Genomic DNA, 144,179 nt, shown 5'->3' on the forward strand with positions numbered 1-144,179 from the left:
GGTCTAGATGAACTCAACCTGATTCATGACATTAAATAACAACCACATACTGAAGATTACAAAAACTGTATCTATGACCCAGACTTCACTCCTGAATTCTAAATTTGTCTGTACAACTCCATTTGGAACCTAAGAGACATCTCAAATCTTTCATGTCTGAAACCCGACTTGATTTTACATCTTCAGATCTGCTCTGCTTACAGCCTTCCCCACGTCAATGAACAGCAACTTCATTCCTTCAGTTGTCTAAACAAAAATGCGCTATTTTTCACTCTCATAACCACACATAAACCACCAGCTAACTGTATCAGTCATACTTCAAAAAATCCAGAATCAGACCATTTCCTCATTTTCATTATTACTACTCTGGTTTATGCTAATACTTCCATCTTAGATTATTGCAACATCCATTCGGCTTTCCCTGCTTTAGCTTTGGGCCCTGCGCAACAGTCAGAATGATTATTTTAAATAATAGAAAAGACATTACTCCTGTGTTCAGAAGCTTTCCATTGGCTTTCCATATCACTCAGAGTAAGCCAGTATCCTTGCCATGAACTCCAAGGCCTTACTGATCACACGCACTCCCTCCTCAGCTCTAATCTTAGGTGCTCTTACCCTCTTCTACTCACTCTTCTGCAGGCACACCAACCCCCTTACTGGTTCTAAAAATGGCAAGCAGGGTCCTTCCCCAGGGCCTTTTGGGGATATTCTTCTCCCAGATAATCTACTTGGTTTATTTCCTTATTTACTTTATGCTCAATATCATCCTATCAGGGTGACAACTGTATGTAAAACTTTGACAACTCAATATGAAGTAGCATGTGTCCACCCTCCAAGCCAAGCACCCCTCTATTTCTCTCTGCCTGCTTTATTTTTCCCCGTATACCTAACACAATCTAATATATCCTGTTTTACTTTGTTTCATGTTTATTATATGCCTTTTCCACTAGAAAGTGAACTCCATGAGGACAGGGACTTTGTTTAGGTCTTACGATGTCCTAGCACCTAGAATAGAGCCTGACACATAGTAGGTGCTCACTAAGTAGAATGTCTAAATGAAAGACAAAAAAATATAATGCAAAATGTTGATAACACCAAAAAGATAATTTAGACAAAATTTATTTTCTTAAATACCAGAGTCCACTTATAAACGTGGAGGATTTATATGACTAGCTACATTTGGGAGATGTAAATCTTTATTTTCACTCCTCTACAGACTTTAAAATAGTCATGGTATTTTCAAAATGCACAGTTCATACTGAAAACCAATTGGGGAAAATACATTATAAAAGTTTTCTAGGATTTATGTTTGTAGTAAAATAAATTTTAGAGTACAATCATAACTCTTGTCTCCTGACAACTGCCATCTATATATAAATCTGTTCTAGAAATGGGCCAAAAGATACATTGTACAGACACCATGAAATTTGATTCAAAATGATGTTTCATCAAAATGTACTCTGAAATATATTTTATTCTGACTTTTACAATATATTTTTAAATCTTACATCAGAGAGATGGACAGCTACTTGTTAAATCAACTATTATTTTAATGTATAATTAAATAAAAGCTTAAAAAACACAAAAATGATGTATGATAAGTGCTTTAAAACTGTGATAGATGAAAGCTTGTATGCTTTAGTTGACATATAATTCAATGGCTAATATAAACAGATTTCCACCCCAAGAAATAAAATATTAGCTCTTCAATCTTGATTTTAGGGACCAAAACCATATGTTAAGTTGCTGGGAGCAAAAGTTTTAGTACATGCACTTCCAAATTAGAAATATCACTGTAGCATATTTTGTGACTATGAAATGGATCTATACTGAAATATTTGGTTTCACAAGTGAGAAGAATTATAATTTTTTAAAGTTGACTGCCCCCATATGAAATGGAAAACATTTACCCAAGAATTCATTATAATTCCTTGAAGTACTTTGAAAAATAGGGAACACTGGTAGGGTTACTCCGCCACAAAAGTAGCAGCTGGAGGAAGGCCTGAAAGCACCCTCCCCTTGAGCTGTGTACTGGGAGGCAGGTACCATGTAAGAGGCATAAGTTGTTGGGGAGGATGATGGGATAGTGCGATAAGGCTTCCAGACCAAGGGTAGAAGCAGGATAAGTTTTATAAGTTGCCCCAAAGGCCATGTATACTAGACTTGACTCTTTCCCAGAAATCCCTAAATTTGCAGAAAACAATAACAAAATTATTGTTATGCTTGACAAAGGAGCCACTGATGGAGGAGAATTTTGTATCCATGTTGGCCTTGCAGTGGAAACAGATGGTCTTTGTGGTTGCAGAATCAAACAGGAGAGGAAAACCTGATAAAGTAAGCTCTTAAATCAGAGCTTTGGATTGTGAATTGTGTTTATCTAAATATTTAAGGGGCAGAGAGTCTTCTGAAACCTGGATTATACTTTGGGATCCTCTTAAGGAATCTCTGACTCAAGCTATAATTCCCTGCTACGTCTTAGGATGAATTTTCACCTTAACACTCAGTGCGCAGTGAATTTCCCCCATGCCTGCCTATTAGACACATAGTACAGAGGAGTGGTGATAAGCTGACATGAAAAATTATAGTCTTTAAAATATTCTGGGATGAGTACTGCAGATTTGATGGAGCAAGGGAGGAAGGAATGTGTTGAAAATTGACATTTTATATAATGAATCAGTATTACAGACCATTATATAATTTTATCAGAATAATGAGGTCTTTGGAATTTCTTCACGAAATAAGCAGCAAGAGACTATTTTGGGTGTTAGTGTTAATACAGCCTCAACTGCCTCACAAAGTCTTTAAAAACTGCACCATTTGTAGAGAAAGAAGAGAGAGCCATTTGAGCTGATTAGGCCCTTGTGCCCTGATTCACTGTTGAGAAGCGATTCTATTGTTAGATTTGTCCGCTATTGAAAGAATAGCTATTGAACCCACCTTGGAGCTACACAATAGCTGAGTCCAATTACATCTGCTGGGAGCCAACTAGTTACATTCATGACGACAATAATTGTAGAAAAATTTCAAGTGGTTTTTAAAACAAAAATACAATTAAAAATTAAAATGGGTTTTGACGCATGTGTAATGCTATGTACCCACCACTCTACCATACAGAGATTCACGGCTCTAAAAATCCTCTGTACTCTGCCTCTTCACCTCTCCCTATCATGCCAACCCCTGGCAACCACTGAACTTTTTACTGTCTCCATTGTTTTGCCTCTTCCAAATGTCATATAGTTGGAATCATACAATATGTGAACTTTTAAGATTTCTTTCACTTAGTAATATCCATTTAAGTTTCCTCTGTGTCTTTTCATGTCTTGAGAGATCATTTCTATCTGAATAATATTCCGTTGTCGTTAAACATCTGTCAAAACCCACAGAATGTACAACATTAAGAATGAACCCTAACGACTTCAGGTGACAATGATGTGTTAATGTTGGTCCATCCATTGTAACAAATGTACCATTGTGTTGCAGGAGGTTATATGTGTGTGGAGACAGGATATATGAGAACGCTCAGTAATTTCCACTCAATTTAGCTGTGGACCTAAAACCGCTCTAAAAAAAGTACATTATTTTTTAAGTATTTAAAAAATTTTTAAATTGCAATGGGCTATATATTTTTCAAATCACGAGACAGAAAAGAGAAAAAACATAATCAATTAAACAAAATGTAGAAAACAATGAAATATAGAAAAGAAAATAGGCAAGAAAATAAAATGCATAAGATATAAAAAAGGAGCCAAACATTAATTTTGAGTAAACATCATAAAAGGAAATTTGAATGAAAGGATTTGCACATCACATTAGTGATAGGATACTCAATTATATTAACTCTTTAACTTGCTGTACATCAACTTGCAAATGTATATGATTAAATTCAGATAAAAATTTCAACAAGAGTATTTTGGAACATGACAAAATGATACTAAATTCATCTGGTGAATGAAGACATAAGAATAAATGTTACAAAGTAAAACTATAAGATATCTCAAATCACTATAACAGAAACTAAACAAATTTGAAATGGCACAAGAATAAACACATAAATGGAAGAGACTAGAAAACACAGAAATAGACCTAGGTATAAGAATTTAGTGGAATAACAAGGTAACAGTAAAACCAGAACAACTGTCCATTGATGGTATTAGGATACTGATTAGAGAGTATAAAATGAGAGTTAAATCATGATCTCACACCTTATTTGAAATTAATCCAAATGTTAAATATAAAAAGCGAAAGGAGAAAAAATTAGATGCGTCTTTTTTTTCTGTCCTTGGAAAAGATGTCTTTTAAAATTATAGTGTCAAGGATTTAGCCACAGCAACCAGAGAAGAAAAAGAAATAAAAAGGAATCCGAATTGGAAAAGAAGTAAAATTGTCACTCTTTGCAGATGACATGATATTATACATCGAAAACCCTACGACTCAACCAGAAAACTGCTAGCACTAATTGATGAGCTTAGTAAAGTAGCAGGATACAAAATTAATGCACAGAAATCTCTTGCATTCCTATACACTAACAACGGAAGAGCAGAAAGAGAAATGAAGGAAACTCTCCCATACACCATTGCAACCAAAAGAATAAAATACCTAGGAATAAACCTGCCTAAGGAGGCAACAGATCGGTATGCAGAAAACTTTAAGACACTGATGAAAGAAATCAAAGACGACACAAACAGATGGAGGGACATACCATGTTCCTGGATTGGAAGAATCAACATCGTGAAAATGACTGTACTACCCAAAGCAATTTACAGATTCAATGCAATCCCGATCAAATTACCAATGGCATTTTTCACAGAACTAGAGCAAGAAATCTTACGATTTGTATGGAAACGCAAAAGACCCCGAATAGCCAAAGCAATCTTGAGAAGGAAAAATGGAGTTGGTGGAATCAGGCTTCCTGACTTCAAACTATACTACAAGGCCATAGTGATCAAGACAGTTTGGTACTGGCACAAAAAGAGAAAGGAAGATCAATGGAATAGAATAGAGAACTCAGAAGTAAGCCCAAACACATATGGGCACCTTATCTTTGACAAAGCAGGCACGAATATACAATGGAAAAAAAGACAGCCTCTTCAATAAGCGGTGCTGGGAAAATTGGACAGCAACATGTAAAAGAATGAAATTAGAACACTTCCTAACACCATACACAAAAATAAACTCCAAATGGATTAAAGACCTACATGTAAGGCCAGACACTATCAAACTCCTAGAGGAAAACCTAGGCAGAACACTCTATGACATCCATCAAAGCAAGATCCTTTTTGACCCACCTCCTAGAATCATGGAAATAAAATCAAGAATAAACGAATGGGACCTCATGAAACTTAAAAGCTTTTGCACAGCGAAAGAAACCATAAGCAAGACTAGAAGGCAACCCTCAGAATGGGAAAAAATACTTGCCTACAAAACAACGGACAAAGGATTAACCTCCAAAATATACAAGCAGCTCATGAAGCTTCATACCAAAAAAGCAAATAACCCAATCCACAAATGGGCGGAAGACCTAAACAGACATTTCTCCAAAGAAGACACACAGATGGCCAACAAACACATGAAAAGATGTTCAACATCACTAATCATCAGAGAAATGCAAGTCAAAGCCACAATGAGGTATCACCTCACACCGATCAGAATGGCCATCATCACAAAATCTGGAAACAACAAATGTTGGAGAGGGTGTGGAGAAAAGGGGACTCTCCTGCACTGTTGGTGGGAATGTAAGTTGGTACAGCCACTATGGAAAACCATTTGGAGGTGCCTTAAAAAACTACAAATAGAACTACCATATGATCCAGTAATCCCACTCCTGGGCATATACCCAAAGAAAACCATAATCCCAAAAGGAACATGTACCATGATGTTTATTGCAGCACTATTTACAACAGCCAGGACATGGAAGCAACCGAAATGCCCATCAACAAATGAATGGATAAAGAAGATGTGGCATATATATACAATGGAATATTGCTCAGTTATAAAAAGGAATGAGATGGAGCTATATGTAATGAGGTGGATAGACCTAGAGTCTGTCATACAGAGTGAAGTAAGTCAGAAAGAGAAAGACAAATATTGTATGCTAACTCATAGATACGGAATCTAAAAATGGTATTGATGAACTCAGTGACAAGACAAGAACAAGGATGCAGATACAGAGAATGGACTGGAGAACTCAAGGTTTGGGGGGCGGGGGGTGAAGGGGAAGCTGGGACGAAGTGAGAGAGTAGCATAGACATATATATACTACTAACAGTAAAATAGATAGCCAGTGGGAAGTTGCTGTATAACAAAGGGAGTTCAACTCGAGGATGGATGATGCCTTAGAGGACTGGGATGGGGAGGGTGGGGGGGAATTGAGGGAGGGAGGGAATACGGGAATATGTGTATAAATACAGATGATTGAACTTGGTGTACCTCAAAAAAATAAAAAAATAAAAAATAATAAAAAATTTTAAAAAAAATTTTTAAATGGAAAAAAAATTATAGTGTCAAGGAAAAACCATATAGACTGTATAAAATGTAAAATAATTACATATTACATTACCATATAAAAAGCAGAAGAGGGCTTCCCTGGTAGCACAGTGATTAACAATCTGCCTGCCCATGCAGGGGACAGGGGTTTGATCCCTGGGCTGGGAAGGTCCCACATGCTGCAGAGCAACTAAGCCCGTGTGCCACAACTACTGAGCCTGTGCTCTAGAGCCTGCAAGCCACAGCTATTGAGCCCACATGCCACAACTACTGAAGCCCACGTGCCTAGAGCCCATGCTCCGCAAAAAGAGAAGCCACAGCAATGAGAAGACCTCACACTGCAACAAGGAGTAGCCCCTGCTCACCACAACTAGAGAAAGCCCATGGTGCAGCAACAAAGACCCAACACAATTAGTTAATTAAGTAATTTTAAAAAATAAAAATAAAAGCAGAAGACAACTGTAAAAATTTATAACAAATATGTTAGAGGTTCACTTCTTATGATACATGTAAGTTATATAAAATATATTTTTATATTATTTTAGTTTCATCTTCCAGCACACCATTCCTTTATTGGCACTCTGTTAAAACATAGCTCTGCCTCTCTAGCAACACTGATTGATCTGGGAGAGGGTAGAAGATCTGAGCTAAGGTAAGCCCCTACCCCAGAACACTGACCAGCAGTCAAAAAGGCTGTTAATGAAGTCAGGACAATCAAATCCTCTCATAAAATGTCTCAAACACCAACTGCGACAGGGATTTGGCCCCTCTCTGGAAAAATTATGAAACGCTTGTTACAAGAACTGCCATTTTCTGTGTTTCCAGACACAAGGAAAGCTGATCTGGAAGAATGATGCTGATAGGCCAGGAGGGCCGTTACACACACACGTGCGCACGCCCACACGCATGCACCTGAACACACCTGCAGTCCTAATTTTGAGAAATTAGCCCAGTTTTTAATGACCCTGGGTGGTAAAATATTCTATTGGTGTATATACGTATATAACCACAAATCCATAAGTAGCATCGTGAAAATCAAAAACACAATCACGTTAATTATTTAATTTTTTAAAAAAATCAAATCTTTCTCATTTTACTGAAAAGTATGCACCAGAATAAATGAAAGAGATTCTTAATTGGGTCAAAAAGACTTTTTAGGAATATATCCCCTTTAGGAAATTGCACTTAAGAAACTTCACTTCCATTGTAAAATATTTCTTAAGACTATTATATCTGTGGCTTGTTATGCAGAGCTGTGAGTGCTATCTTTAAAGTGAACTCTGAGTTATTGTACATCTATTATTTCTAAAGTCTTATAGGGGAAGGGGTGGTTAATCCTCAAAATCTCTGATTATGCTGTATAAATCACATACTTTACTATGTACTCACAAGATTTCTCTTCTGAAGCATATATACTATCACTGGTAATAGTGATTGAAGATGTTTATTCCATGAGGTCTACATTATCTGCTTTGTAAAGAACTGAAGTTTCATTTTTATCATAAAGACATATAAAGGTAATCCTTTTGACATACAGATGTCTGAATGCTTTACCAAAGCACTCTAATTTTAAATTGAACTTATCAAATTAATCTCTATTTCTGGACTAACTCACATAAAGAATATTTATTTTAAATCACTGTAAATCCTGTGCTTTTAATGAGTTTTGATAGTCATTAATATTTCCATCACATTTCCTCAAAGGCGAGCTAATTACTATTATTATTTTAAGTTAGAAATATAAAATGTATTCCCCATTTTCATGACTTTGAAACATAGCTCTTGAGATATAATCTTTGTGTGAAAAGCATAAAATGAATTGTCTGTGAAACAGTACACATTTTTCCTGTAATGAAAATTTTCTCTACAATGACATCCATCTTCTGTTACCTGATGGGCACATTAAAGTCAAGCTTTCTAACATTGCTAGATATTATTTATGTTGAACTTGTGCCAGCTTCAGATACCACAAAAATTTTGTGTGTGTGTGTGTGCTTTGTGTCACACAAGAGGCCACAAAGTACACACACATACACAAAATTTGTATAACAAATCTGGAGAGGTAGGTAAATGTCTTCAGCTTCTCTAGAACAATGATTTTTTATGAGGTCTATTGAGAAGTATGACTGTGGTTTAGTGAGATGCCAGTAAGAGATACTCTAATTTAGCCATTACTTATTATATCTAGTTTTGAAAATACTGACAGAGAGTCCATAAGATAGGAAGTCCAGTCTATGTCTGTGAAGAATGTACTGCTACACATTAGAGTGGGAAGAGCTGTGTGGTCATTTGTTAAATATATCTAAATATCTACACCTTTGTTTCCGCACTTGAAATCCTACAGGGTGATTGTATACATTGATTTGAATCTTCCTATGAACAAAAATGAGTGAATGCATGAATAAAAAATAAATAAGTAAATCAAGAAGTAAATACTTCTAAAAGATTAATAATGAACTTCAGTTCACACGTGCTATACATTTCAGTAAGCCGTGCTCACCTTCAGATTTGATTATTGTATTTATTATTTGGTATCAGCTTTGAACCCTATGATGCCATAGATTTTTCCAGCACCTGCTAGAACAATTGATTTTGGTGTCAGCATTATGAAGCTACCTGTGACATATAAATATTTCATTCTTATTTGTACATAAACCAGATAGGAGTCATCCAAACAACCTTTTTTTAAAACTGCCTTAATTTAGATTTTTGTTTCTAGTTGGTCTTTTTGAGTTGTTTTACAATCCAGTTTGGATTTATAAATTTGTATTCACTCGGATAGTTACTGATTTACTATTCTACTGTACCTGATGCTAGCAGTCTTGATTCCCTAGCTGCCTTATTCATCTCTGTTGGTAGCCTAATTAATGGAAGCTAAAGGGAAGAAGTGGTAACCAACCTGAGTCCAGAATACAAATATGTAACCACATAAGGTTTAAAACAGCTCACAGTGGATATCTGAAGTTTGTAACAGATATGCATAGTTAAGCTTCCTTTTTATTTTAATCAATATATTCTATACATTGGGAGAAAAATTTAAACATGTGAAAAATAACACTTTCATTCATCAAGAATATACAATTATTAGTTCAAGAATACCATTTATGGTTGTATCTTTGCAAAATTTAGGGACATTTGGGTGGAAGAGGGAAATGTTTATAATGATGGAGGGTGTATATAATGCTGGGTCTGAACAGAAACAGCACTTGTATCACCTAGATATGCTATTGTCATAGCTACGTGCGAACATGATTAGCTGTGGTTTTCCCCCTCGAATTCACTGGGCAATATTCAGGTCACCACATGGAGGTAGTACTCACCCAGCCTGATGGGAAGAGAAACTGTAAGCTTCATTCAGAGTCCTTTGAGTAGCAAGCTCCTGTAAGATAAAGACAATGGATTATTTGACCTTCATCTCTAGTGTCTAGGACAATATCAAGAAGACAACAGGTACTCTACAGATATCACATATAATGCACGTTTCTTTCCAGCAAGTAACGGAAGTCCTAGAGCTTGCTTGTTATCAGGGTGAGCCAGCGCCCAAATCATCGGTAGAACCTCAACACTATTCTCTAAACACTCATCACGGTGCTCTGACCCCCATCCTTGCTGATTAAAGCGTGGTCTATGGGTCTGCATTTTAACAAGACCCCCCAGGTGATTCATGGACACACTCACGTTGGAGACACACTGCCTTACATCACATGTGACAGGCTCTCCACTACTCAGGCTCACAAAGGAAGGCTGTACTTAGAGCATTTAAGTAAATGGGCTCTGAAATCAGGTATCTAGGTTTGCACTTGCCTTTACTTCTTACTAAGCATAGAACTTTGGGGCAACTTACTTAACTTTGCTAACCTAAACCGGAGGTGGGAGTAATAATAGTATTGTCTACACAATATTTTTTATGTTGAATATGAAATGAAGTATTACATGTGACACTTCTGCCACATACAGTTGGCCCTCTGTAACAGTGGGGTCCTCAGCTGTGGATTCAACTAACCATGGATAAAAAATATTTTTTAAAAAATCCAGAAAGTTCCAAAAAGCAAAATTTGGATTTTCCGCATGCCAGCAACTATTTATATAGCATTTACATTATATTTACAGCTAGTTACATGGCATTTACATTGTATTAGGTATTATAAGTAATCTAGGGATGATTTGAAGTATACAGGAGGATGTTCACAGGTTATGTGCAAATACGTTGCCATTTTATAGAAGGAACTTAAACATCCTTGGATTTTGGTATCTGCAGGGGATCCTGGAACCACTCCCTATATATGCCCAGGTACAACTGTAGTATTACAGTATTTTTTATTACTATTACTAATAAATATTATTGTAACTTAGTTAATGCTAATAAGATACAATATATACACAGGGATTCTTCTGTGATTATACAATGTTCCACAATCTCAATTTAAAATCAAGGAACTCTTTCACCTCTAAGCTGTCAATTAACATGATATACAAGAATTGCAAGTGTGTAAGTAAATTATTGATTGTAGGGGAGACAGGAACTGTAGCTGCTTCTTCCTCTTCCTCTCTTCCTATCTCTTTCTTCTCTTTCATCCCCTTGTTTTTGATCACTTAATAAACTTGTGGAAAGGGGGAAGGGAAATGTCCCCTTTACTCTGCTCATAATTATTTAATTTCTTCTCCAAACACCCCCAAATCATAGCCTTGGGGTTAAGGGCCTCCCTCATGGCAATGATTTACCTGTTTAAGGACCCTGGACTTAATTTGGATTTGAATTAACCCCTTCACTGTGCCACAGGGGTACAATGGGTCCATGGGTGTTTTTCCCTGTAACACACAGAACTGGTGTCTTTGTTTCGACCACATCATAAGTAGCTGAGCAGCACAGCACAACGGGTACACAACCCAGAGGTCTCAGATCACAACTGTCCTCGCACAGCACAACGGGTACACAACCCAGAGGTCTCAGATCACAACTGTCCTCGCACAGCACAACGGGTACACAACCCAGAGGTCTCAGATCACAACTGTCCTCTGCTACAGTCCTATTTTTCCTGCCAGGAAGGCTTCTCTCTTTCCTTGTTTCTGTTTTAGGTTTCTAGCCACATACTCATGGTTTTCTATTTTTGTCTTTACCTGATCCCTCATAGTGCAGACCTTTTGCGTGGTTATGGGGAAAGGGGCACTCCAAGGCCTCCCATTTCCTCTGAATGCCAGGCAGTTTTCCTGGGATCAGGGTACCACACGGGATTAGGTCACGTGTCTATGGCCTGGGTGGGGGCATTCAAGCCCCATGACGGTCATCAGTCCTCAGGCACGGTGATAAGCAGCAGGGCTAAGCAAAGCCCAGGCACACTGGTTAGGGATCTCGCCAGGGGAGAGCAAGTGAGTCTCCAATGCTGCTCCCCATCCCCTTTATTTTCCCATCAGTGCTGGGGCCACTGGCCACCAAGGATGTGCAGCTCGATACTCTTGGGTATCAGGAAAGCACACAACAGCAGCAAGGCATGCAGCAGCACAGGAGAAGGGCTAGGTCACTACACTTGCCACTACCCTTTCCCTATTCTTATGAGGCAATGGAGAGCCATTCTCAACTCCTGTCTCCGTGTCCTAGAACTGTGCCTTCCGCAAGACTTCAGGAGGTCACTGGGCCACCTTCCTGAATAATGGCTAGATGACTGTCCCACATGATCAATCTCCAATCACCAGCTAGACACAATATACTAGAATCTAACCTTGAGAGCTCTAGTCTGATCACACGCAAGCAGGACTCGAGCCCACCAGTTCAGACACTAAGCCTTCACTGCCCCAGGGCCTACTGACAGATCAGCCTCACATCCCCCCGTCCCGGGTATGTGGTATATACTTATAATGGAATATTATTAGGCCATAAAAAGCAATAAAGTTCTGACACATGGCACAACAGCGATGAACCTTCAAAACATTATGGCAGAGACGGGCACGGAGACCCTTCTGGAAGTAACATCATGATGGCTGCCCAAGGAGAACCCCAAGTTCAGTTCAAACTTGTATTGGTCGGTGATGGTGGTACTGGAAAAACTACGTTTGTGAAGCGTCATCTGACTGGTGAATTTGAGAAGAAGTATGTAGCTACCTTGGGTGTTGAGGTCCACCCCCTCGTGTTCCATACCAACAGAGGACCTATTAAGTTCAATGTGTGGGATACAGCTGGTCAGGAGAAGTTTGGCGGACTGAGAGATGGCTATTACATCCAAGCTCAATGTGCCATTATAATGTTTGATGTCACATCGAGAGTTACTTACAAGAATGTGCCCAACTGGCATAGAGATCTGGTACGAGTGTGTGAGAACATCCCCATCGTGTTGTGTGGCAACAAAGTGGATATTAAGGACAGAAAGGTTAAGGCAAAGTCAATTGTCTTCCACCGAAAGAAGAATCTTCAGTACTATGACATTTCTGCCAAAAGTAACTACAACTTTGAAAAGCCCTTCCTCTGGCTTGCTAGAAAACGGATCGGAGACCCTAACCTGGAGTCTGTCGCCGTGCCTGCTCTCGCCCCGCCAGAGGTGGTCATGGACCCAGCCTTGGCAGCACAGTACGAGCACGATCTAGAGGTTGCTCAGACAACTGCCCTCCCGGATGAAGATGATGACCTGTGAGAAAGCGAAGCTGGAGCCCAGCGTCAGAAGTCTAGTTTTATAGGCAACTGTCCTGTGATGTCAGTGGTGCAGCGTGTTTGCCACGTTATTATATAGCTGAGCAGAACATGGGCTTAATCTTTGGGATGCTGAAGGAGATGAATGGGCTTCGGAGTGAATGTGGCAGTTAAAAAAAAAAACCTTCATTTTTTGGACCTGCATATTTAGGTGTTTTGGAACCCAGTTGTTTCCTCCTTGAGTTTCAAATAGAAGACTGCTGCGGTCACATCACAACGTTCAGTTTGTTACTGTCATTCCCATTCCTTTTCGTTTAGAATCAGAATAAAGTTGTATTTCAAATATCAAAAAAAAAAAAATTATGGTAAGTGAAATAAACCAGGCACAAAGGAAAAATATGGTATGATTTCACTTAATAGTAAATATCTAGAATAAGCAAATTCATAGAAAGAAAAAGTAGATTAGAGTGTACCAGGGGTTGGGAAGTGAAAGAAATGAGGAGTTGTTGTTTAATGGTTATAGAGTTTATGCTTGGGAAGATGAAAAAAGTTTGGAAATAGCTGTGATGGTTACAGAACATGTCCATGTACTTAATGCCACTGAACTGTATGCTTAAAAATGGTTAAAATGGCACATTTAAAAATATATATTTTACAGGAATTCCCTGGCAGTCCAGCAGTGAGGACTGCCAGGGAATTTCACTGTAGGGGACACAGGTTCAATCCCTGGTCAGGGAACTAAGATCCCACATGCCGCATGGTGCAGCCAAAAAATAAAATAAAAACACATTTTACCATAATAAAAAATTTTAATAGGGGTAAGTATTATAAACTCCATTAATATAGAAACAATAAATTATCAAAATATAGAATGGGGAGAAGAAATAAAAATAGAAGTTCATGATCATCTTATGGATGTTAGCTGGGAAAGGATTATCTCTTCTATCTGACATATCAGGTGGCAGGGGCTTAAAATAAACTTAATAGTACAAAAATTTTTGGTTGGCCTACTCTCTCTCTCATCTCTATATCTTCCTTGGCTTTTATGGCTAACTGGCAGTCACTGTTAAGAATGGATTCACAACAAGCATACTTTATGAGTTGTTCTTGAATATCTGAAAATACCTTTATCCTGTTAAACAGGATTAACAATTTCATAGCTTTAAAATTCTAGGCTCTAATGAATATTCACTCAAACTTTGGATTTACTCTGCTGTTAACTAGCATGTATTTCTGCCGATGAGAAGCCTGATGCCAGCCGAATTCTCATTTCTTTGTAAGTGGACTGTTTGCCATTTTTGTTTTGCTTTTCCTCTCCCCTCTGGAAACATTTAGAACCTTCTATTTAAAACCAGTACATGGGTTCAGTCTTGTTCCCTTGTTCTTCTCCCTTTCATTCTGAAGTCTCAGTTGTCTCTGAACTCTGGGAAATTCTGTTTTCTTCTTTTTCTTTCCCTTTTTATTTTTTACTATTTCCTTCTCATCATTTTCTCTGTTATTTTTTCCCTGAAATTCCTACGAATTAAATGTTGACTCTCCTGATTGATTCTCTTAATTCTTTTCTTTTCCTTCCCCCTCCCTCCCTCCCGCCTTTCATCTCTATGTGCTGGGAGAATTTCTTGGACTGAAATTTGCAACCTCTTTATTATATTTTTGGAAATTATATTTTTAATTACCAACCGTTTTTTTTCCAACTCTGTTGCTTTCATTTTTGTACATAAAATAACATTTTACAAGTATAAAATCTTTTAAAACTTTTCTGAGGACACCCAACTGAGGGGTTTTCAGTTTTGTTGAGTCTATGTTCTCTACATTACTTCTCTTTATGTGCGTGTGGCTCATCAATTAGCAAGTGTCACTTTAGGGTGACCTGGTATTGTACTGCCTGCTCTTCCCCGCCCCCCCACCCCCCCCCGTCCCCCAATTCCCATCACTAAAATGGCAGCGCTTTACTCTGGAAAGGAATAAAACTGGTGAGTTTTATTTACTTATGAAAAGTGCATTTTTCTGAACCTCATCTCTAAATATTCAGATTTAATGATTTAAGTATTCACCTCTAATTTTTAAAATAATCCTCAAGGTGATTCTTCTAATCAGCCAGGTTTGATAACTCAAGATTCACCCCAACCATGAGATCATAGCATCTCACCCTGAAGAATACAGGGCTGGGCCATGCTGCTGGAGGGATGCTTTCCTTGTGAACAGGTAAGGCATTGAAGACTGTTTGCTTCTTGAACATGTCCTCTAGACAATTTCACGGGATTCTCCTTTTAGATGATGGCTCTTAATTATTCCTTTGAGTCCATGATATTTTGGACCTCCCTTCTCATCTGTTGCTATGATAGACGACGACTAGTTTCATATGACACTGAGAAGCTAAGCAAATTCCAGGGTCAGGTCTACAGGAAAGGAAGAATATTTAGTCTAGCTTCTGGTTTAGACAAAAGGATTTCTTGTAGCTTAACAAAACTCAGAACTCATAAGGGCTGTGGATCTATGAAAGTTGGTTGTAGTAGTGTTAATAAAGACCATGCATTTACTTCTCTACATAAAATAGTACCACCCACACCCATCTCTCTCTAATCTCATCCTGATGTATTTTTCTTCATAGCATTATCACTTCACAGAGTATATAATAATTTATTTTTACTGTCTCCTCCCCATCTAGAATTTAAACACTATCTATTTCCTCCCCAACTAGAATTGAAGCTATTCAGGTTGCAGGTTTGTTTCTTTTCTATCTCCCTAGCATGATAGGCCTCTAATAAGCACAAATGGAGTGAATAAACTTACCTTCTCATATCTCATTTATGTTTCTCTCTCCTGGAGCCCTAACTGGGAGTGATAGGTAGAGATGAGAATCGCTATTGACAGTGACCACAAAAATTGACTTGGTAGAAGATTTACAAGCTCTGATGCTAGCTATAAGCATAATATCCAACAATATTAATACCAAGATAAAAGTCAAATGCTGAGGATTCGATTCAGTAAGTTCCTTTGAAATTTTGTTCAACTACTGGAGTATCCAACATGAAGAAACAATTCAACAAGCTTATTAACTTCTTAAGTAACTAATGTGTATATACACAATGCTTTTAAGTTTGTGACTGTATATGTTCATACTAAATCTAGAACCAGTGTGTCTACAAAGAGTTTCAAAAGTGGCTCTGTTTCCATTTGTTTACGGCTGAATTCTTGAGTTCATTTGGATAGTCACATACAATAATGGATATTTACTATGAAGGAACTCATGGCAGAAAAACTTTGGTAGTCTCATGAGATAGTTTTGGAAAAAAATTGTGCTTGACAGTTTAAGTTCATTATTACTGACAACACTGGCAACTCGGATTACTATGTACTCTCACACTGAAAATAGTATTTGAGGCCAGGTAAACAACTAAGAGAGTAAAACTGCTGTGTGATTTTAAAAACTATAAATCATAGGGCCTTTTCTTACTAAAAAAGAAGAAAAGATTAAAGTATTGGCCTATTCCATTGTAAGCAAATACAAAAGTAGACTTTCTAATTTATAAATTTTTAAAATAAAACCAGGTAAATGTATGTAGCTTGAATTTCTACAGCTGCAGTCAGACATGTTCTAAACTTAGTGGGCACTTATCACATAGTCCCTTCTTGTGGTTCCTCCTTTAACCTCCTCCTGGCATCTGTTTCTCTCCTCTAATTTCGGAAACTTAAAAATTCCTCTCTAGCAATCTCAGTGTTTTCTATTTAGATAATTCAAGGTCTATCCTCACTCTTAATGTCCCCAGCCACGAGAGAAAGAATCATTGTAGGAAAGTGACATATAGCCATTGAGTGTGAGTCTTGGACTCTGAGGATACAAAATTTGAAACAGGCACGTGAAGTACAGATTAGAGAATTTACGTCACAAAGGCACAGGCCCTGCAGTAGCAATTTATCGAATTCACACAGCCAAAAGACTAAAGCCAAGATTCATCTGAAAACCAAAAAACAGGGAACTCCCTGGATGTCCCGTGGTTAGGACTCAGTGATTTCATTGCTGTGGGCCCAGGTTCAACCCCTGGTTGGGGAACTAAGATCCCGCAAGCCATGCAGCGTGGCAAAAAAGAAAAAAGAAAGAAGTTTGCCTGCTGAGGTGGTGAGCTTCTCAACAGACATGGGTCGTTAAGAACATGACCTTCTAAGCTTCTAAAGTCAAGGCTCCGTTATTTGGCATACAGCCTATTAAATTCTCTCTTCAAAATACAAACTACCAGTCTAACATGTGTGACCATCTCCACTGCAACACCTTTAGGTCTGAGGAACTATCACCCTCCTCTGGCTTTCTGAGACCTGTTAACCAGTGTCCCTGCTTTCACCCTGACTGTTGTAACCTCTATTTTCAATACAGCATGCAAGCGATTCTACAGAAACCTAAGTAAAATTACATCACTCCTGTGGTCAGAGCTCCCCACTTCACTGAGAGAAAGAGTCAAAGACCTAGGGTTGTCTCTCATGCTCCCCTCCACACCATCACCTCTCCACGTCATCCTGGGGCACAACCCAGCACTCTCCCCATTGCTCCTCCACTCCACACATTATACTTCAAGAACACCAGAGTGAGCTCCCATCTTCCGGTCTTTGGGTTAGAGTTTCCTCTGCCGAGAATGCTCGTCCCCTTGTTTACGTGCATGACTGATATCGTCATTAACTGTAGGTCTTTGCTCAAACACCACCTACTCGTGAGACCTACCTTGACCACTCTGTTTAATACTGCATCTGCCCATCTCTACTTCTGATCCAATTCTGGCTTTCCCACAGCATTTCTTGCTTTTATGGACTGAATGTTTGCATCTCCCTCAAATTCACTTGAAACCCTAACCCCCAATGTCAAAGTATTTAGGTAACTAGGTCATGAGGGTAGACCTCTCATGGATAAGATTGGTACCCTTATAAGAAGAGACAGGAGAAATCTTACTTCCTGCCTCTGCTCTCCACCACATGAGAATATAAAGAAAAGAGGACCATCTGCCAACCAGAAAGTGGGTTCCTACTAGAACTGGACCATGATCTCTGACTTCTGATTTCTGACTGTGAGAAATTTCTGTTAATTGATAAGCCACCCAGTTTACAGTATCTTGTTACAGCAGCCTGAGCTGACTAAAACAATTACACATCATCTTTCTCCCACAAACAAGATTGTAAATTACATCAGGCCAGGGATTTTTGTTGGTTAAGAATTGAAGAAGCTCTTTCATCATTCTTAACATATTTCACAAAGCTCGGTTCTTCTTAGAGCTTTTGATTTCCAGATACTTTTACAAAATTCTAACCATTATTTTATGTCTTTAATTTTTTGGTTTACATACACTTATACATAAAAATTAAACTCTGATTTAAAAGGAAGATCTCAATGCAGTCACTTTGGTTTCTTTATAATACTTTTCTCTTTTTTTTCCCCACTGAAATTGTATCATACTGTCAATATTATGCTTTTGAATAGCTTCTCATTTGCCTTTAGCTGACTGACTGTGGGCAACTTTTCTTCTGAAGACAACTTTCTGCTCTAAGTTATGTATCTAAACATATCCTTCCTCACTTAGGCAACGTCCAAGGACACCCAACACACTTATCATTTATATTTTATCAAAAAGTTCTTCTCATTCGTTTAAGTTAGGTATGGAAGAGAAGCTCCCATCGTGTTTCCACTAACCACGGAACGAAATCGGCACAAAGTCAGGGCAGACATCCATCATGAGTTCAGTCTTAGAAGAGTAAGATTTCTGGGAGTATTCTGAATATCTGAGGTCAGCCATCAGCATGATATTGAGGCAGGAGACAGATGGGCCCCCAGAGTAAACAGTCTGAGTTCGTTCCCTGTGGACCGATACTCTGAGACGGGAATAACAGGACAATTGGGAGAGGAGGCTGGGCCCCGCCCAAATAAAAGGTAAGAGACCACATAGCCCTCATTCTCAAAGTCAGCAGAATTCCCCTGACCACACATGCACAGAAAGCCTCCTTGGAGGTCAAAAGGGAAGTGATGCCAAGTGGCCAAACCTACCCATAAGCCTCTTCGGTGGAATCCATCTTGGCTAAGAGATGCACAAGTACACGTGGGAAAATCCTCAGATACACCAAATATGGACTTTGAACCAGGCAAATCAAAATGACTGGTCAAAGGAAACACAGAAGAAATGCCCCATATAAGTGATTGAAACTGCCACAAGGGCGCGACTCTCTGAGTCCACCCGTGTGTGTATCCACACATATTCTGCTCCTTTTTTTCCCTAATAAATACTTTACTTGTTTCACTACTTTCCATCTTTGTGGGAATTCTTTTCTGCAAAGCCATAGGGCCGGGGCCTTGTCACTGACCACTGTTCTGGTGACTAGTGCTCTCACCACCACTACCTGACCTCAATCACTGACCAGGAGCTGAAATCCTGCTTCAAGCTGCTGCGGGCCGAGGCCACCCGAGATCAACATTTTCTCTGTCTTATGAACTATATTAGAAAAATATTAAGCTTCTACTCCATCTTGCTAGGCAATCTCCAGTATTATCTCACAATACTGACATTCAGTTTCTCTCATCACGGTCCCTCAATCAGAACCTGTCCATCACAGTTCTACACGTATTTGTATCTGCCACCCCTGCTTCTTTTAGATCAGATTCTTTTGAAAAACGATTATCTCCTTCTGCTGACATATCATAATCATGACTTTCATCTCAACATGTATTACTGTTACCTAATATGTCATGTTCATTCCCTTTTGTTAAAATTTAATGCTTTCTCAAATATTCTGAGACTAAATTCTTTCATACTGTCCCCCTGAAAATTACTAGGCACTGCCCTACCGATTGTTCTCCCTTCCGTAAAGCAGGTGTAAGATTTTACAAAGTGAATTCCTCACAATAGAATGTATCTCTAACTCTAATTGTAAGTTTATAACTTTATAAAAAATCAAAATTCATGTCCAGATAACCAAATTTTATTTGACATTTTCTACGTAGACAGCTGTTTAACCCCAATCTATTCTTTGTTATTTCACTATCATAAACTTAAACTTGAAGAGATTAAGATAAGCTTGTTTTCCCAAAGTTTTTAGTTCTCATTCTGAAACATCAAAAACATGGAGAAAAATAATCAAAGGAGAAAAGACATGACATAAATGCATTAAAAAATGGGAAAAAATATATTTTTAGCAATTGCTCAAAAACTACAATACTATTATGAAATATAAATGCAGTTGTGCTGATGTAACTATTTTCAGTCTTAAAAATCCTTTTAGAGATGTGCACGCTACTTAAACGAAATCATGATGAAACTATTAAACATAGGAAGAAACTAATTCTGGGACATAGGAAGTAATGCCCATAGTTCAGCAATTTGCTTCAAAGAATAACGAGGCAAAGATCATCTTTTATAAAAGCAATCTATTAAATTATATGCTTAGTTCTCCCAATTGTTAAAGAGAAAATGATGAAATGACAGAGGTTTAATGTTCTATCTATCTGTGTTCACCTCAACTTCCAAAGATCTTTCAATTTTCAACGCTGGTCTCTCAAACACATGGCTTATTTTGTTTTCTTCAGAATTCAGCAAGCTATCACAATGTTAAACATTTTGTTCTGCTTTATTGAATGGACTATATTAGCTTGATTAGTTTGATAATACATTTTACAAACTCATATTTTCCAGAAAGGATCAAAGAGAGTTGCCTACTCTACCAAAATGTGTATCTTTCCGGCACACATACTGCATCTTGACAGTTATATATGGTAGGAATGAGGAGAAAAGACTCATGGGTGACCTTAAAAGGCTACTCAAAATCACTCACACTATTTAATTTCTGAACAAGTTAGACATCGCATGCTTCATGAGTTCCTCAGTGTTTTCCTGGTGATGGATATACCTCTCTTTGCCCACTATACACTGTGAACTTTGCAAGTACATAGGGACTGGAATTCTTTTGCTACCAAACATATTGGAAACCCATAGACATGATTAGACTTGGTGGTTTTATGTGTTTTGTCAGCCAGTGACATCATGACATGTGAGAATGTTCTGCCAAGAAAAGTCAAAATTTCCTAACATTAAGGATTTCATAGACAAATCATATGTACTAAATGTCATTTAATCTATACAATGATTTGAAAGTAATCCAGACCCAAGGCAGGAAAAAAAATTCCTCTACCACCAAGCTTATTATAGCAAGACATTTGATTCTGAGCAAAATACTAAGTTAGGATTTGCAAACTATTAAAAGTTAAACAATAGTCTGATATCTACAAAAAGGGATATGTTCTTTTGCCTTTTCAGTACTATCTCATTTGATGAAGCATCAAACTCCCTACTGGGAAAAACAGACAAAAGCTAGTAAATAGTACCTTTCTTTTAATGTTCGTTTTATCTGTGAATCACACAAGTAGTACAGCAATAAGTAAATGAGTTGAATGATGTATGCAGAGAACAGAGCATTCTACCAAATTGCTTCTTTTGGAGAGAAAAAATCTAAGATAAGTGTGTCCAAGGGGAGATTAAAGCAAGTCAGCAGAGTTCCTGTAAGACAAATAGGCATTACAATTCCCAAGAAAGGGCTTTTTATCAAGGCTTGTCATTTAGACAAAGTATAATCAAACAAATATAAACCCAAAATGCAATTCACAATTTTCCTGTTAACACCGAGTTAATCTTTAAAGAATCACATCCAAAACCAAATTCTTTAAAAGACATACTCTGTGGACAACTGCCTCAAAGAACAATGACCCAATCCTCACAAACTGGGTTTAATAAAGCAGAATGAAGGCATGATTGGGTTCTTTATTTATGAGACATGGCAGAGCAGCTGCATGGTGTGTACCACCTCGTGAATGGGTTCCGCCTCCAGCAGTTGTCTACAGCAGATGGAAAAGTGACAAGCTCCACTTAACACGTCACAGCATCCGCATAGTCATAAAAGAGTTCCCAGCAATTCTCTTCTGAACAGAAGCCACCTGTTTACTATAAACCCACCTTTTATTGCACAAACCACAATTTTAATTTGTAACTTGCACCTGAAAGGTAACACACCTTGGAGGTCAAAGCTGCCAGGTTGCAAGTCAATCATAAATGTTTGAAGAGTTCAAATCTCTGGTAGCATCTCAACAGTTTAAAATTTTTAATATGTCCAAAGCTTGCTTCTAAATGATCCAATCCATCTTTTCTTAGAAAGGGGTTTCATTGTAATTATAATTTCAGTTGGCATTTTATTTGGCTTTTGTTTTATTCTAGAACTATGCTTATATTAGAAACAGACTCATTACCTCTTTGGTTATTAGAAATAGACTCATTATGCCTTCTACTTCATCTCAGTAGCAGAGATATAGGCTGAAAAGCTAAAGATTTGTCTCTAGCCTGTGGCTATTATTTCTTCTCAGAAAGAATGAGTGTTTCATCTGGCATCTGAGACCCCTTCCTGTTCATTATGGGAGATCATCAGTGTCTCTAGTTGTCTATGATGGTTTAGCATTGATCATATGTCTCTTAGGACGGAAAGAAAAAATTGCTTAAAAAATTGGAGCTAATGCATAAATCTAAAATCAAAGATAACAGACATCACTAGAGCATCAATTCATATTACTGTGCTATAAATCTATTACAGTAGACACAATCTCTCTCTGAACCAAGACATTCAGCAGAGGAATGAAGCAAAAGCAGAAAGAAATCTTATTTGGATGATGAATTCTACAAGAAATTTATGGTATAGCTCAGTTTTTCTATTATAGGTTTTATTAGGCGTCTGGGATTAAACTTGGATCCCTTCAGGATCTAACGTACAGATGATTTTTCTTGCCCTTTTTCATTTTGGCTACAAACTTGCCCATCAAGTTTATAATGCTAAATCTGGGGCATGTAAACTATTCTTCATGTAGTAATATTTTTAAGAAGAAGTGAGAGGAAGTTTGAGCAGCAGGGTTGGAGCATAACATAGGTTAATTGGATATCTGTCTACCTGCCTATTTTTTAGGGAAGAAAAACACAAATTTAGAAGGCAACTTATGTTACGTTCCTGCATCATGCTGATCTGTCTGCCTATGCTAGAGGGTTGGAAAAAGTTTCACTAGTCACAAATACATAGATCTGCTCTTTGGTTTTGTTTTAAATTGTGTATCTATGTTATATTTATTTTTCCTCTTTTATAGAACGAAGTTTTCTGATTTAACCTGAGAAAAAAGAATGAGGAAAATCAATGAGATCGTAAAAAGGACAACTGATTGCTTAGACTGTGTGTCAGGCAGGGCTGCTTCGGGTGCTCAGAGAGTCATTATATTGTCGTTACACATTATTAAAAAATTCACATCCCCAAGTCACATATACCACTCCATTCGTTTCTACAGACATCTCTTGCGATTATTAATACAAATAAACTACAAATGATGTATTTCAGAAGACAGAAATGGATCAAGTTTAATGTAAATTATTACAAAGATCACACACATGCAGCCCAATACCATTTTCTTGCTCAGGCCCTCTCCCAAACTCCTACTACAAAGATCCAGAGGTCCAGAAGAGAAGATAAATTATCAGATACTCTAATGTAGGCATGCAAGTCACACAGAAGATTGCATTTTGATCTCCAGGATCCAGCAACTTTTTCTGTTTGACCATTTTTTCATCTTCTCAGCTAAGCAACTCCTACAGGGAATCACAGCCATCATTTTGCACAAATGGGCTTGTGGTAACTCACTTGTCATCCTTTCACAGCAAGCCCTGTAGTGCTATTTTCCAGCTTATAAGAAACAGAAGGATCTCATCAGACATATATTCAGAATAAGTGGTGAAAAATAAAACGTTCCTGACTTTTTGCATCTGACCAAATAACACTAAAGTATTTCTGAATATTATATCACAGAGACTCAAAGAATAGAAGCATATTTACTTTGTGAAGAATAGGCAATCTCTCACTTAGAAAAAAAACATTAAAATGCTTTTATCTTTTGAGAAAATTAATAAAATAACACTTGGTATGGTAGTCAGAAAGATTTTTCTAATATATATAACATGAGCTCATCATTTGTCATAACATTTCTAAACAATCTTCCATCAAAAGACTGGCTCTCACAATTGAACAAGCATTTGTTTACTAATACATCTATTTGGCTAACTCTTGATAATAGGAGTGGGACAATCTGTGTTTCTCAAAATATAAAAATGACATTCTTATTTTTAACATTTTATTGTCAGATATTTGCAAGATGGTTTACAAGTCCTTATCACATCCCCCTAGTATCTGTGACTATTAACACGCCAACCTAACAGATGAGAAAGCAGAAAATAAAAGAAGTATGCAACGCTACTGACTAAATCTGGTATAACACAGGATTACTCTTGGATTGAATTAATTCACTACTTTTAATTCAAAAGTTTTATCAAGTTAAATAAGAAATGGCAAATTAGTACATGTTCAGATTGTTTTTCTTGTCCCCAATATGATATTATTACAAGTTTATGGTAGAGTAAATTTTACCTTAAAATTTCAAAGAAAAATAATTTTTAAAATCGGGTAATTTACAGAAAAGATTTATTATATGCTTTACGCCTCTGTATAATTCAAAATAAATATATTTTCATTTAATTATTCATGTCTTTTTTTTGTTTTGAAGAAATTAAATAAATTTAAAGTAGTTCTTAGGGTCCACATTCATGCAGTGCCCATCTGAGAACTTTAATGCTACGTAATTCAATAAAGGATGTCTTGGGCTTCCTAGGTGGCACAGTGATTAAGAATCCGCCTGCCAATGCAGGGGACACGGGTTTGATCCCTGCTCCAGGAAGATCCCACATGCCGTAGAGCAACTAAGCCCATGCACCACAACTATTGAGCCTGTGCTTTAGAGCCCATGAGCCACAACTACTGAGCTCATGTACTGCAACTACTGAAGCCCACGCGCCTAGAGCCCATGCTCCACAACAAGAGAAGCCATGGCAATGAGGAATCTGTGCACCACAACGAAGAGTAGTCCCCACTCACCACAGCTAAAAGAAAGCCCGCACACAGCAAAGAAGACCCAACACAGCCAATAAAATAAATAATAAATATTTTTTTAAAAAGGATGTCTTATATTACATATCATATAGAATTAGGGAAGATGCGGAATGTTGCCTGTTGACTTCTGTACTGCTAGCAACTACGTACAGAACTAGATTATAAAGTTTTTCTAAAACTATATATTAATATATGCATTAACTTTTGACATTAAAAATTTAAACAACAGAAAATAGTATAGAGTAAAATAAAAGCCCCTTTTCCCTGACTTCCTCTCACCCAAAAGTCAACAAACTCACAAAGTAGGTATTGTCATTTCATTTTACAGGTAAGGAAACTGAAGCACAAATTGATTCAGTAACTTGTTTAGGAGTATCACTGACTGAGTGGCAGACTCAGAACTCAAACCAGAACTCTGAGGCCCCCAAATCCATAGAATTATGATTGTCAAACTTTAATGTGCATAAAAGACATCTTCTTCTGGCCAAGATGGAGTAAAAGTTTCCGGATTCATTCTCCTTCCTGAATCAATTAAAAAGAAAGACAAAATACATTAAAAATTTTTTTTTCAAGACACTGGACATTAAGCAATGAAGGACAGTGATCCCTGAGAGATGAGAAACAAATAAGATGAGCCTTGCCCTTAATCCTGGCTTGATGCTTGGAGAGGGTTTCTAGGCTGAAATGTAGGGAAGAGAGTTATTAGCGAAGCTCAGCAGTGTCACACAGTTGAGGCAACATAACTGGAAGACTGCAAAGGCCAAGACAGCTAGCGTTTGCAGGACAGAATACTGGAAAGCAGAGAGCTGCACAGACAGGATGCTAGAGACCTTCATAAAGTATGCTTTATACACATAGCTGCTTACTGATTAATGAGTGTCTATGAGAAAACTATTCAAGGTCAAGAAAGGAACCACCAGAAATAAGAGCCAAAGCACGCAGAAGAGTGGAAAGAGTGCCTAATCCCACCAACCAGGCTGGAAAACTTTGCAATTTACTGGGCATTGAATAAGATACTCAGAAGGGTCTTGTCTTGGTAATGGGGAAAAATAGCCCTAGACTAAATGCTGACAAAGCTGAAAAGCAAGACCCAATAGGATCCTATTCTTTCTGTGCAAATGAACTATCTCAGAACAAAGCTAAAGAGAATTTTTAGGAAATTATCCAGCACCCAAAAAAGCAAAATTCACAACGTCTGGCATCCAAATAGAAATTATGAGCCATTAAATAAAGAAAAATATACTACACAAAATGAGGAAAAAATTAATCATTCAAAATTGACTCATAACTGGAACAAACAGTAGAATTAGTAGAAATAGACACTAAAACTGTAATCCACACAAGCTAACATTATACGTAATGGTGAAACACCAATATTTTCCCCCAAAGATAGGGAATAAAACAAGGATGTGCACTCTATTTCTACTCTAGTCTATGCACTATCCTGGAGGTTCCTGCCAGGGTAATGAGGCAATAAAAAGAAGGGAAGTGTCTAAATTGGAGAGGAAAAAAATAAAATATATCTACTCTTAGGTGGCATGATATCATAACTAGGAAATCCTAAGAAATCCACTAAAGCACTATTAGAACTAATAAATGAGTTCAGCAAGGGTATAATAAATAAGAGAATCCTTGAGTACTATTGGTAGAGATATAAACTGGTACAGCCACTATGGAAAACAGTATGGAGGTTCCTCAAAAAATTAAAAATAGAACTACAATGTTATCCAGCAATCCCATTTCTAAGTATATATCTGAAGAGTGAAAACAGGATCTCAAAGAGATATCTGCACACTGATGTTTGTTGCAGCATTAATCATAATAACCAAGACATGGAAACAACCTAAGAAAGATGAATGGATAATGAAAATGGGGTAAAGAAAAAGTATATATTCAACAGAATATTACTTAGCCGTAAGAAAGAAGGAAGTCCTGCCATTTGTAACAACATGAATGAATCCTGAGGGCATTATGCTAACTCGAATAAGTCAAACAGAGAAAGACAAATACTGTGTGATCTCACTTATATATGAAGTCTAAGAAAGCACCACTTATAGAAACAGAAAGCAGAAAAGTGGTGGCCAGAAGCTGGGGGGTGAGGGAAGTGAGGAGATGCTGGCACATGGTACAAATTTCCAGCTATAAGATGAGTAAGTTTTGGAGATCTACTGTATAGCAAATAACTATCATTAATAATACTGTAGTGTATACTTGAAAGTTGCTAGGGAATAAATCTTAAATGTTCCCATTATAATAACAGCAAAAAACAGTAATTATGTGAGGTAAAAGATGTGTTAATTAACTTTATTTGGGTAATCATTTTGCAATATTTTTTTTAATTTTTGTTGGAGTGAAGTTGATTTACAATGTTGTGTTAGTTTCTGCTGTACAGCAAAGTGAATCAGTTATACATATACATATATTCCCTCATTTAGATTCTTTTCCCATATAGGCCATTACAGAGTACTGAGTAGAGTTCCCTGTGCTCTACTGTAGGTCCTTATTAGTTCTCTATTTTATATATAGCAGTGTGTATATGTCGATCCTAATCTCCCAATTTATCCCTCCCTCCCCCTTATCCCCTGGTAACCATAAGTTTGTTTTCTACTTCTATAACTCTATTTATGTTTTGCAGATAAGTTCATTTGTACCCTTTTTTTTTAGATTCCACATATAAGTGATTTCATAGGATATTGGTCTCTGTCTGACATACTTTACTCAGTAGGACAATCTCTAGATCCATCCGTGTCGCTGCAAGTGGCACTGTATTGTCCTTCCTTATGGATTGTGGTCTTCATTCTCACTGCTACCCCTGACCTACAGAGAAGTCCTATCACTCTGATGCTCATCCTAACACCAATGTTTTATTCACTGCTTTAGAAAAGGATGCTCTTAGGGACAAAGAGAAGGAAATGATGAGTGGGTCACAAATGATTAGTTCACACCAACAGTCCTATATGTCTCCACTGTCAAAATTCATCCTGTATGTTATACCAAGGCATAAATGGCACCTCAGCCTCATCTCTACAGCCTCTATTGGGTCTAGGATGCAGCACAATCTGAGAAAGCCAAAGCACTCCCAGCTGCCTGAGTGGCTAAATGGATTCTCTGCTGAGGGTTCCCATGCTGCCAAGTCCAGCTCAGCCAGAAGCTAAGCTTTTCTTTCCCTCACCTAGGGAGAATGATCAGCCTAAGAAGCATTCCCGCATACAGTAGACAGATTTCTTGATAGTAAGTATTAGCAAAACATTTGCCTTTCTGCAGTTGTCCCAGCCATTTCCTATGTTTGACTCAGTAACTGACTCCTTGGGGTGTGCTAGAATTTGGAGGCAATGAGGTGTGGTTGGAGAGCACGTCAGGAGAATTTGCTTCTTCTTATAGAGTTGCTTCCTTCTGCCTAGCTGCCACAGGATTTTCAGTAAAGTCAAGAACAGTCTCATCAAGCAGAGGAAGAGAGACTGCTTCTTGCTGATAAGGGAGGCAAGGCTGGGCTCAGGAATTGTGGTTATCCTGATTCATTTGACTCTTCCCTAATGTCCCCATTCTAGTCATGAGCTACTCAATCTTTCCCAACTAATAACTTGGCTTTGATTTTTTGTTGTTGTTATACACATTCTTCTGTGCAAAGAATACTATGGAAGGGCCACTGAGACACTGATTTTTTAACTATACCTTACACTGAGATTTTAAAGTTTTAAAGGAGCTAATTTATTTCCAGTTAGACATAGCTAGCACTACCACATTCTTGACATTCTTCATGCCCTTCATACAGGACTTCAGGGGTTCCAATTTGCCACTGCATGTTACAGACCACGAGAATCCCAACCCAAGCTTGGCAAGATAATCAAGCTCCAGTTCACAGTTCCTTTGAGGTCTATTACTATACCATGCAGAGTTCATTAATGAAAGCAACAGAACACATTCTTGTCTTTATTTAGAAAATAAATTTATTTTAAAAATTCAAATTAGTACACATAATCCCCAAGAGGACAGAAGCATCAGTTGAAAGTTATCCAGGGAGGAACAATTCCCAAACTGTCCCACTGGCCTAACTGCAGATTAATCCCTAGTCCTTGGGTCACTGGCACTGCTGCTGCTGGGACATCTGCCTCCACTGTCTCTAAAAACTCTCTCTCCCTTGACCTCTGCCAAGCAGAGAGTTTCCAGGTCTTTTCCCTCTTCTGCATCCTTGTCTCATGTTAGTGTAAGTACCAGGTGGAAATTAAGTGATATTTTAGCCTCCTGGTTGCCAGGAAGGTTGGGGAATTGGGTTCTTTGGTTCTACTGGGGTGACCGTGAGGTATAAAAAAGTGAGAATGCTCTGAATATAAAAAGCAATCCAAAAGGCAGAAAGCTACACATATGACATATTGCTCTTACTACGTAACTAAATAGTCTGCTTCTTCTTCTACTTCTTGATTTATTATGTTCATACAGTGTCTTTAGAAAAGGTGAATGTGAAGGGGTGGACAGGCTTCTGACCAGTTTCCCTTATTCAGAATGTGGAGGAAGAGAGTATGCTTTTCTCCAGAAGAGAGACTCTTTGTTTTTGGTGTTGTTGTGTCATTCACTCTCATGTTCTGCTTCTCTCACTGTTCCCCAAACTTGCTATTGGAGCTCTCTCTAGACAACCAGCTCTCCTGTTTCCCAGTGCAGCTCTGGGTTTTAAATCTGTGATCCAGCCCATCTGTACCTTCAAGTTAGTGTGAAGGGCTGGAGTGCAGGGATGGGATGTTCTCGCTAGTCCAGGTGATCTGATTGCCCTCTTTTTAACCCAGTGACCTGATTGTCCAGTTTCCCCTCCAAGTTTAATAATTTTATGAATATGCTCTTTTACTCATGCAAAAACATAGCATTCTCATATATTTCTTTTTTTTTTTGCAGAGCTTTTTCATTTTCTCTTATCAATTCTATTCCCAGTGCTTTCTATCTTCCAGAAATATTGTACATTTCCAATGAAGGCACCCTTTCTTACATTAGCTCTACAAGTTACGTATTATTCACACTTTAAGTAAAACTGAAGTTTAGAAAACTGAAGCAGTTTGCTGATAAGAAATGAAGTCAAGATTTTAACTCAATTCTGTTTAACCCCAGAGCCCAAGATTTTAACTTCTGCAGAACATACATTCCATTATACAATACCATGTTGTTCTTAAGAAACCATTATTTCCCTTACCATCTCTATTCAGCAGTCTGAAGATATCTATTCATTTGAAGTTGTGAGCATTGTTATGATTTGAGATTGCCATAACTAGCATTCTACCTAGTTAATTGTAGTAGGCACTAAATTCATTTCTAACTAGACTCATCTATTTCTCATAAAATTATGTTTCCCAAATGTCAGTTTCACTCTTCTCCTCAAATAATCAGGGCAATTTTCCATTTGAAAAGCTATTCTTCTCTATGATTTTTCAGTTAGACATCTGAATGTGACAGCCACAAAGTAACAGTTTCCTCCCACCCCAGAGTAATTAGAAGAAACCAACTTCCTCTCTTACAGAAGGAAGAAAACATTGTTTAAGTTCAGTTTTAGCAGATAGGACCACTAGAAAGAGAAGGAATCCTCCAATTTTCACTAACAAGAGCTCTAATTGCTCCATTGGAGAGTTACTGAATACCGAGATAATAAAGCAGAAAGGAAAATGGCACTCTTGGTTGCCTAACCCTAGGTAAACTAGAAGAATGAGTTGGCTTGGAATGAAATGAGTATTGGGACCTTATGCATACAACTTAAAGCAGAACATCTTGTCAAGTGGGTGTCAGGGTATAAAGCTCTTTAGTCAATGTTTGTATTACTAGATACACTAAAACACTTAACAGCTTGCACTGTAATCTATCAGAGTCATGGAGCTAAGAAGGGACTTGAAGAGTGCCCTTCTTAAAGAGGCCTTGAAAGTCAACTGTCATGAAAAAAAGCCAACTATTTATTCAGCCATGTTTATTATGCAAATAAATACATCTCTTAAAAAGTTGCTTGCAAATTTCTGTCTATTAAGCCTATTATCCCATTTATTTGCATAAAATATCAATGATGCATGCCTGCAAGGCAAAAATGTCCATGGCACAAAATTAAGGGAATATGATAGCAAACTAACTTCTAGTAAAGAGAAGCAACTCTTTTTGTAAGAAACTCTAAGTTACATAAATAAAATAGTATAATAGAATTTTAGCCTTTAAAATGTCTAATAAACACAACTTTTTTCCTAGAGAAACTGAAGCAACTTAAGATGAAAACACCACAACTAATAAACTAATGTATTATTCTTCAGGAAAGAAGTAGAAATCAAAACTTGAAAAATAAAATGGGAAGTAAAATAGTTAATGCTGTAAGATACAGTTAACAGGAAAATTTTTAAGAGTTTGGAACCACAGCTAGATATACATTAATATAATATAAAAAATTTGGATGGTTTCTGAATCCTATAAATATCATCAAAACTTTCAAGATTAAAGTTTATGGGTTTAAAAAATCAAAGGAGCAGATACTTTACAAGAGGAGACTTCATCCAAAATGGTAACTTACAACCCCTAAGATTTGTCTTAACCATGCCAAAAATAGCCTTCAGAGGTAGTTTATACATAATGAGAAGTGCTGACTTCTTCCTTTTAAAGAAAAGAGGAAACAAACAAAAATGCTGCTGGATATAAATACCTACTAACAGTTTTCACCTAAGCCCTTTCCTAAGTTTTCAGCGATCCACACTTCTCATGGCTTCATGCATGCTAAATTCATAGCATGGTGCATACTGCTTTATACACTACTAACACATTTAGAAATATATGAATGATATTTCAGACGCGTTCTTTTCATAGATCCATTCCAGGTGTGGGAATCACGTTTCCGGCTCCTGAATATCCACATTTGATTTAAGATCCATCAAATTTCTAAATCATTGGTTTTAATTTTTTTCTTAAAATGATTATGATTTTGCCTCACTTTACTCATCAGTCAAATAGGGCTATTAATGGTAATGACTTCATAAGGTAAGGACTAAATAAAACGCTTGGAACAGCACTCCATGGTGCTGTTCTGCAATGATGGTAATAACAAAGAGACAGTGATAATTACTACTTTCCACCTCCTGCTGGGAGCCATATCTGCAAGGTCAGACATGAGCGCCTAGAACAAGGTTACTCAATTCAGCGAATAAAAATACAGGACACCCAACTAAATTTGCATTTCAGATAAACAACTAATAAATTTTCAGTAAAAGTATGCAATACGTGGGACATACTTTAACTGAATTTCAGAAAAACATTAAGTTTTTTAGCACACGTATGTCCCAAATATTGCATGGGACATACTAATGGTCACTATCTCAATAGGGCTATGGTAAAATTTAATTAAAATGCTCAGAATAGCACTCCATGAGTATGAGACTCAATGATGATGATGAGTCAGTGGTGATTACTACAAAATTATCTACTGCTTAAAGGAAATCCAAATTGAACCAGGTGTCCTCTATTTTATCTGACAATAAATTTCAAAACCACTTACAGTTTTGTTTTGAAAATGGACTTGTGCCATTATTAGATTAGTAATTTAAGACATATCAGTGAATCTAATTGTATCACTATATAATCAATCATCTGACAGTCTAGAATACTGATAAGGCTATGTTATTCAGTAGGAAATACATATACTGTAGAGTGAATCCTAGATCTATCACTTAAGAGCTGTGTGATGTTGGCCAACTTAAATAATAATCTACATGAGCACAGGCTTATTCATTTTTTAAAATGAAGCTAAGTAAAATCTACAATGTCCCTTGTGTAGGATTATTAAGAAGAGAAAAATACACAAAATGCCTAGTGCAATGGCTGTCCCATGGCAGAATTTCAATATTGTGAATTTTTTCTCCTTCCCTTATCAAATATAAAACAGTTTCTGGAAATAACACCTGTACTACTTTTAAATTCCAATGTAATCTGCAAAGGTGAATCTTGCAAAGGTGAAACTAACAGACTGATTAAATGAATTAGATGTTAAAAGGGGAATGGAAGAGGTCAAAAATAACTCCAAGGTATGCGTAGTGAAGGTAAAAAAGAGTAGTCACAATGGAAAGTGAGAGAATGTAAAAGAAAGCATGTTTGAGAGGGAAGACAGCAAGTTTTAAACATAATAAGTTTGAAATAATGGTCACTTTTTGGGAGACCTCCCAGTTGGTCTCCCAAAACATGGTTCTTATTATCTTAATTCTCTCATTTCATTATGATTACTCGTCAAAAAATGAACTAATTCATATTAAATGCTTGAAATACTATTCAGAATATGGTAAATCTCAATGTTAGCAATTATTCAATTTATGTTAGCTGTTATTATTTTTATTATCTTTTCAACTGACCAATTTGAAATTATGAAATCATTCCTGACTGCTTAATATCTACTGAATTTTTTTCTTTCTTTATATATATATCCCCTAAAATCATTTTCTCAAGTGTGTTCTGATCAAGACAGGAAAAAATCCCAAATTTCCCACTTTACCTTTCTCATACCCACAAAAAAAATCCCCATTTTCTTGATCTCTTATTTAGACTCACAATATGTGTGTTTACAGAAACAGAAGCTTACTATTAAATGTATTACATGTATGTATGAGGGTGAGTCAAAAATTATCTGCACTCCAGTTATATTAAAATGTCTATAAATTCTACAGCCAGAGTGCGGATAACTTTTGACTCACCCTCGTATATCTATTTATTTATATTTAAAGAAACATTATTATTTATTATTTAAATTTTAGAAAAAATAGAAAGGTAAGAAAAGGATAAAAATCATTCATGTTCCTGAAACTACAACATTATCAGCTAAGATTCTGGTGTATGTTCTTTCAGTATTTTTGATGTACAAGTGTCATGAAGAGTCCTTCCATAGTTCTGTGGCCACTGCATATTCTACATTTGAGATCTTATCATGTGTTATAAGCTTTGCCCACTCACTGAGAGATATTTGTGTTAGTTGCTAATGTGGATTTACAGAATGTGAGTTTATAAAATGACAGGATGGTAAATCTGAGACCTAATTGGATTGAATATTTGCAGCAGCCTCGAAAGTCCAAAGGCCCTTATTTGTTAGCTTTAGCACACAAAAATTTCTCTCTGGAAGCCTAGACCTTTCCCTTGCAGCCCACATAGTCAACACAGACTATGGCTGACTCTTTCCAGAGAAACAGGAATATTCATCTGATCACAGGACTTCCTCAAGGTTGTCCATTTGGCCCAAATTTAATCCTAATGCCACAAGTGCACTCCATCTGCCCTAACAACCACTGGCGTATTACTGGGAATAATTCCCTTGGCAAACGTGTGACTAGCTGAAATCAAGGTGTAAGCACATCCCTCCATCCCTCTGTTCTGTGATTTTTATGCGCTTGACCCAACTTCCCAACTGTGTTCCAAATTCTCCTATTCGAACTAGCACCCCATGATTAGAAAACGTGCCGTATGGGGCACATGTGTCACAGCCACACACATTCCTATCTATTTCTCTTCATTAGTCAATTTCCTTACCAACTGTTAAATCTTATTGAAAGCCAAATATCTCTGCCTCTCCAAGTCAAATATATATTCACTTTTCATCTCAGTACAGTGCTTTTCAAACTGAGAAGTACCAGTTCTATTTATAACCTATCACAGACTAATAATCATGTAAAATATGATAAAAATAATTAGGAAAGTAAATTTCAAAAAAATTATAAAATAGAGCCCCATTTTTCAAAATAAGGGACACCATAGATATAAAATTATCCTACGAAATTTTTAAAACTTTCTAATGCTCATTGCTAATTTTGATACCTATCACATTAAGAAAGACAGCAGTTTGCAGACAGGCACCAGTCATGGATTTCACTTTGAGTACCTGTATCTTAGTGTACACACACACACCCACACACACACACCATTTTAGGTACCACTAGTGCTGCATGGAGTAATGTGTGCTGCATGGAGTAATGTATGCTGAACAGTTTCCTTGTAATGCTTATTCTTCAATGATTTACTATTTGTCTCACTTTTCTCAAATGTATGAGCTAATAAAGATATGAATCTTGTTTTTATGTATTCTGTAATCTACAGCCTCTATTAAAACACACTTCACAACGCATGTGCCAAATAAATGGTGACTGACAGGTGTACGGTTTATACTCTCAGGCACACTGTTAGGCTGCTCTTTGTACACACTATAATAATGTAGTACAGTTCTTGGAGGTAGAAATATGAAGTGACAGAATGAACTGGTAGGCACAGTATTTGGCTAAATGCAATAAGGGTATTTATGTTATATTTTTTTTTAATTACTTCAGTTGCTGTCTTAGATTGTGTTTCTCAGAAACAGACTCTGGCACACAAAATTGCGTGTAGAAACTTTCTTGGGCTGTGTGCTTGAGCAATATTTCTAAGAGGCAACAAGAAAGCTGGGATTAGGCACAGGGAGGAGCTGATCCACAGTGCTGTGACAACAGCGTCAGTTGATCCTCCCTGAACTATGGGATTGAAATGGCTCTTAACAGTCGTCCCAGGATGTGTCAATGACACTGGACCCATATTAGCCCATCACTCATCACAGGCTGTGAGATGAAAGCCGTTGGAATGTTGTAGGCAGTGTCTTTTATGCCTAACATGAGCACGCTGATGTGCTGAGTATAGTTTGCCGGGAGAGAAGACAAGTGCAGAAGCAAGCAGGCAATTAGGAGCCACAGTAAGCGCAGCCCAGGACTAAGATGACATGGATCAGCATGGTCATGGTGATGGTGAGATGCAGCTGGAATCTGCATATATGATGAAGTGATAACTAAATGGATTTACTGATGGGTTATATGTAGAGTATCAGATAAAAATGGGAATTGAGTAAGTTTTGAGTGTAAGCAACTAGAAGGAGGGATTGGTCATTCACTGAAATGGAAAAGACAGCAGAAGGGATTGGTGAGCTGAGGTGGAAGAATCAGAAACTTGATTTTGAATCAGAAATTTGGAATATGTTAAATTTAAGATGCTTATAGGTAATACCAGTGCAGAGTTTAAGTAGGCAATTGGTTATCGAAATTTAAAACTCAAGAAAGAGAACCACACTGCAGGTATAGTTTAAGAAACAATGAGGGACTTCCCTGGTGGCGTAGTGGTTAAGAATCGTCCTGCCAATGCAGGGGACACGGGTTCAATCCCTGGTCCAGGAAGATTCCACAAGCCTCGAAGAAACTAAGCCCGTGAGCCACAACTACTGACCCCATGTGTCGCAACCACTGAAGCCCACGTGCCTAGAGCCCATGCTCCACAACAATAAAAGCCACCTCACTGAGAAGTCCGAGCACCGCAATGAAGCGTAGCACCCCGCCCCCAAGCTCACCGCAACTAGAGAAAAACCCACAGGCAGTAATGAAGACCCAATGCAGCACCCCCCCCCCCCAAAAAAAATAAAGAAACAATGAGCACAGAGATGCTTTCTACATCATGAAATTTAATCTGGTCACTTAAGAAGTAGATGTGGAGAGACAAGAGATTTAAGGAATAAAATCTATGACATTCCAAATGGCAGAAAACCAAGGAGAAATCAGCAAACAGCTCACGGAAAAGTAGCCATTGAGGCAGAAGAATCAATAGTGATTCGCTCCGTGAAAGCTAAGTGAAGAAGTATTTCGGGAAAGAGAAAGCAATCATCTGTGGGAAATGTTGCTGAAATGTCAAGTAAATTAAGGACTTAGCAATAAGGAAATAATGTATAGTCTTGAAAGAGGAGTTTTTTTTTTTTGAAGTAAATGGAAGCAAATACCACAGAGAAATCTGAACAGTAGATATGGACAACTTTTCCAAAGAAGTTTACTATAAAGAGGATGAAATAGGTCCATAGCTGGGAGAGTAAAGTGAAGAGGTGCTCTGTTTGTTCTTCTCTTTATTGGTGTGGGTAGGAAAAATTAAAACGTGTTTATATTTGATGTACAATGGGGAAAATCTGAAGATACATGAGAAATAAGAAATAATTGCTAACTGATTATATTAGTAATAAGGAAAATTAAAATTAAAATTGCAATGAAATACTATTTCAGGGGCTTCCTAGGTGGCCCAGTGGTTGAGAATTCACCTGCCAATGCAGGGGACACGGGTTTGATCCCTGCTCCAGGAAGATTCCATGTGCCGCGGAGCAACTAAGCCCGTGAGCCACAACTATTGAGCCTGTGCTTTAGAGCCCATGAGCCACAACTATTGAGCCCATGTGCTGCAACTACTGAAGCCCACGTGCCTAGAGCCCATGCTCCGCAACAAGAGAAGCCACGACAATGAGGAGCCCGCACACCACAACAAAGAGTAGCCCCCACTCACCGCAACTAAAAAGAAAGCCCGCGCACAGCAAAAAAAAAAAAAAAAAAAAAGACCCAACAGCCAATAAATGAATGAATAAATAAATAACAAGTGAAAATGCCTTAAAAAATTTTTTTTAAAAATGCTATTTCACATCAACCAGATTGGCAAAATTAAAAAATTCTGATGGCGTCAAATGTTGACTAGAATGTAGGGAATCACCAAGTCTCAGACACTGGTTGTAGGACTATATATGGTAGCGACCACTTAGGAAAAATGTTTGATGATACGCAGTGAAGTTGAAAGCATTTAGTTCCAGTGATCTAGTGATTTCACTTTCTGGTACCTCTTCTAAGGCAGTGCTTTTCACATTTTAATATGCACAGAAATCACTGGCAGCATTATTAAACGCAGATTCTGATTCAGGCAATCTTGGATGAGATCTGAGATTCTGAATTTCTGACAAGCTTCCAAGTGATGCTGATGCTGCTTGACAGTGGATATACATTGTATAAGGAGGCTCTTTAGAAGCTCTTGCACATATACCAGGCAACAGATACAGTGATGTTCACAGAAGCAGTGAAACAACCTGACAGCAATCTTACAGTCCATTAAAATGAGAATGGCTAATACATTAGGGAATATTCAACAGAGAGAATACTGTGGTACTATCCCTAACAAGACAGACTTAAAGTGAAAAACAAATCACAGAATATCTGCAGTATGTTATGCTCTATGTAAATTTTATTTCTGAACATAAAAAAATAAAAGTTATAGTGGGAGACTACACCCCAAAATACATGAAAATGGTTGCCTCCAATGAGAAAGCGGAATGGATGGGGGACAAGCAGCTCAACCTTTGTAATACAAAAGAAAATATGCCAAGTATTAATGGTGTTAATACAGTACAATGGATATTCATTGAATTATTTCTTTTTAATTTTATGGATTTTTAAATACAACTCAAACTTATACAAATATTTAAAAAGAATATCCCTGGAAGAGGGCACATCCATGAACAATTATGGTACCAGAATATTAAAAAAATAGCCCTCTACGTGCAGACGGATTCTGTATAAGTTTGTGTGTACAAGGAGCAAACTCAAACTTTCAGAAATGGAGTGGAAGTGGCAGAAAATTCCTTATGCATCATTATACATTGTCTTTGTTTTATTTTTTTTTCTTTTCAAACAATAATCATGTGATATTTTAATATAAGCACTTACAGAAAATGTAAAGTAAAACAAAGTTAACATCAGTAAATTCGAAAATATTAAAGCAAATTAGCATAAGAATAGTGTGTCAACTTAGGAGGTGAATGATTGGGACATTTTTCAAAAAAACCAAAACAGGTAACTCAGCACAATTAAAAATATTTCCTCTAATCCAAAATCTCTTATTGCATAATCAGATAAGATATTTAATTTCAAATATAAGATATTTAATTTCTATCTCAAATCATGTTACGAGATATGTCACCTACCTTCCAGCTTCCCTACTTCCTATGTCCCTCTTCTTTACCTGACTGATGGGCCCTAATCTGCAGCCCATATCAAGTCATACTTTTTTGCACTTCTTTTGCTGATTAAGTCACCAAAGGTGAGTTTTCTCCATAATTCAACCCACTTAAATCAGCATAACACCTGATTGAAATTCTCTTATAAAATCTGTCTTTGAAAGGAACTGCATCATTATCAGCATAAAAGATAGAATCAGTGCTGGCCTCCATTTCTCAAAAAAGTCTAAATGGTACTCAGATCAAACTGAACATCATTAAGTCAGCAATCTACAACAATCTAGGTGTTAAGTTCATTCCTGTGGATCAAAAGTAGGATCCAATGTCGAAAATGACATAAATGTAAAACAGATTCATTCACTTAAAAATATATTATTCTCCTACCATGTCCCAGGTGCTATGCTAGGCTTAAAAAAATTAAAAACCTAATAAACATCAGGTTTATACTTTATCTTTTAATTAGGCACACACCATTTTCCCAGTGCATACTACAGTTTCAAAAAGTTGTTCAGAAATGTTGAGTATGTCTGTGTATAAGAGAGGGAAAGAGAGAGATGAATCTACGGTAGTATTTTATCTACAGTCCCTGATTAAATAGAATATGTCAATCTTTCCCCTGGTGCTAAAGAAACTGGTGGTTCCATATAATGTGCTCTACCATATCTTTGGTTCTTTCTTTTACAGTTTTCCACTCAAGTGTCTATCTCATAAACCTTGTCACTGTTCAATTTAGATGCTCCAGATGGAGTTAAACACCAGTGGGGATTGAAAATGATTACACAGGCAGTTAGAGCAGACTTTTGGTTTGGGTTTCCCCCTTGATGATCACCATAGCAACAGGGTCTCTTGAAGCTGAGATTATCTAAAAGTGGATAGTAACACAAAACCCGGAAGGAGAGGAAAAGAAGAATCTTATACCCAGGAAGTGTGTAAAAAACAGAAAGATGTACAAATGAGTAGACATTTTCATGGCAATGTATGTTTATCTTTCATTTCTTATAAAAGAACCATTTCATGTGTGCTATATGAATGTATCTACAGAAATTCTCTTATTTTCTTTGATTTTGAAGACATTAAAAATTGTTTGCTGGCAATTTGAGGCAATCTTCACTAAAAGTAACTGTTGGCAAGACCCTCTATTGATGACTCAGGATCACTAACATCTATTCAGCATAGACTATTTTGCTTTATTAACCTATCAGCAAAATAACCTCAAGTATGCACTGTCACAAAACATAAAACGTAACACATAAACCAAAAGCAAGAATGAAGGAAAAAAAGCTTATCTTTCCTTTCTTCATATTTCTAATTTCCTCATAACCCCTTCTGAATGTAAATCAAAGCACTTTAACATAAAAATAAGTAAGTTTTCTCAGTCCTCATAGCTGGAATGCCTGGAAAACGCAGGGCCTCCCTTCTATGACCATTCTCCCTGAATATCAATGTGTGGTCCCCATGACTCTGTAATAAACTCTTTTCTCTGTAGATCTAATCCTAGGCTCTCCTGAAAGCTGTTTGTTTAACAAGCCCTCGATTCTCTGAAGTATTCAGTCTGCACCACTCAGCCACCAATGCTCACTAAGAACGTTTTCCAAAGGTGCCCTCTCACATGCAATTCTATTAAAATCTCCAAAGATTTGTTAAGGGCTTGCTATCAGGACCTATATTTAAGTAGCATAGAGTCTAGCAAGAGAGGTAATTGTAGTGCAGTGTGATACAATAACTAGAACTTTGTATATAATAGAAAATCAAGAAGAATGTGAATGATCAGGGAAATTTTTCCCAGAGGAATTGCCATCAAATCTTAGTATTGAAGGATGAATAAGCATTTGTCAAGGGTTCAGGAAGGAAAAGTTCTATCGAGAACAGAAAATAATACCCCTTTTCCTTTCGATTGCATAGGAGTGTAAATCAATGTAAATGAACTGAGGGCCTAAGAGTGGAGAAATTAGGGACCGGAGACTAGAATGTGATATGAAAAAGTAAATACAATAAAAATTGGCCTTTATTCTTTTGGGCTAGGGTCAGTGGCTAAATCTAGCTCACCACCTGTTTTTTGGTAAAATAAAGTTTTATTGGAACACAGACATACTTGTTCATTTACCTCTTGTCTTCAGCTGTTTTCAAGTAGTTTGGACAGTGACCATCTGACCTACAAAGCCTAAAATATTTATTATCTGACCCTTTACAGAGAAAGTTTTGCCAACCCCTGATTTAGGTAATGGGGATTGAATGAAATATTTTAAGCAGGAATTAATGAGAACAGATTTGTGTTTTAGTCTTTTAATCAGCAGATGGGAGGTTAGCCAGAGGTTGAGGACATAGAGGCAGGAAGATCACTGAAGAAGGAGAAATCATGAGAATCTAAACTCAGGCAGTGACTATGGCAATGAAGGCAGAGAACAGGAACTGAAAACACTTCATATTTGAAAGATACAATAATTAGGGCCCCACAAAGTTTTAAGTGTGGAGAATAAAGTCAGGAGTCAAACATTTTTCTATCACCTGAGATGGGGGAAGGGGAACAGGAGAAAAAGGCAGATTTGGGTAAGAGAATGCTCAGATAATGGGAGAGGATCCAGAGATGAAGTCTTACAGCTCCCTTGAGTCAGAGCAAATCACCTTTATCTTTTTAAAAACAACATACTTTCTTGTTCTTGTTTCAAACAGTAACATAGAACATGTCTGCTGAATAAAATTGTAAAAAGAGAGAAAACAAAATAAAACAATGAAAGGCAGCCTTAATGACACAATTGTAACATTCTTAATAGTCTGTGTCTTCTATTCCCATGATCAAGCATGCTCTACAATTTTTTACCAAAATAGAACCATGTTCTTAAGCTATTTCATAAAGTCCACAAAGGATAGACAGGATATTTTTAGATTTTGTTTTTACAAACAGCACTCTGATTACATTGTTGGATAAAATTTCTATCATGTATATAATTCTTTCCATAGGATAAACTCCTATATATAGAATTGCTAGGTCAAAGAGAACACACATTTTTTTAAGGTTTGGTTTTTGTTTTTGTTTTTTTCTATTTTACAAGTGTCTTGTAATCATTTATTTGCAAGTTGTAGAAATCCAGGCAAAACCACGCCAGAAGAAAGAGAATTCATTAACAAAAAGACCATTAGATTCCAATTGCAGAAATATAGCTGCACCTCCTGAGAAATACACTGGGAACTTTCAAGTCAAGCATAAAACATCTCTTGTTCTTTCTTTTGCCCCTGTTCTTTCTCCTTCTAGGGTGGTGTTATCTTTCTTTATACTCTCTGAGCTACTATATTATGATTTTAATCACTAACCTTTCTTGGCTCACCCATTTGATTACATGTGGTGCACTCTAGCTGCCCCATATAATAGCTTCAGTCTTTAAATCTAAATAATCTTATAGCTCTACCTGATTCCAATTTCAGAATCCCCAAAATAAAATTATCAAAAGACCAAAAGAAAAAATCTATTTGACCCCACTGAGATCATTTGCCCAGCCCTCTTCTACTCAGCTCTGTCAATGGGTCCATAACCATTTGTAAGAACCTCCCATTCCTTCTTCAAGGCCTTTGAATTGGACAGATCTCATAGTTAGGGATATAATTATAGGCATCTCTACCATAGAAAGCATTCAATACTTATTATTAAAAGTAGAAATAATAAGTTAATGTGACCTAGTTTTATCAGAGATAATCATAGTTTCCATTTTTATTTATTATATCCTGGATTTATTTTTTAACATTTAAAAAAAGGATCATGAGACTCGATGATGGGTGCTGCCTTAGAGGGCCAGGACAGGGAGGGTGGGAGGGAGTCGCGGGAGGGAGGGGATGTGAGGATATATGTATAAATACAGCTGATTCATTTTGGTGTACCTCAAAAGCTGGTACAAGAGTGTAAAGCAATTATATCCCAATAAAGACCTTAAAAAAAAAAAAAAGATCATGATCATTTTTCCAGGTCAGGAATTAAAGCCCTACACAACAATTTTTTTTTTTTTTTTTTTTTTTTGCCACACTGCACAGCATACAGAATCTTAGTTCTCTGACCAGGGATCAAACCTGCACCCCCTGCAGTGGAAGCATGGAGTCTCAATCACTGGACCACCAGGGAAATACCCCTACACAATAATTTTTAACAATTGCTTAATATTCTAATCACTATATATACACAGTTATCAAGCCATTCCTCCTTCGTAAAACATTAAGATTCTTTTTGGTGCTTAGCTATTAAAAACTGTGTGATGACTACAATGTTTTAGAACATTTTTCAAGTTATTTATTTAGAAAAAAAATTCTAGGAAGGAAAGTGGTCATTCAAAAGATTCAAAACTTTCAAGTGTTTTAATACACACTGACAAGTTGTGATCTACAAATCCTTACCAGTTTAGAGGCATTATACCCTAGCCTGGATGATGTTAGTGTTACATTTTCACCACTGTCATCCTGATAGTTGAAAAATGTTAAACATTTTCATTCCTTTTTAGACAACTGTTCAAATGGTTGTGGGTCATTTGTACTTTTCCTTTTACACACAGTCTGTTTCTGCACAAATAACTAGTTGTCTATAATTTACTTGTACGATGTTTTCCTTTATCAGCTAAAGATAGTAAAATTTCCACTTCTATGTTAGTTCAAATTTTTATCTTCACTATTTGCACTTTAACATTGTTTCAGGTAGAATTGTTTTCTTCTTTGGTTGTCTTCAGTTTGATGTGGAGTGGGAAAGTTATTTATGTATATATAATCAAATCTGTGAATCTAATCATGTACGGTTTTAGCCTTTGTCAGGATTTGGTGATGCATTTAGAAAAGCCTACCCCAATTATAATTGTAAAATGTTTTTATCATGTTAAATTTATTTCCAGTATTTAATGACCACATTTTATATAGTGAAATCTTTAGTTTCTTTGTGATATGTTTGGGTGTTCTATGTGAGGAAGGGATATAAAGTTTTTATTTTAGATAAATATGTTAAATCAATGAACTTAACAAACTATCTCTTCTATCACTAAAATTCAAAAATTAACATATACAGTTTCAGCTCCAGTGTACATAAAGTTAGTATGTTGACATACCCACCTTTATAAATAGAAAAGGCTGAACAAATTGCAAGTCAATGACTTTCTTGGACCCATCAAAGGGTCTGAATTTGTAGGACAAACCACCACCCAAAAGCTGGAGAGGTAATCCTATTTCAGAGATTTACAGCAACCAGGATCCAATTGCCTAGAGCAGAAACTGCTTGAGCCACAAACTGGTAGGAACACTTAATAATTTTGACAAATTGTTGGAGGCTGAGTGTGGATCAGCAGGAGGGAGAAACTCATCAGGCCATAGTCTCAGCTCCTCCATCTCCACATTCATGGGGTGTCTTTCTAGGAACCTCATCAGATTCTCACAGTGAGGATTTATGAAAGATCTCATAGCTTTGGCAGGGGAGAGGGAGAGTAACAACTGTGAAATATGCCATAGCCTCATCCATACAAAGGCCTATTTTCCCCATGAAAGACCTTTGCCAGATCTCAATTCTGAAACCTTATCCCAATGGGGAGAAGAAAATTACTCCTCCCTCCAGCCTTCTCTAGCCTTTCTCTCATCTCAGGGGAAACAAACAAATAAACAAAAACAAAATAATAACTACAGTTAACAAAGGGTCAAAGCTTTAAAACATAGATTGGGAAACCTGCAGTCAGGGAAGAAAGTAGGGATCAAGGGAATAAAAGATGTACCACTTGTGAAGGTCACGGTCCAGGGACTCAGGTCAACCTAGGGACTGAGATTTATTTGGAAGATTTTAGAACACTCCTCTTCTTCTATACCTTCAAGAGGCCTCCAGTGCAGTAAAGGTGGATTACAGCTGAAAGACTCGTGACCCAGAATTTCTCTGAGGAGAAGTATATACTGAAACCCAAAATCAAGAAGGAAGACAAAACCAAGGATACTGGAGGAGTGTGAAGGCTTTTGTACCTATAGCTACAATAATTAGAAACACAGCCCAGCTCCTAACCAGATTAACATAAACCCTTAAACTAAAAGCCCATTTATCTTCGTTCCAGACACAACATGTCTGGCTTTCCACAACAACAACAAAAATTACAAGGCATGCCAGGAAAAAAAAACACAATCTGAAGAGACTAAGCAATAATCAGAACCAGACTTGGATCTGATACAGATTTGGGGATGATTAGACATAGAATTTAGCATAACTGAAATTAATATGTTAAGGGTTCTAAAGTATTTAAAAAATAAACTGTATCCAAAAATATAGCATAATGTTAACAGAGAGATGGAAACTCTAAGAATAAAATGAAAGTCTAGAAATCACAAACACAGGAACCGCGAAGAATGATGCCTTAGGCTTATTAGTAGGTTCAACATGGTCATGGAAAGAATCTGTGAACTTCAAGATAGGTAAATAGAAACTTCTCAAACTGAAATACAAAAAACATAAAGGATGACAAAGCCATAACAGACTATCCAACAAATGTGAAACAATATCAAAAAGTGCAACACATATGTAGTTGAAATGGTAGAAGGAAAATAGACAATGGAGCAAAAAGAAATATTAGCCAAAATATTCCAAAATTTATAATAGATAGAGAACCACAAATACGTACAAGTAGAATACCAAGCAGGATAAATTCCAAAATATCTATGTCAAGGCAGATCATATTCAAACTTCAGAAAATTAAAAACAAAGAGAAAATCTTGAAAAAAGATAGAGGGGGTAAAACAAAACAAAAAAACTTACCTATGGAGGAACAAGGAAAAGAATTACAACGGACTTCCTTCCAGAAAACAAGCAAGGAAGAAGAGAATAGAATGAAATATTTAAAATGTTGAAAGAAAAATGCCACAACTAGAATTCTACATCTAGCATAATTATTCTTCAAAAGTGAAGGAAAAAATGGGCGGACGACCTAAATAGACATTTCTCCAAAGAAGACATACAGATGGCCAACAAACACATGAAAAGATGTTCAACATCACTAGTCATCAGAGAAATGCAAGTCAAAGCCACAATGAGGTATCACCTCACACCGATCAGAATGGCCATCATCACAAAATCTGGAAACAACAAATGTTGGAGAGGGTGTGGAGAAAAGGGGACTCTCCTGCACTGTTGGTGGGAATGTAAGTTGGTACAGCCACTATGGAAAACAGTTCCTTCAAAAACTACAAATAGAACTACCATATGATCCAGTAATCCCACTCCTGGGCATATACCCAAAGAAAACCATAATCCCAAAAGAAACATGTACCATAATATTTATTGCAGCACTATTTACAATAGCCAGGACATGGAAGCAACCTAAATGCCCATCAACAAATGAATGGATAAAGAAGATGTGGCATATATATACAACGGAATATTACTCAGTTATAAAAAGGAATGAGATGGAGCTATATGTAATGAGGTGGATAGACCTAGAGTCTGTCATACAGAGTGAAGTAAGTTAGAAAGAGAAAGACAAATATTGTATGCTAACTCATATATATGGAATCTAAAAATGGTACTGATGAACTCAGTGACAAGACAAGAACAAGGACGCAAAAGCAGAGAATTGACTGGGGAACTCGAGGTTTGGGGGGCGGGGGGTGAAGGGGAAGCTGGGACGAAGTGAGAGAGTAGCATAGACATATATATATACTACCAACTGTAAAATAGATAGCCAGTGGGAAGTTGCTGTATAACAAAGGGAGTTCAACTCGAGGATGGATGATGCCTTAGAGGACTGGGACAGGGAGGGTGGGGAGCAGTCGAGGGAGGGAGGGAATATGGAGATATGTGTATAAATACAGATGATTGAATTTGGTGTACCTCAAAGATAAATAAATAAAATGGAAAAAAAAAAGTGAAGGAAAAACAAAGACTTTCTTGGACAAAAACTGAGGAAATTCAGTGCTAGCAGTCCTACCCAGCAAGAAATGTTAAGTTTTTTGGTCAGAAGGAAAGCAATATAGTTCAGAATTTTGGATCTACATAAAGAAAGAAAAGCATCAGATAAGGAATAATGAAGGTAAAATATAATCTTTTGGTTTTCATATTCTTAATCTAAGAGAATAATTTGTTTAAAACAATAATGAGAGAAGTTTATTAGATGATTATAACATACAGAGACGTGAAATAAATGACAGCAATGTCATTGGAGATGGACACGGATGAGGAATGAGAACACTGTTATGAGATACAGGCATTACACATGAAGTGGTAGATTTTTTTTTTTTAAGGTAAATTTGGATTAGTTAAAAATGTACATTGTAATGTGGTACATACATACAATGGAATATAACTCAGCTATAAAAAAGGACAAAATTGGGACATCTGTAGAGACATGGATGGACCTAGAGACTGTCATACAGAGTGAATTAAGTCAGAAAGAGAAAAACAAATGTCGTATATGAACGCATATATGTGCAATATAGAAAAATGGTACAGATCAACTGGTTTGCAAGGCACAAATAGACAGACATAGAGAACAAACATAGACACCAAGGGGGGAGAGCAGGGGGTGGAGAGGGTTGGTGTGGGATGAACTGGGAGATTGGGATTGCCATGTATACATTACTAATAAGAAAAAAATGTCAAATTGTACACTTTAAATGTATGCAGTTTATTGCATGTCAATTATATCTCAATACAAGTTCTTAAAAAATGTATATTGTAAACACTAAGGAAACCAGTAAAATATTTTACAGAAGTATAATATATTTAGAAAGAAGTTAAAATATAATCAAATTAAATGTTCAATTAAAACCAAAAAAGCAGGAAAAAAGGGAGAAAATTAATATTTAAAAACATTTTCTATATGCGTGGGCTTGTCTCTGAACTTTCCATTCTGTTTTTCTGTTTCTACATGAATCAGTTGCACACAGATTTTTATTATACTTGCATTCATCTTATTGAATAATTTAGAGAAAAATGATATCTTTGGCCCTGCTGAATTTTCTTTTGCTTCATTTAGTGAAGTCATATTTCACTTTTTACTCAGTTACTTTCTTAGGATTTCTATTTTCACTGCTGTTGTACAATAATTTTTGTTAACCATCTGTTTCTTAACCCACTACGTTAACATTATGTTTTTAAGCAATTCATGTCAATTAGTTTCTAATTTTTTTGTGTGTATTTTTCAATTAGGGGCAATACTATTATTTTTTCTCTTTTCTAGAAAGGTACTCATATATTCTGCAAATAATGTCAACTTGTTTTTCCTTTCTAGTACTGTATTTAAGTTTACTTTCAAAAAATCTCATTTCCTAGGATTTGTTATACATAAGGAAACATATATAAAGGAGCTGTTATATATAATGGAGCTTATAGGTCTTCTTATCTAACAACTAAATTTAAAAAGACTACTTCAATGGTTTTTTGTTAAATATTGGCTTGCTATTGGTTTCTTACACATAATTAACCAAAAAAAATCTTCAGCATAAGAATTGCTTTAGGTTCTGCTGATACAACCAGCCAGATAAGATCCCTGCTTTTGTAGAATTTACAGTCTATTGTAATAGGTTACTTAATTGTAGTCATAAAAGAAAGAAATAATCAGATAAATATTATAATCATTAAATCAAAGATGCAACTATTTTAAGATTTACCATTATTTATTATACTAGGCTTAAAAAATAAGACACCAATAAAATTAATACATACAAGTTACTGTAAGATAACTTGTATCTCATTTCAAAAATGTAAAAATATTTTAAGATTTTTGGTTTAGAATCAGTAAAAAATAATTGATGAAACAGAACAAATAGATTTAACAAACATGAAAAATATCATCTAGTGGAAAGAGTTATTCAGACAATTAAAACAAACAGAATGGTGACTTAAGTTTGCTGGCTAATTTATTATAGACTGGTGGTCAGAAAAGGCTTTTCTCATTTGGTAAGGTTTAAGCAGAGTTCCAGAAGAGAGCAGAGATGTCAACACTCCAGGCAATGACAATATCTACTGAAAAAGACTCCAAGAGAGAAACAAGTTTGCCATTGTGAGAAACAGAGAGGTTTATTATCACTGGAGCAGATAGTAAGAGAAGGGGAGAATGCTGCTAGATGAGATCAGAGTGTAAACAGGATCCAGCTCTCTTGTGATTGCCTTCTCAGACAATTTACATTTATTCCAAGAGCTAGGAGAAGCTGCTGAAAGGTTTTAAGAAGAAGGCAGTATGAATTATTTTATTTTTAAAAAAGGTAATCTAATTACATAGCATTATGGTTTTCTTCACTCATTTTAAAAATTGAAGAACTAGTTTAAAGAATTGAATGCAGGAACCACAAAAGACGCTGAAGAGCCAAAGCAATCTTGAGAAAGGAAAACAAAGCTAGAGGCCTCACATGCTCTGATTTCGAACTGCACTACAAAGCTACAGTAATCAAAACAGTATGGTATCAGCATATAAACATACGTATAGACCAACAGAACAGAATAGAGAACCCAGAAATAAACCCATGTATATACGGTCAATTAATTTACAACAAAGAAGCCAAGAATATACAATGGGGAAAGGGGGAAAGAACAGTCTCTTCAATAAATGGTGTTGAGTAAACTGGACAGCCACATGCAAAAGAACTAGACCACAATCTTACACCATATGCAAAAAATTAACTCAAAATGGATTAAAGACTTAAATGTAAGATTTGAAGCCATAAAACACCCAGAAGAAAACATAGGCAGTAACCTCCCTGCATCTTGGCAATGACGTTTTTGGTTTTGACATCAAAAGCAAAGGCAGCAAAAGAAAAAAAAAAAAAAAAAGACAAGTGGGACTGCATCAAACTAAAAAGCTTCTGGACAGTAAAGGAAACCATCATCAAAATGGAAAAAACAACCTACTGAATGGGAGAAAATATGTGCAAATCATATATCTGATAAGGATTTAATATCCAAAATATATAAAAACTAATACAACTCAAAAGCAAAAAAAAAAAATTTTTTTTGATTAAAAAATAAGCAGGCTATCTGAATAGATAGTTTTCCAAAGAAGACATGCATATGACCAACAGGTACATGAAAAGATATTCAACATCACTAAGCATCAGGGAGTTGAAAATTAAAGCCATAATAAGATATTACCTCACACCTGTTAGAATGACTATTATCAAAAAGACAAGAAATAACAAGTGTTGGTGAGGATGTGGGGAAAAAAGGAACCCTTGTGCACTGCTGGTGGGAATGTAACTTGGTGTAGCCACTATAAAAAATGAAAACACCAACTCAAAAAGATATCGGCACCTCTATGTTCACTGCAGCATTATTTGCGATAGCCAAGATATGGAAACAACCTGAGTGTTCATTGATGGATGAATGAATAAAGAAGATGTGATATATACATAAATCACAATCAATGGAATTTTATTCAAAAAAAAAAAAAAAAAAGAATGAAATCTTGCCATTTGTGGCAACACAGATGGACCTTGAAGGTATTATGCTATATGAAATAAGTCAGAGAAAGTCAAATAAGTAATCTCACTTATATGTGGAATGAAAAAACAAACAAACAACTTACCAAGCTCATAGATACAGAGACCAGCCTGGTTGTTGCCAGAGGCAGGGGTAGGAAGTTGGATGAAATGGGTGAAGCAGGTCAAAGGACAAACTTCTAATAATAAAACAAATAAGTCATGGGGATATAATATACAGCATGTCAACTATAGTTAACAACACTATTGCATATTTGAAAGCTGCTAGGAGAGTAAATTTTAAAAGTTCTCATGATAAGAAAAACTATTCTATAACTATATATGGTTATGGATGTTAACTAGATTTATTGTGGTGATTTTTTCACAGTCTATAAAAGCACTGAATCATATGTTGTACACCTGAAACTAATATAATGCTGTATATAAACTAATATAATGTATAATATAATCAGTTACACAACAATTAAAAGAAAAAGAATACAATTCTGAATCTGAATGCAATGTGCTGAGTTTTTCTAAATTTCTAAATTACTAAACTGCAGTGCTATACCAAATACATAAAATGTGTGCTTAGATTTTATATTATTAGAGGCACAAGGTCATGCCTATATGATAATAATTTCAAAACATTTAGTATCAAATAAGTCAAGGAACTGAAAAACTGGACACAAGAGTAAAAGTGCTGGTTCATGGTCAAGGGGTGTTCATGCTATCCAAAAGGCAGAGCCAACATCTCTGGGAAGTAAGAGCCAACAGTTTGGCAAATCCTTGCAAACCAGACTAACTACATTTTGTTCTTATGGTCTAGTTAATTAAAAACATGAGCTGGATGTTTCAATTAATTCATATCAAATTATCATTCGGAGTCTGAGATGAAATATGTAATGCATTTAGAATAGTGCTTGGCATATAGTAAATGACCAATAAATATTATTATTATAATATTGTCAACAATGCTTGTCAAATACAAGAAAATTGAAAATAATGCTTTGTAAAGTCTATTCATCACCATGAAAGTATTTTTATTGTTGCACTGAAGAGAAAGGAATCATCATTCCTTTCTTGGGTTTGTTTCCTGCTGGCTTCAGGAGTCTGTGATTAGAGCATTACTGCAAACCCATGATGACAAGCCTGGTCATCGTAAGCATAACAAATGTCAGGAAATTCAGTTAACCCCATATCCTGTTCTTCCTGTTATGTCTTAGATACATTTATATTTTTTTAGGTGAGTACTAGAAATTTCAGAACTCTGTTCAAGCATTACTCATATACTGTGGCCAAAAGTGTAAACTGAATAACTTTTCCACAAGGCAATTTTGCAAAACTTTAACTTTTGCAAACTGTTTGAGCTAATAATTTTCCTTCTTGGAACCACGTATATTCAAACATACTTATCTGTAAAGATATTTATTGTGACAACAGCAAAAAAAAAAACAGAACTGAAATGCCCAGTGATAAAGCAATAGTTAAGTTATTACAATAACATATATGTATCAATTAAAAACAATGTTACATAAAACTATATATTGATGCAGGAAGATATTCTTAATCTATTAAAAACTTTAAGTGCTATTACCAAAAACTAATGCAACCCCATATTTTGTAAAATATAAAAACAGGAGACAGTCATTGACAGAAAAATACTGCAAGAATATAGAGTATTGATAAAATTCTAATAGTACTTATATCTGAATGGTAGTGTTAGAGGTAATTTCCATTTTTTTCTATTTCTCTATGTGCAGTTTCTAATTTTTCATAAATGTATTCCTGGTTTTACTTAGAAAAAATAGCAGATTCTTTTTTCTAGCTAAAATGTAACAACATCGTTACAACATTAAAACTTAGTTTACTGTCACTGCATACTAATGAGCATTCAAAAGTAAGAGAAATAAAGAAATAAAATATATTAAAATAAAAATACACAATTTACATTTTTTCATATTCAGTCAAATATTTCAGACATTTTAGTGGGGTCAGGGATGAAAAGAGCATTTATACTGGTTCCAAAGACAAGAGACAGGCTTACAGCTCTGGTACCATTATCAAAAATTATCACCATCATCATCAATTAACATTCATTGAATCAATTCTCTGGGAATCTAAACCTATGTCTCAGAAATAGGGCACATCTGGAAGTAAAAGTCACTTCTTCAGGGTTCAAGAGGACTACTTAGGAATCTCCTGTTTCAGAACATTACACAGTATCTGGTCTCCTGAAAGAGTTAATGTAGTTTCCAGAGCCGTCCAACATATTAAATAGTCTCAACAGAAAACAACTGGATTATAAAACATAATTCCTGAACAACTGCACTGGGAATAGCAAGGCTCAAATGATATATTACCTTTTAAAAAAAAAACTGTTGCAGATGCCCTATGGCTGATGAGACTTCTATCCCAAGGCACCACTGCTCTCAGAACACCTGACTAGGTACCAAGCAGAATTTAAGACGTGTCAACTGAGATCCAAGGTAAATAATGTGCCAGAAAAAAAAATTAAATCAAATTTAACTGAAACTTTAAGAAAGGCTTCAAATTATTCATTCAAAAAATGGTTTCACTCTCAAAATGTGTATAGGTAATGAGCTCTGTGGCCTTTGAAGGTATGTCTTCTTCCAAATAGTCATTTTTTTCAAAATAGTTTTTTAATTTAAATTACTGGAGATTTAATTAAATCACCCCAGTTGAATACATAATGTGATTCATTCCCAAAGAATAATATCTAGGCTGTATTTTTCAAAAGGAAAAAAAAAGCTTCCAAATGTCCTATGGTAAATATGCAATGGAACATACTGGTTAAGAATATTTTATAATAATTTGTATGGTGTGTAATCTATAAAAATATCAAATCACTATGTTGTTCACCTGAAACTAATATGATATTATAAGTCAACTATACTTCAATTAAAAAGTAAAATAATAAAAAATAAATGGATAAAAATTTTAAATCACCCTCAAACAAACAAAAAAGAACACAAGGTCTAAAATCAAACTGCTTGGGGTAAAATCCCAACTCTGCCAATTACTTAACATGTCTATACTTCAGGTTCTTTACCTGTAAAATGTGTATAATCATTAATTGTCACACCTACCCATAGGTATACTGTGAGAATTAAGTGAGTTAGTGAATGTAATAGCATTTAGAAAAGTGCCAGGCAATAATAACTACTCAATAAATGTTTATTATTATTTCTTTGCTACAGTATGTAGTCATGGAAGCATGACTTTTTTTTTGGTTACCATCCTGAATAACTTTCTCTGGTGAGGGTTCAATGTCTCACATCAACTAACGTGGGGCCTTTGGTGAAGTACCACAGTGTTCTTTCCTAACTGTCTCCCACTAGCACTTTTCCCTTAATTCCAACAAAGCCTAAGTCGTGTTTTTGAAATCTCCACATAAGCGTAAAGAGAAAGAATATGTTGAATGACAAACTCAAGATTCAAAATAATCATTCATCAGAAAGCTGAACTATAAGTATCAATACTATGATCGAATATCACATGAATAAAGATGATGTCCCACATTTGGGATCACAAAAATCAAATGTGCAAATACAAGACAAGGAACATCTAGGTCTAAAAGTTTAGATATAACATTCTTTTCTTTCATTCTATTGATGTGATGTATCACATTGATTGATTTGCATATGTTGAAACATCCTTGCCCCAAAGGTGTAAATCCCACTTGATCATGGTGAACAATCCTTTTACTATGCTGTTGAATTTGGTTTGCTAGTATTTTGTTGAGACCCTGTGCATCTATATTCATCAAGGCTATGTGCCTACAGTTTTATTTTCTAGCAGTGTCTTTTACTGATTTTGGTATCGGGATAATTCTGGCCTAATAAAATGAGTTTGGGAGTCTTTCCACCTCTTCAACTTTTTGAACAGTCTGAGAAGGACTGGCGTTAATTGTTCTTTAAGTGTTTGGTAAAATTCCCCCTGAAGCCATCCAGTGCTGAGCTTTCTTTGTTGGGAGATTTTGATTACTGATTCAATGTCCTTACTAGTAATTAGTCTATTCAGATTTTCTATTTCTTCATGATTCATTCTTGGTAAGTTGTGTGTTTCTAAGAATTTTTCCATTTCTTCCAGGATGTCCAATTTGTTGGCATATAATTGTTCAAAGTAGTCTCTAATAATGCTTTGAATTTCTGTGGCATCCATTATAATGTCTCTTTTTTATTTATAATTTTGTTGATATGGAGATTTCCTTCTTTATTTCCCTTGGTTAGTCCAGCTAAAACTTTGTTAATTTTGTTCACCTTTTCAAAGAACCGACTCTCAATTTGGTTAATCTTTTCTATTGTCTGCTACTTCATTTATTTCTACTCTAATCTTTATTATTTCCTTCTTCAGCTAATGTAAGCTCAGTTTGTCCTTCTTTTTCTAGTTCCTTAAGGTATAGAGGTAGGTTGTTCATTTAGGAACTTTCTTGCTTCTTAATGTAGATATTTACAGCTATGAACTTCCTTCTTAGAACTGCTTTTGCTGCATCCCGTAAGTTCTATATATTGTGTTTCCTTTATCATTTGTCTCTCAAACATTTTTATTTCCCCTTTAATTTCCAATTTAATCAACTGGTTGTTCATTAAAGTGTTGTTCAATCCATGTGTTTGTTAATTTTCCAGTTTTCCACTTATTATTGATTTCTAGTTTTATGACATTGTGGTCAGAGAAAATTATTGATATGATTTCAATCTTCTTGATTTTGCTAAGACTTGTTTCGTGGCCTAACATGTGATCTATCCTAGAAAGTGTTCAGTGGGTGCTTAAGAAGAATGCATCATTATGCTGTTGTTGGATACAATATTCTGTATATGTCTGTTAGGTCTACTTGATCTACAGTGTTGTTCAAATCCACAGTTTCCTTATTAGTTCTCTGTCTGGATGATCTATCCATTTTGAGAGTGGGGTATTAAAGTCTCCAACTATTACTGCTTATTTCTCCTTTTAGCTCTGTTAATTTTTGCATTATATATTTTCGTGCTCAATGCTGGGCATGTAAATATTTACAACTGTTATAACTTTTTGATATACTTACCCCTTTATAGTTATATAATGAAGTTCTTTGTCTCTTCTTACCATTTTTAATTTAAGATCTATTTTGTCTGACATAAGTATAGCTACCCCTGCTTTTCTTTCCTTTTTCTTTTTTCTTTTTTGGTAACCATTTGCTTGAAATGTCTTTTTCTATTCCTTCATTATCAGCCTATGTTTGTCTTTAAGGCAAAATTTAGTCTCTTGTAGGCAGCATATTGGTGGATCTTGCTTTTTTAATCTGTTCAGCCATTCTATGATTTTTAATTGGAGAATTTAATCTGTTTACAATTAAAGTAATTATCAATAGGTTAGGACTTACTATTGCCATGTTAAATTATTTTCTGGTTGTTTTTCTTCCTTGTGTCCTACCCTATCTTTTTTTGTGTGTTTTGATGTCTTTCGGTATAAGTATGCTTTGACTTCTTTATCATGCTCTTTTGTGTAATCATTATAGGATTTTTCTCCTGTGGTTACAATGAGGCTTAAATAAAAAAACTTATACCACCCTATTTTAAACTGATAATAACTTCAATAGAATTCCTAAACTTTACACTTTTACTTCTTTCCCCCTAACATTTTAGGTTATTGCTATTATAAATTATGTTTTTTTATATTACATATATTTTCATACTGTGTAGCTAATAACAGCCCCAGGTTCTCTTTTCGCACTGGAGGAACTGGAGGCTCAGGGGAGGCCTCTCCTCATGGTGCAGTGCTGGTCTGGGGGAGGGGCAATGTGGTCAGCATATAGCTGCTTCTCTTAACATTCTTATGCAGTCTTTCTTGGTCTCTGTGTGTGCTACAGGGGTGCCACAGCCTCATTCTCAAGTTCTGGGATTCTCTCTGTAATACCTTGTTCTTAAAGAGTTGTTAGTTGCTCCTCTTGTGAGAGAGAGTGAAGTCAGGAACAACCTATGTCACTATCTTAGTGACAACAATCTCTCAACCTCTTAACACTAACGGTACCATTTATTTAAACCTTATTGTGTCCCAGGTACTATAATTGGTATTTTACATATATTACTTTGGATCCTCACATCATTTTATATTAAAAAAAAAAAAAGAGTATACGATCCACGCCAAAAGTAATGCCCCTTCTATATTTTTTGTCTCTTAGTACAAGGTATCAAAAAAGAAAGAAGATCCAACATATTAAATTACCTAATGAAGTCATAAAGTGTATAGATAACCATTTCAGGCACATGCTTGCAATTGGTTCATTCATCATGGTATTACTGAATGCCTATTATTCCAGAGTGTGTTCAAGGTGCTAAGAACTGATTCAGCAGGTAAAAAAAAATAAAATCTCTTGCTCCCTGATCAACATGTTAATGAGACTGCATATACTTGGATAAATGGTATAAAAAACTTAATTATTGACTGAGTAGAACTGTGATAGATACTGATAACAGAGTAGACAATATTCTTCCCAAAGTTGATTTAAAATAATTAAAAACTTTAAAAGAATTTACCAAGCATATGCATATAGCATTACACAATTTAAAATCAAACAGTACAAAGCACTCATCATACCTTACAATTTAAAGTCACAGACAACTGAGTAAAAATACAGACTCTAGAAAATGGACAAACCTATATTAAGCATTTATTGTTATCAAAAAAAGAGTGTAGTATTTATCATTTTGCTATTTTCCCTAGAATTTTTTCCATTTCAAGTAGATGTATAAAAAGATAAAGTAACCGAGATGAAATCATGAAGGTAAAAGAAAAGAGTTAACAAAGAAGATTGTTTAAACTACCAAAAAGTATAGTACAAGTGAATTCACTAGAAAAGAAATTACATTTTAAAAATCCACCTCCACAACTTCCCTAAACATGTGTGTGCACACACATGCACACATACACACCTACAATTTAAAGTACTTGAAATCTTGAGTACTCCTAGGTTTCTATTAACAGTATGCTACTAGATAAGGTGATTAAAGAGAAAAGGCTATTTCGATTCATTAGCCTGGAGATAGTTGAGGGTTTGAACTTCAAGGTTGATAGCTTTGGTTGGAATTCTGGCTCTGTGACCTCCCTGATCTGGGACCTTGAGCAAGTTTCTATGCCTTTCTAATATGGGAGTAGTAATAATACCTATTCTTACAATGTTATAAGGATTATGTGGATTAATTCAAATAAAGAGTTTAGAAAAATGTCTGACACATGGTAAGCACTCAAATTACTATTACCACTATTTTAATTGTTTAACTTTACATCAAATTAGGAAGATTTTTGGAAAACAACTCAAAAAATATTATTTTGAAAGATACACATTTTCCAGATTACATGAACTGTGTTCTCAAATGCACAAACACACACACACGGGGTCATCACATTAATTCCATATCATAACTAAGAAGCATCTGAATTCCAGCGAGTCACCATAAACCTTGCTACCTATGAGCACTTTTTCTAAGGCATTTATTACCATTTGTAAGGAAAGAGTCCCCATATGGCATATTTTTCCAGAATCTGATTAAAAAGCAATCATTGTACTTGCACATGCATATGCAGCTTATGGTAGTAATTATGAATGGAGAGGTGACTTCTGGTTCCACGGAAAATTACCCTGTTATTTTGTTTCTATGTTTTAAAAGTACCAAGAAATTCATGAGCCATTAAGAAAAATGCATATGACATAAACTATACGCTGTAAAAATATATTATTCACTATTTAATATTTATTGAAACCATTCCATCAGTTCAAGGACTACACTGTGTATTTTCTATTTCACTTTCTGCATTCTTCTTTTCCAGAGAAATCAGACACTAGTTACTGGGAAGCACCCTTTTACAGCTTGTTAAAAGAGGGATGAGACAGAAAGGAAAATTGTTTATTTCCCTATTTCCATGTTTGTCCTTCAGAATAATTCCTGATTGGAAACAAATATTCCACTGAAAACTCTCCTTGTGAGCAGCATGCCAGGATGAAAAGAATGAGAAAATGGGAGCCTGTATAGAATTTGCTTTCCATTTTTAGCCAAGAGCAAATGAGTAAGTATCCTTAATTCCACTTATTTCTTCGACCTCATTCTTTCCTTTGTTAAATTAGGGGCTCTGACCAGCTGATTTCTAAATTTCCTTGAGCACTATCTATAATATTAAGAAATAAAAACAGTATGTATTTTCAGAAACTCTAAAATGAAAAAGCTATAATATCAAAATCACTTACTAATTTAGCTAACTCATTTTCATCAATGTGTTATCAGTTAAACCAAACGTTTCTTATTCAGATTTTGGATTAATGATCAACTTTCAACTAATATTGACTATGTGGAATTTTCATGGCCTTCCAGAACAGCACCAGGCTGTAATTAATGAATGACATGATATGAGATAATATGATAATTAGATATCTGTCTCCTTAAACTGAGCAAACAAAACTCAAGAATTTTTAGATACACCAAAAGGATCTGTTGAGAGTAACTAGGTCTGTTTGTAAACAAGAACCACCTTCATTACCTTTAGCACAGACACACAAAGCAACATTTTTATGCATTAACTCCCAGACCTTTATCTTTGCCTCTAACTTTCCCATATGGCTTGTAAGCACATGGTTAGGACATGACCTGGGTTCATGTAAAAGTGCAGGATCCTCTGAAAAACAAGTATTTAATCTTCAAGTAGTCATTTAAAATTGAGTATAAATGATTTTTGAAATTCTTGAATTTTCCAGAGTGGGAGGAAATGTACAGAGTTAAACTTTGTCTAGTTTCTAATTTTTCTGTGAGCCAGTTCCAATCAGAAACAACGCATAATCCAAAGGTATGCCATGTATTTACTGTGGTTGAATATTCAAGAGAGAAAGAATGGAATCAAGAAGTCAAATTGTATATCTTAAATATATACAATTTTTATTTGTCAATTATATCTCAGTAAAGCTAAAAAAAGAAGAAATAAATAAGATTGAGCAAATCACTTCTATCTTACTTCCCATATGATGACAGAAATAAATTTTTCAAAAATGAAAAAAATCAAGAAACAAGAAAAAGTATAAGAAGGTCTGAAAATTCCTAAAGAAAAAAAATATACTGAGCCAACTATGGGGGGAAATAATAGCCAGAAAGAAATCACAAACAATGACAATCAGGGAAAGATGTTATTGATATGGGAGAGGTTTGCAAGGAGTTCAGAGCTAAGACTGCACAGATTAAAAACTGTTCTGAGATAGTTATTAGGAATAATTAATATGGTAACCAACAGAAGCTCCTCCACCCCACTGGTCCCTACACTGTCTTCCCCTTTACTGAGCAAAGGTCAGAAGAACATATGCCCCCTGAGAAAGCAGGAAGAGAGGTTCCCTGAGCAAGAGAATGAATGCAACAGTTAGCCACACCAGGACCTATCAACCCCAGTTAGCCCGCAAACATTTTGACACCTCATTCACAGTCACTCATATCCTATTCTTGTAAATTGAATGGCCTAATGGACAGGGATTTTTCAAAGGAAGAGATGAACTGACCACCAAAAATCCAAAAATCATTTTAATGAGCAATGTGCCAAAAACAAAATAAACCCAGCTCACAACATACCAAACTCAAGGAACTAACACCCGTGGCAATCTAATTAATAAGTATAATAATGACAAGGATCTTAGAGAAGATTGTGTATACATGAAAAAAAAAAACAAAAACCTGTAGATCTCAGAAATTTAAAAAATATAACTGTCAAAATAATGAATAGATGAGCTAAAAGAGTAAAATGTACTCAACTGAAAGGCTCATTAGTTAGTTGATATATTAAGAAAAAGATTTTTCTAGTAAACTATCCAAAAAGGCTGAGTATATAGAATGTATTAGAGCATCAGAAACACGAAGAAAATTTAAAAAAAAAAAAGTTAGAAATGGCTGGAGAAGTGTAAATAGAAAGTGTAAGTAATTAGAAGGATGATAGAAAACAATTTCTAGGAACTAAAGACAACCCAGGATGATGAATGAAAAAAGGATGAGTCCTTATTCAAGCCACATTTTACACCAAAGATAAAAGTGGGGAAGGAAAAAGTGCTTAAAAATATATGTATTCATATGTGTGTATGCATGATAGATAAATAGTAAAGATCAATACAGTGTATATCCAGAGAATATTTGAAAGGCACCTATTCATGATGGTACCTCCAGGAAAATAAGTAGAATTAGAAAAAAGTAGAAAGAATGAAGAGGGTCTTCAAATTACTTTATATGTATTGCTTGAATCTTTTATCATTAAAATGTCCACATGTATTACTTGGCTTAATTGGAAACATAATTTAAGAAAATGAATTAATACTACTTTTAATTGACTCATGTTAATAATAGAAACTTTCAATTAATATTTAATGTTAGTAGTATTTTACTTTATATTAAAATAAAATAATTTAGTAATTTAAGAATAAGAAAACAATATGAAGTAGTCAACAATTTAATATTTAAATTCACTTCAAATATATAAAGTCCCATAACTAAAAGGACTTTCAAAATTAGAGGCAGTCAGAGACACTTGGTCTTGCTACATAGTATATGCTTATAATGTTGTGCAAAAAGCTGGGTTTTTAAAAACTCACACTTAGGAGTTAGGAATAGGAAATGTAACAACCACAGTCTTTCAGAGATATGTTGGAAATGGCACCTGCACACAGGAAAGGGAACAACAACTCCAAAGAAAGAACCCCTCAAGATAAAAATAAATGAGTAACTGGTATCAATTTCTCCAACAAAAATAGCTTAACAACAGGTAGGCCTGGTTTGCTTAGGAGGAAGTAACAGAGGGTTTGGATACCTTATGGGGGTAGAAAACATAAAAGACCATCCCGGCTTTTTGTATAGTATTTGAAGTGAAATATTCGCTAGCTAGCACTAGATCAAATTTCAGTGAGAGACAGGAGCATATTTCCCCGTCATCCTTAAAATTCAGGAATTAAAAGCAGAAAGGAAGACCCAAAGTATGAGTCTCTGTTCGTTATAGTACCTAGACATAGGTACTCAATAATATTTTTGGAATGAATGGATGAACTAGTTCTAATAAACTCCTAATATACCAAGACTGGTTTGCTATATGTTGATTCACAGGGAATAAGAAAAAATGTTTAATAAAAGTATACAGTATTTTGTTTTCAAGGTCATCTCCACCACAGACCAGCTATGAGATCCTGAGTACATAATTTAATTCCCTTATTTTATTACACTAATAACTATCCTGCTTCCCATCCCCAGTTCAAATTAGATGTTCAGATGAAGTGCACGTTAGCATTTTAGGTAAAGGGGATATTACCCAATAATATGAATCCTTCCAGAACAATACCATAATTGTCATGTAATCCTCTCCTTTGAAATATTCAATAACAAATTGTTTAGATGACTTTCCTCCACCAGTGGTGAACAGTCAAGGTGACAAGTACTGACTCTCCTAATATTATACCGGGGCTATGCAAAGCCACATGCATTGTGAGACCTCCTTGCCTTTAACGTAAACATTTGAGTGAGCTACCATAGTGCACCTGCACATCTAGCTTGTAAGTGTGGATCAATTCCTAATCACTCAGGTTAGCCTACAAAATTAAAAAGAAAGAACAGATGAAGTGGGAGAGGGGAATTCAACCGAGAGCAATGGATTCAGTGTGCCTTGGCCACAGAGAAGCTGAGGGAGGCTCAGGGAAGGGTAAGGCTACCAACTGAATCCAACGGAATCTGACTACTAATCCTTCATTTACTCTCTATACACTAAGCAAGGAAATTAATTTCTTTTTTTAGCAAAAGATTAGAAAATCTAACAGCTAATGAAAAGGAATGCAGTTAGATCAGTAGGTAATTTCTTTAATCCCTTTGTAAACATACAAACCCTAGTTATTCTTTCACACTCATAAGTCTTCACATTTCTTATGGAAAATATACCTTTAGTTATAAAATTATTAAGTTTGAAAAGTAAGGTAGATGAACTTTGTATGCAAGTGGAACTGAAACAGCACAGAAAAGGCTTGTTTTGTATGGAATTAAACTTATTTTGTATAGAAGAATGTTGAAGTACTAGTTAGTAATTCTAAGGAAAATGATAACATATATTTACTAAATTTTGGTGAGTTTTACAGTATACAAAGATGCCAACTTACAGAGGTAAATAAAGTAATGAGTATCTCTGCCAGCCACATGTAAAAACTCATGTAACATTATCTAAGTATCAAGCACTCCACATATATTTACTTATTTATTCCTCACAAGAACCCTAGGAAGTAGCTGCTATGATTATCTTCATTTCAAAAATAAAACAACTGAAGCACATAGAAATTATACACTAAAAGTATCCAAAAAGCAGCTGAGACGATGTAGTCTGAATTCCAACTATAAACTGAGCTATTAACTACTGCATGATATTTTGCCTCGTGCATCATAAAAACCTGTATCCCTATTCACATATACAATTCACACTACAAGGCACCAAGAAGAATGTTTATTGAGGTAGGAAGGGTTAAGACTCTAAGAAGAACAGGTGATCAAAGAGTGACTCTCTGAACTAAGTAGACCACCTATGGCTGTACCAGATATAAATACGGTTATCAGTGAGACTAACGTGGATGCAACAAGATTAGGCCGAGATTAGGATCCAAGTACTGACATGTTTAACAGAAGACTTGGGATGACATTTTAAAAATTCTATCTGAAATTCAAGTAGTTGCAAAAGATTAAATTTCCAGCATATTTTAATACTGAAAAATTTAAATAAATGGTTAACTTATGCATTTAAATGTAAAAATTAAAGTACCATATAAAATTTATACTTATAAATAAGTTTTTTTAAATAGCCAGAAATTTTGCCTTGCTCTTTTCCCCTAACGTTTCATTCTCATTGAATATTATTTTTATGTAATGTATTTATGCTTGAGACTTTTATTGATCACCCAATTATATTTTTCAAACAATGCTCTAACTATACATTGAAATTTACTATCCTTATTTTATGTGACCATAAGTTTCCAAGTAAAGTTTCTTCAAGATTGAATTTTCATTACAATAATTAGAACAGCTAAAACAAAAGGTATGTATTTAATTTTTTTTAACTAATTAATAAACCTAAAATCAATTTTCATTGCAAATATATCTCAGTGAGGTGGGTAGAGCTCTGGTTTATTTTTTCAATTGGGTCATGTATCTGTGGATATTACTGCTAGAATGAAACAGAATTCTAGATCAATTTTATTCTCACTTTTCATTTTTATAGATATAATCTCTGAAAACCTTGTTCACATAAATAAGTAGATGGAAACTGAGGGAGTTTGGTAATAGCAATGCCACTCAATTTTTTAAAATCCTTCTGAATTTTATATTTAAAATTCCATAGTCATTCATCATTAAAAAAAAAAAGTCATTGTTAATAATATAGCAGTTTCTCCTGCAGAGCAAAGAAGAGGAAATTACCTGACCTGTAAAAAGTATTTTTACAAAGTCATCAGAGCCATGCACTCTCTTACCACTAGCAACAGTATTTCAAATCCTCCCTTTAAGGGCTGCCCCAATGTTTTTATATCCTTGGGTCACATGCATGAAAAGATTCATATGTGAGGAGAAATGTACTTTTCTACCCTGAAAGAGGAAACAGGAGAGAAAAAACAAAACAAAACTAGTTCTTTCATCTCAGGGATGTTCTCAAGGAAGATCAATTTTAGGAAAAAGTAAAAAATAAAGTTAGAATCTGGAAATCATTTCCTTTAATACCACCCAAGGCTAGTACCTCTTGGGAAGTCTTTGTTTACCCTGAGGATACACATGCTTCAGTAGAGACCACTGGTCTAATATGCAAAGGAATATTTAGACAGAAATAAATTAATGTGAACATTTATGAGGGTTTGGGGGTATGTGGGGCAAGTTAGTTCATGAACCAGCCTCAGTTTCATCTTCTGCGAAAATGGAAATAGTTTTCTTAGGGTTCTAATGAGAATTAGATATAATGTGTGCCAAGAGCCCGGCACCCTGCTTGATAGAAACCACATATTGAATAAACACTGATTTTATCAATTTTCCTATAGCATTTTGCACTTATGGCTCTCACTCTCTGGAGTCTTTTTCCCCTGAGTCATCTCAAGCCTGGCTCCTTATTATCACTCAATTATAAGCTTAAATATCTTCCTCTGACTTTCCTGAAAATCCAGTCTAAAGTAGTCCTCTAATCACTTGCTATCCCATTTCTGTATTCTTTCGCTCATAGCTCTTAATGCTACCTGATATTGTCTTGTTTGTTTGCTTGCTTTTATTGTTTATTTTTACCCACTGGAAGTTAAGCTCTGTGAGAGAGGGATGTTATCTACACCTCCAGTGCCTTAAGCAGTGTCTGGCACAAACTTTGTTTGCTATAAATGATTGTTTAATGAATAAGTGAGTCAATCTATTAGTTTGCTAGGGCTGCCATAACAAAGTACCACAGACTGTGTAGCTTAGAGAACAAGAAATTTATTTTCTCACAGTTCTGAAGACTAGAAGTCCAAGATCAAGGTGTTGGCAGGTCTGGTTACTTCTGGAGCCTCTCTCCCTGAATTGCAGCTGGCCACCTTCTCTGTGTCCTTATGTGGTTGTCCCTTTGGTCTGCATTGTTTTGTGCTAATCTTCTCTGCTTATATAGACAGAATTCATATTGGAGCAGGGTCCACTCATCTGATCTCATTTTACCTTAATTACCTCTTTAAAGACCCTATCCCCGACTACAGTCACATTCTGAGATATGGGGGGCTAGGACTTCAACATGTGGATTTAGGAGGGATACAATCCAGCCCATAACAGTGAGCGAATATTCTGAGTTTCAGATTCTAACCTAAAGCAGCCAAACCATTAGTCCTGACGACTAATTTCAGGAACCTCCACTCACCAAGTAATAGTTAGGTGATGTCTGGCAAAAACCTAGTAAGCAAAGTACAGCCTCCAAAATACAGGCTAAAAACAGAGCATATTATATCTACACAAAATCCTATAAAAAACGTTAATACCAGCATTGCTCATAATAGCCAGAAACTGGACACAACCCAAATGTCCACCTGCCAGTGAATGGATTAACAAACTGTGATATATCTATACAATGGAATAACACTCAGCAATAAAAAGGAATATAAAAAGCATGTATGAAACAAGGATGAAACTTAGAAAGCAAGATGTTAAGTGATAGAAGCCAGACAGACTCTATACTGTATAGAACCACACACACAACATTCTAGAAAAAGCAAAACTTTAGGGACAAAAAGCAGATCAGTGGTTGCCAGGGACTAGGGGTAGGGAAGAAAATTTATTTCAGAAGTGTTCAAGTGAACTTTATAGAGTGATGAGAAAATTTTATATCGTGACTGTGCTTTTGGTTACATGATTATATATGTTTGTCACAGCCCATCAACTCTAATGCTTAAAAGGAGTAAATTTTATTATATGTAAACCATACCTCAATGCAACTGATTTCTCAAAAATCGGAGCATATCAAAAGTACTTGGAAATCCATGTTTTCATCGGATAGATTACCATAGGATTTTTGCAAATATCATTTCCACATATATTTTGGGAAGAAAACAAATATGCACACAAACACACACACATGTTTATAGTAAAACTAGGCAAATTGAAATGTAGACTTCATGTATAAAATTCTGGAGAGAGCTAGAGGAGCTCACTGTCAGTGTGAACCTGTAATTTTCCCTGACAGCCGCTGAGATAATGCCGCACGCATTTCCTCTTGTTTGAATCTGAAATCCCAAAACCTTCGCTGAGCAGTCAGTGAGGATGTTGGAAGGACCCCTCCAAGCCATCATTACTTATCTTCACTTACTGGAACAGACAAAGATTTTTATACACTTTTCTATTTTATATCATTTTTAAATGTCCTATTGAAGTGCTTCCCCCAAACAAAAAATACTGATGTTGTAGATAGAGTAGCACTCAATGTAATTTAAAGCAATTTGAGGGATTTAGAATAAATTCCAACTGGAAAAAAAAGAAAGAATGGGGGGGTGGAGTATTGTCTAGAAGAACTTATTCCATAGGGGACAGATGGAGAGGATATTTGTGTTTAATTTAAATGTTCTGCAAAAGTTAATACTTACAGCAGCAAACACCCCCAGGTTCCTGGCAAATGACAGGAACACTTTATCCTGAATCCTCAGCAGGATCTGAGACCTAGGGATTCTGAACCCATCTGGAGCTAGAGTTCTCTCTTTGAAATGAGGCAAACCAGGAAAGGACTTTGAGGAGACTTCCACGCCTCTGCTCCAAACCTACCTGCAACCCTAATGCCCCAAAGTTTCATGTTCTGATTAATTAGAGATACCAGGTTCTCATAATCACTGACTGCTCTTTCTTTGGGGGCTGATTTGGTTTAACGCTGCCTGACATTTCATCCAGTACACTCTGAGCTTTCTTACAGCAATAAAAAATAACAGCCTCTCTCTCTGACAGCAAAGAAGGTTTATTCACTGCTGTCAAATAGATGAACAGTTACAGCTCTCCTCCGTACTAACTCACAGCACAATAGGTGGAACATCAAGAATAATTATATCAAATGGCCATGGAAACTGACTCACAGGATGTGCAGGTGAACGCCCGTTTCAGACTTGACATGCTCCTGTGTCTTGTGCTGCTTCCAGCAGCGAAGGGCTTCTCGAAACTTCCCTCTGAGCCTCATTTGAGTATGGAAAGCTGCCAGGAAGGTTCCTTTTGAAAAGCTGTGATCTAAGGGACCATCCCCACCCTGGGCTTCGAGGACTTGCCCCGGGAAATGGCCCCTTCACTGCCTCAATGGGGGCAGCTGCCATGAGTGGAAGGGGCACCTGGTGTCTGGGGCCAGCATGGAGCTGTTGAGATCAGCAGTAAGAAATGTGGATAATGGCACAAGCAGCTACCCAGGGGAGTCTGAGGGAGAAAAAGGATTAATGACCTCTGAGACTTCTTTTTCCATTCTTTTCTTGAAATGCCAAACCATGGAGCCAGTTATCAATCAACAGAGTGAAATATATCAGTGGATGGGCTTGGTTTGCTACAATGACAACCAACTCCACTTTTGAATACTCTTTGAAAACAATTTTTACTGTGCAATGCTGGAGAAAGCCAACAAATAATAAACCTGTCGCAGCAGTCACCAAGTGCTCGTAAATACCAAAGTCTCTGCTGTGCAGCTGTAAAAGGAAGCCTTTCCCAAGCTTAAAAAATTGTCAATGCTTAATAATTGCAGCTGATATCATTCTCATTTAGGGCTGCAATATGGGGCAAGGATCTTCCAAACTCTCAAGGTGGGAGCTTCCTGTCCCCACCGGTCAGCAGTTCAGAACGGAGGCCCAGCCATCGGATGAAGGCCCAGCAGTTCTTTGAGTTCTACTTATTTTCCCAACTGTGCTACAGTTACACACGACTAAGTTCATCTTTTCATTTAATTCAGAAAACTATACTGAAGTGTGCTTACTGTGCATTTTTGGTGACACAATTTCAAAGGCGAAAGAAATCCATTTAATGAAAACCATAGGCCTCCGGGCCCTGCTCAGCACTGTGGCCCTCCAGGTGGCCTGCCTGTACTTCCTCATTTGTCCTCCCAAAGCAGTTTTTGTTTCATCCCTGTCTGCCCAATTATCCGCTCCACTTTACAGTGATCAAACCAGAACTTGACCAAAAAAAAAAAATTCTCATACAAACCCTGACTTGAGAGAAAAGAGGTCTCTATTAGAGAGCAGAGTGCTGAGTGGATATTTTTCAGCAATATCTTGTCACTTTTGAGGGATTTGGCGGGGACAAACTTTGTGGCCAGATTCTTCAAAGGAGGATGAGAAAGCAGCCTGTTGGGTGTTCTGGAGGGCTCACTGTGAACAGGAACAAGTTGCTTCCACTAAGCAAAGTGCTGTCTCTAATCAAGATAGAGTTTCTAGGTGTTCAGAAGGCTCCCATTTCCTGAGAGGAGCCAGGTCACACATTTTTTTTTTTTTGGTGTTGAAACTAATAAGTTACCAGATTTGGAGGTGACAGCTACAAGCACACATTCTTCAGGAAGGTGTAGGAAGAGGAGGTTTGTTAAATGAGTTTTCTTCTTCTGTGTTAAACTTTCCCATACCTGGACTGCATGGGGGTGCATAGGCACACACAGCCTCATGCTGGCATCCACACACAGCCTCATGCTGGCATCCTTCTTCTGTGACGCTAACACGGATCATCTCCAGTGTTCCCAGGGAGCATCTCCTTTATTGAGCCTCCATTTGTAGTTGTTTTTAGAAGACCCACCTCTCCTGAGCTCCTCTGAATAGAGCAGACCATTATGTGCAAAGGTGGAGATTCCGTGGTGTGGTCAAGCGGCCATGTCCAAAATGGCTTTCTAGGGTTAAGAACAGATGAATCCTCCCAAGAAAGACACGGCACTAAACACAGCACAGGCCATCGCTTCCCATCCAGTAACAGAAAAACAAGAGCTCCCGGACCCAGAGTGACTCCTCACAGAGACTAACTGCTGACATAACAGGATACCTTAATGGTTGCTTGTCCTAATTTACCATCAGACCATTTTCAGTGATTGGTTCAACAAATGAACATCCAACAATACCAGCAACAACAAAATACGTTTCTCTGATAGAAAAAAATGATGTTGCTTTGCCCAGACTTTCCATGGAAACACTGGTTTATACACTCATTACTAGAATATTCATCTCATTAGAAAATATGTTGTATAGAGTTACATGTTATACCAAAACCATTCATTTTTCTCCATCACTACATCGAAATAATTTAATCAACCAGATATTTTTAAACTGATTTTGTTAGCTGCTGAAGCCAAAAAATATTTGGAGTCATACTTGAACTTTCTCACATCTAATCAGTCTAAAACCCAGTCAACTCCACATTCAAAACACAGCTTGCATCTGACCAGTTTTCACAATTCTAACAATCTACTTAGCCATCTTTTGAGTATATCATTTTTAGTAGCCTCCCTGCTTCTGCCTTCCCTTCTTTGGTTCATTCTCCACAAAGTACAGATGTTGGTAAAACATAAGCCACATCATGTAAATTGTCTGCTCAACCACTACAATGGGTTACTTTGTCTATTACAGAGGTTAGTGATTTTTCTCCTGAAAAGGGCCAGGTAATAAATAACGTAGATTTTGTGGGCCATATGACTGATCTCAATGCAGCAGGAAAGCAGCCACAGATAATGCATAAATGACTGGTGTGGCTGTGCTCTAATAAAAACTTCATTTAAAAACAGCAGAAGACAACATTTGGCCTTGTTTGCTGACCCCCAGTATGTAAGACCATACATGATCTGGCTTCAGGCTCTCTGTGCTACTAATCTCCTTCTTAATACTTCACTTTAATCACAGTGGTCTCCTTACTGGTCCAGAAATGGGCCAAACATAACTCCACCTCAGGTCCTTTGCACTTGCTATATTTCTTAAAATGTTTAATTTAGATACACATTGCTGCATGACAAATGATACTAACATTTAGTGGCTTAAAACAACAAAGACCTTTATAATCTTTCATGATTCTATGTGTAGACTGTGCTCAGCTGGGCACTTCTTCTACACATGATGTCAGCTAGAGGTGCAATCACCCAGAAGCTCAACTGAGTGGGAATATCTAAAAAGGTTTGTTCACCTGCTAGCAACGGATGCTGGCTGGTGTCTGGGCACTCTGCTAGAGCTAGTTCTCCTCCACAAGGTCTCTCCACGGGACCTGAGCTTCCTACAATATGATGGCTTGGTTACAAGGAGGAATGTGCCAACTACAGAACATACACAGCATCACTTTTTTTTTAATAGACTAGTGGTCACAGCAAGTCATAGGGCAAACCTAAATTCAAGAGAGAAAGAATAGACTCCATTTTCCAGTGGGATGAGTATCACAGAATTTGCAGCCATCCTCATTCTATCACAATGTCCTCCTTTGCCTATACGTTTTTTTTAGGTCTTTATTCAAATGTCACCTCTTCAGAGGCCAGTTCTGGCCCCGTACCCAAAATGCTTTCTATTTTCACTATTTTATTTTTTTCTTATTGCAATTGTTCATTGTATATCTTCATATGTTAATTTGCTTATTTTCTCTTTCCCTACCACTAGACAGGTATGTGTTCCTTGTTTGTTCACTATTCTTTCATCGTTTCCTAAAATACTTCCTGACCCAGAGAAGGCATTCACTATTTATCAGGGAATCAATGAATGAATGGAGTGCCACTCTGTACTATGCACTGTGCCAGTCACTGAAGACAGAACAATTCAACAATGTTTCTGCTCTGAAAAACTCATAGCCTGAAACTGAGAGCCTGTTAATCTGGAACTGATAAAATTTCAACTCCAATAATGTGAAAGAGAATCACAAAATTGTGTGATTTATTAGCAAAGTTTACAGTGCTCAAAAATGAAGAGGGGATACTAAATATTTAAACAAGTGAGAATACATTGGTCTCCTCTCCTCTGTCAGTGGTAGGGGTTTCCAGGAACCTGTGGTGAGAGGACTTCTGAAGCCATTTTAAAGTTCAACAGGGAAGAGTGTCAAGACATTACTATTTTCTGCCAAGAGTGTTGAAGCGGGTATTTACCAGACGGTTTTTATTTATATTTAAATACTGGAATTAAGGAATAAGAAAAATATTGATGAAAAATAGTTTGCAAATATCTTCAAAATACAAAGTATGGTCTATTTGTTAACTTATTTGCATGTTTTACCATTTGCTCTGATATATATACCCTGAAAGATGTCAGGGAGAGAGTATCGAGACTGAGGAAATGTATTAGACCACACTAATATGTTGATTATTAGCATTAATATTTGAGAAAATTCTACTTACTAAATAGGGAAGCTCATACAGAGCAATACAAAACAATACCAATAACTAGCAAAATTCACTAAAATCTAGACATCCTATCATTCATCTCTCAGCTCAGGAATTTCTTGACATTCAGAGTAAGAGACACATGTTCACTTTGTATATGTGTTTTGGAAAGTTAGAATAAGATGATATATAGGTGCATAGTAAAAACATGATGTCTGTCTTCAGGATTCAATTTTGTTCCAGTGTCTACCTTAGACCTTAAGTCACTGTTACTGAGAGAGAAATTACCCAAACAACTATTCCAACCCTGGCAATGTTGCTGCAATCTTTCAACTGCGTCAGGAGTATCTTGGGGGGGCCTAGCCTATATCTTCCAAGAAAAGAGAAAGATTATGGGATGGCAAGTTTTTTGGAACAGTGAGTGTTAGAGTACAAATTACCTCATATAATAAAGAAAACTCAAAAATAAATAACTCAAACAAGATAGAAGTTTGTTTCTCTCTCCCATAAAAGTCCAAAAGTTGGTAGGCAGTCGAAGGCCACTAGGTGTGCTTTCTCCATGATGCTATCTAGGTATCTAGGTTAATTCTGTATTGTTGCTTCACTCACTATCCTTGAGTGTGTCACCCTCACCTGCACAGTCAAACCTGGATCACTGTCACATTTCTGTGTTCTTGCCCCAGAAGGGGAGAAAGGATGTGTGGAGGGTAAACAGCTTATTTTCATGCACTCAATCTGGAATTTGCACATATTACTTCCACTTGCATGCCTATCTCCAATGTTTACACATACGGTTCAAAATGTAGTCTTCTAGCTGAATGACCATGAGCCCCACAGCAACTCAGAGGATGACAGTATTAAAAGGAAGAAGGGGAGAGTGAAGACTATAGAACAAGTAGCATCCTAGACAGAGCTGACTACTTCTTCCAACCCCGAAATCAACAGATTAGCTTCCCTTAATCTGGATGAGATAGTGTTCTTAGGATCTGAAGAATTTAATATTCGTTTCATTATTGTTTCAGAACGGAAAAATAAATAGAAAGGAAATTACACAGGAAAAAATAACTGTTTTCCTTCTCAAAATGTGGAAGACAACACGAGTCACACACACACACACACAAACACACACACAGTGAATACAGGAGGGAAGGTGATCATTACTTTCTCTGGTGTCTTTTGATAACAAAAGAGAACCGAGGCCAAAGAAATCATGCATTTTTATATCTCTAATATAAAACAGGAAGAGGCAAAAAAACAAACAAAACAAACAAACAAAAAAACCCAAAAACCAAAACCAAAAAAAAAACCCAAGTGGAGAATAGAGATGTCCAAATTCTCACACCGGAGAATGATCTTACTTTGAAATCCCCCTGAGGAACTATGAAGCCTGAGTAAATTGACTGATTATATATAACAGCCACATTTTAATGTTCTTGAATTGAGCAACAAAATTAAAAACTAAAACATTTTCCATTTAAGAAGATACCCAGAGAAGACTGTGGGGTAACGTTGCTACTACCTACAAAATTTCATCTTTATAAGAGATTCTAAGGAAAGATTATACTTCCTTAACAGAATGTTCATGGAGAAAATGAAAATGAAAGAACCAAAGAGAATGACAAGTATAGTATGCTGCAAAATACATAATAAATAGCTAATAAAAACTAAGAATTAAAGCTGTAAAATTAGTCTCCCAGATATACCTTTGTATTTGTTGAACTAGTTTACATTTTCATTTTGTTTTTACAATGATATATATAATTCCTTTAAAAAGAAAAACTATTTTTGCATATAAAGACCAAAGTACTGTTTATTATCTGTCATCAGAATTGTTCCAGAAGAAATTATTAAAAAAAATAATCAAGACACCATGTGATATTCTATTTCCCTTGGCCCTGGGAATTATTGAGAAAACAAGAGGGAAAATGTTGCCAAAAAGGACAATAACTAAGTGAATTTATATAAATTGTTGCCAATAAATTTATATTGCCATCATTCATTACATAATTAGGGTTCAGATCATTTAGGAATATAATCTTTTCTGTAGTCCTATGTTAATAGTCTATTAAGAAAGGATTAACTATGAAAAATTATCCAATCATTAAAATTGGTTAGAAAAAGAGGCACTTAAAAGAACATTGCCTAAGGTTTTTCTGGGTTTCTAAGATAATCTTATTTGGAAATATTGTAAATTAGTAGCTAAATATGTGCTGTGTTGCTTTGTTTTATAGTAAACTGAGAAGAACTTCCACTGACTACACATAGAAATGGACCTAAAGTGAGATGAGTTTACATGTGGGAGATTAGACAAAGCTAAAGTATCCAAACTCAAAATGGGGATCCAAACTGTTTCTCTGTAAAATGTCAGTAAATATTTTAAGCCAGGTGCATCACATACCTTCTCTGTCCTGTATTGTTACATATATTTTTCTTTTTATAACTCTTTAAAAATGTAGAAACCATTATTAGCTTGTAGGCATAAAAATAGACCAAGGGTCCTGCACACTGATCCCTGCTCTAAATGATTAATCATGTAACGAGAATAACGCTCAGTTTACATCTCTTCTGTGAATATGTAATTGCCTATAAACATACTTACATATATATTTATGGTAAAATCCTCATGTTCATGGCTTGAAACTCATTTACTATCCTTTTTACCAAGACTCCCATTCCCCACCTATAACTCAACAACTAATAATCAGGCTGGGATAGCCTTTAGTTTTACTATAAAAGTTTTACAGTTTATCAAACATGCCAAAGCTCAAACATATTTGCAATTGTATTTGCAGTGAAACAAAGATCAACCTATTAAATGATACTGACCAGTGTGCTGGGCCTGGCACAAAGCGTATAGGTGCATTATCTCAATGCTGTTTCTCACTACCACGCTAGAAAGTAACTACTTATAATCCACATGAGAAAACTAGGCCCAGAACAGCTAAGTGACTTTCCCAAGGTCAAAGAGCTATTATGCAGTGAAGCCAGAATTTGTATCTTTCTCCTAAATTTAAGACAAACCTACTCTATCCCTTCTTTAAAAATCCCCACCCACTTCCTCAGAAGTCTTATGAACCAGGAGATAAACTAAATCTGGTCCTCACCTGTTTTTGTATGGCCAAGAGCTAAGAATTGGTTTCATATTTTCAAATGACTGGGAAAAATTCAAAATTCATGACGTGAAAATCATATAAAATTCAAATTTCAGCATCTATAAATAAAGTTTTACTGGAAAATAGCAATACTCATTCATTTTTGTATTACCTATGTTGCTTTAGTTCTATAATGCCAGAGTTGATAGTTGGGGCAGAGACCATGTAGCCTGCAACCCTAAAATACCCTCTGGCCCCCTACAGAAAAAGCTTGCCAACTATTAGCATAGATTACACCTTCTCTTTCATTTTCAACCTATCCCTCTAACTAAATATTTACCCACTGTTCTTAACTATATTCAGGTCATTTCCATTTAAAAAACAAAAAAAGAAAGCAAAGAGAAAGGCCTTACTCTACCATTTGTTCCAACCACTAGCCTTACTCTTTCTTTACCTCCAAATTAGTCTGGAGGGTTTTCATTATTAGTCTCTCACTCACTCATCAACCCACACCAAATTGTCTTTAGGGACTATCACTTTAAGAAATAAGCTTTCAATAACATCACCACAGATTATAAATGTACTAGTTCTCACCTGACTTGTCTTTTTGGAAAGATTCTATACTACTGACCATTCTTTCATTCTGAAGCAAGTTCCTTTCTTTGCTTCTTTGTGCAAAAAGTGTGCCTGCTTTTCCTCCAACTTCTCCAGCCACTCTTTATCTATTGTTCAGATCCACTCTCTTCTAACCAGAATTTAGTAGTATAATTACTGAGCCTAAAGACTAAGACTCTTGAGTCTTCTCTTTTTTCAATATCTGCACCCCCTACATGATTCTTATACATTCACGCCTTCAATTCCTACCTATAAATTTGTGAGTTGTTTGCTTATATCTCTAGTTCAGACATCACTTTTTTTGCTCCAGTCATAAATCCAAGTTGATATCACCTCTTAGGTGTCTTAAATGAGCCTTGACATATACAGAACCAAATGATAATCCTTCTACACATACCTATTCTTCTTCCATACCACCCTCTAATTTCAGACACTGGCACCATCACTCATACGGCTCCTTAAGATTAGAAACCTTAGCATTTGACATCATTTGACACCATCTCTCCTCAGCTTCCCATAACCAGTCCATTAGCAGGTCCTAAATCCTTCTGGAATCCATCTACTACTCCCCATTTCCCACTAGTCCCTAAATTCAAATCTGCAGAACCTTTCACCTAACCTGCCTTGGTGCCCCCCTGACTACTCTCAGGCCCCACTCTGGCTCCTTCAGCCTACTGTCTACACTGCAACCAAAGTGACGTTTGATTTTGTACCAGGACAAAACTTTCCAGAAGGGAAAGAAAGCAACAGGATACTGACAGGATAAAAATCAACTTGGCATCTGCAATCAACAATGAGGAAAATAAATTTTCAATCTAGCAAACTATATGTAGCCAAAATATGACTGTTGTTCAAAGGAAGGAAAAGAGACATTTTTAGATATTCTAAACTTACAATATCTATCTTCCAAATATTTTGGTGGAAAAAAAATGATTATTTAATGGTTAATCTCAAGAATATAGAAAAAAATTCCAAGAGAGAAGGGTACACAATACACCAGAAACAGCGGACCTGATTTAGATGCACAATGCCATCCAGGGTGTCCACATGTGGACAAAGAAAGGATACCTGGAAAGATCACTTCAAAAAGACAGTGGGGGGCTTCCTAGGTGGCGCAGTGGTTAAGAATCCGCCTGCCAATGCAGAGGTCACGGGTTCGATCCCAGCTCCAGGAAGATCCCACATGCCGCGGAGCAACTAAGCCTGTGTGCCAAAAAAAAAAAAAGACAGTGGGGTTGAGGACTGCTTTGAAGATGGCAGAATAGGAGGATGTGCATTCACTCCCTCTTGCAAGAGCACCAGAATTACAACTAATAACTGCTGAACAATCATCAACAGAAAGACACTGGAACTCACCAAAAAAGACACCCCACACCCAAAGGAGAAGCCGCCATGAGATGGTAGGAGGGGCGCAATCGCGTTAAAATCAAATCCCATAAATGCTGGGTGGATGACTCACAAACTGGAGAACAGTTATACTGCAGAAGTCCACCCACTAAAGTGACAGTTCTGAGCCCCATGTCAGGCTTCCCAACCTGGGGGTCCAGCAAGAGGAGGAGGAATCCTCAGAGAATCAAACATTGAAAGCCAGTGGGATTTGATTGCAGGACCTCCACAGGAGTAGGGGAAATGGAGACCCCACTCTTGGAGGGCACACAAAAAATAGTGCTCCCAGGGGGAAGGAGCAGTGACCCCATAGGAGACTGAACCAGACCTACCTCCTGGTGTTGCAGGGTTGCCTACAGAGGTAAGGGGCAGCTGTGGCTCACCAAGGAGACAGGGGAATTGGCAGCAGGGGTTCTGGGAAGGGCTCATTGGCGTGAGCCCTCCTAGAGTCTGCCATTAGCCCCATGAGAGCCTGTAAGCTCCAGTGCTGGGTAGCCTCAGGCCAAACAACCAACAAGGTGGGAACACAGCCCCACCCATTGCCAGACAAGCAGATTAAAGTTTTACTGAGCTCCACCCACCCAGCCCAACCCACCATCAGTCCCTCCCATCAGGAAGCACCCACAAGCCTCCTAGATAGCTTCCTCCACAAGAGAGCAGACAGCAGAATCAAGCAGTATCAGCAGCATTTCGTCTTGTGGAACTGAAAACCACAGTCACAGAAAGAGAAAATGAAAAGGTAGAAGACTTTGTACCAGATGAAGGGACAACATAAAACGCCAGAAAAACAACTAAATGAAGAGGAGATGGGCACCCGTCTAGAAAAAGAATTCAGAATAATGATGGTGAAGATGATCCAGGACTTTGAAAAAAGACTGGAAGCAAAGATAGAAAAGTTGCAAGAAAAGTTTACCAAAGACCTAGAAGAATTAAACAACAAACAGATATGCAACACAATAACTGAAATGAAAAATACACTAGAAGGAACCAATAGCAGATTAACTGAGGCAGAAGGGTGAATAAGTGACCTGGAAGACAAAATGGTGATAATCACTGATGCAGAAAAGAATAAAGAAAAAAGAATGAAAAGAACTGAGGACAGCCTAAGAGACTTCTGGGACAATGTTAAATACACCAACATTCACATTATAGGGGTCCCAGAAGGAGAAGAGAGAGAGAAAGGACCTGAGAAAATATTGGAAGAGATTACAGCTGAAAACTTCCCTAACATGGGAAAAGAAATAGCCACCTAAGTCCAGAAAGTACAGAGAGTCCCAGGCAGGAGAAACACGCCAAGACACATAGTAGTCAAACTGACAAAAATGAAAGACAGAGAAAAGTTATTAAAAGCAACAAGGGAAAAACAACAAATAACATACAAGGGAACTCCCATCAGGTTAACAGCTGATTTCTCAGCAGAAACTTTACAAGCCAGAAGGGAGTGACATGATATAGTTCAAGTGATGAAAGGGAAGAACCTACAACCAAGAATACTCTACCCAGCAAGGATCTCATTCAGATTTGACAGAGAAATCAAAAGCTTCACAGACAAGCAACAGCTAAAAGAATTTAGCACCACCAAACCAGCCCTACAACAAATGCTAAAGGAACTCCTCTAAGCAGGAAACAGAAGAGAAGAAAAGGACCTACAAAAACAAAAACAAAACAATTAAGAAAATGGTAATAGGAACATACATCTCAATAATTACCTTGAATGTAAATGGACTAAATGCATCAACCAAAAGACACAGACTGGCTGAATGGATACAAAAACAAGACCCATATGTATGCTCTCTACAAGAAACCCACTTCAGATGTAGGAACACATACAGACTGAAAGTGAGAGGATGGAAAAAGATATTCCATGCAAATGGAAAAAAAGATATTCCATGCAAATGGAAATCAAAAGAAAGCTGGAGTAGCAATACTCATATGAGATTAAATAGACTTTAAAATAAAAAATGCTACAAGAGACAAGAAAGGACACTACATAAAGATCGAGGGATCAATCCCAGAAGAGATAACAATTATAAATATATATGAACCCAATATAGGAGCACCTCAATACATAAGGCAAATGCTAACAGCTATGAAAGAGGAAATCGACACTAACACAATCATAGCGGGGGACTTTAACACCCCACTTACACCAATGGACAGATCATCCACACAGAAAATTAATAAGGAAACACAAGCTTTAAATGACACAATAAATCAGCTTGATGTAATAGATATCTATAAGACATTACATCCAAAAACAGCAGATTACACATTCTTCTCAAGTGCACATGGAACAGTCTCCAGGATAGATCACATTTTGGGTCATAAATTAAACCTTGGTAAATTCAAGAAAATTATCAAGCATCTTTTCTGACCACAGCACTATGAGACTAGAAATCAATTACAGGAAAAAACTGTAAAAAACACAAACACATGGAGGCTAAACAATACGCTACTAAATAACCAACAGATCACTGAAGAAATCAAAGAGGAAATCAAAAAATACCTAGAGACAAATGACAATGAAAACACAACAATCCAAAACCTATGGGATGCACCAAAGGCAGTTCTAAGAGGGAAGTTTATAGTGATACAATCTGACCTCAAAAAACAAGAAAAATCCCAAATAAACAATCTAACCTTACACCTAAAGAAACTAGAGAAAGAAGAGCAAACAAAACCCAAAGTTAGTAGACAGAGAGAAATCATAAAGATCAGAGGAGAAATAAATGAAATAGAAACAAAGAAAATAATAGCAAAAATCAATAAATCTAAAAGCTGGTTCTTTGAGAAGATAAATAAAATGGATAAACCTCTAGCAAGACTCATCAAGAAAAAGAGGGAGAGGACTCAAATCAATAAAATTAGAAAGGAAACAGGAGAAGTTACAATGGACACTGCAGAAGTAAAAAGCACCATAAGAGACTACTGCAAGCAACTATATGCCAATAAAATGGACAACCTGGATGAAATGGACAGATTCTTAGAAAGGTATAACCTTCCAAGACTGAATCAGAAAGACACAGAAAATATGAACAGACCAATCACAAGGAATGAAATTGAAACTGTGATTAAAAATCTCCCAACAAAAGTCCAGGACTAGATGGATTCACAGGTGAATTTTATCAAACACGTAGAGAAGAGCTAACACCCATCCTTCTCAAGCTCATCCAAAAAACTGCAGAGAAAGGAACACTCCCAAACTCATTTTATGAAGCCACCATCACCCTGATACCAAAATCAAAGATACTACAAAAAAAGAAAACTATAGACCAACATCACTCATGAATTTAGATGCAAAAATCCTCAACAAAACACTAGCCAACAGAATCCAAAAACACATTCAAAGGATCATACACCAGGATCAAGTGGGGTTTATCCCTGGAATGCAAGGATTCTTCAATATACGCAAACCAATCAATGTGATACACCACATTAACAAACTGAAGGATAAAAACCACATGATCATCTCAATAGATGCAGAAAAAGCTTCTGACAAAATTCAACACCCATTTATGATAAAAACTCTCCAGAAGGTGGGCATAGAGGGAACCTGTCTCAACATAATAAAGGCCATATATGACAAACCCACAGCAAACATCATTCTCAATGGTGAAAAACTGGAAGCATTCCCTCTAAGATCAGGAACAAGACAAGGATGTCCACTCTCACCACTACTATTCGACATAATTTTGGAAGTCCTTGCCACAGCAATCAGAGAAGAAAAAGAAATCAAAGGAATCCAAATTGGAAAAGAAGAAGTAAAACTGTCACTGTTTGCAGATGACATGATACTTTACACAGAAAATCCTAAAGATGCCACCAGAAAACTACTTGAGCTAATCAATGAATTTGATAAAGTTGCAGGATACAAAATTAACACACAGAAATCTCTTGCATTTCTATACACCAACAATGAAAGATCAGAAAGAGAAATTAAGGAAACAATCCCAGTCACCATTGCAACAAAAAGAATAAAATACCTAGGGATAAACCTAACCAAGGAGGTAAAAGACCTGTACTCAGAAAACTATAAGACACTAATGAAAGAAATCAAAGACGACACAAACAGATGGAGGGACATACCATGTTCTTAGATTTGAAGAATCAACATTGCAAAAATCACTATCCTACCCAAAGCAATTTACAGATTCAATGCAATCCCCATCAAATTACCAAAGGCATTTTTCACAGAACTAGAACAAGAAATTTTATGATTTGTATGGAAATGCAAAAGACCCCGAATAGCCAAAGCAATCTTGAGAAGGAAAGACAGAGTTGGTGGAATCAGGCTTCCTGACTTCAAACTATACTACAAGGCTACAGTGATCAAGACAGTATGGGACTGGCACAAAAACAGAAATATAGATCAATGGAACAGGATAGAAAGCCCAGAGATAAACTATGGACAACTAATCTATGACAAAGGAGAAAAGGATATACAAGGGAGAAAAGACAGCCTCTTCAATAAGTGGTGCTGGGAAAACTGGACAGCTACATGTAAAAGAATGAAATTAGGACACTCCTTACCACCATACACAAAAATAAACTCAAAGTGGATTAAAGACCTAAATGTAAGGCCAGACACCATAAAACTCCTAGAGGAAAACATAGGAAGAACACTCTTCAACATAAATAATAGCAAGATCTTTTTTTATCCACCCCCTAGAGTAATGGAAACAAAAACAAAAATAAATAAGTGGGACCTAATGAAACTTCAAAGCTTCTGCACAGCAAAGGAAACTATAAGTGAGACGAAAAGACAACCCTCAGAATGGGAGAAAATATTTGCAAACGAATCAACAAAGGATTAATCTCCAAAACATATAAACAGTTCATCCAGCTCAATATCAAAAAACAACCCAATCAAAAAATGGGCAGAAGACCTAAATAGGCATTTCTCCAAAGGAGACATATGGATGGCCAAGAGGCACATGAAAAGCTGCTCAACATCACTAATTATTAGAGAAATGCAATTCAAAACTACAATGAGGTATCACCTCACACCGGTTAGAATGGGCATCATCAGAAAATCGACACACAGTAAATGCTGGAGAGGGTGTGGAGAAAAGGGAACGCTCTTGCACTGCTGGTGGGAATGTAAATTGATACAGCCACTATGGAGAACAGTATGTAGGTTCCTTACAAAACCAAAAATAGAACTACCATAGGACCCAGCAATCCCACTGCTGGGCATATACCCAGAGGACACCTGAATTCAAAAAGACACATGCACTCCAATGTTCACTGCAGCACTATTTACAATAGCCAGGACATGGAAGCAACCTAAATGTCCATCAACAGATGAATGGATAAAGAAGATGTGGTACATATATACAATGGATTATTACTCAGCTCTAAAAAGCAACGAAACTGGGACATCTGTAGAGACGTGGATGGACCTAGAGACTGTCATACAGAGTGAAGTGAGTCAGAAAGATATAAACAAATATTGTATATTAAAACATATATGTGGAATATAGAAAAATGGTACAAATCAACCAGTTTGCAAGGCAGAAATAGAGACACACAACATGCACATGGACACCAAGTGGGGAAAGCAGGGAGAGTTGGGGGAGAATGAATTGGGAGATTGGGATACCAGATTGTACAATCTAAATATATGCAGTTTATTGTATGTTAACTGTATCTCAATAAAAGTTCTTAAAAAAGAAAAGAAAAGAAAAAATAGAGTGGTAAAAAAAAAAGAAATTAGCTAAGTGTAAAAAAGTGGCAAATTTTAAGAGGTGTAGGGTAGAGGAAAGACATTGAGGGATGCTAAATTCTAAATTTACAAAGTGGGTATACTGCTTAACAGCTGCTGGAAAAAGAAATAGAAATTTACACATATTTAATTTAAATATAAATATATTGATATTATAAAGCTATCAAATGGAGAGAACTGACTAAAATTCTATCAAATAATGGCAGGAGCAGAAGGAGAGGAGGAAGTGAGTGGAGGTCAGAGGAAGTGAGCTAAGCTTGTCATCTGCTGTAATAGTGATTTCATGTTATATACGGCTTTTAGTTGATATGATAACAAGTTAAGGTAGAAACATTATTTGGGATATAAACTGACTTCCAGGAGAAAATAAAATAGATAAGCTCTGTGGAGTGGCACGGGAGCTAGGTGCAGGAACTGTGCTCTTGGTTCCGTATTCTGAGCTCCTTGAATTACTGTGTATATTACTTGTGTGGTAAAACATAATTTTAAGAAGTAAACTGAGTTTGAAACCACTCAAATATTAAAATTTAGAAGGGACAAAACTAAAAGTCCTGAGAAGTAAGTACAGAAGACTCACAAAAATAGAGAAACCAAAAAAACAATTTAGAGAGAGATTTATTTTCTTGGATGTAAAAACATCCTGATCTTACTATCAAACAAATATGATCCTTAATATATCTCTCATAAAAGAAATAATAAGAAAAGGCTATTAAATTCAAGTCTCACACATACACTGGAGTTGGAAATATATAGAATTACAATGATACTTGTTATTTCATATCAAGCAACAATGAGAACAATGAAACAGTAAAACTGTCTTCAGCAGACTTCTAACTGTAATAATATGAGGTGAGAAAACTTAAGGATTATATATTCTTTACTTATGTAATCTCCATGTATTACAGAGTTCAGTGTGAAAGTGCTCCCTCTGTCTGTAAAACACAGCCCAGCAGAGCAATGTACAATGCATATCTATAATATTTAGCAACAGCAAGGCACTCCACAGGTTCCACTAGGTGCCTGCATTCTTCCCACAAGCTTTTAAAGCACCCATTCTTTTCCCTCTTATGTTCTCATGAATATCTTATATCTTTTTACACCTGAAGAGAGATAAAAGCATAATAATTATATTTAATTATTAGAATAGCTTTTTAAAGCCACAAGTATCTACCATGGAATTTGAGGGATATTTAATACAAAACTGAACATACCCTCCAAAGTCATTTTCTTTTTGCAGTTAGCTTATTTCAACATGCCCAGTAGTGATGAATCCATTTTTGTATATACACGAATGCGGAATCTAATATTCAAAAGGCCACCCAAAGAGCACAGTCTAAATCACACCAGGTACACAAATCGCTTCTCTCATCCCTGAGAGATTGCTCGCACAGTTTCAGTGATTGGGAGATTACTTCAAAACACTGGCAGATTTACTACTATCAAAAAAGGCAGAAAATAACAAGTAATAGGGAGGATGTGGAGAGGTTGGAACACTTATGCACTGTTGGTGGGAATGTAAAATGGTATAGCCCTTATGATGCTTCCTCAGAAAATTAAAAACAGAATTACCATATTACCTTGGGTATATATCTAAAAGAACTGAAAATAAGGTCTTAAAGAGATATATGTGCACTCATGTTCACAGCTCAATTATTCACAATAGCTAAAATGTGAAAGCAGCCCAAGAGTACACTGACAGATGAATGAATACGCAAAATGTGGTATATACATACAATGGAATATTATTCAGCCTTAAAAAGAAAAGAACCTTGAGATGAACCTTGAGAACATTATGCTAAGCGAAAGCAGTCAGTCACAAAAAGACAAATACTATGATTCCACTTATATGAGAAACTTACAGTAGTCAAAATCATAGAGAGAGAAGGAATGGTGGTTGCCAGGGGCTGAGGGCGAGGGGAAGAAATGGGAAGTACTGTTTAATGGGTACAGAATTTCAGTTTTACTAGATGAAAAGAGCTATGAAGATGGATGGTGATGGTTCCACATTATGAAGGTATTTAATACCACTGAACTATACACCTAAAAATGGTTGAGATGGTAAATTTTATGCTGTGTATTGTATCACAATAAAAATTATAAAATCAGACTGATTTATGGTTGACAAGCACTAGTTCTTAGAACATTCTATCTTGTGTTAAGTTGAAACTTGCCTCACTTTTACCCCATTAGTCCTGGTGAGATCTGACCATTAAAGCAACATAGACTAACCGTATTTTTTCTTGCACATCACATTTCAAACATTCAAATTTAGCCAGACCACATTGAAGGTCTCATTCAATGCAGTTAAATAAACTGATTTTATAATTTTGGTTCAGGACATAATTTTGAAATCAGAGGGACCAGAGTTCAAGTTCTATATCTGCCAATTTCTAAGGATAACATTTGGGGCAAGTGACTAACCCTTTTAAGCCCATAATGTAAGCAAATAATAGTAGTAAATGACATATGAGTTAGTTGAGCGATAACACACATATAAGGCACTGATACATAACTGATCTGAGTCATTTTTTATTTTTGTAAGATTAATATTTCACAGGGTGTTATGAGGATCAGCTGATACAACCCATAGAAAGACAGTCTGCCAATTCTAAAGCATTATACAATAGTAATTATTTCTAATTATGTTTGGTCCTTCAATTATAATGGCCAACCTAAGATAAGACAATATTAAGCTTGTTTCACTCATGAATTAAGCATAACAAGCTACTAGATATGCTGCTTTTTAAAGATGTGTTGTAGTGACTTATAACCAGACATCAGTTCTAAAATAACCTTTGAAAAAGATTTTTGTCCTTAACATCTATTAATTCTGTATGTAAACTATGATGAAGCTGAGGCAGGCAGAACTGATCATTCAAGATAAATTTTTTCATGGAGCAACAAACAATTCTTGACTATTCAATAACACAACTATAGAACAAAAAAGAATGCTATTATTTTGAGGAATGAATGTTATTATTTTGAGCGTCTACTCATGAACTTTAGCATTTTCAACATCAAGCATGCCATTTTGTGTCTCTTGCCTTGCAGCTAATAGGTTAGGCACAGTCCATCAACACTGGAATAACCCAGAGGCCAGTAAAGTGTGTCATTATGCAACTCTTGCCCCACGAGAGAGTCAGCTTAAAGAAAGGGCAGAAAAGTAGAATTTCACCATAACACATTTTCTCAAAACACAGTTCAGTTTTTAATTAATATTAAGGAACTAATGTGCTAGAAGAAATGCAGTATCCTATGAATCACATGGAAAGTGTTTGTTAGAAAGAAGGAAAGAAATGAATAAATGAAAGGGAAATACAGTGCTTTTTGGAATAAATCTACATATAAAATGAAATCCCTTGTACTTTCTAGTCATAAAAGTGTAAACCATTCTTAAATAAGAATTATACTTTTTGTAGTTTTACATTTAACTTAAGGCTTTATTAATACTTTGTGAGAGTATCAGTATTCACTTCTTTGAGGCTTAAATATTTGTTTCCAAATCTGCAATAAAGCATACTAAAAAAACCCCAAAGCTATCAAATACAAAAACACATACAATCAACTCTCTTCTTATGAAGTTTATACAACAAAATTTTCTGACTAATCAAATGAAATCAGAAGTGTTTAGTGACTAATTTAATACCCTCTGGTATCACTTAGTGTGTTTTAACTCATTGATATGGACAATAGGCCAATGTTTGGATCACTCGCAATCATCATGTCATTTTTTGAATGTTCAGAAACCTAATAGCATACAAACAATTAGAAGAATATTAGAAAAGAAAATCATAATTTGGACATTATTGTTTATGTTAGTTGCATCATATCTTTTTTATTGTGTTGTCTAGAAGTGATTAAAAACAAAGGGCCTACAAAATAGACACACCTGGAGGTGGCTTCTTTAAATTAGATTAAGGTACATTGCTTTGGAAGTCCTTTACTACCCTATATCAGAATAAAGTAAGACGTATATTGTAAAGTAGAACTACATCCTAAGTTTAACAAAGATGTGTCATATGACTAAATTTATGAGCTATGTTTATTATTATGTATAACAATTTATTCTTTTTGGCAGGCAGAGAAGTAGGAAAGTATCTGAAAAATGATACCTGAAAGCATGTGAACTTTTTAGAAAGAGAAAATTTTAAATAAAAATAAAAAATAGATAACATTTACTGAGCACTTACTATATTACACAAGCTGCATCAAATTTGTATGCTTTATATGCATTACCGCATGTAATCTTCCCCCAAAACTATTTAAAATAATTACTTTTATCGACTCCTTGTTACAGATGACAAAACAATTAAAAAGGTAAAGTGATTTTTCCAAATTCAAATAGTAAGTCAGGATTCAAATCCAGATGTGTCCTGAAGCAAAATGCAGAGCCACATCTGCTATTATACATACCAGTGATTTTTCAAAAATGATTTGTAACACTAAAAGCAAAGGCAACAAAAGCAAAAATAAACGAGGAGAACTATATCAAACTGAAAACTGTCTACCCAGCAAAGGAAACCAACAAATTCAACAGGCAACGTATGGAATGGGAGAACAGAATTGCAAACTACCCATCTGATAAGGGGTTAGTATCCAAAACACACAAGGAACTCATACAACTCAATAGCAAATGATAATAATTTTAACCCAATTAAAAATGGGTAAAGGAGTTAAGTAGACATTTTCGCAAAGAAGATATACAAATGGCCAACAAGTCCGTTAAAAATTGCTCAACATCACTAGTCATCAGGGAAACACAAATCAAAACAAGGAGATATCACCTCATACCTGTTAGGATGTCTGTTACCAAAAACAAAAGAAATAGCAAACACTGGTGAGCATGTGGAGAAAAGGGAACTCTTGTACACTGTTAGTGAAAATGTAAACTGGTATATCCACTGTGGAAAAAGTATGACGGTTCCTCAAAAAATTAATAGTAGAACTACTAAATGATTCAGCAATCCCACTTCTGGGTATACAGCCAAAGGAAATGAAACCATTATCCTAAAGAGACATCTGTTCCTCCAAGTTCACAATAGCCAAAGTATGGAAACAAGCTAAAGTCCATCAACAGATGAATGGATAAAGAAAATTTATATATAATGGAATATTATTTAGCCTTAAATAAGAAGAAAAATCTGTTACTTGTGACAACACAGGTGAACCTTGAGGGCATTATGCTAGGTAAAATAAGTCAGACAAAGAAAGACAAATACCACATGATATTGTTCATATGTGGAATCTCAAAAAAAAAATCAAACATAGAAATAGAGGGTAGAAAAGTGCTCTAGGGTGGGGAAATGGGGAGAGGTTGGTTAAAGGGTACAAATTTTCAGTTTTAAGACGATGAACAAGGTCTAAGGATCTAATGAATAACGTGATGACTACAGGTGATAACGCTGTACTGTATAATTGCAATTTGCGATGAGAATAGAACTTAAATTATCTCATCAAAAAAGAAAAAAGTAAACATGTAAGGTGATGGGTACATTAACTAGATGAGGGGAATCTTCTCACAATGTATACATATATGAAATCATTACATTACACACTTTAAATATCTTACAACTTTGTCGATTATACCTCAGTAAAGCTGCAGGAGGATGAGCTATCAATCAATATAGTTACTAGTGACCAGCATTTATTTAAAAACATGAAATAGAGTAGAATCAAATAGAGACTATCATAATGCATCGCAGAAGGGTAAACAGTTTGGTAAAACTTTTATTCCAGAAGACAGACGATAGAATAGACAGATACATAAATAGATACATCGATAGATGATAGGCAGGTAGGTAGGTACATAGATAGATGCACACTGACAGACTGGAAGTCATGTAAAGGCATCTCCTACCTTAGAAACACTGTGTATCAGAAATTAGGTGGTAGAATAATAATACCACCAATAGGCATAACCCACTGGACTGTTTCAAGCATTAAATGAAATAATGGATAGTAACTGTGATATAATAAGTGTTCAATAAGCTTATGATTAGTCTTGTCAGTAAAAACATAACCATTTCTACTATGCTTTACCACCCATAAAAGAGCAAGGGCTGCCTGCATCTTAGAGTTTTACAAGCCTTAAGGATCTTTCAACTTTATCTAATCTAATAGTTTCTAAGATTAAACTCCACTGTGTAAAACAGATAAACGCAGACTGGATGAAGTGAGGCAAGGTTCTGGTCTCTAAGCTCAGCCTGCCGTTTTTGATCACCCAGGCATCAGTTCCAAGTCACTCTTTCCTGACTACTCAGTCTATACCTGTGCTTATCACTGTTTATATCACTACCCGATAATCTCTCTTTCTTTTTTTTTTAAATTTTTAACTGTTTCCACACTACCACCAGTAGCAAATGTTAGGTCTTTGAAAGCAGAATCTAATTTCTTGTTCAGCAGGTAGAACTGTGCCTAAAAGATAACAGACTATCAAAAAAAACTTACTGCATACATATAGGCAAAATCAAGAAGTCAGTGGAATTTACTTCAGTGCCCATCCAATCTTTCTTCAGATCGAGTCCTTGTTCTGTACCATCCTAATCCCCACTAAGAGATAATATTATTTTAAGGTGTCTGCTCCTAAGTGTGTTAAAATTTTAAGAGGACCTCTGATAGGCCCTGCAAGCCAGAGCTCAGGAGGGGCTGGCTAGGGACAGCCAGGCAGAATCACCAATATCTACAGAGCATCACTAACTAACAGCTATTAAATCTCTCACTTTCCCTCTCCTTCTTTCCCAGTATTCTCCCAGTTGTACTGACAGTGAATCTGGGTCTTGTGTCAGAACCAGAAGTGGGAGCACAAAAAAAGGAGAAAAAAAGCTCCCATGAAAATATGTTCCTTGTATTACATGAGGAAGTATAAATTCATGTATAAATACATATTGCTTTATTTGTGCATAAATCCGTTAAGCATAAGGCATGTTTTCTTATATTCACAAGTAATGTCTGTTAACCAGGCAGTTGAAGAACCCCAGTGCAACTTGTAGAATTTACTGAGATTCAGAAATGATGTTTCCCTGCATTTTCCAGTAAAGATAACATTAGGCTTTTTTTTTTAAAGGACTCATTTATAATCTTTTCCTTTTTTTTTTTTTTAAGAAACTGGTGAGTGAAAACTTAATCCTTTATGCATGGGAAAGATATTTGGAGTAAAGGAACATTCAATTTCTTTCTTTGGAAACAGTCTTCCTCTCCCCTCTTACCATTATAATCTAGTTTTCAAAAGATGGCCTACCCCTTGAATGGAATATGCAAAGGTACAGTGTTTGGAAAGATGAGTTTAAAGCGGGCAGGAAAAAGAGGACAAAAGGTCATTCAGAAAAATCTTAACCTGTAGGAGTCAGGATGCAGGTGATCAGAGTGCTCTCTGTGAAACAGCTCCTACTCCTCAGGGCAAAGATATAAAATCCTGCTCTAAAGAGAAATGTCACAAACATTTTACACAGACAAGTAGACCCAATTTTTTTTTTTTTTTTTTGGTTTCTTCCTTTCCTATCTCCTTTCTCTCTTATCTTCTTAATTTTCATACTAGACTGATCCCTCGGCCCCCCACTTTCCTTCTGAATTTAAATAGTCACTTAAAGATCTGTAACAAGGGGCTGCCCATCCCTGGGGCCATGTGCTGTTTTATTCCTAGCCGAAATATTTGCTGTTGTTTAGACATGAGCCTACTATTCAATTTTTACAGATCCTTTTTTATCAAGATTATAATAATGGGTTCCATTCTAGGGTAAGCAAATAATTTGTCAGAGAGCATACTTTATTCCTCCAAGGAGCATAAACTCTTCCAAGCAAATGGGATCTCATTAACTAACTTAACTGAGAACACATACGCATAATAGCATTAGGCATTTCAAGTGGCAACGTGCCAATTCTGGATTCCAGAAGAATCTAAGAAATAGCACATTAGTCTCTCTGCCAAATTTAAACCACATACACTGTAAAATACGAGCACAGAACACAACAGCTATGATGTTTTAGCTACTGTGATGGTTAATTTTGTATCAACTTAACTGTATCAACTTATCATGGAGTGCCCAGTTATGTGGTCAAACATTATTCTGGGTATTTCTGTCAGGATTTTTTTAGACGAGATTAACACTTGAGTAGGTAGACTGAGTACAGCAGATTCCCCTCCATGATGAGGGTGGGCCTCGTCCAATTATTTCAAGGCCTGAATAGATCAAAAGCTTGACCCTCACCAGAGTAAGAGAGGATTCTCCTGCCTAATGGCCTTCAAACTAGGACACCAACTTTCCTCCCGATTCCGGGTTCTAAGACATCAAGTCTTCCTGGGTTTCCAGACTCTCAACCTTCAGATTGCAGCTACACCAGTGGCTCTCCCGGGTCTCCAGCTCACTGACTCACCCTGCAGACTGTGGGACGTGTCATCCTTCACAATCGTGTGTGGCAATTCCTTATAAGTCTCTTAATTTATTACTATTATTGGTGTGTGTGTGTGTGTGTGTGTGTGTGTGTGTATACACACACACACACATCCACGCACATACTTTTGGTTCTATTCTATGGAGAACCCTGGTTAATACAGAGAGATAGACCAAGTTATATTACAAAACACAAATCCTTGAATTCTGTTTAGATTTTCAAAAGTTGGTATAAACTTTAACTTAGTAGTCAGTTTTGGTAAAGTTTCTGGATCCTTTTCTTTATATAATCCACCCTTCAATTTCTAATAGGTAACTTAAATTTAGATATTACATTTTTTAAGGAAAAGTGAATATTCTCCCAGTCAATAGAGTATTAACAATATCATTTCCTGACTCATAGAATTTTAGTTGGAATGAACTTGAAAGAGAAGCTGATCTACAGCTTCAGTGTTTGGAAGAGAAAAGGGGCATCAAAAAGGTGAGTATGTCTTCCAGGCAGTACAGCTCATCAGAGGTGATGCTCAGACTCAAATGCAGTATTTTAACTCAAATCAGAATTATGCTACTACTTTGCACAGTTTGATGTTTGATATATCCAAATAAGATTTACAAACCCATCTGAACTCTACCCCATTTCAGAGTTCCATGACAATAAATGAGAGGAAGAACAGAATTACGAAGAGAAATTCTCCCTTGGAACTTTTCAAATCCTCTCTCCCAGCAAAGCAAGGCACATACCCTGAGCAGTATCAGGTCATTGTTTCTGAAGCTGGTTAGAAATCTACTGATAATATTTCATTACCTAGCACATCAAGGCCTTTTCCAAATTCTAGCTCACAAATGTGGAGAAACTGGATTCTTGAGGGTAACGATTCATTTACTTCACCTCCTCCTTTGCCCTTTTTCGTGTGGCAGGATTGATTTCCTTTCTCTGTATAATTTCACTTGTCACTATTCATGACTTGAAAATTGACCCTCTCTTCTCTTTATACTTTCTTTTGTGAGCCAAATTCTTTTCTTTTAAACAACTGAAATGCACATTAATAAAAATTATTGAAAATGGCATTTATGAAAATGCTTGCTTTAGATTTTTTCTTACTAACATGAAGTACTGTACTTCATAAACCTGTGAAGAAATATCAAATTAACACCAGTACTTAAATAGTGAAACAAAAATCCATCAGGTCTCCAGCTCTAGCCCCATCTTATCACATACACACCCCAACAGCAAATTTAGTCTTTAGCTCCCTTTTATTCCACAGAGGAAAGAAATGGGGTCTTTGCCTCCCAATTTCTAAGGTGATGCCTAAGTTATTAAACTAAAAAAGAAAGAAACGTTAAAGCTTTCTTAAGAATTGTAAGAAAATAGGCTTTCTAAAATTCTGGCAGGCTGGAGAGACTCTGCTTTGTACCCTAATATGAAGATTGAGTCTTCTTGGAGCTGAGTTTGGTTGAAATAACTTGCAAAGTTTGATGTTTATAAAATTTCCTTGTGCCCAAGTATTACCAGTGAATATTGTTCCAAATTGATGATGTAAGACCCGGGAGTATTAAGGGAGGAACCAAGCTTTCTGGGTTGGGCAAGCCTCTATCATGTGTAAATGGTGACTCTGACCATGTCACCCTGTGACCCTGCCACAGACTTTAGGGAACAAGGAAAGCTACACCGAGATTCACTGCTTTAGCTGTGATCACTATCTTCTCCTTCTAGTTTATCAGGTTACTTCTTCAGGTTATGGGAGTTCTGAGGTTTTTCTGAAGTAGACATTCCAGTTCCTGGCATCTACTGCTTAAATTATTAAATAATTCAACAAATTTATTTCTTTTTTTTTCTTGGCATGAACATGAGAACAATAAAAACCTAGGGAAAACCACAGAGATCTTAATACTTTTCTAAATTGCCTCATGCAGACAAATCAACTGTCAAAAGCATAATATTCCACCAAGTAAGAGTTCATCTGCACACAATAATGAAGTATTTTTAAAAAAATTTTTCCAAGCCTTAAGTGACTTGCAGGCACATTAGCTAAAGTGAGCTTGAACTATCAGGAAGAGGAAACACTGCTTAGTATATATTTACTGTAATTTGGGTATGTTATTCAAGTATCTTGAGTTTCAGTTTCTTCACCGGCAAAGTATGGAAATAATATCCACTCTGTAGACTTTCTGTGAGAATTAAAGAGAATAAATCAAGGTCTTAGCAAAGTACTAGACACTAGATGGAAACATAGTTTTCATTTTTAAGAATGTATTTGCAAAATTCATAGAGAGAACAGCCAGTGCAAGGCTTAGAGTGGCTAGATTTAAGTTCGATATCGTACCCATCTGGAATCTGAGAAGAAATGGAAGAGTGGAGCCAGAATCAGATTAAAGGGGGATAAGAGACAGGTTTGGACATTGAAAAACTACAGAAGGTCAGAATTAAAAAGTACCTGATAATTTTTTTGCTTAGATGGAAATATAAGAAAAAGCATTCAATTTGGCTTCTGGGATCCCAATGAAATGACCAGTGGACATCACAACTGGGTAAAATGGGAACCTGGGCTGGGAAACAAGAAGAAATGCCAGTCATGTACCAGATACATCAAAAATTATCTGCTACGTACAGTGCAAATATTAAAAATAAAGCAAGTTAGAAAAAGACCTTCCCCCTGCACTACGAGAAAGCACAGTGTTCTGGGAACCCCATATTGAACCTCCTGAACACCTACCACTCCAGCGAGAGGGCTTGGAAGTCCTATCACCCCTGGAGCAGTCAGAAAGCACACCACTCAGAATCCTCGCTGATTCTGAAGAGCAGCCAAAATTGCAAGCAGATGTAATCAGTGAGTCAGGTATCCACAAGAGCACAGCCAGCAGGAATTTAGACCACTGGGCCTCTCCGTGGTGTAGACAACATAGGACGTGGTACAGACAACAGTTTTTCAGGGCATAGCCACAACTTGTGCCTGGCTTAGAGAATTTACCTCTGGATTTACTAACATGGGAGTTTTTTGAGAACTTGATCAGAACAATTTCATTAAAAATAGTATCAGTATCTTTTTAAACATAAAAAATAATTTTAAGACCAAACTGAAGAACTTAGTAATACCCTGTGTTGGTGAGAGTATGGGCAATTGGTACTCTTATTCATCGATATAAAGAAGAAAATTTTTGTGGAAGGCAATTTAGCCTAAAAACTGTCCATAGTCTTTGAACCAATAAACTGAAACAGAAATTTATCAAAGGAGAAAGATACAGGTGCACACAAGAATTTACATTCAAGGACGTGTTCATCTTTGCTGACTTAAAGTGGCAAAAAACAAACTGGACATGCTCCGTCATTCCCCTCTACATATTGCCACTCTATGTGCTATTTTACCTGCACAAAACAAGTTCTCCTCCTTTCCTAACGGGCTTCTCCTTTCTGACTCAGCTTGTGCCTCACCTACTCTCGAAGCTTTTCCTGACATCCCAGGCTGGATCAACTCTAAATGTCATGTCTTCTGAATTCGCATAGAGGTCTCTGCATATTTTTTTTTAATCACTGCGCTTATCACATTACATTAAATCTGTCTTTAATGTAATGAGTGACTTTCTTCTGTATTGAGCCACAAAATCCTGAAGTACTCAAAAATAGTTTCTGAATTGAACTGAACTATGTAACAGAATAGGGAATACAGAAGAGACAGTTTGGAGGCAGTCAAGTGTTCACTTTTAGATATACTGAGTTTGCAGTAATGGTAGAATATTCAAATACAGATTTCAAGGAGAACTTTGGAAAACTAGCAGGTGGGAATTCACACTTAAGGATCAGGAAAGAGGCCAGGACAAGAGACATTACACATGAACTCTAGTTATTTATTTAGAGGTAACACTTTAAATATGGATGAGAATATCAAAGGAAAACACAAAAAAAGAAAAAAGAAAGCAGCAGAAAGAACCTTTGTGAACTCCTGCACTTAACCAGTGGAAGGAGCAGCCAGAGGGTTTGGAAGAGACTTGAAGAGAACAGTATCACCAGAGCCAAATAACAGAGTCTCAAAGAGGAATAATCCACTTGTTTGTTTTATTGTTGTCTATGGTTAGAGTAGTGATTCTCAACCTGGGATTATTTGTCCCCAAGAAAACATCTGGCAATGTGGGAAGACATTTTCTGCTTGTCACAACTGGGGGAGTGGGGATGGAGGGCTGGGGACGCTACTGTCATCTAGTGGGTAAACGCAAGAGATGCTCCCTATATTACTTTGCTATGACTATCATAACCAAGTAGCTTGAAGACCAGAAATTTATTTTCTCACAGTTCTGGAGGCTGGAAGTCCAACATCAAAGTGCTGCCAGAGCCTAGTTTTTCCCAAGGCCTCTCTTCGTGGCCTACAGATGGCTGCCCTCTTGCTATGTTCTCACATGGCCTTTTCTCGGTGTGTGTGCTCCCCCAGTGTTCTTCTGTGTGTCCTAATCTCCTCTTTTTATGAGAATACTAGTCAGGATGGATTAAGGACCACTCTAATGATGTCAATTTAACATAGTTATTTTTTAAAGAATATCTCCAAATACAGTCACAATCTGAGGTACTGGGGGTTAGGGTTAAACATATGGATTTGGAAGGGACACAACTCAGTCCATAACACTCTTCCCTTTGGACCCCCCAAATCCATGTCCTTCTCACAAGCAAAATATATTGACTCCTATCCCAAAAGCCCAAGTCTTAACCCACTCCAGCATCAACTCTAAATCTGAAATTTCAACTAAAAATCATCTAAGTGTGGATGAGACTCAAGATATGATTTAGTCTGAGGAAGAAATTCCTCGTCAGCTATGATTCTGCAAAACCAGAGAAGTAATATGCTTCCAACATGTAATGAAGTGACAAGCATAGGATGGACTTTCCCAGTCCAAAAGGGAGGCATCTGAAAGAAGAAAGGAGTCAGAGGTCCCAAGCAAGTCTAAAACCTAGCAGGGAAAATTCCACTCAATTTTAAGCCTCAAGAATTTTTTTCTTTGGCTTGATGCTCTGTCCTCTGGACCCACCAAAGTGACAGTCCCAACTTCTGGGCCTACCGGAGGACAGTGTTGACCCCGAACCCCTGCGTGATAGCCTTGCCTGCTACCATGGAGGGCAGACAGCCTCATTTCCTCACGTCTGTGTCGGGAGGGGTAGCCCTGCCAATCTCTTAACTGCCTTCAGGGTCATTATTCCCTGTTCTTGAAGAACAACTGTTTTTAGTCAGCGCGATCGGCCTATCCTGGAGTCCAAGAGCCTTTCATTTTGTCCCATCTCTATTCTCTATTTCCTTTAGTGCAAGCTGGATGTGTCTCTGCTGGCATAGTCCCATCTGTATTCTTGGCTTCTGCTGAGATAGCTGATTGGATCCATGGGTCACATCTGTAATCTCCTTATGAAGTGATTGTCCTACTATACCACTGGTGTACCAGAACCTTTTTCATTTCTTTGCAATATGGATAGGCTAAGAATTCTCCAAATATTTAAGTTCTGGTTCCCTTTGGCTGAACAATTCTTCAACGTATCTCTCTCCTCTCAAATTTTACTATAAGCAGCAAAGAGAAGCAAGATTGACATTTCAGTGCTTTACTTATATATCTCCTCAACTAAATATCCAAGTGCAACATTCACAAATTTTATCTTTTACAAAACATTAGAGCACAATTAAACCAAGTTCTCTGCCGCTTTATAACAAGGATCACTTTTCCTCCAATGTCTAATAACATGTTCCCCATTTTCACCTGAGGCCTCACCAGAAATACCCTTACTGCTCATATTTCTAATAACAGTCTCTTGAATACGATCTATACTTTTTCTAACATGCACCTCAAAATTCTTCCAAGCTCTACCCATCACCCAGCTCCAAAGCAACTTCCATTTGTACGTATTTGTTACAGCAGCACTCTACTTCTTAGTACCAAGTCAGCAATCCCCAGAGGAACAGAACCAACAGGATGTGTACACAATTACAGAGAAAGAGATTTAAGGAATGACTTATCGAACTGTGGAAGCTTGGCAAGTCCAAAATATTACAGGCCCACAAGATAGTTCTTTTCAAACTGGAGACTCAGTTGCATTTCAAGTCCAAAGCCTATCTGCTGGCAAAATTCCTTCTTGTACTTGTGAGATCAGTCTTTGTTCTGTTAAGACCTTCACCTGGCTGGATAAGGCCCACCCACATTACGAAGGACAATTTGCTTTACTCAAAGTTCACTGATTTAAATGTTAATCTCATCTAAAAAAATACATTCACAGAAACATCCAAAATAATGTTTGACCAAATATCTGGGCTCCATGGCCCAACCAATTTGACACATAAAATTAGCTATCACATTGCGTTATCCTGCAATGCACAAGACAGTTCCCTGCAACAAAGACTTAACTGGCCCAAAATGTCAGTAGTACTGACATTAAGAAAGTCTGGTCTGGAAAGGTGAAGAGATTATTAGAATGGTCATTACATAAACAACAAAGCCCACAACAGAAAAAAAACAGAATTTAGACACCTTGGTGGCAAAACTGCTGGTACATTCTCTTTGCAGGTCACTCCCTCAAAGTTCTCAATAGAAGTGCTTAGAGAATAGAGGGTACTCAAGAAATGTCACTGATTGACAATAAGTGGACTACATGACTGGGAAAATGAGAGAAGAAATAACGCCAGTATAAGTTTTATTTGGTTTCATAATATTTCATGGGAGAATTTTTTACTTGGCCCTGGGTTTAACGTATTCATTTTAAAAGCTGACTATTAAAATAAGAGACTTAGCTTATTTTCACCCTTTCAGCCTCTGCCGCTTTATAGTGTGTTTTCTGGTCACTGTTTTTACCAGTCTGAGAATCTACTATTGCCTTAAAGCTAAATTAGGGGCTTTATATTTGGAAAAAGAGTATTTTGGCCAAATACACCTATGTAAAAACCAGACATTTTGTTTGTTTGTTTTAAATTTTTATTGGAATATAATTGCTTTACACTGTTGTGCCAGTTTCTTCTGTACAACAAAGTGAATCAGCTAAAACCAGACATTTTATAAATTTAACAACTAGTATTCTTACAAATCAGGAAGATTCCTCTTTAAAAGGAATTGGTTTTAGTTTTCTGAACTAAAAACAAAAAAACTTAAAAAAAAATTAGTACAAGCATGAATTGGTGCTATTTATTTGGTTTTCTCCCATGATAGCATTGCTTTATAGTGACTTAAATTAAAAAGTGTATCTATTATTCTAAAAACTTACAGCCTTGAATATCTTAATTTCCCCTGTACAAAAACTGAATAGCTCCTTCTGGTCATTTTTAGCAGATACAAATTGATTACTTTATGTAACCAAAGTCCTTCCACTGGGGAAAAAAAAATTTGTGCTGCATTCTCTACATAGTCTTTCATAATTCATCCTGATCGAAGCAGTAAGCAGAGCTGAGAGGGTGATGAGCCCACAGAGGCTTCATAAAGTAATCAATGAAGTACCAATGATATCTCAAAAATAGCTGCAAGGCTACCTGTGGTGCTTTATAGTTACAAATATGCTGTCAAAAAATAGATTCTCTTTTTTTTTTCCCCCTGAGTATTAAGCACTTGTTTCTAGGTATTTAACTGACCCCTTAGTTCTGCAGTTCTGTAAGTTTTCACTCACAGAGAAACTGAATGTTCACTTCTTTAGGGACTGACTGCTGGCCATACCTTAACCTATCACTTCTATTGAATACATACTAAGGTAATCCTCACATTTTATCCTGTCATTCATACACTGAAAGACAAGTCCTAATGTTACAGAACATTCCTCAGGCTGGTTGGTCATGCCTAAGTGGTTCTTCTTTGGGCTGAGCGATGTGAGATCATCATGGTGAGCATTTCCATATTTTTTATTAAGATAAAGAAAATTGCATAAAGTGCATTGCTTTCCTTATAAACTTTGAGTCATATACTTTTAGTTAAAATAAAGAAGACATAGAAAAGCTACTTTATTCAGATCAGCGTTTTTTTTTAACAATCTTAACTGGTTATCATTGATGCAAACTTAAGAGATAGGGAAGCAAAAAAATGTAAATTTATATTCAACTGAAGGTCAAGGAATACTTTGTGTAAGTGTCACTGACAGCACTGGTTAAGATCAGTCACCATAATCAACTACAAACCAGAGAGAAACTACTGGAGCTCTGAAACACAATGAAATCCAAGTATGTGGATTTATTGTTTCAAAACTGGCATTTTCCATGTCAGTGGTCCCCATTCGAAAGATTTCTTTTCTAGAAAAGGCTGTTTTCATTTGTATGATATTTAATGGCATAGTAGTCGTATTGTTCAAAGAAGTATTAAGTCTGACTCAACAAAGTAGATCTATACCTTTGAGGTGAACTGTGTTATTTTAACAAACTTTTTATTTTAGAATGCTTTTTAGACTTACAGAAAGGTTGCAAAGATAGTCGGAGAGGTCCTGCATACCCTGCATCTAGTGCCCTGTAATTAACATTTTACATGGCCTGTGGCACATTATTCAAAACAAGAAACTGACATTGGTACATTTATTAGTTTCCTAAGGTTGCTATAACAAATTCCTACAACCCTGGTAGCTTAAAACAACAGACATTTATTTTCTCACAGTTCTGGAGGCCAGAAACCCAAAAATCAAGATGTCCCCAGGGCCATACTTTCTCTAAAGACATTAGGAGAAATTTTGCTCTTTGCTTCGTCTAGTTTCTGGTAGTTGCTGGGATTTCTTGAATTTATAGCTTGAATCTCCAATCCCTCTTCCATGACCACATTGCCTCCTCCTCCTCTGTGCTTCTCTCTGCCTTTCTAAGGTCACTTGTCACTGGATTTAGAACTTCCCAGATAATTCGCAGTGATCTTATCTCAAGATCCTTAATTACATTTGCAAAGATACTTTTTCCAAATAAGATAACATTCACAGGCTCTGGGGATTAGGACAGGGACATATCTTTTGAAGGGGCCACCATTCAACCCCCTACATTCTATATTAACTAAACTCCAAAATAACTGTTCCATCAATGTCATCTTCCTGCTCCAGGATCCACTCCAGAGTACCACCAAGCATTTAGTTGTCATATCTCCCCCATCTCCTCTCATCTGTGACAGGTCCCGGGACTTGCCTTGTTTTTCATGACCTGGAGAGTCTTGAGGTGTACTGGCCAGCTATCCCATAAACCACCAATCTGGGTTTGTCTGATATCTTTCTCATGGTTAGACTGGGTTTATAGGTTGCGGGGGGAATACTTCAGAGATGAACTGCTTTTCTCATCATATCATATCAAGGGTACATGATATCCCCATGACATTACTGGTGATGTTAACCTTCATCGCTTGTTTAAGGTACTTTTTGCTAGGTTTTCCCATGTTAGCATTACTATTTTTTTTTCCTTCCCCTATTCCATTCGATGGAATCAAATCACTAAGTCTACCCCATGATGGGTAGGGGAATGGGGGAGAAGGGATTAAGCTTCACCTTTTACAAAGCAAAATAACTACATATATTATAGGGAATTCTTTTGTAACTTCTCTCCCACTTATTTTCAATCATTTATTCATATCAGTATAGATGCACATATATTTATTTTATACTTTGGGTTATAGTCCAATATGTTACCTATTTTGTCACTTAAACTGCTCCAGCTGTGGCCATCAGGCGTTTTTTTTTCAGGTTGGCTCCTGTATCCTTTTGACAGGTCCCCATTGTCTAGGCTTCCTTGAACACTTCTTTACTTTCTGGTACTACAAGTTATCCCAGGCTTATCTTGTATTTGTAGTTTACTTTTCAAAGCCAAATAAAATATTTAATACTCAAGAGTTTGGTTGCTTATCTGGAATAAGAAGGACAGTCACCTTTTAATACCTCTTGGAATCAGTAAGTAAAAACAGTGGCACAGTTTCATAAAGTGATGATTAAACAAACAGCTGAGTTAAAGAGTTATGTGGGATGACTCATTGCTTTTCTTACAACTAAAACGTTCATGCCTCATGCAGAAGACTGGATGTAACACTGAATCCTAATAATAGAGTGAGGAACCTTTGACTCCAGCACAACCTCAGCTGACACTGTCAACTCCCTCATGGTACAAACCTCTCTTGGCTGTAGACTGGGCACTCCCTTCTCACTTGCTTATACCTTCTCTCAGCGTTTGTAAATGGAGCAATGTTGTTCTCTCATAAAATCACCAACTGAATAATATTGTTTTCATATAAGAGTTTTAGTCCTGGAGACCCTAGAAAATTTTTACCGTGTAGGTATAGGTCACATACCCCAGAAATGAAGTGACACAGTGCTGCCTGTGGAAGCTTATGCATACCCACTTGCAATAAATAGCACTGTGAAGGATGCCTACTTGTCTATTTGTTTATATTCTCCCTAGAAGAGGAAAGCAACGAGATTTTCCCCTGATTATTGTTGGACTTTCTGGGAGGCAGGCTTTATTTACTTATTTATTTTTATTTTTTTGCTGTGCTGCATGGCATGCAGGATTTTAGTTCCCCGACCAGGGATGAACCCACATCCCCTGCTGTGGAAGTGCAGAGTCTTAACCACTGAACCGCCAGGGAAGTCCCGGCTATATTTACCTAACACTGCTTGGTCAACAGCACAATAAAACAGGCCACAATTAAGGTACTATATAGCAATAAGGATAACTTCAATAACATGACATTTTACTATTTTCAAAACATACGTGTGTGTATGTGTGTATATATATATAATCACCAAATAGCTCTGCCATATGTGCAAGGAAGCTATCCAGTATGTTGTCTCCACTCTGGGGATGAGAATACCTGCAGGAAGACAGACAGGATTTCTTGGTGCAATCATAGCTATTTACTTACAGAGCACAAGGAATCAGGAATTTCTTCTGAATCATTTTGTATTACCAATATATGAACAGAAAAATCACAAAAATGTGCTATATATTTAAAATGCTCTTTACTGTTCTAATGGAACATATGAGGTTAATCCCAATGAGAAATATGTAAACAGCTACTAAGTAGTCAACCTTTTCTCTAAACACAAGTTGCATTTATATGACCCAATGTACTTACAGCCTAATTAACCAGACAGTTTTCCAAAATTTAGTCTGGCATAAATCCTTAAAAAGTCATTTTGAGAAAATTATGTGTGTATTAATGTCAAGGTGGGAAAATATGGTGTTTCTTCCTTTAAAACAATAAGTTATTTCAATAAAATATATTTTAGAAAATATGCATTGTAAGATTTTACATGGAGAGATATGACGTGCTCTTTTGTTTTTTTGGCATGGAACACTTTAAAAATAGTGTATTTTGCCTTGTTATTTCCACAAAAGCACTTAGCAACCTTTCATATTTTCAACATCATTTTTTGACAAGACAAAGAGAATTATAATCCGTGGGTGGCACTCTGAAATAATAATCAGGCCATTGTCATAAGAAAGAACAACATGTCAGCTGTTGGAATGTTCGCCAACTATACTTCTCTGAGAATCACAAGAAATGTCTTCATGACTATTTATGATATAGTGATTTTACTTTTGCTATCCAAATGAAGTCGTTAATTCTAAAGGGTAGGCCCTCACCACTCCTGAAGCCACCTTTAAAAGAGTGAAAGAAGGAGGAAATTAAGCAGTCAACTTATTTAGGATTTTTTTCCTCTGCTTGTCACATTCCTTTTTTTATCTTTTCAAGACAACTGTGATCTAAAATATCACTGAATATGAATTGTAGGAACTATCTGAAGAATTAATCTAATGTATTTTGATGTTTGGTTTTTAAGCACAGTTAGGAAATTACCATCCCCAAAATTGTTAATTAATGCTAAAACTGGCAATTATTCAGTTTCCCATTTTCAAAGTGTGGGTGAGCGCTTGATTCTCTTTGGATTTTCAGCCGGTAAAAGCAACAGCATATAAATCTGACTCCACTTCTTTTACTTCTGCCATAGACAAAGCATAAGTGTTGTCACAGTACATCTTCCTGCTTCCTTTTACTTATTACCTATTTGAGTCTTTATATTTAAGACAGGATTCAAGTAGACACATAGTCAGGTCTTATTTTTTTTATCCATTCTGATAATCTGTCTTTTCATTGGTATATTTAGAACAGTTCAAATTTAAAGCATGTTGATATCATTGGATAAATATCTACCATGTTTGTAACTGTTCTTTTCCTTGCATTTGTTGTCTCTTTTCGTTTCCCCTCTTTTTCTGCCTTCTCTGATTTTAACTGGGCATTTTATATGATTCAATCGTATCTTTTCCCCAAGCATATCAATTATACTTTTTAAAAATTTTAGTGGTTTCCTTATAGGCATTAATTCTCTTGGCTCATCTACTCTGTGTCACCTCCAATTGAGTACATTTCTCCAAGTTCACAGCTCCTTCCCACCACTGACCTTTCCATACGAATCTCCCCCTTTAGGGTTTTCAGCTGCTCCCCCTTGCTACCCATTCATGTCTGGGGTTATAAAAGCCCTACTACTTACGTGCCTGACTTCTAGGTAAATTTTCTGCGTTTAAGGCAGAAAAATACAAGCCAGGATATATTGTGATGGTGCCATAATACCATGTTCACAGCTCCTTTTCTTTCTCCCCGCTTGTTTCCTGAGACTATAGTATATAGTTTGTCTAAAGGAAGAAGGAACTGCGTTTTGGCTGCTCCAAAACTAACATTTACATAGAAGAGATAATTGCCTAGTGAAACACCAAGTATTTCTGAGCCAGGACGAGTAACTCTGCTCTTGTTTGCAGGAGGCAATTAACTCTATCAATCCTTTAGTTGCTGGAAATCCCTTCCAAATTCTGGCAGTGTTATCAGACCTACTTTGGGTATTACTGTAAATTTTGGCTTTTATTTTTATATCTGCATTTTTTACCGGGAAGTTAAAAGAGGATGTTAAGCACTATTTTAAACCCAAAGATGAATCTTGAATCAGTAATGACTATTTATTACTAAACAAATCAAACCCATTTTACCCTCCCATATGAGGCTCAACACAGAATGGCACTAACCTCCCTACCGGTACTCTATCTTGAGCTAACTGCCTAAATATACCTGAATGTCCCCAAACTTCTGACTGTTTCGTTATCTTCTATTAGGACTCCCTTAGCTCTAGATCTACCCATTGAAATTCTATATTCAAGGATTATCATGAATAGCTACTTCTCTATGAAACATATTCTGATACCTTCAAGAAGATAGTCTCTCTTTGGAACAATTATTATGTATTATTTATTTCTCTCCTTGTCTTTTTATAGCATACACAGGCACACACACACAGAGTCAACTCTTATTAACTGCCGTAGTTACGTAAGTTCTATAAAGGTGCAGTGAACACTGAATTAGCAAATACCGAATTCCCTGAGGGAAACAGAAGGTTAATTTCCTGTAAGCATTGGGTCACAATATTTTTTGTCATCATTTTGATCAATACGTAACCTTGTTTTATGTGTGTTTCTGTTTAAAGACACTTTATTTAGTATATGTTTTTGATTCATTAATATTGAATTCACACTCAGCAATACTAGTCTTCATGCTTGAATGAAGATTACCTATCACACAGTATTTTCTCCATAAGGTACATCAGAGCCTCCTTGCACTCAGGAACACTAGACAGCCCTTTAGTGCTACACTGGGGGGCGGGGGGGAGGGCGCATTTTAAAAACTCAAGCTACCAAAAAAAGCACAAAAATGCAAAAAAAAATACAGCACAAAATGGACTGCTAAAAGGACACTTGTTTATAGTGTGAGAACGGAAACAAGAAGGCAGAGTGCCTCCTTGTTCAGCCTCAGCAGGGAATGTGCATATCAGGCTACTCAAATTTTTACCACTCTACACATGTCTGTGAATGACTACAAAACACCATGATTATTGATTTTGGTACTTCAAATAAATTTTAGTGATTTGACAAATCTGCAAATACAGAATCGGTAAATAATGAGGATACAGATGAGTGTGTGTGTGTGTGTGTGTGTGTGTGTGTGTGTGTATGAGGCACATATGTGTATAATGGGGAGGCTCACAATCTGGAAAGAAAGATAAAAAGTAGACTGATGCTTACAGTGTGGTATAAAATATGTAGGAGGAAAGCACACAATACTGAGGTCTCATCATGAGGATACCTGGTGAAGCATCAAAGTTCAGGAAAGGTTTCCTGGAAAAAGTAGCCTGTGAACTGAATCCAGAAAGACAGCAGAAACCTTTAGTGTCTTGTTCCTTAGTATCTAGTACAGTGCCTGCGTACATTATAAGTAAACAGTAAGGATAAAGCTTTGATTAGCAAGGCTCACTTAGAAACATAAAACAGGAGAAAAGATATTTTGCCTAGTTGGAACTTGATATATACAATTACTCCTAAAATCTTGGAGACCCATTTCAGCCACTGCAATCACTGAAGCACTGCACTTTCCTATTGGACAGACATCACGCATGATGACATCATGCATGACTAAATGGGGACCAGCAGAGCACCGACAAGACTGACAGCAGCCAAAATCTGGGGAGACTCACATGTCATGCAAAAGGAGAGCAGACTGAGAAGGAGTCATGAGAGAAGTAGGAGAATAATCAGTTGTAGCACCCTAAAATCAAGGTCGAAGTTTCATAATGGAAGGAGCGATAAGTATTGGAAAGAGTCCAAGTAGGAAGAAGAATGGAAAGCATCCACTGGATTTCACAGCTAGAAGGTAAGTGTTGACCTTGGCAGGAAGCAATTCCAGAAGAGAACTGGAGGTAGAAGCCAGACTGCAATGCACTGAAGAGCAAAATTAATGTTGTTTGCGTGATTTGTTCTCTAACGCCAGTCACACTGGCCTTCTTCAGCTTTTCAAACGTGTCAGGCAGCCTCTGGACAAAGGTCTTAATGTTCCCTGCCTTTTCTTTATCTGTTAATTCCTTCTTAGATTTAATTGTCTCAGATGTTACTTCCTCTGCAAGCTCTTCCCTGAACACTACTAACCATGCACCATATTGGATCTTCCTGTACATATTCTCATTGCACCCTACCACTGACTCTCATTTCATGTCAATCTGATTATTTGAATAATGTCTGCCTCTCTTTCCCACCACTAGATGAAGACCGGAACCATGCCCTACTTTCCTGACAAGGGAATTCCCAGCACCTAATGACATTCCTGGTATGTGCTTTTTTTTTTTTTACTCAACTAATAACTATATCCTGTACCTGGCTAAAATTCATTGAATCCATTCTAAAAGTTTAAACCATGCTATAAACTGCTGTGTGCCCCCCAAATTCCTATGCTGAAGCCCTAACCCCTAAATATGACTATATTTGGAGACAGGGCCGTTTTAGGAGTAATTAAGGTCATAAGAGTAGTGACTTGATACAATACAATTAGTGCCTTATAAGAAGAGACACCAGAGAGCTTGCTCCCTCTCTCTGCCTTGTAAGGACACAGCAAGAAGGTGGCCATCTGCAGGCTGGAAGAGAGCTCTCATGAGGTACTGATTCTGCTGACCTTCACCTGGAATTTTCCAGCCTCCAGAACTATGAGAAAATAATTTTTTTCTGTTGTTTAAGCCACCTAATTTATGGCATTTTGTTATGGCAGCCTGAGCAGATTAATGCAAATAGAAACTGCTTTATTGTGGGGTACTAGATTGCTTACAGAATCTCTGGCAGGGCAAGGAAACCCATTTTGATTGCTTCTCAGGGATCTGCCACTTAAACCTCTACCAGAGCATCCCAGAGAAACCAAGTATCTCCAGCACATTTGCAAGAGCCAGTCTTTCCCCGACATGGTCACTGCCTCACTTACCTCCATTCTTTCTTCCACATCTCCTGTGGGGGTAACTGTTTGGCAGAGCCCAGGTAGAAAAGCCCAGATAATCCACCCCACCAATTGTGCCCAGATCCCTGCTGGTAAGACCTCTGAGCTGTTTTCAGGGCACTTCAAGGAGTTCTTCAAGGAAAAATTGAAGAAAAGCTGAAAATAGTCTATAGCTGAAAAGGGGACCAAAGAATTACAGGCTAGAACAGTGAGCCTGATGTTCCTTTGCCAGATTTCAAAGAAGCCTGTTAAGAGGATAATTTTTGAGACTTTAACAGAAAAAAGTAATAATCACTGAAGGCTACACAGTTTTATTATGAACTAGGTTTCTCAGAATGGTATGAAACACTGATCTCAGAATGACATTCGAGAGTCTCTCATACTATAACTTGCACAGGATTCACAAATGCGAGACAAGTTCAAAAAGGAAAGTAGTTAATTGACTGATAGCATCCTAAAAAGACATTTCTAAGTACCTGCCAGGAGAAACATTTTGTAATATGAACACACACACACACACACACACACACATCAGCTTGTCAAATTTGCAAATGGCACAGTACAGAGGCACAGGTTAAAGAGATAGCCTCGGACATTAATTTCTTTTCCTGCTGCTTTAACTGGTGTACTTCACTTTTGCTCCACTACCCTCAAACCCCCCACCTTGAAACCTGTTAAGAGTGCTAGGCTTGGATGAAAAGATCACTTCGACAACGTATCTGTTTGGTCTTAGCCAATTCATTTCATCTCTATGGACTTCTGCTTTATCATTTGAACACAAGGATCATTTCCAAGGACCATTTTGGGTCTCAATCCCCATGATTCTTAGGAAACCTCTTGGGTTTGGCAGCACTTTTGGTTTTTTTCTGAGAAAAGAGTTTTTAATCTGCTCTTACCTATGAGTTTTATATATCCCATTGATATGTTACTGAGCACTTGGAAATTGTTGGTTACAAAGGACAGATAAAGAATAGCATATCTTTTCTGAAACATCTTTGTTCAAGACCCCAACTCACAGCACTGTGCCTCTTAGTATAGTTGAATGATTTAAAACAAAATCAAACAAAAAACTGGAGGAAGGAGAAAGAATGAGGGAGATTATAAATTGTGTTTGAAATCTTCTAGTGATTAGCCTATTCCTGGAACTTTTTAACAATAAAAATGATCTTTAAATTATGTTATGTGTTCAAATCTCTCTGATTGAAATACCAGAGAAGGCTTAAGCTGAAATGAATCTAACGAAAGTGGAAGAAATTCTGGTAACCTCTCTGGTTGTGTCTATGGCTGGTATGAGAAAGTCTCACCATCCAATTTTCCCTTCTTTCTCACCACAATCCTCATCGCAATAAATGCTGCTATGATATTCACCAAAGTGCTTCCTCCACTGACATATTGGGCTCTCTGCAGTTAGACCAATTGGCTATTTTTATTACTTCATTTTACGGCTTTCAGAAGAACCAACTCACCTGTGACTTGTGGAGTTTTGAAACAAGTAAAGCAAGTAGATCATATGGGAAGGGGCATTAGCCATGAGTAATTTACATCTTGATATCAGGTATACAACAAGAATTCGAAATTTTCATTAGGAGTGATAGAAAGTGAAAACAGAGTTGTTTAGCTTCAGTTTCATTTCGTTCACAGATTCCAAATTTTGAGGTTCCAGTAAACACAATTCCCTTTAATCGTCTCTGCATGAGCACAGGTCACGCTAGTTCAAAGCTAATAAACACCTATGGTCTACATTACTTGTTTAAATGGTGCATTTATTCTGACTCTCTGTGAGAATGTCGATGAGCCTCATTTCATAACCCAACAGTCCAGACACTATGAGAAAATTAATCAGAACAAGTAGAAATGTAGAATCCTCAAATTCATTTCCAAAATTAAAAACCATCTACCCACAATTTATATTCTATATATCTGTATACTTTATGGCAAAGTACTTTTTACAGTAGTCCTCACTTATCCTTGGGGGATACATTTCAAGATCTCCCACTGATGCCTGAAACTGTGAACAGTATCAAAGCATATACAGGCTATGTTTGTTCCTAGACATACACACCTGTGATTAAGTTTAATTTATAAATCAGGTACAATAAGAGATTAACAATAATAACTAATCATAATTTAGATTATAACAATATCCTGTGATAAACGTTATTTGAATGTGTGTAACTGAGCATGATCTTATGAGGCCTTCCAGAAGAGACCCCCACCCATCTCCTGCACCTGCCTCTTGCCTGTAGAAAAACTTTAGTCAAAGAACAAATTTAATCAGAGAAATGAGGAAAATACAGAAAGGAAAACAGTCAAGCAAGACAAAACAATAATACTTTAGCCATTAAACAAAGTCAAGGACCTTTAGTTCTTTCTCACCGACTGACTATAGCTAATATTCTGAGCATGTCCTTTGAGCTGTTTTGCAGACTGAAACCCCCACCAGGTGGAAGAAGTTAACTGTTGGCCACCCACAAGCACGGTAGACCCCAGAAGGTTAATGATATGGACTCCTGATTACTTCACCACCAACCAATCACCAGAATGTCCACCAGCTGATCAAGCCCTGCTCCTTGAGCACTCTAAGACTCCCCACTAGCCTCTCCAGGGCCAGACGCACAGTCTTGAGGGCATTAGCCCACTGCAAACCCCTTTGCCTGGCAAAGCAACAAGCTATTCTTCTCTACTTTACCCAAAACTCTGTGTTTCTATTCAGCACAGGTGAAAGGAGGCCGAGTTTTGGCAACATGCGGTCTCTCTCAAAATATCTTCTTGTACAAATTTAATGCTTTTTCCATCTTAACTAAGCACTTAAGCACTTGTCAGGTAACTTTTGCAATCTGAGGTATGACAACAAAACTAGCACAAATTTTTCTCTCTTTACAATTTCAAGAGCAGAAGATTTGTTCTTACCGTAGGTCTTCGTAACCTTCTTCATACGATTTCTTTTTCCTTATTAAGTCACCTCTTCACTTAAAGGAAGCACTTTACAACTTCTCTTTGGCATATCTGAATTGCCAGAATCACTACTCTAGCTGTTATTAAGTAAAAATGGGCCTGTTTATCAAGTAAACGCGCACTGTGATACTGCTCCGGCCAACTCGACAACTGAGAGGGCTGCTAAGTACAAAGTGATGATTCACGGCTGGGCAGGAGCACGCGAGATTTCACGTCACCCGAGATTTTTATCTCGCGAGATTTCATCACTACCCAGACGGTGCACAATTTAAAACTATGAATATTTATTTTTGGAATTTTCCATTTAAAATTTTTGCATCCTGGTTGACTGTGGGTAACTGAGACTGTGGATAAGGAGGGGCTACTGTAAAATAAATCATAGCTAATGATCCTGTGCAAAGGCTGATAAAACTCTTTCTTGAGGCCATTTGATTTCTCAGATTCGCAAAGAGAAGAAAGGATGGAGAATTTCTAGATTTGGGGCACCATGTTTGTGAAGAACCCCAATTCATATTTCCATAGATCCCATGAGTACTTTCCCACCAACATGTGAAGCAGTGGGAGCTGAGAACTCACCTTAAACACCAAATATGTTCTCTGATAAAGCGTAAAAAAGGGCATTCAAATCCTTTTCCCCAGAATGCTGCACATTTTGATGTAAGATCTCTTCTTACTGAAGCATGCTGAAACTGTCGAGTCCCTCGCTGCATAACCTGCTCTTCATATTCTGCTGAGGCCAAAATGTGTCAAATGGACAGATTGCCCTGCCAGAGACAGTCAGATTTTGTCAAACTAAGAAAATTAAACCCAGGCCCTGTCATAAAAACACAGCTTATGAGTCTGCCGGATGCACCAGCGAAACTGGCCTCGCTCACAGCTGCAGTCCCTCCTGGCATTGCAGCATTGGCCAAATGTTGATTTAAAGCATAACCGAATCAGAAATCTCTCAAGCAACCTTTGCTTCAGTTGACACAGCCGACTGCTTTCGGGTAAGTGGTGTTTGTCAACCCCCAGTCTGAATTGCTGACCATAAAACATGAGATAATGAACAAGAATTAGCTCCAGAAGAGAAGTTCCAGTTGTCTGAATTTTTTTCCAGTTTTTTGTTTTTTGTTTTTTTTTTTGTCCCTCGGGAAAAACAGGAATCCTTTACTTCATCTTTCATCATGTTTTAGTATTTGGGGGGTGGGGGGTGGGGTCTATAGTCTGTAAACTGGTTTGGTTTTCAGGTAGGATTAGAATTCTAGTTGTATTATCATTAATAGTGTGATTCTGTAAGTTAATTTATGATGGTTGAGAATTCCCCATTGAAGAAAACAGTCAAAGATTAGATACATAAGAGCACAGCCAGGTATTCAGGGGAGATATACAGTCTAGAGCACTTCCTTCTTGGGTGTTTCTGGTTTGCCTTTATCCTGGGGTATCTAATGTCTGTCTGAGGTGCTCTGAAAGCTTATGGGTGAGCTCTGGATGGATTCTAAGGTTTCTGCATAAATCTCAGAATTCTTCATTTCCTCTGCATAAATATTCCAAGGAACAGATGGCTTGGAAATTATTGCATCACAAAGTAAGATAGAAATAGGAATGACCTTTCTTGCTCAATTACTAATCATCATTTGATGCCGCATAATTTGAAAGTAGCAAAATGGTTGTATCTATCTTTAGTCATAACTCCATTTCCAGACAAATCACATATGGTCAGGAAAGTAAAACCTAAACTGATACTCCTATATATGAGACAAAGTTTTTCTAGAAGGAAAAGAACTGGCCAATTTTTAAAAGTATCATTTTAACTAATTCTACCTGGGTTTATGTTTTGCTTTCAACCAAAAGTTTAATTTGGATCCAGTCTTCCAGAGCATTGAAAAATTGTGTCCATAATTATGATTTTATTCTTCCTGGTTTTAATGTGTCCACTCCCACCCCTATTCCCAATGAGGTTCAGTTATTTACTTATTAAGCAATCAACTATTGGGATGGAAACAGATTTGTCCTTACAGCCTGAAACTATGAATACACTACATATTATAATTCGCTAGAATTTAGTATGAACACATATATATGTGTGTCAAAGTAAACAGCTATAAAATTATTGTAGAGTTGGAAAATGAAGTAAGAAACATACTTCAAGTATCTTTCAGAGTGCATTCTTCCACGAATAATTCTCTTTAATTTATTGGTTAGATGCTTACTTAAGTCATTTCTTTAAATCTCAGGGCAGAAGCAACAATCTATGTTTAATCTGTTTTCCCAAATGCAAGAGGATTTGAACTGAAAATTTAAAGGTGAAATAAAGCTGTCAAACCTATTTTATGATGATTTGCAATTAACATAATTTAAATGACTACTACAAAACTTTGAGGTTCAGCTGTTACTGAAAATTGTGTTATTCGTGTCTGTTTGCTGATTTTCCTCTTGTTTCTAATCTTTAAGTCATTTATCCTCTATCCTTTTCATCTTTTTTTCAGCCTGTTGAAATAAAGCAAAAAAATCTGTTTTGAAAATGTATTTGTTCTGAAATTAAAGCTACCTAGTTATTAAACCGTGCCTCTTTTCTTTATAGTTTGCCTTTTAATTCTCTCAAGGCATCTGGGTAATTATTCATTTGACCTTCAAGTTTTGACAACTTTTATTTGTTATGAGCCTATGAATTCAAGATCTAGAAAAATGGTCATTACCCCTACATTACATTCAACCACATTACAGAAACAGAAGTGGTAAATATAATACAGCAAAAGTTATGGGCTTTCTACTGAAGGGGCCCAGACAACATCAGGTAAAGCACGGAAAGGGGGAAGAACCTTGAAGTGCTCACAGATGCAAAGAAAATATGTGCATGTAAGTTCTGATCTATGGAAGCTGAAGGAACTAGCAAGGACATAACCTGATTTTATAGCTTGAGCATTTAAGGTATGGAAGATAAAGCAGCACTGGTGATTTGTAGCTACCACAAAACATACCTTTGCTGCTAGTATCTGGCATCTTAACTGCCTTACTTGGAATACACTTTCTGTACTTCAGATTTGTTGTATTTCTATGCTATTGACAATTGAGTAGATAGTCTACTAGCCTCATAGGAAAAGGATCTAACCCATTTTTTTTTTTTTTTTTTTTAGTGAGATAGCTGTTAAAGAAGTAACAGTGTTTTTAGTTCTCTGGTTTACTTAACAGGGTGAGTGATTAAAATAGTCACCTAACAAGTGTGTAAAGCAATAAAATTACAATTACCCTAGGCAATTTGGGTGGTGTTCAGTCTAGTTTTTAAACAAGTCTTTCAGCAGCTGAGCCTCTTCTTCAACTGAAATCACACACAGGACTCTAGTGTGTAGAACTGATTAAAATAAGGTTGAGGCCTTACCCCATTCTTCTCCGGGACTTGTAATGGACCTCCTGCACGCACGCGCGCGCACACACACACACACACACACACACGCACACACACGCACACACACACACACACAGAGTGTGGTCCCTGAAGAGATCCAAGGGGCCCACCCAATTTGAAAATAACCCTACTAAACGGTCTCTCAAGATGTCTTCCAGCCACTAATTAAATGGTTTTTTCCTAAAGTGCTACTAGGGCTAAAAAAATAATAATTTTTAAAGATTAAATGGACAGTCCTTTTCAAGTGTCATTTTGTTATTGCCAATTTTAATTTGCCCTCTGAAGACACAATCCCATGGTCCACACTCTGGAGTCAGACTGCCTGACTTCCAAACTTAACTGTGACATTTACTAACTGGATGACCTTGAAGAAGTTACTTAACTTCTCTGAGCCTGTGTTTCCTCATGGATGGAGTGTAACTACCTTCTTAGAGTTTTTGTTTTAAATGAGTTAATGCATATGGAGCCTTTACAACAGAGCCTGGCACATAGCAAGCACTCAGTAAGTGTAGGCTACTATTATTCAGCTCAATAAAACAAGTACCTTCAATGAACAAGGCACTAAGAGTTTTAGGCGGTAGAGAGAATCAGTAATACAAAATCCTAACCTACACGGAATTTCCAACATCTGCAGGTAAGAATCCATGTGAGTGCTTAACTTATAAGCATTTATATCGTTAAAGGAGAGTTCCTGAGTCTTATGAGGCTCAAGATACTCAAAACATCCACCAATTTACCTGGACCAAACTAAAAGAGAAGAGACCAGATGTGAGATGCTAATTTTAATTCCGGGGTCCATTTCATTAACAATGACAGGTAAGAGCTCAATTGCTCCTAGGCTGTGGACTCTCTGAAACACTAGAACACAGAATGGGAGCTCTCTGCCCTCTCTCCACAAGCCTATCAACAGGACCTCTATGAGCCCAGGCAGAGACATGGCTAGCCGGCTGCACTGAAGCATAGAGCAAGAAAAAAGAACAAATAGGTCCTGCCTAAAAAGTGTATTTTAGCTGGTGAGAACGCAGAGTGGTGCAGTCACTTTGGAAGACAATTTGGTGCTTTCTTACAAAACTGAATGTACTCTTACCATACATTTCATCAATCCCACTCAACAATAAAATCTTAATTTTTAAAAAAATTTAAAAAAGGGTGAATAAAGAAAAAGTGTTTTTATATATACAATGGAATATTATTCAGCCTTTAAAAAAAAAAAGGAAATCCCGTCACTTGCAACAACATGAATGAACCCGGAGAACATTATGCTAAGTGAAATAGTCAAATAAACCAGACAAAGACAAACACTGTATGATCTCACTTATATGTCTAATCTAAAAAAGTCAAACTCATAGAATCAGAGTAAATAGAACATTGGTTGCCAGGGACTGGATGTGGGGAGGTTGGCAGTAGAGAGAAATTGGTTAAAAGATATAATGTACAGTATAGTACCTATGGTTAATAATATTGTGTATTGAAGTTCACTAAGAGTACATCTTGTGTTCTCACCACACGCACACACAATGTTAACTATATGAGGTGATGGATATGTTAAGTAACATAATTGTGGTAATTATTTTGTAATGTATATTAAATCATCACATTGTACACTCTAAGTATATGTATATCTATAGGGTTTACTTGTCAATTATACCTCATTAAGATGGGGTGGGGGGAAAAGAGAGTTTTACCATCTCAGCCCTGCCCATGCGAGAACCATCATCAGCCTCACTAGGGGAGTCCGTTCATCTCCGAAGAAGAGGAGCAAGTGATGAGACTCAGTGGTTCTCAAGGGGGTCAGATAGCGCCACCGGGGGGAAGAAAGGGTTTAAACAAAGGCCGTGTTTTGGGTTCACACACTCACAGGGAAGCTACACTGTCCTGAAATGAGAGTCACAATGTTATCCAATGAAGCATTGTCAAGGTCAATGTGTCTCCAATAAGAAATGGTAGAAAGGTGATAGAAACAGCTTCTCGACACTTCCACTATAGGCTAAAAGTAATGGCAGAAAGTCCTTTCTCTGTGACCTTAGGTGGGAAGTAGGGGGAGGAAGAGAAGCATCCTCCACGCCACCTCTAACACACACACACACACAAGGTGGCTTTCAGCTGGGACCACAGAGGTCTCCCAAGGAAAAAGTCAAATACCTAGAAGCACCAATTGTTTTTATAAATGTTGATATGTAAGAGGCAGAGGGTATAGTGTGGAAGAGGAACAGGGACAGAAAAACAGAAAACAGTTGAGATAGGGTAGGTGGAAATAATGTGTAAGTAGGTGCCAGAGCTGAAGAAGTGACCCTGGGTCAAAATCTATGGGGGGGGGGGGGGGGCGGGGGAGGGGGAACCATTCTGTAAAGTTGAAACCCAGTCTGTGGATAACGGAGAGCCACTGATCTCTTTGGGTCGGAGAAAGTGTATGCTCAGAGAAACAACAGATAAAATGGATTCAGCAGGTAATAGCACAATTTGGAAGGTTACCCTAGCTGTCTCAGCAGAAGGTATCACAGCCCTTCTTCTTCGTCTGCCAACCCGTCTCCTGCATTCTGCAAGGCTCCGAGCAACACAATTCTTCATAGTCTTTAGCATATAAATATACAGGTTGCCTTATGATTATAATAACCATATTGCTCTAAAATTACTCTCAACCTTGAATTACAGAGCTGAAGAAAACCTTGGCAGTTATTTGGTCCAGCCCTCTCATGTCTCATGGGAGGGATCTGAAGATGTTGAAGGCATTTTTAACAAGGTCATACAAATGGCTAATAACTTCATATGTATAATTTACTTCTCTAATTAGTTAAGTTCCTTGAAGACACATACTATACCTTGGGGTTCTAATATGTGGTTATTCAACTTTTTTAAACACCACTTAATCCAGTACTTTGAAAGTGATGCATCTTCATGGGAATATGTGTTGCCCATATTGAATTTTAGTGAAGGACACCTAGTTTAAAAAAAAAAAAAAAGATTCCGTTTAACAGGATTCCAGTTCATTTTCAAAAACCAGTTCCTACAGAAAATTGTAAATTCTTGTGTTTTCTCTGTGAAAATGTTTATAGACACTTCCTAAATAGGCTAACTAGATTTTCATGGTTATGTAATAACAAAAAAGTCTACCTGACGTCTTCCATTCACAAGGATTTGTGATATCAAGAGACTATTTCCCACAAATACAGAAAATATTGAATAGAAAAAATAAATTCATGAACAGCAGCCATGAAGCTAGGATATTAAACTAAGATATTTGGTTCTATTTGCAGTAGTGATGAACTACCATTTCTATCCTGGGTGTAAGATTTCAGCCCTCCTTTCTTTCTGGGAACTCTGTATTACTAGTACTTAACTTCAAGAGGTCAATTCTTAGAATAAAAATATAGCTATGAAATCTTTAGGCAACTTTGCAGAGCCTCTGGGAGATTTGCACACCTAAAAGTAACCAAGACTACAGCTTCTTCTAATTGCCAGATTACCCCTTCTGCTGAATAGCTACACCTGTTCAAGAATAATCTCTGTAAAGCATGACAGACACCTTAGATGCTAACTTTTAAATAAAGCTCAAATAGAAAGTTTCATTATACAACGTGCTTTAAATATCTGTCTTGGTTTCATCCGACTTCCAAAGTGACCTCTAATCAAGCTTTAGTAAATGCCTTTAAAAATGTTAATTATTTGATGCATGAATGCATTTAACTGGCTGCCATCCTGAGCTGGCAAAGAGAGACAAAATGTTTAGATGCTTTTCCCTAACCTATAGGAGAAAACCTCTCTTGTTCCTTCAACGTTTCTAAATTCTACATTTTGGTTTGAAGATGTTTTAGAATAACAATATCATGATTTCTTTTTCTTTCTGTTTATCTTGATTTAACTATTCAGAGGCAATATTTTGTATATTCCATCACTTTTCCTCAATTCTAATGCTAGAGATGATGATTCCCCTCTTTCAGAGGTTTCCCAAGAAAGGTGAAAACTTCCACCCCACTCCTAGCTGAGAAGAGTGTAGGAGGAACATTGCTTGTCTTTCTCTCTTTTTGAATTATGGTTTTCTCAAGGTATATGCCCAGTAGTAGGATTGCTGGGTCATATGGTAGTTCTATTTTTAGTTTTTTAAGGACCCTCCATACTGTTCTCTATAGTGGCTGTATCAATTTACATGCCCACCAAGAGTGCAAGGGGATTTCCTTTTCTCCACACCCTCTCCAGCATTTGTTTCTAGATTTTTTGATAATGGCCGTTCTGATCGGCAGATGTGTCTTCTTAAATGTAGTCACCAGTCCAGATTAATCAGCATATAGAGATATTTTGATCTCCATCTATATAATTGCTCCTTCCTCATTCTTTTCCTTCTCCTTGACATTTTAAATGGTTTAGAATTGAGATGTATGGATTATAATACAGTGAATTTAATAACAACTTCATAAGGAAAAATAATGTACCAAATGCAAGATCTACTTTAGTTGTAAGACATATTTTGAAGAGGAAAATTAGAAACTTGCACTCAGCTAAAAATAACTCCATGCTAGTTTCTGCTTTTGTAAAATATGCTTGCTGTGCCGAAAAGGAAGAACAAAAACAGGATGACCTAGCAATCAAATGTAACCATAGGATGTTTTGCAAAATATGGAATGTTCCACACCTGCTCTTGTAAGTTTCTGTTTGGAAACTTCCGTGCTCCCTAAACCAAGTAACAAATCTACCAATGCTAACTGTAAACATGTGCACAGACCCCTATAAAAGTAAAGCTCACCCTGAGCTCAAAGCCCAGAACTTTGGAGCGTTAGCTCCTCTGGGGCCCCTGGCTTAATAAGCTGGAGTTCTCCAACCCTCTGAGTGTGGTGCTTGGTTTCTCGAGGGACCGATTTCTGCAACAATTTCAATCTAAAAATGTTCAAATGTAGGGGCAAAGAGGCCTGGAAAATACAGCAGTTTGGAAAATATCTACCAGTCATATATGCTTATTAATCTATTAGTGAAAGAAGTATTCAATTAGTAATTAGTAATAAATATTTATTGTCTGAGGAAAGATTACATTTGAATTTTGTTGTAATATATTGCTGTAATAGTAGGACCTTCTACTACTGAAGTAGTAATGAATTTTTTATACATGCTAGTTCATAATAGACTTTAGATGTGACAGGTGTGTGTTCCAGAAACAAGCAGAAATTTGAATATTATAAGGCTCTCTCTCCCTGTTCACTGATATTATGTCAGCTATGGGGCCATTTTCCAACAAAGGTGGCAGCATGTCCTTCGACTGATGATTTGAAGTTTTTCAAATTTAATTGTATTTATTGATGACTCACAATAGTTGTTTTAGGCTAAGTCACACCCCACCAGAAAGGTAACGATTAGGTTAAAGATGCATAAATTGCTCATTGAGGGTTTGGGCTGCACAATCAGATAGGCTGGATGGGACTCTCTACTCTCACTTGCACAGCTCTAGGTCCTTAGACAAATTACTAACTCTCTGACAAAGTTTTTTTCACCTGTAAAATGGTCAAAATAATAGTGCATATTTCATGGGTTACTGTGAGGATCAGTTCATGAAGGTGATGGCCTAGGAACAGTGCTTGGCACATATTAAGTCTTCAGTAAATATAGCAATAGTAATATTGTTGTATTAATATTAGATTTACTGTACCTCTTGCTCAGCTAGAGAAGGAACAAAAGAGGGGGGAAAAACGGTCATTTTGTTTATATGCAACTTTGGTTGCTATGGAACAGAATCCATCCTTTACAGCTGCATATAGTAAGAAATGGTATGTTAACTAACTTGCTAACTCTTAAGTGTTTAAAGAGTGTCAAACAATGTCCAGTGGGATCTTGATCACCTGAGAACACGCTTTTGTTTTTTGCCATTATTTCCTTTAATAATGTGATATAGAAGGCATCATTTACAAGCCACAAGATGCTTAAATCAAAAGACCCTGTTTTTCAAAGTACATGTTTTCTGGCTTTTCCCAGATCACGGGGTTCTCAGCTCGAAAGCAAGGTAATTTCCCTCCTGAGCATTTCCGTGTACACTTCATGGCCTTCCTCCCTTGTCAGGTTTGCTGTTGCAGTTTCCACTAATCCCTGTGACAAGGAATAGAGAATTTGGGCCATTAACCCAGTCAAGGGCACTGGGCCACATTTTAGAGATTTTTTTTTTTAATCCCATACCTTTGATCCCAAGCAATACTTCTCAGCTGACAAGTCACTGAGCATTTAATACATAATTAAATGATATTGATAGAGAAATGTCCATCCCAGCTGCACAAAAAGGATTCCCTGTCCCCGAGATTCCGGTTAATCCCAGGAAAGCCTGTAACCTACCAAGAGTGGAACTCAAAAACATTTTCCATACAGATAGTGGCTCAAACATGTTTCTTTTCCTTGAGTAGATTATACATGCAATAAAAAATAGAGTATGCTATCCTGAAGTAGCCTGTAGCCTGTGTTGCTATCTTTATGCTACATGATTTCTTCATTCTAAACTTGAATAAAGACTCATCTATCTTTTGCAAATGATTCAAGACAAAAACCAGACTGAGCTTGAGCTGTGGAGCTGGTTGGCCCAGATCTCGGAGGTGTACCTGGATACACAGTTTTCCTTCATTAATGAACAACCAAAGGCCATTATATCCATTTATTCTTTACTCATTTATTCAAAAATTGAATGCCTACTCTGTGCTAGGCACTGCTACTGGGACTGAGGACACAGTAATAAATAAAAAGGAGGCTTGGCTTTCTAGTGCATTTTGCCTTTAAGTGCTGGGTGTTAGGGACCTGATAGTTAAGCTTTTAAAAAGTTCTGACAAAGTTAGGGCTTACAGATAAAAAAGAAGAAAAGAGTTATCTTGAAAATGAGGAGCAGGCAGGATTTCTTCTCCCCTTCTTTCCTTAAAAAAAAAAAAAAAAAAAAAAAGCTAAGAATAGAGAAAGAAAAAGAAGAAAAAAAAAGAAATAAAAATAGTAACCTTTTCAGAAAAAAAAATCCTATTCTACATTTTATAAGAAATAAATAGCTTCTATCAAAACACTACCCATGAAGAGAATAGTTCAGGATCAGGCTGAATACTGAGAAATTTAGTGTTTGAAACATATGCAGGATTAAGAACACTGATTTTAATGAATCGAGAACTATTTTCTTCCATCAAAGTTTCTAGAACAAAACAGTAAGCAACAGTCTATCAAGAGACAGGAGTCAGCATGAGGTGAGCTTGTTATTTATATATTAAAATGTTCAGTTAGCGGAAATCCAGGGAGTGTTTTAATTGTCATTCCTGAAGAGAAAAATGTCAAAGAAAAAAATCCTCAAGTTACTCAGAGGCTGGGGGGCGGAGTGGGGGTGGGGGGGCGGTAATACATGATTAGAACACAAGCTTGTCCGCCAAGACCCCCTGTGCCCCAGAGTGAGCGTGCTGCCCCCGGGACAGCTACACCAAGCTTGCTGCTCACAGGCACTGCTTTCTACATCAGGTAAAGTAAATTTAAGAATTGCAAAATAAGAATATAGATGTGGACAATAAGTCCCCCATTTTAAATCAAACAACAGTTATCATGCCTTTCTGTGAGGGCACAGATGGTAGTAGTTAACAGATTTCTCCATAATCGTTAAAATGAAGGTATGGAGCCAGATTGCACTAATTGAAGAAAAACATACTTGCCAAAACATAGTAACTTTTGTTACACCCTCTACTCTTTCTCAGAAGCAAGATTGAAAGAGCTGAGTGACTTTGGAAAGCCAAACACAGCTCAACGCAAAGCTGAAACAGGCTCATACAGAAAACCCCATATGACATTGCCTCTGCTCGGATGGTAGAAATACTTTAAATTCACAGGTACAAAAGTGAACTCTTGTTCATACCACCTTTCACACAAGTTGCTTCCTCGCTGTTCCCCAGCTCAAGCAATAGCACTGCAAACTACCAAGCTTCCTGAAATACAATCAACTTCAATTCCTCAAACTCTCTTGCCCCTGGACACCTAACCCATCATTCACCCAATATCAAATCCTGCCGATTTTACGACCAGAAAGCATCTTGAATCAATCTGTTTTTCTTGCCACTACCTTAGCTTACTTCATCTAGCAGAAGAAAGAGTAATCATCTCTGAAGGAAGATAGCATCATATGGAGATGCTACAATTATTTTACGCATGGTAAATGACATTCAATTAAAATAATACTCGGAAGGACAAGGAACAGGATTTTGTAACTAAAATACAATGAAACAAAAACAAAGAAACAGACCTACCTCAAAATGAGATATTGGGCTTAGACTATGAAAAATCTAAAATAATTGTAATTACTATGTGTAGAAAATAGAGGAAAAGATGATGGAAATAAATTAAAAGATGAATTCCTTTAGATTGTGGGATAACTAATAAAGAACACAATATAAATTCTAGCATTGAAAAATACCATAACATATGAAATCCTTAATAAACAGGTTTGTACATTTGATATAGAAGAAAAGAGAATCAGCAAACTAGAACATTGGTTATTATAAACTAAACTGAGAAAAAAAGGAAAAAGAATATAGAACCAAGTGCAAGAGGTAGATAAGAAACTATGAAAAAGGAGTAAAAATATAGAACCAAGTATAAAAGACAGTTAGGAAACCACGAAAAAAAAATCCAGAGGAGGAGGAAAATAATCAGAAAAAAAAGGTGATATTTAAAGAGACATTGGCCAAGAATTTTCCAAAATTGAAAAAAAAAGACATCAGCTCACAGATTCAAGAAGCACATGTAGGGTAAATTCAAGAGAAATATACCTAGACAGATCACACTGAAGTGGCTAAAATGGGGGGGGGGGGGGGGGGAGTGAATTTTAAACAGTCAAAATAAAAATACATCACTCTCAGTGGAAGGAAACAAGACAGGAGACGCCTTCTCAATAAAAGTTAATGAAACGCAAAAGAGAATAGAGTGCTTTCTTTGAAATGTTTTGTAAAAAATAACTGCCTAATTAGTATTCAGTATCCAGTAAAAAAAAAAAAAATCCTTAAGTATAAAGGTGAAATAATGATGATTTCAGACCAAAAAAATCTATATGTATACACTAGAAGGAATGTATCTGTGTTTAACCTGCACTGTAATAATAATAATAATTAATAATACTAATAAGTTGGTAAAGCTAAAGAAGAATGATCCAGAAAAGAAATACAGAAATTCAGGAAGTAGGGAATAAGATGGGAAAGAGTGAATACGTAGGTGGATATAAATGAATATTGACTGCACAAAACGATAACAATGTCTTGTGGGGTTTAAAACGCATAGAAAATTAAGAAGCAAAAGATTTGGATAAATAAAGGTGAGTTTAAAGTTTCCATCAGTATCAAGGAAGTGGTAAAAGCAATAATTTGCATTAGGTTGTAAGAAATCATAATACATGTTATAATATCTGACAGCCAATAAAGTAATATGAGAAAATGTATTATTACTAAGCTATTATGGGGAAAAAAAAGAATAATGAAAAATTTATCAATCCCAAAATAAGCAAAAGTGATGGAGTAAATAGATATCTAATAAATATCAGTCAAATTTTTCATATCAAGTATTTAAAATAATATACAGAAGCTCTAAATTATGGAATATGTATGCACTGTGAAAGCAGTCACACTGAAGATAGCCTGAAAACCACTAAAAGTAAACAGCCAAAAACAAATGCAATTTTCTGTTACATAGAAAGACAGATTTAGTGCTTCTTTCTTAAAGGGCATCCAATCCCTCCAGACCCAAAAGAATGCCACTTGGAATATGCCACAAGTACCGTGAGATCTCAAACACAACCTCTTCCAACAGCTCCACAGGCCCCTTGTCCAAGTGGGCAGGATAACTCCTTGGCCACAGTCAGCATAACCCAGTGGAACAGAGAAGGCCAAGGTGACATCACGTTTGCTGCCAGAGGGGACCACGGAGCACACATCCCATCCATTCCACACAGACTTTCCTCTGAGAAGCATCACATGAAAGCCCTGCATTAAAACCCTCCAAGAGCTAAGGAGTCAGTGGCACACCACTGACGAAGCTCAAGTCTGTTTGTGTGTAAACTCAAGAAGTATAGACAATGCCCATCCACATTTATTTTTTGACATGATAATACTGTTTCTAATCATAAGTAGTTGTTCTCTAGTAGAGAAGAAATAGGCTAATTCAATGGAGACAGTATCCCATCACTTCTATTAAACCTACTAAACAATTTGAGGAAGCAAGTTCTGACTGACCTTGAAATATGAGTATTTTTCTCTTGCAGGGCTGTGAGGAGACATTGTTTTCCATTTTCTTTAATTGTAGCTCCTGGGTTGTCACTTTGTGTAAAGAAATTTTCAAATACAGAGGACTTTATTTCTCAAACACTTTACCCTTTGTCTTGTCTCTGTGACACATTCAAACCAGGTTCTAGATTCTTGTAAAAATGTAAGCTTTTTAGTCTTTTTTTTAAAATAAATTTATTTATTTATTTTATTGGCTGTGCTGGGTCTTCGTTGCTGCACATGGGCTTTCTCTAGCTGCTGAGAGCAGGGGCTACTCTTCATTGTGGTGCGCAGGCTCCTCATTGTAGTGGCTTTTCTTGTTGTGGAGCACGGGCCCTAGGCGCATGCGCTTCAATAGTTGCAGCACATGGGCTCAGTAGTTGTGGCTCACGGGCTCTAGAGCACAGGCTCAATAGTTGTGGTGCACGGGCTTAGTTGCTCTGTGGGATGTGGAATCTTCCCAGGGCAGGGCTCAAACCTGTGTCCCCTGCATTGGCAGGCGGATTCTTTACCACTGCGCCACCTAGGAAGTCCAACTTTTTAGTCTTAATAAACCTCTTGAAAAGGAAGCAGGAACTACAGAGGCAGATGATTTATTCATGCAACCTACAACTCACACTGACAGAATACAGAGCACGTATTTGTTGAAGAGGCTCATTTTGTCCACACTCAGCTCCAAACCAACCCCTGCAGGTGCTGGCTGAGCGTTGGTGCCCACTACCTATAGGGGGACCTAAAGGTGGGAAACACTACTGTCAAGGAAGGATGAATGGGGTAGAGGACACCAGAGAAGAAACCACACAGTGAAAATGTGCATATATACACATACAAGAGGGGATAAGGAATAGGAGATGAGACTAGTCATTCATTTGTCATCAACCAAAAGGAATGAGATTAAGAGTAACAAACTGCAGTTGAAAGGATTTTCATAGATTGTTTCAACCCTACTCCAATTAATAAAAGAGTTGTTTTGTTTGTTGCATTTTGGTTTTGGTTTTTCAAAATATGAGTCTAGACTAATATTGAACAAGAAGGACAAGCGTTTTCATTGTTGTCTCGTAAATTTGCCCTGTGATAGCTCTTCTATACTTAACATCTCAGATTACCTCCTCCTGCTATCAGAGAATTCAGACGTCTGAGATTTTGGACATTTTTGAAAACTTTTATATGTGTATCATCTTATCAAATCCTCCAAAAAGTATTTCTTCTAGTTTCATCGATGACTAAACAAGGCAGAGAAACAAAATAATCTATTACGGACATTCAGAGTCTTCCTCATTTGTCCCTACTCAACCCTAGCTCTTGTCTCTATTTCGGGCAGGTGATCCCAGTCACCCTGGTGTCACTGGGACTGAATTCCTGTCTTGTCCCTCCTATTTATGGCAAATACTGTAAGGAAGTTAATGCGGCACCCGTCTAAATACATTGTACCCTTGTCTTTTTCACCTAGCAAGACTGGAAACCTGAAAAGGCACCCTCCCCAGACTTTCTTTATTGACTGTGTGACAATTCTAACCAATGAGATCTATGCAAACATCCAGAAATTTCTGTGAAAGAGTTTGCTTCTCTGATAAACGGCATGGGGGTGAAGGTGGGGAACAGGGCATGTGGGGAGAGGTCCACCCCACTGGGAATATTTTATTACCAACATTTTTTTTAATTGCCAGCTTGTGGTGATAATGAAAAGCCCATGGACTCGGTCATATTTATTATTTTTTTAAATTATGCTGACAATGTAGCATTCATTGCACCTGGGCAGACCACTTCCTTCACGCCCCTACCTTGGTAGGCCTCTGCTCCTGACACAGGCATCACCCTTTCCTCCTCCTTGCTGCCTGCAATCTGACATTTGACTTGAGTTGGAGCTACAGTCACCATCTTGTCACCATAAGGGAAAAACCAAAAAATCACAGACACTACCCTCTATCCTCTGAAATAATACTAGCAACCATCCTCCCAAGATATCTGATACTTGAAAAACATAAAACCTCCAACTTTTATAAGGCACTAGATAGTCAGATTATCTGTTACTCATAATTATCTGTTATTATACCTAAATGTGATCCTTACATTTCAGATGTCTTTTGAAAGGGTTACATAATTGGGTTTTACTTTTTATTCAGACAGACAATTTTATTTTTTAATGTTGATATTTAATCCATTAATATCATGTAATTATGGCTATATTTGGACTTGTATCTACAATCATACAACTTGGTTTCTGTTGTTGTTGTCCTTTGTTTTAGCCTACCTAGGTGACCTCCTTTGGTTTTCTTAATCAGTTTTATTCCTTTATTATCTCATTTCCAAATACATTAGGCTGTGAAATATAAATCCTTTTACTATTCTTTTAGCAGTTACTACAGAGATTACAAAAGACATCCTTGCCTTGTTAGAATCAACTATTAATTGGTGCTTCTACCACTTTTCAGACAAGTTTTGGTTCTTAAAATTCTTTAACGCAGTTCACTGCATTCTCCCACCTTGTGTGATTTTGTCATTCAATTTGATACTTCAGATACTTTACAATATTAGAATATATTAAATATTTTCACAAGGCATAATTATCATTGTTTAATATAGTCAATATGTATTCATTCATATCCATACACATATTCACAACTTTTTTGCTCCCTTCCCTCCCTTCATTTTTGTTTTAATGTTGGAGAAATTCCCTCTTTGTCTGAAGAACTTCCTTTTAATGCCAGTCTACTAGTGACAAAATCCCTTTGTTTTTGCTTCTCTAGAACTGTATTTATTTTGTGCCCACTTTTGAAGAATATTTTGCCAGGTATAGAATTCTAGGTTGACGGATGTTCTCTTTTATCTCTTTAAAATGATATCAATTTTCATTTCTTTTGAGAAATCAGCTGTCAATCTTGTTGTTCTTTTGATGATATTACTTTTATTCTCTGGTGGCTTATTAAATTTTTCTTGCTTTTGCTTTTCGGTAGTTCACTAATGTGCTATTTTCTTAGTATTTATTTTGTAATTTTCTTAGTATTTATTTTGTTTGAGGTTCATAGAATTTCTTGAATCTGTGGCTAATTTTTCCGTTCATCAATTCTGAAAATTCACAGGCATTATCTCTTCAAACATTGTTTCTTTTACATTCTCTCTCCTCCCCGTCTGAAATTCCAATTACATATACTTCAGACTCTTCTACCTTGTCTCACATATTCCTTACAAGTATCTCTACTTTCCATCCCTTCTTCTCTGCATGCTTCAATCTGGATTGTTTTTTACAAAGCCTATCTTCCAGTTAACTATTTCTGTCTTTAGTTGTGTCAATCTGCTGTTAAATCTATCTCTGGTGTTCTTAATTTCCATTATTATATTTTTCAGTTATAGAATTTCTATTTGATCCATTTTATTGATTCAAGTTCTCATGTGAACTTCTCCATCTTATTTCCTATTTTCTTAAACATATTCATCACAGTTATTTTAAAATTCATGTCTGATAATGTCAGTATCAATCACTTTTGTATATATTTCTAATGTCTATTCTTTATCTTGTCCTGTTCATTGAAGCATGCTAATTAATTTTTATTGACTGCAGACACTTTATGTGAGGAAATTATAGAGGCTCTGAATATTTTCCACCAGAGACGATTCACCCTATCATCTAACAGACAGCTGACATAGAACACACAGAACATATCACATCAACCTCATCGTAGACAGAGCATGCTGTCTTGATACCAGGTTCCAGTCTTTTATGGAACCCCACTAAAGGTCCCAACCAAGAAGTTCCTGAATTCCAATTTTAGTTTCCTCCACACCTCGAGATTGCAAAAAAACTCTATTTCATATGCAGTTGCTTTATGATTGACTTTTCATTTTTCTGTCCTACATATACTAAAAATTCACCAAATGCCTCAATGGAAAACACAAGTATCAAACTTACTTCTCTGTGCTCCTTTCTCTCCGGGTTCTTGGCATCTCTATTTCTGACTACCTTGACAGCCTCACACTTCAGGGTTTTGTTGTTATTGTGTTGTTGTTGTTGTTTTAAGAACTTTCATTGAGATACAATTGACACAGTAAACTGCATATATTTAAAGTGTACAATTTGATATTTTTTTTTATTAGTAATGTATATATGGCAATCCCAATCTCCCAGTTCATTCCCCCCCAACCCCCCACTTTCCCCACTTGGTGTCCATATGGGTTTTTATTTCTTCCTTTGAATTCATTTCCATGAGATTGCCTAAAGCTTTACTAAATTATCTGCTTCTCAGCAGCTAGCCTCTTCAGGACATCTCAGCCCTTCTACCTCTCCTCTCCCCACCCCCTCACCAGACCCCTTCTCCCTCCCTATCAGCAAATGACTTAGGGGAAAAAGAAGCACACGGAATGTTAAGTTCATGCTCACAGAGCTCTCATTTGTCTGGATCCTTACCCCTCAAAGCCTGGCTAACTCAGAGGCACTCCGGTACTTTTCAAAGAGATTAATTGTTATAATTTATTCAGCTTTTCTAGTTGTTCTCAGAAGAGCCTTTGATATGCTCTATGATACTCTATCATAGCAAAAAGTGAAATCTTCTATCATATTCAAATTTTGCTTTATTCGTGAAAATAGACTTTCCTTGCGGGGGATGTGGGTGACAAGAGCAAACAAACAAGTTTGGCCTTGTCCCTACCATCCTTTCTGAAAAGAGATAGTAAAAAGATACAATATTATCACTATATAAGTTAAAAAAATCCTTAAATGCTATCTTATTTGAGAAAACTTGCATATAATTTTGTTCTTTTGCAATGTGGACCTCAGTGGAATCAGACAGGAGCAAACCTCCAGCATCCCTCTCCATCCCAGGAAAGCTCTACATATGTACCATCATCTCCCATGATATGTATACACTCAATTTCACTAAGGCAAATTTCAATTTACCTTTTTATTATTTTGTGGTTGTTAAGACCCTTTCTGATTGGAATTAAATGTCGATATCCAGGATAATATGTTTTGTTATCAGAGCGCCTTTACCTATTCGTTGTTTCCAGCAAAGCTAAGTATATTTGTTAGTTAATGGTCCTCATACCAAGAAAAATGTGCGGGAATCATCCATGTTTCACGTAGAAGTAAGCAATCTGCCTAGTTCATTTTCAGACCAAAGAGAGCACTTGAACTACAAATAAATATCTTCCAGGACTAGCGTGAAATAACACCTAGGCACGAGAATTTCTAACCTTGAATACAGAAATAAAAAGAACACATCTATATTTACACTATGTTCTCAAGAGAATGTCAGATTATTGTTTCTGGGCAACTAACCTATTCTTACCTATGTTTACATACATACATTGTTTTTCCCCAACTGATCTGTTACTCAATAGTTTTGTGAAAATCAAAACACATTTCCAGTTATCCAAATGAGAATTCTATTTAAATGAACCATGGGTTAAATCATTTTCTAAATGAAAGAGGCTTTCAAATTACTTTTCAGACATACAGATGGCCAATAGTATATTAAATATTAGTCACATTAGTGAGTTCTGGGCTTTCCTTACTCTTCTTTCCCTATCTATTAGGATTTAATCAAAGGGTTTGAAAGTATTAATTTCTTGTTAATATATTAAACCAAGGCTGATTGATAGCCCTCCATTGGGATTTTTTTTTTTGCAAGTCTTTCTCACTAAATTACACCTTGCCAGAGGATCCTAGCAGATAAGTTTTCACTGAAACTTGCAAAATGAATAGCAATACTTGACCTCTCTGTATTTATATTGACCAATCTGCCATCATTCCAGGCAGCGCACAGGGTACCAAATTCAAGAACATCACAACGTCCCCAGTGCTTCAGCAAGCAAAGTACCAGGCTTAACCACTATACACAAGTGATCCCACCGAGCTGCCTTTCTCTAGACAACCCACCCAACTTGGTCAGCATTAATTCAAGAATGCATAGTATAACGGGACCAGTGCAGGATGGGAAGGTTGGCAAGCCAGATCTAATTCTTAACTCTATCATTACAAACACCTAGGGATGCTTCTTAATCACCTAGACCTCAGTTTCCTTACTACCAAAATAAGGATTAATACGTTATATAGTTTTTGAGAATTATTTTAAAATTCTATGTGGATCTACTTACAAGCTCTAAATAATGTAAAGGGTGAAGAATGGTATTTATGTTACTATTATTATTATTATTACTACTATTATTATGTCTGCAAGCTTAATATAAAAGTACAGCTAGTTATCTCAAAGAGTTACATAGTACAACTATGTCTATGCTGCAATCAGTTACCCTTTCCTTTCAAGAAATATGCTCTGTGAAATAGCTCACTGCCACAAAATAATTCAATTGCTATAAGCTTTATGGAAGGTATATTTCTATTTATGAACTTATTTTAAATCCTGCTGCATTTAATTGTGGTTAACTGTATTCCAGGAAATAACCACTTTGAAAAGAGGTAGGTGTTCATTAAGGAGAAAAAATTGTGTTAATGTCACCATTATTCTTACACTGATTTCTCATCTGTATTCAAAGCTGTGTTCAAAGGAAGTCAACATGGTAAAAATGTGCTAGAAAGTGAGAATTGAATAAATTAGGTTCTATGACCCAAACAATGCCTCTAAAAGTAATTAAGGTAACTTGTACTCACAAAATAAACTCTGAGATCAAAAACGAATACTAAATCACCTGCATTATTAAAGACTGGCAACTAAAGCCTGAATGCTTTCTTCTCTGAAACCAAAAAATTATATTTTCTTTCCCTTCCTTCTTTCCTTCCTTCCTTCTTTTCTTTCTTCTTCCTTCCTTCCTTTCTTTCTTTCTTCTTTCTATTTCTTTAACACTTCTATTCCTTAAAGCTATTTTACTCAATCATTCATTATCTGACTTTATCTATAAAGTCATACTTGACTCCCAGAAGGCCAAGTGCTGTCAGTTACAGGAATCTGAGTTTGCACAAGGGATTTCCTCTGTGGCAGTGACAGGCAACAGATTCCAGGATACCAACCATTGATCCATTAAAACATCTGTGGAGATTAAGGTCATTCACACGACACATCGAACCCCTCCAGTGTGTGAGAAAATGTGAAAGTAGAAGAGTGTCTAAGAATAAAGAAAGTATTGCTACAAGTTGGAATTGCCAAAAAAAAAAGAGAATTGTATCAAAGCCTGATGTACTTGACCTTGCCTAGGGCTGCTGATGTCATTAACTTCAGATCATAGATTGTTAATCATAGTTAAGCAACATGTTATATAAGAGAAGCTGCTTAGTATCTTTTAGCATTGGTTGCCCTCTTGGTAAAAGTTTCTGAAATCTCTTCCATGTGTATAACACTCCATATGCTTTATCTTATCTAGTATCCCTCTATTTATTTAGGGTTTGTTAGGGTCAAACATATGTTGGTATATATTCTTAACTGTCAATTGTTACCAAATATAAGTAGTAAATATTAACAGTAGGGATGGGGAAAGCTTACCAGCTATTAATATATTAATGAAACAACCGGTTTTGGTTTTTTGTTTTTGTTTTTTCTACTTTGGTCTAACTGAGATATAAAGAACTAGTACAGTGTCTACAACAGAATAGATATTGGATAAATACTTGTAAAATCAATTAATGTGTTTATTAACAAGAAAATAATCCCTTTCTCGTTAATAAATACATTACTATTTCCCTAGTAATTAAGAATGGCACCCCATCAGTGTTTTTATTATACAACAGGTTCGTTCGTACAATGGCAAATGCTCTCCAACAGTAAGTCCACAGACGCTATTACCCATATTTATAGTCACAGGAAAAAGTCTCTGATACCTTTAAAATATTCCCTGTAGTCAATGGTAGAAATATTCACATGCTCACTTTACATAAGGTTCAATATATAGCGACAACAGTGGTGTAGTATCAGGGATTGAAGAATTCTGAGTATTTTTCTTTTCCTGTCCCCTGTATCTTTGCAACCTGCTAGTTATATATTTCAATTACTTTTAGTAAAGGCAAAGCCTTTGATTCCACAGTCAAAAAAAATTGAGTTTAAGATGTTACTAATATAAGTATTATAGAATTAATTCTATGTCATGTTACTAAAACAAGGGTATTTATTAAATTATAATATGGGAAATAAGTTCTGCCTCAGATTAGGAAATTAGCAAATAAATTTCTATTAATAGAGATTTTCAAAGGCATAGGCATATATAAAAAGAATTTGTTTTGCATTGTTCAAGTTGCAAATAGCAAAATATGCTGGAAAATATTTTACCAGCAGAGAAAAGCAAGAAATGAGCACACAGTTTTATTAAGCAAATGCAACCTGCAGAGATGTATTCATTAAATGCTAGGAAGGGGCCCACAAAGGCAACAGTGACTCGGAGGAGGAGAAGGTTGTAGTGTCATGAGTTTCCAAAATGAAATGTGAAGAATTACGCCCCCCCCCCCCCCGCACCCCGACGACACAAAATAAAATGAATACAATTTGAAAAACAGGAATTAACACTCGAGGCTCTTTCTATGAAGTCTCATGAATATTCACAACAACCAAGGCCCAGAAATGTTAAGCACCTCTTAAGCAAGGCCATTCAACTAAAGATTGAAGAACTAGGTTTTTGTAAAGACAAAGTCCAAAGTTATTCAGTTAAACCACCCTCTTTCTCTCATCCCTGAATGAATGTTGAGGGATTTGGCTTTGTTTTGCTTTGTCTTATTTTAGTTTGGGGATTAACAGAAATACCATGAATATAGTAAGCCTCTTCCCTTGCTATTTTTGCTATTTTAAATAATATTTTTCTGGTGATTAAAAAACCTATACTAGAAAAAGAAGGAAAATAATGCAAGAGAAAGAAAAATGACTGGAAATATCACTATGCAGATACAATCAATGTGAACATTTCAGTATCTGTTCTTCTCTTTTTATGTGTATGTATGTATGTGCTTTTGTGTATATGTATGTGTGTGTGTGTGTGTGTATATATATATATCTTTACTTCTTTAGAATGTTGTGACCTTTTTACTTGCATTTTTCCTTTGCAATTACGTTTGTTAAAGATAGAATTTCTAAGGCTGCCTTACTTCTACTTTTTGGTTATGCTACCATTTCTTTAACCATTTTCCTTTTGCTAGGCCTTTACTTTGTTTCCAACTTTGTTTACATCAATTCTCTTGATTTCATTTTTCTAAGTTATTTCCTCACCTAGAAGTCAGCAACTGAACTATTTAATCCACGAAAATATCAACTTTTTTGAAGAAAATTCGCTTGTAAAAAAACTTAAAGAAAAGGTGGAAAATGCTTGTTATGTTCTCACAACTCATTGGTTGTGAGTTTGATGAAGAGGCGCTTATGTATTTTTAAGCTCAGATACAATTAGACAAGTTTTTCCAACTCAAAATGTGTTATTATCATTTCTTCTGTAATGTCTTTTATTGTTTCTCTTTGGATGTAGTTGAGTCCTTTATACACTTTCAAGTGAGTTAGCTAAACAAAATAGTCACACACTGAGATGATAGGTATAAAAGCCACTCAAAAAAATACTTGTAAAAACTGCTATACAGGTTTGGCTTGTCTGACATCCAAAGAGTAATCACGCTACACACTGGGGCTTTAAAAGGATATATGATGGTATACTGTCCAAATATTTATAATCATCAAAAACATTCTTGTGATTTTGAAACGTAAAGCAAAAAGAGTAGACAAATGCAAATAATCTCACCAGCCTTGAGTGCCTTAAACTAAATTAGTCTCTTTCTTAGGAAAAAAAAAATCAATTTATGATAGTCAAGAGGATTTGATTATTTTTATCACAGGAGAGGGAAACAATAGGACCCAAATCAGTGAGACCATTTGAAAAAATATATATAAATGTACTTGGCAGATGATAGTACTGTGCTAACAGAAAAAAAAAAAAAAAAAAGGAGAAAATTCAAGTATAAAGAATAGGAGCTTTATGAAAGGATTAGCCAGAAATTGCAATTCATTTTAGGTTGTTGTTGTTAAAACATCTCTCAAGTTTCCATTTTTGACCCCGGTACATACCCTAGACATGGGGAAAAGAGACTGGAACTAATTGAAGAAGATGGAGTTGAGAGAAAGAATTTGAACAGGTTACAAAATAAAAGGCACAACTGATCAAATATTGATGCATCTTCGGCATCAATGTCATTTTAGGAACACTGGAAGTTCAAAGAAGAAAAGAAGTCATGAGACCTTCAAAGTCAAACACTCCACCTCACTTTGAAATTTTAAAAGCACGGATCCTTTAAAAAAAAAAAAACTATCTTAAAAATTAGAATTCTGATGCCTAAATGAACAATGAATGACGAATGCCACATTTTATTTCATATTTTGCTTTGAGTGCTCAGGGTGCCGAGAAAGTTTGCAAGAAACAGGTTAAAAAAATCTGCCCTGTTCCAGAGACCCACACTGGCAAAGGAAAGATTTCCAAGGCCAAATTTGGAGAATTTGATATCTAAAGAACAATTGCAATATGTGTCCCTTTGTTTGGATTTTCTATAATTTCTTTTACTCATGGGATTTTTTTTTTTAACATCGAGTTACTGGTTGTTCTTGTATCCTTTTCAAATCAGACATATGATCTTCTTCCTTCCTTCTCCCTTCTTCCCATATCTCTTCTCTTCTTTTTTTCTTCTCTCCTGTGGTCTTCTTCTTCATCTTCTCTGTCTCCTCCCCTTCTCCTTCTTTTTCCTCTTCCTCTTTTCCTTCTTCTCCTTCTTCCTCTTCTTCTTTTTCTTTTCTCCTTCTCCTCTTCCTCCTCCTTGCCTTCCTCTCTATATTTCTTTGCCTCCTTGTCTTCTTCTCTTTCTTTGCCTGAAAACAAAATCATACCAGAAGTGTTCATATTGGTGTAGAAAAGTCATGTTAATGGTCAGGTATTGACTGATGGTTGTCAATTCTGACAAGATCCTTTAGGGTGGGCTTGAAATTGGGTCTGTGATTGTAGCACTCCAACTTTAGAAAGCACAAATAAAAGGGTTTCTTTCTGGGCAAGACTATAGGTGAGAGCAGTGCAACTACAATTCTGGATCATGCTATTTGGATTCTTCTGGAAAGGAACAGAGGTGTTGAACAAGAGGATTCACAAACACAAGTATTGGAAGTTTGCCTATTTTTCCTTTGCTATTGACATTATTTTCAAAGTAAAATCACCATGAACATTAGGAAATATTTTATGCAAACAGCATTCAAGACGAAACATTGTTTTTATTTTCTAACTTCTGAATTCATTATTCAGAGGAAAGAAAAATGCAAATCGATTGCAAATGAAGCTGCCAATTAAACTTAGAAAATATTTTTTAAATATTCCCTTGGTGACAGAGGCATATTTTTTTTTCTACTTATCCAGATTCTAAACATGATAGAGGCCACCTTACAGAGAAGCATTAGGAAATGGTATAAAGGAAAGACACAGAAGGTAAAGTTAAGGGTCTTAAAATCAATCTGTTTCTTTCAAGGATTACTGATTTCCTTAATGCACAAGTTGGAAAGAAAAGTACATTTACTTTGAGCTAACACTGTTACTAGTATTTTGTGTAGAATGACAATATTACATGTTTCAAATTCAGAATACAAAACAAAACTATGTTGCTCACAATAAAAAATCAAATCATGTATTCAAAATGTGGCTGGAGTTTTGTCTTTAGAATTTACTAAAATATCTCTTCATGTAGATGAGGGTGTCACTCATTTTCAAGTATGTTTCCAGGATTGAACACTTTGGCTTTTTAATCCTAGGTCAATAGTGGAAATGTTAGCACAAGGAAAGTTAATACCGATATTCTCACCTTAGACTAACAAGATTTCTGGATTGCACTGGCAAACAATCCAATAGAAACTTAGAAAGAATATTTTAAGAGCAGGAAATCCCTTGTCAGGGAGAAAAAACTACAGGCAGACAATTCTCATGTCCAATGACTTCTACATTAAAAACAAATGTTTCGTACTATTGAAATCATTTCATTACCCAGCCCATTCCTCTTATCTGGAGGTAATTTTTAACAGATTCCAGTCTACTTTGCAGACACAAATTTCCAGCCACTCTCCTTCATGCCCCTAGAGGCCACTTCATAAACAAGCTAACATCGATTCAAACAAGATTCATTTTTTCCATCACTTTACACCCTAGAAAACTGATACAGACTTCCCCAGATGACGTTTAATACAGAACATAGGTTTATGAAGTGTGGAACCTCATTTCAAATGTACACATAGTATATTGATATAGACTTTAGGAACATTTTCAAAGAATACAAATGTGCTGGGTCTAAGGCTTAAGTGGTCCTTTTTGCTGAAATAAAGCTCATAAAAGATTTCAGAAGGCCAGAAAACTTTAAAATTTAGTGCCCTTTTCTCGAGATGTCCCAGAATGTTCTAATTTAGAAACTAAATTGTATATCCAGCATACAAATGTGTAGTATAAGCAATTCATTATATTAAACAAACTTGACAATGAGGACCTGATTATGAATTTCAAAGCCTGAATACTCAGAGAAAAGGTGCATGAGTAAAACCCATGAAGACAATAAATAATAATATACAATATTGTGTGAACAATAAAATGTCCCCCAAACTTAAGAACGTGATTAGTCTCAGTGAATAGAAATGCCTTCAGGGACGTGGTCACTCAAATTCTATATCCTGTCTGAGAAATGTCACTAAGGGATGTGATATAATAAGTAGAATTGTATCATACATTATATCTTTCTTAAAAGCTTGGCGATACACCCTCAATCACGCCCAGCCTTCCGTAGGGGTATGATATCTGCTGTCATACCCTTCCTATATAAATTTATATTTTATCCTGAGTAATGAGCTCCATAATTGAACTACACTATGCAAAAATAGTACACCTTTACTTAGCCCTAAACTCCCTTTTCTGTTTGGTGGTTTCTTACACTTTAAAGTATGTGTCCAACCTCAACCATTCAACAAGTGTTTATTGGGTGATGATTTCATGCTAAGGATTGAGACACAAAATTGAAAAGAAAATTATGTTGCCCTTCAGAAGCTAACAACTAAGAAATCCAGAATTAGGTTTAAAAAATGGGGGGGGGGGTGTTAGATTCAACCCTCCATCCCTACCTTCCATAATATCTTTATTTTACTCATGTCAACCATAATCATTTCATGTTAATTTATAAACATGATTTCTTTTTACAGAGACATGTCTAAGAAGAAAACAAAATCTATGCTTTTACTACTCAGAGAATCTCTATGAACGCTTTGTGTGTTCTCTCCAATGTTCCTTCCCCACCATCACCATGATGTTGATAAGTTATCTAGTCACAGGGTCAGGAAGATGTGAACATGCTTACAATAAGACCATCCGTCTGTCAGCTGCCATGGAGCGGGGCCAAGGGGGAACCAAGTCAACAGTAAACTGACCATCCCTCCACTGACTCCCAGGCCTTTATTAGTAGAAGTGAAATGGGACACAGAGCTGCACAAACTCCTGGCAAGATCTCATCACCACTGCATGCCTCAGCTCCGTCATGACTAATTCTCATTGTGCCCTGTACCCCTATTTATTTCAGACACATAAGAAACCCAGCCCTTCCTATTTTTCTTCTAGCACCCCAGCTGCTAATCTGTTTCTGAACATCCTCTCTCTCTGTGCCTGGAATTTATAGCCTTAACTTATTCTTAACTTGTACTTTCCCATCTCTTTAACTTGTGACTCCAGAAACTCATTCAGTCTCTCATTCAATACCCTATATCCTCAATATGTTTTAAAAGTAACTTCCTTTACTTTTTGCTCTGAAGACACTGCTTCCTATGCAGCCTTCTTTGGAACTGAAATATGTGTCTTTCTTAACCTCACTGTTGCTTCTGAGTCATTCTCCTTCCTTCTCCCTATAAACATTGATATTTGAATCTCTTGTGATTGGACTAAACAAGCCGGAACACCTCTAAAACTTGTCACTCCCCTTATCCTGAAGGAGGCTAGCTATTCCCTTGACCTCCAGTTCACCACATGCTCCTAGTTTTCCCTCTAATTCAATGGCTACTTCTCAGCCTCCTTTGCTGATTTGCCCCATTTGTGATCTCTAAATGTTAGAGGTCCTTGGGCCTTAGTCCTTGGATCCAGGTCTAATCGTAATAACCTCTCGAAGATCCTTCTTGAATTTTTCCATCTAAATTAAAAGTGACTTCATCCTTTCTGTTACTCAAGCAAAATTCAAGTCATCTTGTGGCTGTCCTTGACTCCTCTATTCTATTTTGATGCTTATGCCATTCATCCACAAATCAACCTCCTAAATACTGGGTTTCATCTCTGACATGTACCATTTTTTAACATTTTAAGATTATCTGAAATTGGTATATGATAAAACCAGTGGCAGGTCATATTTTAATTGGAGGTTCTAATTTATAACCTAAATTATATTGTTTCCTTCTTGGTTAAAAATTACATTAAAGCATGCTTCTACCCTGCCTAAAATCTTCCAATGGATTCTATTTTGTACCAGATAAAACCCAAAGTCATTACAATAACTAAAAAGGGCCTATAATTTTGGATCCCCTTACTCCTCTAAATTAGTTTTCCCCTTGCTCCGTCTGCTCAGCCCTCTTGGCCCCTGGGCACTCCCACTTCAGGTACTTAGCACTTACTTTTCCCTCAGCCTGGAATGCTTTTCTTTCAGGTATTACACGTCTCATTCTCTCACTTCCTTCAGAACTTTCAACAAATATCACGTTCTCAAGCCAAGTCTTCCCTGCCTGCTGTATTTAAATTGCAACATCCTTCCCGCCAACATCCCTTATTGCTCTTCCTTGTTGTATTTTTCACCATAGCAGTCATTGCTTTATGACATATCATAAGGGGCAAAACTTACTTTCTTTCTTTCTTTCTTTCTTTCTTTCTTTCTTTCTACTCTTTCATTCATTTCTATATCCTTAGTGCTAAGTCTGCACCAGGCCCAAATTTGGTGCTCAATAATTGGTTATTGAATGAATGAATATACAACATAGATGCAATTTCTCTTTTATAAAATTAGACGCAAGTAGAGTGTATGTCTACTCCTCTTCTTCAGTAGTAATTTGGACAACATACATATTCTTCTCTCTGACATAAATTAAACTTAAATATGTTCATTTAATGTCTATTAACTTAAACATAACTATTATTAGAGGTGGTATTTATTGAACACTCTTTATATACTAGTCATTATACTAAATGTTTTTCATATCATTTGATTAATTTTCATTACAAGCCTATGAGTTAGGTAATCTTAGCTCTATTTTACAAATTAGGAAATCATTTCTCAGAGAAATTATAATTGTCATAAGGTCTCCTAATAGTACAGGGCTACAGAGCTAGGATCCAAATTCAAATAGTCTGATTCCATAGTTCATTACCCTGCCTCTGAAGGTCAAATGTGGAACTGATGGAGGAAATCACACTGGGTGTATTTGCTATACTTATTTGGATTTACATGGTTTTACTGCTTATCACAGGCCTTTTATCCAGAGGCATCTCTGTTCATGGATTCTTTATTTGCGTTCTCTCACCATCAGCCCTGTGATTCCTTTTAAGGAACTATATATCTATATATATGTGTGTGTATGTCATTTACCTTTGTAGAAGAAAAGCGGGGCTCCAGCACCGCTTACGATCTTTTGTAAATAGTCTTTTGGGATTCATGTTTGGAATTGAGGATGGGGTAAACTTGCAGAGAAAAGACATGAGTGATGTAGTGGGAGAGTAGAACTACTTAACAAAATTAGAGCTGTTTTAGGGAGGAGAAAGTAGGAAGGGATGCTGGGTAGACAACTACAAATGTACATGTAGCTAGGAGCTCTGTGCTTGTCTGGACTTAGCTTATGTCAAAGAGGAATTGGGGGTTCATTAGTCAGAGATCAATATGGGCCCCTGTTTATTTCATTCAGGTGCAGCTTACAGAAGAAGAGAAAGTTTAAATCTACTCTACATTTTCGTTATCATCTGAATATTTGGTAGCCTTAAGGGAGTAGCAAGGAAACCAGAACAGGAAAAAAGTCAAAGCAAGAATTTTAGTGTCTGTACTGAGATCTCTCATCTAGGTTTGGTGTGGCAATGAGAAGTTAGTTTCATCAGGGCCCCACTCTTTTCTCAGTATAATTTTCTATGCTCTATGCTTTTATGAAAGGCCTACATTAGTACCTGTTTTTACTAACCAAAAGAAATCTGGGGCTTCCCTGATGGCGTAGTGGTTAAGAACCTGTCTGCCAATGCAGGGGACACGGGTTCGAGCCCTGGTCCTAGAAGATCCCATAGGCCGCAGAGCAACTAAGCACATGCGCCACAACTACTGAGCCTGTGCTCTAGAGCCCGCGAGCCACAACTTTTGAGCCCATGTGCCACAACTACTGAAGCCTGCACACCTAGAGCCTGCGCTCTGCAACAAGAGAAGCCACAGCAATAAGCAACCTGCACACCACAATGAAGAGTAGCCCCTGCTCTCCACAGCTAGAGGAAGCCTGTGTGCAGCAATGAAGACCCAATGCAGCCTATAAATAAATAAATTTATTTAAAAAAAAAGAAATCTGAAGAGAAATTGCACTTTTACAAAAAAAAAAACAAAAAACAAAAAACAAACAAACAAAAAAAAATGAAAAAGGAAATACTGCTCAGCTTTTGTTTTGCAGCAAGTTATTTCAGAGGCAGTAGGCACTCCAGTATCGAGAATGACACTGCCAAGCTCCTTCCCCGGAAACTACACTCAGCATCTCAGTGTCAAGCTTCCATTTGAAGTGTCTGTGAGCATTGATGCCTTATCTCAATTTATTTTGTGCATTCCTTAGCAAGACGTGTCCTAAAGCAGTAGCTTCTTTGCTCTATGCCATTTCTGCTTAAGAAAGATTTTACCCAAACACTCTACTTTCGGGTATCAGGGGAAACCTGTACTAAGATTGTCCCCTGCCAGGGCTCCTGATGTGCTCACGATAGCAACAGCACAACCCCTCTCTGGTCCAGTCTCATCAAGTACCTTACCACTCGGAGTAGAGGGTATTTCCAGAATCCTATTTCGGTTTCCTCCACTGATTTCCCAGCTTTTGGATTCCTCAAAATGCTTTGTGCTATCCTGATTTATCTGCCACATACTTAGCAGAAATTCTTAAGTCTCTACCATGCGTACAATGACCTTTACTAGGAACCAGCAATTCAGAAAGTATTCACTGCTTTTTTCTCCCTGTCTAGCCCACTGGTCATGCCAACAAAAAACTGAAGAAGGAGAAGGAAGAATTGGAGAGCTCAGCGCAGGGGAACAGTGTGGTACACTGGTTACGAGGAAGTCTCTGGAACCAAGAGATAAGGTCGAATTGCAGTCCTACCATTTAGCAGGGTGGACAGTCATTCAACTACTGGGGCTTTGCATCTGCTCCTGTAAAATGGAAATTATAGTAGTACATACCCCATAGGGTGGTCATCAGGATTAAATAAATTAACACATACAAGCTCTCAGAAGTGTGATGGACCAAACAATGAGTACTGGATATTATTATCATGTCACAAATGAAAATAACTTCATAGATTTTTTTCTTAATGTTTATACCTATACAGTATGACTTATATTATTTTTGTTGCCCTTTCTTATCCTACTGTAGTTTCCATAGGCCTTCTTTGATATATGGCAACCAAAATATATATGATATCCTAGTTTAATAGTACCATAAGACACCTGCTTTGTTTCTAGCTTTATTCTGTTTTTAATTATTTATTACACTTAAAAAATACCAGATATGGTTATCATGAAATAATTAATAATAATTAGGAACATCACATTTATAAATAAATTGGATATCTGAAAGCTAGTTTTTGTTTTAATTTAGTTTATGTAGCAGTATTGAAACATGGCTCTAAATTCTCTGACACTCTTCCTATCAGGAAGTGAGGCTTTGCCCTCTCCCCTTGAATCTAGGTATTTGACTGATTGATTAATAGAATAGTGTACAATGGATGATGATCTCGACAGCTTCACTTCCACTTTCTATTTCTGGGAAAACTCACTCTCAGAACGCAGCCAGCATGCAGTAAGAGGAAGTCCAAGTGAGCGGCCTATGGGAAAACATGTGAAGAGAAATAGAGGCCCTAGCCCGTAGCCCTAACTGAGCTTTCAGCCACCAGCCAGCCCAAACTTGCCAGTTATGCGAGTGCCATATTAGAAATGAATCCCCCAGTGCCCACTCAATATGTTCCAACAGATGATACTTGGAACAAAGACAGACTGGCCCTTCCCAGCCCTGCCCGTATTGCAAAGTCAAGAATACTATACATGACTGTTGTAGTTTTGGGACACAAAGTTTTAGGGTGGTTTGCAATTGATAACTAGAATGTATTACAATGTTTTACTCCTACCTAATTGAACCTTTGATATATAATCTTAAAATACTGCGAATTATTGCAAAAGTAACTTTTTTCAATCTCTGCTCTGCCTCTCTACCTCAGTGCTTTCCAATGTGGGATCTATAAAGTGAAAGAGCCAAAATAAGGGCACCAAGTCTGATGCAAGGCCTGGATAATCCACAAACTGGATAATCAATATTGTGTCCTCGAGATATAAAGTATAATTATCCTGAAAGTCAGTGTGTGAAGAATTAACAGCAGACATTACAGCACTGCACATGCTTCAGAGAGCATACATTTTCTGGTAAGGCTTAGAATCAAAGTTGTGCTCAAACTCCTTCTTAGAAGCAGTACAGTGGATGCTGGTCATTGAAACTCAAGCTGTTAACAGGCTAAAATCTTAACTATTACCAGATCACAGAGCTAAAGTTTTGATTCATGTAAAATATACTAAACGATGGTGCATGCCAACCATCAAGTTGCGTGCTTCCCCAGGCACCTACGTTATATGATTTTCTTAGGGCATTGTGTCATCTCATAAAATCTTTGCTTGCAGGGAGAAATGTTCTCCTTTTTGCTTTGGAATGTTCCTTGCATAAACATGAAAATATAAGGACAGCATAAATATTTTCCAAACCAAGATTACTCTATTTTGCAATTTGGAAATAAAGTTTTGTTTTGACAGTTACTTGACTCTGACAATCATTCTGTCATTCAGGTACAGTTGATTCTTATTTTTTAAATGGTAATGATCACAAGTGACTAAATAACTTCAAAAGAGAAATCCCTTTTAGAAAATGTCATCCTAAGAAGCATTCAAATTGCAAAATAGGGTACTCAGGATGGTCTATTATTTCCTTCAAGACAGTAGGTGGGGAAAATAGTTACCAAAGGGGAAAGGGGGGAAGGGATTAATTAGGAGTTTGGGATTAATATGTACACACTACTATATAGAAAATAGATAACAAACAAGGAACTACTATATAGCAAAGGGAACTATACTCAATATTTTGTAATAACCTATAGTAACCTATAAGTGGAAAGAATCTGAAAAAAAAAGATATATGTGTATGTATAACTGAATCACTTTGCTGTACATCTAAAACTAACACAACATTGTAAATCAACTACATTTCAATTAAAAAAAAGAATTAAAAAAAAGTCATCTTAAAAAAAAAGGACACCAGGTGGAGAAGGGTTAGTAATGACAGCAATAAAAGTAGTAGTAATAATAAAAGGTTAATGATTTATTCATAGACATAACAAGTACATATTTAAAAGGTAAACATATTAATTTTAAAGTAGCTCAGACACAAGCGGAGAATGTTTTCAAATAAAGGCAATAGTTAATCTATATAAGGCCACATATTGAAAGTGATTATATTTATGAATTCCCCTAAGTTAATTATACTTTATTCCTAGGAATATATACAAAACCCCCCAAATCTGAGGATTTAACCACTTCTGACCCTAGGAGTCTAAAGACCAGCAAGTGCTAATAAAAAAAGTGACCAACACAGGCTCTCTGGGAATTAATAAATAAAATAGTACAAATTACTATGGTCCCACCTACATTATTTTTGGAATCCTTATCTAGAGACTATCCATACTTTTTATTTTTTTGGCGGCACCACACAGCATGTTGGATCTTAGTTCCCCCTTCCTCTGACCAGGGATCAAACCTGCGCCCCCTGCGGTAGAAGCGCAGAATCTTGACCACTGGACCGCCAGGGAAGTCCAGAGACTATGTATATTTTAAAAAATGATGCCCAGCTATGTATCTCATTTTCCTCAAGTTCTCATGAATTATATGTTTTCAGTTAATTATATACCACAAATTGCTTTAGTTGTTTTTTTAAAGACCTCCAAGTTCAAAACAATAATATTTAAGAATATATGATTCACAACCTTTCATGATGGGGCAGCTGGAAAAATAAAAGATGACTGATGAAGTGGTGAGGTCCATTTAAGTCACTGGTAAATATCATGTTATCCCTTGAGATAAATGGCGTTACCACCTTCCTCATATATATGTGTGAGAGTCACAAGTACACATGTGAGCAACTAACAACATATGCTTAAAAAAAATAAAAGAATATCCTTTGGGTGTTATTAAGTAAAGAAAGTTCATTAAACCATAAAGCAAAAAATGATTAATTCTGTAACTTACAAGTAAGCTTTCAAACTGGCATGGCATGATTCTGGCTAATATTATTTAAGACGAAAATTAATTGGAAAAGCCATTTACCAAAGACAAATTTTGAATGTGTAACAAAAATGTATGTAACTATATAATACGTATGAGATGCAAAAGCATACACACATGCTTGCTTTGAAAATGGCTTAATGAAAATATAATCAGTGGTGCCACTTACAATTGTTAATTATTTAGTTTCTTGTTTATTTTTTCATAACTTAGTTACCGAGTTATTTTTATTTTCCTTTATATCATTCACTAGAGTAAAATTTTACTGCTCTATAACTTCCCTTCTTAAAAGCAATGCTAGTTCAGTTTTGCTCCATATTTTTCTGAGTATTTCATATTCCCAATACATTATTCTTTGTACAAAGCCTGCAACAGCTATCACTGTAGTAGAGCATGCTATGAGCAGAAACTTGAAAGACAAGGATGTAGGTGGAACAATATAGGCCTAAGAATCTGAAAGAACAGAATTGAATTCCAGTTTTTCCTTTATTAGCTGTGAGAATTTGGGAATATTTAATCTCTCTAATCTCTTCTTCATCTCTGAAATGGGCTCCAAACACCTACTTTGGAAGTTCTAAAAATAAAGTGGAATAAAGTTTACTAAAATATGAACTCAGAGCCTAGAACATAATAGTTGATGAACACATTTAATTGCTACCATTTTGATAAATATGGTATTAATACCACTTTGGTATTATTATTAATAATAAGACAGTATAATATCAGTTAAGAACATAGATGCTGCAGCCAGACTGCCTGGGTTCAAATTCTGAATCATTTACTTACTAACTGTGCAACCTTGGGAAAGTTTCTCCATGCCACAATTTTCTTATCTATAAAATGAGAACAACAATAATGAAGCCTATCTTATAGATTTGTTTGAGGATTAAGTGAATTAACAAAAGAAAAGTAGGATGGGAAGTGTTTATTACATAGTAACCCTTCATAAGTGTTTTCTATTATTATTAAGTAACTAAGGCTATTTTAATTACGATGTTAGAGATTGTTAATAGACTGACTGGGCTTGAACCCCAACTCTTCTTTCCACTTACTTAGTGG

At 36.6% G+C, this 144,179-nt stretch overlaps 1 protein-coding gene across 1 annotated transcript; it reads left to right on the plus strand.

Moving 5' to 3' along the window:
- Positions 1-12,428: 12,428 nt before the first annotated feature.
- Positions 12,429-13,453, plus strand: LOC130830225 (GTP-binding nuclear protein Ran-like). Its single transcript, XM_057697290.1, has one exon. The coding sequence runs from the start codon at positions 12,453-12,455 to the stop codon at positions 13,104-13,106; it is 654 nt and encodes a 217-aa protein (XP_057553273.1). The 5' UTR covers positions 12,429-12,452; the 3' UTR covers positions 13,107-13,453.
- Positions 13,454-144,179: the final 130,726 nt, after the last annotated feature.

Source organism: Hippopotamus amphibius, chromosome 10 (genome assembly GCF_030028045.1).
Source record: "Hippopotamus amphibius kiboko isolate mHipAmp2 chromosome 10, mHipAmp2.hap2, whole genome shotgun sequence".
Taxonomy (NCBI): Eukaryota; Metazoa; Chordata; class Mammalia; order Artiodactyla; family Hippopotamidae; genus Hippopotamus; species Hippopotamus amphibius.

What these genes read in the sequence shown, in the direction of transcription:
- LOC130830225 (XM_057697290.1), top strand. Translation starts at nt 12,453, where the DNA reads ATGATGGCTGCCCAAGGAGAACCCCAAGTTCAGTTCAAACTTGTATTG.